At 40.8% G+C, this 119,873-nt stretch overlaps 4 protein-coding genes and 1 pseudogene across 19 annotated transcripts; 2 read left to right on the forward strand and 3 right to left on the reverse strand.

The window, feature by feature from the left end:
- Positions 1-408: 408 nt before the first annotated feature.
- Positions 409-6,741, reverse strand: Morn2 (MORN repeat containing 2). 4 transcript variants are annotated; one of them, XM_004839334.4, is made up of 5 exons: positions 6,716-6,741; positions 4,109-4,159; positions 3,601-3,707; positions 2,000-2,136; positions 409-641 (listed from the first exon to the last, which is right to left on the reverse strand). In XM_004839334.4, the coding sequence occupies exons 4-5, from the start codon at positions 2,134-2,136 to the stop codon at positions 539-541; spliced, it is 240 nt and encodes a 79-aa protein (XP_004839391.1). In that variant the 5' UTR covers positions 3,601-3,707; positions 4,109-4,159; positions 6,716-6,741; the 3' UTR covers positions 409-538. The 4 variants fall into 4 exon arrangements, with proteins under 4 accessions (XP_004839391.1, XP_087072257.1, XP_087072256.1 ...); XM_087216131.1 differs by lacking the exon at positions 6,716-6,741 and adding an exon at positions 6,578-6,597; XM_087216130.1 differs by lacking the exon at positions 6,716-6,741 and adding an exon at positions 6,578-6,595 and having other exon boundaries at positions 4,109-4,162.
- A 49-nt stretch (positions 6,742-6,790) lies between these two features.
- Dhx57 (DExH-box helicase 57) lies at positions 6,791-67,406 on the forward strand. 7 transcript variants are annotated; one of them, XM_087216111.1, is made up of 25 exons: positions 6,903-7,040; positions 13,432-13,560; positions 14,076-14,305; positions 17,716-17,874; positions 18,894-19,082; positions 19,381-20,216; positions 21,772-21,947; positions 24,753-24,874; positions 26,233-26,428; positions 26,903-27,027; positions 29,965-30,098; positions 31,560-31,614; positions 35,618-35,823; positions 39,332-39,448; positions 44,361-44,457; positions 45,246-45,419; positions 46,051-46,251; positions 50,368-50,644; positions 53,965-54,060; positions 54,155-54,238; positions 58,074-58,208; positions 59,513-59,587; positions 63,016-63,150; positions 65,894-66,094; positions 66,746-67,406. In XM_087216111.1, exons 3-25 carry the CDS (start codon positions 14,082-14,084, stop codon positions 66,887-66,889), a joined length of 4,158 nt encoding a protein of 1,385 aa, XP_087072237.1. In that variant the 5' UTR covers positions 6,903-7,040; positions 13,432-13,560; positions 14,076-14,081; the 3' UTR covers positions 66,890-67,406. The 7 variants fall into 7 exon arrangements, with proteins under 7 accessions (XP_087072233.1, XP_087072234.1, XP_087072235.1 ...); XM_087216112.1 differs by having other exon boundaries at positions 14,080-14,305; XM_087216107.1 differs by lacking the exon at positions 13,432-13,560 and having other exon boundaries at positions 6,791-7,040; positions 14,080-14,305.
- Positions 67,407-82,705: 15,299 nt separating this feature from the next.
- Gemin6 (gem nuclear organelle associated protein 6) lies at positions 82,706-88,097 on the reverse strand. Of its 3 annotated transcripts, none has more exons than XM_004839327.3 (3): positions 87,962-88,097; positions 86,965-87,111; positions 82,706-83,964 (listed from the first exon to the last, which is right to left on the reverse strand). In XM_004839327.3, the coding sequence occupies exons 2-3, from the start codon at positions 87,090-87,092 to the stop codon at positions 83,559-83,561; spliced, it is 534 nt and encodes a 177-aa protein (XP_004839384.1). In that variant the 5' UTR covers positions 87,093-87,111; positions 87,962-88,097; the 3' UTR covers positions 82,706-83,558. The 3 variants fall into 3 exon arrangements, with proteins under 3 accessions (XP_004839384.1, XP_004839385.1, XP_021109400.1); XM_004839328.3 differs by having other exon boundaries at positions 87,991-88,090; XM_021253741.2 differs by having other exon boundaries at positions 86,965-88,063.
- A 9,525-nt stretch (positions 88,098-97,622) lies between these two features.
- On the reverse strand, positions 97,623-106,782 carry LOC101703668 (tetratricopeptide repeat protein 39B pseudogene; annotated as a pseudogene). Its single transcript, XR_015453003.1, has 3 exons — positions 106,230-106,782; positions 104,535-104,576; positions 97,623-100,149 (listed from the first exon to the last, which is right to left on the reverse strand). The product of XR_015453003.1 is annotated as a tetratricopeptide repeat protein 39B pseudogene (transcript).
- Positions 106,783-106,861: 79 nt separating this feature from the next.
- Srsf7 (serine and arginine rich splicing factor 7) lies at positions 106,862-113,290 on the forward strand. 4 transcript variants are annotated; one of them, XM_004839321.4, is made up of 8 exons: positions 106,862-106,993; positions 108,236-108,416; positions 108,572-108,748; positions 109,628-109,702; positions 109,785-109,895; positions 111,917-111,970; positions 112,457-112,492; positions 112,992-113,290. In XM_004839321.4, the coding sequence occupies exons 1-8, from the start codon at positions 106,966-106,968 to the stop codon at positions 113,044-113,046; spliced, it is 717 nt and encodes a 238-aa protein (XP_004839378.1). In that variant the 5' UTR covers positions 106,862-106,965; the 3' UTR covers positions 113,047-113,290. The 4 variants fall into 4 exon arrangements, with proteins under 4 accessions (XP_004839378.1, XP_004839379.1, XP_004839380.1 ...); XM_004839322.4 differs by having other exon boundaries at positions 109,785-109,886; XM_004839323.4 differs by lacking the exon at positions 112,457-112,492.
- The last annotated feature ends 6,583 nt before the right edge of the window (positions 113,291-119,873 follow it).

Here is a 119,873-nt window from a genome sequence, read left to right on the forward strand (position 1 = left end):
CTCACAATCCTCCTGCCTCACCCCCTAGAGTCCTAGGACTACAAGCATCCACCACTATGCCTGGCTTGCTGTACTGTGTTTATTAAAATGAATAAACTCTGGGCTGGGGATTTAGCTCAGTGGTTTCACCGCTTGCTGCGCAAGCGCAAGGACCCAAGTTCGATCCCCGGTACAAAAAATAAATAAATAAATAAATAAATAAATAAATAAATAAATAAAAAATGGGGCCGGGGGATTTAGCTCAGTGGTTCCGCCATCTGCCTCACAAGCAGAAGGACCCAAGTTCGATCCCCAGTACCAAAAAACCCCCCAAAAACAAAAAAAAAACCCCAAAATGAATAAACTCTGAATTGAATCACATAGTTTTACAGCATCTATATAATAATAAAAATAAAATTCAAGAAGGCATAGATGAGTGATGGTTTTATTGGAAAACTTACAGAGGTAAGTGTATGCAGTCATTTCAGATGGCAGAGTTAGTTGCTCTGCTTCAAACTAAAAACTTCAATTACCCCATTTAAACTTGAATTTAGAACATCTACATGTAGAGCTTTAGTCTCAGGCCTGGAGCAGCTGTGAAATGAAAGTTTCCACTCCACTGTAGTCCTTGGGCATCAGTATACTCCCCTTCACCTTCCACCCTGCAATATGGAAAATAGTTTGTTCATTAATCAAGTGTAAGAATTTATAGTCCACATAGGAGAGTCTCCAGTATAGTGTACACATGTCGGAAGGATTATATCTTTCCATTTTCAAATTCTACTACTATAGCCTATGAAAAAACATGGTATTACAAACAAATATTGTCATTATATAAGTTTTGGTGTCCAAGATTTTAAGATCATATAAGCAACTTTACGCTTAAACCACAACGGCTAAAAATGAAATTTATATTGGTTCATTGATTTATCCAACAGAAGTGTCTTGATCATTGACTACGCCTGAAGTCCTAGGCCCTGTGCTGGTGCTTTCTTAGGCTCTCTGGATACGAAAATGTACTCACATAAACAAACAGGCTTTGTCCCATAAGTCAGATTCCTCCCTGTATTAATATCAGTGGGAAAAGTTCGTGTGTTATTATTACAAACTTGGAGGGAAGACAGGTGAACACTTTTCTGCCCCCTCAGAATGTATTCCTATAGGCCGGGGATTTAGCTCAGTGGTTTCACCGCCTGCTGCACAAGCGCAAGGACCCAAGTTTGATCCCCGGTACCAAAAAAAAGAATGTATTCCCGTTAACTACTTCTCAACAATTAGGTTGCACTGTCAATTCTATAAATATGAAAGGTGTGCCTGTAAATGAAGTTGAACCTCTGGACGGCATGGCCTAGAATTCAATGTGAAAATTAAGCTTCTAAAGCTGTATTCATGTTTCATTTCACTTTTGTTTTTGCTACATGCATACGCTCAAAAAGGACAATAGTGGGTATATGTCCATCATTTGAAATTTAACTAATTTTGCATCAAAATGAAAAAAATAATGACGAAATTATCCCCAAGGCTGTTTCTTACAAGTATATCAAGATACTTCAAGTGAGAATTATTTTTGACCTAAGTTTTCACAAAAATTGCAATAAATTTTCTATTTTTAAGCTGATTGCAAAAAGTTCTATAGTCACAGAAAGGTAGAAAGGGAATATGAAAAGTCTAATGTATGATCACCAAGAACAATATTCCCTTTGGGAGGGTGTGACGGTCTTACCCTCTTTTATAATACTACCTTATCACCTAAAATAACTCAACAATGCTTAGAAAATAATTATATTACAAAAATATTTAGAATTAACTAAACATAATATTTAAGAAAGTGCAGCCGAAAATAATTTCATTTTTTGTTTTTCTGAGGTAGGGTCTCCCTTTGTAGTCCAGGCTAGCCCTGAACTTACTACGTAGCCAAGGCAGGCCTTGAACTCGTGGCGATCCTCCTACCTCAGCCTCCCGAGTGCTGGGATTATAATATTTTAGAACTACAGTGATTTTTAAAAAAATTTAAGCTTACCTATTTTCATTGAAATTTCCAGTGTATTTTGCCCCAGTTGGGAAAGTGTAAGTCCCCAATCCATGAAACATATTGTCCTTAAATTGTCCTTCATATACTGCTCCTGAAAAATGCTCAAGTTTTCCAAAACCATTCATCTGTTGGCAACAAAAGAAATGACCTCAAAAATTAAACTTCACAACTTTCCCAATACTTTTAAAAATACAAACATATGGGTCCCGGGATGTAGCTCAGTGGCACTGTGCCTGCCTGTCAAGCGGAAGGTCCTAAGTTTGATCCCCAGTACCGCAAAAAAAAAAAAAAAAAAAAAATTTAGTTAACTTTGCTGTTTTATTTGGTTTTTGATTTTTTTTTTTAAGACAGTCTTGCTGTGTAGTCCTTGCTGGCCTTGAACTCACTATGTGACCCAGGGTGGCCTCTAACTCTGTTCAATCCTCTTGCCTCAGCCTCCTCCGTGCTATGATTACAGAAGTGGCCACCATGCTCATCTTATTTGTCAACTTTGTATCAGTATTTTGACAAAAATAGACAATGTTTTATTGTTGTCCTTCCCGTGTATCTCTCTGTGAAGCCCATTAAAGTAAATGTTCTCCATCTGGGGCATTTGAACGATGGGGTTCCATGATGATCATAACAGGGATCTTCACATCACCTTCACTAGATCAGCAATCTTTTTGTTTGTTTTGTTTTGTTTTTGGTACCAGGGATTGAACTCAAGACCTTGCGATTTTGAGGCAGGCATCGACAGCACTGAGCTAAATCCCCGGCCCTAAATCAGCAATCCTAAAGGGCAACCAGTTTAGTTAGCTCAGGAAACCATACAGAATGTTAATTAGGAATATAAATTTAAACCAGCCATGGTGGCACACACCTGTAATCCCAGCACCAAAGGAGGCTGAGGCAGGAGGATCACAAGTTCGAGTCTACTCCAGGCAATTAGTAACTTTGTATGAACTTGTCTCAAAAATAAAAAAAGGGTGGGGATATGGTTCAGCGCAAAGGACCTAGATTCACTCCCCAGTATTGCAAAAAACAGAAACCCTGCACGCATGCACACGCACACACACGCCCACACACACACACACACACACACACACACACGTGTGCGTGCGCGCACACATGCACTAACCAAAAACAAAAAATAGAACGTAAATCTGGATTCAAATAAGCTTGGTTATACTTTTTTGTTTTATCGCTTATTAGACAGGCAAGAAATTTGAGCCTGATTTTTTCTCTCATTTATAAGATAGGGATATGAACAGCACCTATCTCATAAGGTGATTATGAAGATTAAATGGGGAAAAAAATGAATGAAGTTAGCTCTCCTTAATGAATGGGAGATGAGACATAATAATGATGATCATTAGCTCTCTTTATGACTTTAATATTATGCATACATTAATATATGCTAAATATAATTATTTGTTACAGTATTTCTTATTCATGTTGAATACTTAAATCATTTAGCCCATGTGATTATTTATCTGCTCTCAGTATTAAGAACAACAGTAAAGGAAGGGGGTGTGGCTCAGTGGTAGAGCACTGGCTCTGGTGCCATCCCCAGTATGACAGCAAAAAGAAACAAAACCAAAATATAATACCTTGTCATCTTTCCAGTTTCCTGTGTAGACAATGCCATTAGGAGTGCTATGAATGCCTATTCCATTTCTCTCATAGCTGCCGGAAGATGTTCTTGTACAGTCACCATCTAAACAAGGGAGAAATGCTAAATATTTTAAGTAAGAACCATGTTTGACTAAATAATATAGTGTTTATGTCGGGGCCTGTTCATAACTGCACTCTATGCTTGTTTGTTTGGGTTCCCTAGCACTGAAACCAATGAGACCAGAGGTAAAGAGATCCATGGACCTAGAACACTAAGACCCAAGGGCCAGAAAGACTGACAATCTCACAGGTTATCAAGGCAAACTGTCCAGACTTGATATTGGAGTTTGGATATAAAATGTGTTCATTGATTAGGATTTCTGTGTTATTTTATTCAAGTGAATTTATATCCAAATAGTAGTTTGACAAAATGTGACAGTCTTTTTTCTGACGTTAAGCTATTTAATTTTCTATGTAGGAAAAATAATTGAAATAGGTGCTTACCATACTTGTCTCCATTTGGAAATGTAAAGCTTATCTTATATACTTCTGAAGCTGCTTTAAAAAATTTAAGAAAAATCATGTAAGTTAAATATTTTCATGTCATTAGGCTATTACAAATGTGCTTTAAAGGGGCCAGGGATTTAACTCAGTGGTTCTGCCGCCTGCCTCGAAAGCACAAGGTCCTAAGTTCAATCCCTGGCACCAAAAAAAAAAAAATGTGCTTTAAGCACTAGCCAAATAGATTCACTTCATACAAAGCATGTCATGGTTACTTGGCACTTCCACTGTCTAGTGTAGAGTCCTGTGAAATAAACAATTTCCTCTAGATAATGTTTTTGTTTATCATAACAACTTTGTAAGTATATAATTCACATACCAGAAAATTTACCCTTTAAGGGTATAACAATTCAATGTTCTTAGTATATGCAGAGTGGTAAAACCATCATCATAATCTAGCTTTAGAATGTTTTTATCATCGCTGAAAGAAGCCCTGTACCCATCAGCAGTTATTCACCACCTCCCCATCCCCCGGTAACCACTATCGATTGTCTGTCAATAGATTTTCCTATTCTGAACAATTCTTATAGATGGAATCACAATAATCCTTTCACTTCACATGTTTTTGAGGTTCATCAGCGTTGTATCATGTGTCAGTACTTCATATATTACCATATATATCTTTTTTTAATTACCATATATATCTTGTACAGAACAGCACATTTTGTTTATCCATTCATCAGCTGATAGACATTAGGTTATTTCCAGTTTGGGATGATTAGGAATAATGCTGCTATTGACACTGGTGTACACATTTTTCTGTAGGACACATTTTTCTCTTGGGTAGCTTATAGGACCTATTCAGGGTCCCATAGAGGTAAAGGTAGCCTGAGGAATTTCTTGATTTGGCAGTAAGAGGAAACAGAAAATACTGTAAGTGGGGAAGGAAAGGAACCCCAAGCAGAGAGGTTGGAATGGAGACCAGGTGAAAAAGGAAGAAAGACCATACAACTGGGGGGAATCTGCATCTTAGAGTCTTGAACACTTAGTGGACTAAAATACTAGAAAGTCATTTTTCCCCCAACACTGAAGAAAACGGAGAAGTAGACTCTGAGTTCTAGCATGGTAGAATATACTAGAACGTCATTCAAAGTGTGGCCTATCCATCAGAATCACTTGGGATATTCTGAAATTCCTAGGCTGTACCTCAGGTCAGAATCTCCATGGGCAAGCTTGGCCTGGTGGTGAACACCTGTAATCCCAGCACTTAGACGGCTGAGGCAAGAGGATCACTGCCGCTTTGAGGCCAGCCTGGGCTACATAGTGAGACCCTGTCTCAAAAAACAAAACAAAAGTCCATGGGTAGAGCAAAGGAACTGATACTAGGGATTGAACCAAGGAGTACTCTTACTGCTGAGCTACATACATCCCAGCCCTTTTTATTTTCTGAGACAGGGTCTCGATAAATTGCCCAGGCTGGCTTTGAACTTGCAATCCTCCTGCCTCATCCTTCAGAGTAGCTGGGATAAAATTTAGGTATGTTTGTTGAATTTTTCCTATAATTTCTAAGATTTGGTTGTGGATAAAGTGTGAAGTGTGGAGGTATACAGAAACATGTTTTCAAATTTTGAGGTTCTGAAGAGACAAGGACACAGAACTGCTAAGTGTCTATTGAGACTAACCAGGACACCAAATCTGCTTGTAGTGTCCTACAGGGGCCATGCTGTACTCTCTCCCTGAATGCACATCTCTTTGGCTATTTACCACTCATCCTGGAGGAGTTGTAAAAATAGAATGTAGCAGGGCTCTGGCATTATGCTACCTAGGTTTGAATCAGGATTCCATAATTTTTTTGGCCTCCGACAAGTTATTTATGCCGTAATTCCCTCACCATTAGATTAAGTGAGCTAATCCACATAAAGCACTTAGGCTAGTGTCTAACTCTGTACCTACAGTTTTCTTATAGCTGCAGCTCAAATATGGCCTCTCTCTCGAAGCCATTTTTCTCACTTCTTGTCACCCTCAGACTCCTCTGACAGTATTTATGGCTCTATGAATACAATGCTTTTGTGTTAGAATCCCCTACCACACATTTTTCCTCCAGGACGGGGATTGTGCCTTAGTCAAATCCCTTTTGCTACCCGACTGTCCAGTTCCAATTGGTACTAAGTACCAATAAGTACTGAGTATCTTGGTTACGAATGGCACTTGGGAAGCAATTAAGTGCCTATTAAGCAGAAAACTAAATATAACCATACCAAAACAGGAACTGTTTTCAATTACCCATAAAAGGTTCTTCATTGGGAATACTGGAGCTAGAGGAACCAGAGATCGATACCATTTCGCACAATAAAGGAAACGGAAGCCCAGAGAGGGTGGCACCTGCCTAACGTGTCACAGCAGCGCTCTATAGCCGAATCAGAGCCAGAATCCACATCTGATCCCCAGACCCGAGGTATTCGGCGACCCTACCCGCTTCGCCACCGCAGGGTAGACGCTAGGGAAATAGGTGACACCAGGAACGACGTTATAGGGGCCGACCTTCGGCGCCACGCGAGTTCTATTTAAAGACGCCTTTCCCTGCCAGGCCTTGGGAGGAAGGGCACTCACGTGATAAAGAGGGGTAATGGACACTTTCACTACTGTGCGACTCCCCCTGGCCCGCCAGCTCTGCCTCCTGGAGCGATGGCGCTAGGCCGGCTCCGAGGGCGACCCGGTTGCTCGGGAGACCCGGTTGCTCGGGAGACAGGCACCCTCTCACCCGGAAGCAAATACGCGAGGGACCAATCAGAAGGCACTGGCGCTGTGCGGCCGCAGCTGGGCCGTCGTGCAGCCGCGATAGGTGAGGTCCCGGAGGGTATCAGCGCAGTCTGGACTCCGCAGTGCTGGGCGCCGCCTCCGGACAGCAGTCCCTGGAAGCGAGTTTGCGAGCCAGGTACGGCCTCCCTTTCCTCGGACAAGTGGTGCGTGTCCCTGGTCTGCTCGTCGCCTTGGTTGTCACTGTGTGGCCCATCTGCCGCTTCCCTGCTCCGGGAGTGGTCAGCATCAGCCGGGCAGCTCGCCACCTTGTGTCCCCGCCTGTCTGCCTGGGACCAGCGAATCTGCACCAGCAGGACCTCAGAGCCTGGGACCGGGCATGGCGATCTGCAGCCGAGGCTGTCCTCACTCGGGCTGAAGGCGATGGCACGGCATTCGGGCTCCGAACGGGCTTGAGTTGGAGGGGCTTGGCCCCGTTTTCTGTCTCCATATCACACCTAGTGTCTGAGTGGAGAGAGGGTTGTAGACGATGCGTGTTGGAAGAAAGGTTCCGTGTCCGTGTGTCTGAATGGAGCTGGGTGACATACTGTGCTCAGTCAGAAAACTGTCTGGGAGGAGAGCGGACTGTGTTCGGTTTTCAGTGCCCAGTTGGGTATGCTGTACCGGAAGACAAACTTGGGTGAGAAACAAAGGATGCTCTGAGAGTCAAACTTAGGTCTCTGCGTCCAAAACAAAGAGAGATGGAATCTCCCCAGGCTCCATGAGATAGAATAGTAATTTCTGGCCCTGTGGATTATACAACCGAAGTTCTAGTCCCTAAAAAATGGAGAGTGATATTGGGTGGATACCATTTCTATCTGCAAGTCTTCATTCAAAATTTTGTGTGCAAATCTCAAGTTGTAAAGGTAACATTTACCTTTTCAAAATATAGACAACTTTGAATAAATTTATTAATATATTGAAAAAAGTTCCTTTTTAATATATTGAAAAGGTATCTTCCACTGTACACTAAAGACCATTCCTGATTTTAGGAAAAGTTAAACATACCGTTAAAGAAGACATTTTCCAAGTACTGGTCCTTTTGTCTAATTTTGCCTTATCTCCATCCTTCCTACACATATACACTGTCTCTTTACACTGCTTTATTTTATTCAGCGCCTTTAACACCACTAACAGTTTATGTATTAGTGTTGCTCATATCTGGTTTCCTCCTAATGGAATATAAGCTTCACGAGGCAGAGTCTTTATCTGCTCACTGCTTTATCCTTAAGTTCCAGGGCTAGAGCATGCTTACCTTATGGAGCTATTTTTCCATCTAGCACAATCTTTCATGTGCTTGGGCACCTTTTGAACAGGGACTTTTAACATTTTCTTGGTTGATGTGAGACAAGTTGTTTGAATCAATACAGAATCTTGGTTTTTTCCTACTATTAGTACAAGTTTACCTGAGCTGGGTGGATTTTGAGATGAACTTCTAATCTGTCTATCCTTTCCTTTCCTTTTTTTTTTTTCTAACTTTAGAAAGAATCTGCAATTATTACAGAATCCAGTTTGTCCCATTGTTTTTGGCCACCTGTTAAGCTTGTAATTACCCTACCTTTTTTTGTGTGTGTGGAAAAAAATATGGGTGTTTTGCAGAAAGAACTTGTAGCCTGATTTCTCCCCCCCCCCCTTTTTTTTTTGATACTGGGGATCGAACTTGGGACCTTGCGCTTTTGAGGCAGGCAGCGGAACCACTGAGCTAAATCCCAGGCCTCTTCTTATGATATTCTTATTTGGAGTCAGAAAATGTGTAATTACTGGATTTTAAATTTTAGATTGGAAGGGTGTATTAGTCATTTTAAAATTTTCTATAGTATTTATGTTTTGACATCTTGAGGTCCCACCAGGCCAGAAAGAAACTGCCCCTCCTAGGGCTAGCTAATAAATAGCTCACTTGTGAGTTTCATTTCATGTGCAAATCAACTAATCCGGAGTCCCTGTTCACAAGCACATCCCCCTCCCTTTTTCTTTCTTCAGTTCTGAGGATTGAACCCAGGCAGGATCTTTACACTGGACTATATTCCTAGCCCTTTTATTTTTTTATTTTGAGACAGGATCTTGCTATAAACCACTAAATTGCCCAGGCTGGCTTCAACTTGCCAACCTCTCTCCTGCCTCAGCCTCCTTAGAGCGCTGACATTACTCCTGTGTGCCACCACACCTAACTAGCCACTTCCTTTATCTAACTCTCCTACACCTGACCAGTATTGCCTTCCCCTGAATCAACTGGGGGCCAGTCCTGTTGCCCACATAGCCTACTGGAACTTTATCCAAATTAGCCAGCGCTAAGCAGTTTGCCCTGCCCTGCCTTGCCTTTCCTGTAGAAATCCCAAGAAAAACTGAGGCCTGGTAAAAGAAAATTGTCGGAGATAAAGGAAGTTAGTCAATTACCAAAGAGGCTGTGCTGAAAGCTTGATTTAAATCCCACACAACACACCTCCAAGGCCAGTGTACTCTGTTCCTGTATAAACTTCTGGACTGTTAGTTAACCCCACCCAGCCCAGAAGCAACGCTAACTTTGTATTGACTTCCCTTCTATTCCAAAGATTCCCCTCACCCCACCCCCATCCTGTTTCTCTTATCTGTAGACAATTTTGGTTCAATATAAACAATTTATGCCATCCTGTGCCAAATTCTGGTTATTAAAAAATGCTCTTAGTGAGCATGTAATCCCAGCACTAGGGAGGTTGAGACTGGAGGATCGCTGTGAGTTTGAGGGCAGACTGGGCTACACAGTGAGTTCAAGGCCACCCCCCTGGATTACGCAGGGAGACCCTGTCTCAAAAAAAAAAAAAAAGAAAAGAAAAGAAAAAAAAAAGTCTCAATGTACATCCATTTAGCTATAAATGTCTCTAGCTTCTCGTTCTTTTTTTTTTTTTTTTTGGTACCTGATATTAAACTCGGGTCCTTGCAGTAGTACTTCGTTTTATTTAAAAAACCCACATCTTCTTTTTTTTTTGGTACCGGGGATCGAACTCGGATCCTTCCGCTTGCGCAGCAGGAGGCGAAACCACTGAGCTAAATCCCCTGCCCAACCCACATCTTCTTTATCCAGTCTCCCGCTGATGGGCAATTGGGCTGTTTCCAAGTTTTGGCTGTTAAAAACTGCCACTATAAACATTAGGTGTGCATATATCGCTGTGGTATGATTCTTTTAATTCTTTTTTTTTTTTTTTTTTGGTACCTGGGATTGAACTCGGGTCCTTGCACTTGCGCAGCAGGTGGCGAAACCACTGAGCTAAATCCCTGGACCTTATTCTTTTAATTCTTTTGGGAAGTTACTCTTAAGTGAAATAAATAGGACACACGTGTACATGTTTCTCTCTGGTGAGAGAAACTGAAAGTGTAAATAAGGATCAAAATGTATATAGATAATGTGAAATAGGAAGAGAAAGGTCCAAAGGTCAAAGAGGAAGTGGGAGAGGTAGGGGAAAGGAAAAAAGGGAAAAAAATAAATATGAGCAAAGGAAAAAATGGAAACAAAGTCTTTGTAAATAGAAAGGTGTAGGTGGGTTGAGGGAGGGCAGGGGAATTGGGAAAAACAGAACCAAGATATATCATGTAAGGTACAAATTCCCAATGATGAATGTCATCATATTGTATACCTAAAATGTACCAATAAACTTGGTGAAAAAATAAATAAAATAAAATAAAAGTTGCCTCAAAAGCAAAATACTCAGCTCTGGTCAGGTGACAGACATTTTTCTAACCACTACAGTCTTTCTGCTGATTTGCAAAAATTTGTCCTAGGACGTGGTCCTTTTTCTGGCTAGCGTCTGTAAAGACTCATTAAACCCATTTATTTCAGAGATCCCTGGGTCTCAAGAGTCTTGGTTTCAACAGGCCTATGCATAACCCTCACTCCTTTCTGCCATCTGACCAACTTGTTGCTTCTGCCTGTGGTCCTGCATGGTGCTGTGTGTCTCTCATTTCTAGGGGATTTGTGAGTCACATTAAACTTTTTTTTTTTTCTTGAGGCAGGGTTTCCCTGTGTAGTCCAAGCTGGCTTTGAACTCACTGAGTACTCTAGGCTAACCTTGAAGTTATGGTGATCCTCCTGCCTCAGCCTCCCAAGTGCTGGGATTATACTCTCAGCCACCACTCCCAGCTTCCTAACTTTTCTTTTGATGCCATTCACCTCCATGTTGCCACTCAGTTATCTTTATAAGTTAACGACTGGTCACAAATCAACAGGGGGCCAAATTTCTTTAAACTTTGAATTGAGATATAAGGTATAAGTGTATGCAAGGAGACAATACCTTGGAAAGAATCTCAGTTTTGGAGTTAAACGTATTTATTCAAACCTCGATTTATTTAAACCTTGACCCCAGGCTTTGCTTTTATAGTTGGTGCTATTAGTCAAGTTGGATAATTTGTCTTGTTCTATTTTCCTTCTCTGTAAAATATAGTGTATCTACCTAACAATGTTTGTAAAGGATTTTAAAAATTAATCCTTCCTGTGTTAATCAACTTTCTTGTTGCTGGACACAATACTCAACACCCACATTTTAAAGGAGGAGAGTTTAGCTGGGGATTTAGTTCAGTGGTTCTGGTGCCTGCCGCACCAAAAACAAACAACAATAAAGGAGGAAAGGTTTAATTTGGCTCACAGTTTAGAGGGTTTAGTTCATGGTCAGCTGGCTCCAAGGCACAGTCATCATGGTGAAAGAGCATGGTGGAAGAAAAATGCTCACATCATGGCAGCCAGGAAGCAGATTGAAAAGGGAGCAGCCAAGGACAAAAATACAAGCTTCCAGGTCACATCCCAGTGACCTACCTCTGTGGCCAGGCCCCACTTCCTAACACATTCAGCTATGATCTTTTCAGTGGATCAATCCACTGATGACTATAGCACCCTCATAATCTGATCATCTTCCCAAAACCCCACTTCTGAACACGTGAGACTTTTGGGGGACATTCAGGATCCAGATAACATTACCTTTCCCTTCAGTGCAGACGTTATGATATCCAGCTACTTTCTACACACCTTCATTTGCATAACCAGCATCTGAAATGTTAGCATATCTAATCTGATCTTTTGACACTACCTCATATCTATTCTTCTTCGAAACTCTTCTGTAAGTACTGTACTATACAGTTTGCTCAGGCCCAAACATCTCATAGTAATTCTCGATTTTTTCTTTTGTACTTCTCCCGTAATTTACCCATCTTTAAATTTGTTTAGGATCTGTGCCCACTTATCAGCTCTGCTGCTGCCACCTGAGTAGTCAGTCGGACTGCCCAAGTGAGGCTTTTACTGGGACCTGTGCTGTGGCACAGGCTAGCGCACCAAAGGGAGCCCTCTTGCACCAACCCAAGGAGCATGAGAAACACCCCTTACGTAGAGAAAGAACAGGCCCCAAACACATTATCCCCTGTGTCTCTGGACCTTTTGGGTACTTTTTGAGTGGTGGCAGAGGGGCCACTAGTGAGTCATCCAAGTTACGTGTGTTTCAAGTCTTCTGCCGCCAAGGTGGATATCACCCAGAGCAGCGGTGGAGTGTCAAGGACAGCCTCCACTGTCATCATGGCAGCTCCTGCGTTTCCTGGACACGGTGGGGCTGAAGTCCAGCTTGCTGAGGCTTTCAGGGATTCTCCTGGGGGGGTAGCAGTGTTGATCCTTGACCACTGGGGTTTGGGGATTTATGAGATGATGCCAGCAGCCCATCCCTACCCGGTCTTTGCCCTGTCAGGGGTGGTCCTCCCCTGCTCTTCAGAGAAGTGACAGCAGTGGCCTGGAGCAGGGGAGGGGCATTGCAAATGTCAGGCAAGCTCCTGTCAGGGCTGCAGGAGCCAGAGGCAGTGGTGGCCTGGAGGGCAGCTGCCTAGGGAGCCTTAGAGAGCTGGAGCTGGCTGGTTCTGGAGGCAGGAACGGGGAGGGAATCAGGCTCCTACTGGCTGTCATAGGGAAAGGGAAGAGTCGGGCCTCAGTTTTCCCAGAGTTAAACCCTGACATTGCTCCTTGGGCAGGCACAGCTTTGGGAATGCCTGAAGTGCCCTGTCGTGACATAGTTCAGGCAGAGCTCTCTCTCTCCTGTCCTCTGACCACAACACACAGTTGTTAAACTCGCTAACTGTTGATCACTCAATTGGTTTTCAACAATATCTGTGAAAGCCTGGCGCAGAGGCTCACACCTATAATCCCAACACTGGGTGGCTGAGGCAGGAGGATCGAAAGTTTGAGCCTAGCCTGGGAAATTTAGTGATTTAGCAAGACCCTGTCTCTAAAAAACAAAAATGGGCTTGGGGATGTAGCCATATGTGGATGCCCGGGTTCAGTCCCAAGACTGCGTAACAAACAAACGCTTGTCTGGTGGAACAAATTCCTCTATAAATTAATCCAATCAAATTGGGGCTTAGTTTGAAACAGTGGTTTCTGAGGTTCCTTTTGATATTTGGTTTGATCCCAGAAGGCTCCTCCCAGTGGTCTCATTTCTAGGTTTCCTCTGGCAAGCTGGTTAGCTGATAGTGTAAACTGTATTTCCATTATATTTGTTAATCCCCCTCTTGCCTTTGTGTACCTTTAGATTTGAACTTCATACTTCACTGCAAATGGAGTCACTTCTTTGGGAGGAGATTCGGAGCTGTCTTTTATTCCCTGCTTCTCTCCACAGGCAAAATCTCTGAGTCAGGGTTGTGTTCCTAATAGGGCATATGTAAGTTTGAATTTTTTTAATCAAATCATACGATCAAGACCTAGATCTGGTCTCACCTAGAGTTTTAAAAATTCTGTGTTAGAACTAACCAAATCATAATCTGGGACTAGGGCTTCGACATGGCGAAACTTCTCTATGGGTTTATGATAACATATCCTTAGTTAAGAAATCTGCATCAGAGAAACCAAATGCTAGTTGTAAGAGACACATACTTATAAATTTTTTGTGAACAGTTAACCCACACTGCCCCTAAACCTGCCCTTTTTAAATGTGCATTTCCCTGCCAGGCATGGTGGTGCAGGCTTCTAATCCCAGCACTCAGGAGGCTGAGGCAAGAAGATTGCCAGGAGTTTGAGGCTAGCCAGGGCTACATAGTGAGTTCAAGGCCAGCCCGAAAAAGCATTTCCCTTTATTTCCTTAAAGTAGGCTATGTCCATAACTGTCCAAAACAGGATTATTATTATTATTATTGTCTGATTTTATGGTGCTGGTCATAATTTTTTTCTCTTTCTCAGGTAGAAATGAGTTCTTCAGTAAGAAGAAAAGGCAAGCCGGGCAAAGGAAGTGGAAAAGGATCTTCTAGAGGAGGAAGGGGAAGCAGGAGTCATGTGAATCAATCTCATGGGGCTGGCGGCGGCGGTGGTGGCGGCGGTGGTGGCGGTGGTGGCAGTAGAAAGGCTTCCAGTAGAATTTGGGATGACGGAGATGACTTTTGTATCTTCAGTGAATCAAGGCGATCATCCAGGTCATTATACTCAGTTCCTAGTCTGTGGGATAACAGATGGCTGAGCGGGGCAAAGGTCCAGTAATTCTGAGTAACTGTTCTTACTTTATAACCTGACTGTCCTCTTCTGAAGGCGTGATGGTATTTTCTAAAAGCATGGTGGTAAATCAGAGCCTTTTTATTCTTTCTGTAGTTTGAAATCTGAAGTTGACTTTAAAATTCCATGTGACACTGTGAATTGAGTGTAATGCTACTGTTGATCCCAATTTTTTTTTTTAAAGCTGTATATACACAAACTCAATATGCTGTTAGAGTCGGGGTTATAGCTCAGTGGTACTGCCCTCCTGCCTCGCAAACACAGGGTCCTGAGTTCAATCCCCAGTACCAAGAAAAAAAAAGAAAAAAAAAATATATGCTCTTTATGTATGGTCCCCAAAATAACTAAATACTTCATCTAGTATTCAGCTGCAGAATTTACATATTTTTTCATTCTCAAATAAAAATGGTCATTTTGGATATATTGAGAGATAATATGTGTCTCACACTTGACAGCATTCTAAGGAATCTTTCAGAGAGACTTAAAACTGTTTTCACCTTAACTGGTGGCTTAAGATTTAACTTCTGAGTTAACTGCAGCTCTGTTGTTTTTCAGAACATAGACATTATAGGTTATTAGAGTCTTAAATCTTAATTCAGTTAGCAGACATTTACTGAATACCTCATGTATATAGCTCTCTTTAAGTAACTGGAATTACAGCAATGAGTAAAATATTGTAGTTATCTTCCTAAAAGGATATTTGAGGTAAAAGGATCATAAATAAAAAGGAGGATAAAATGTATATAAAATATCAGGACAGAGTTGCTATTTTATATAAAAGGCTTCTCTAAAAGGGTGTCCTTCGCTCAAGGACAAGGCGAAAGTACAGGAGAAAGCCACGAAGCCACCTGAGGGAAAGGGGCAGAGGGAGCAGCAAGTATCATCATCATCATCATCATCATCATCGTCATCGTCGTTGTCCCATTCCCCCACCTCCACCCCGGTGATTGAACTTGGGACCTTGGGTTTGCGAGGCAGACAACGGCATCGCTTGAAGTGGCACCACTGAGCTAAATGCCCGGCCCTCAAGTGTAGAGTCTTTAAGGCAAGAATGTGCTCAGAAGGCTTGGGAAAGACAGGGAAGCCACACGGGTACAGCGCGTGGACAAGAAGGACAGTAGTGGTTCAGTTAGATCAGAGAGGCTCTGTAGGTCATTGAACTTCTGCTTTGAACGAGATAGAAGCCATGTAGGCTTTGAGGCAGAGGTGTGTGACATTACCAGGCAGTCTGGGCACAGCTGTTGCTATGCAGTGTGTGCCTTCATAATGCCCCCTCTTCGGGCACTTATAGTCCCACAGCAACACACATGGCTTGACCAGCGGAGTGTGGAGTGGATTTTAGCTCTTACTGACCTTTTCCTGTCCCTTTTCTCCCACCGCAGTCAGGAGGCTTTGTGCAGTGTAGAGTCTGTGCAACCACACTGGGTAACCTTGACTTGGTTGGCAATAGTTGGACTGTATGGAGGGAGGGAGGGTGAATGATGTAGAAAGGGGAATAAGCGCTCTGGGGATTCAGCTCAGAGGCAGAGAGCTTGACTAGCAAGTGCAAGGCCCTTGGTTTGATCCCCAGCACTGCAAATAAAAGGAAGGAAGAGCGAGAGGGAGGAAGGTTGGAATGATTTCCATGAGGAGATTAAAGAGATTAGGATGTAGTGTCCAAATTGAGGGATGGACTTTATAGTCAAAGATGGTTTATCCTTAGTAACAGGAAGGAAGGCAAAGTTCAGAGATATACAAATAAATAGGGTGTGAGACAGGAGCATATGAAACACACCACCCCCCTTTTAACTAATCATAAGGAAATTAGCTGAATTTCTATAAGACAGCTAGCCTGAACTCTTCAAAAATGTCAGTGTCAGGAAATAGGCAGGGGAACTATTCAGAATTAAAGAAATTTGAAAAAAAAGATAATCAAATCTTTCAAAATTAGATACTCCCAGGGATGGTGGCACAAGCCTGTAATCCCAGCTTTCAGGAGACTAAAGCAGGAGGATTGCTGCAAGTTCAAGGACAGCCTGGGCTACATAGCAAGACCCTGTCTTAAAAAACAAAAATGAACAAAAAAATTGGATACTCAATTTTTTAAAAAAACCTATAATAATATCATTGAAAAATTGGAGCCGGGCGTGGTGGTGCACACCTGTAATCCCAGCACTTGGGAGGCTGAGGCAAGAGGATTGCTGTGAGTTCAAGGCCAGCCTGGACTACACAGCAAGACCCTGTCTCAAAAAAAATGAATATGATCTGTAATTAAGTAATTTTATTCTATCAGTATAAAGTATCTTGAGAGTGATAATGGTATTGTGTTATGTGTTTACATAAAAGTATATCGATTCATAGGGAGTACATGCTGAGGTATTTAAGGGTGAATATGTTTGTGGCTTACATTCTGATGGCTCAGAGATGTATGCACATGTATGGGAGGGCATATATCAGCATATAATTGTACACAGAGTCGAAGAAGAGAAGTGCATATGTGTAGGTGTGCGGGCATGCACGTGACAAATGGTAATTGATAAATTACGTAAAAGGTGATTGTTTCTGGACATTTCAAATAATTCAAAACAAAAAGTTGGGAGAGGGCTAGGGATTTAGCTTAGTGGTTTTGCTGCCTACTGCACAAGCACAAGGACCTGAGTTCGATCCCCAGTACCAAAAAAAAAATAAAGTTGGGAGAAATGATGGATTTTGGGTTATTTTCAGAAGTTGTAACTAATTTATAATTCCAAATGAAAAAAAGTTTAATGAATACTGTTAAACTTTAGAATTCATTTTAAATATTAAAAAGAATTACTAAAAAAATCTAAATTCTGACAAAGATTAGTGAAATAAATTAAAAATCTGTATCCGCGTACAGCCATTGAAGATCATGTTAGGGGCAGGGGTTGAAGGCCAGTGGTAGAGCAGCCTTGCAGGCACAGGCCTGGGTCTGAGTCCCAGCGGCACAAAACATAATCAAATAGAATTATGTAATAGGACAATATTTAAATCTAGGGAAATACTGATGCTGTTTTGATAAGAAAGTAAAGCAAAAAATTTTTAAGTTTGCCTTGTAATTTTAAAAATTATATATGAAAAGGAATGATATATTTTGGGGTGACTTTGTTCTTTGTTCTTTACTTTTCTACAGTGAACATGTATTTTTATTTTTATAATGAAGAAACAGTGATGATTTGAGTATTTTTAAAAATACATCCTAAGGGGGCTGGGGATTTAGCTCAGTGGTTCCGCTGCCTGCCTTGCAAGCACAAGGTCTGGAGTTTGATCCCTGGTACCAAAAAAAGACAAACAAACAAACAGAAGACTATATAATTTTATTCTGTGTCCTTTGCAGACCCAGCAACAACAGCATGAACAAAGAAGAGGGCTCCACTAAATGGAAACCCAAGGCCAAAGTGGCCCTTCAGACTCTGCACATGACCTCGGAGAACCAAGAGAAAGTGAAGGCCCTTCTGCGAGACCTACAGGAGCAAGATGCCGATGCTGGCTCTGAGTAAATGATTTCATTTGAGTAAAGTATTCCATTAAGGAAGACATCCTGGCAATATGAAGGCCCTGTGCATCTTTGGAGTCCTGGGTCAATACTGATCTCACTGTGGTCATGTGATTAATTGAAAGTGAGCCAGAGAAACTCGAGAGCAATTGCTCAGCCAGTTTTAGAGTGGGTTTGTTTTGTACCATCCATGAGCAGTAGTATAGTTTGCCTTTTTATCTTTTTTTTTTTTCAGGAAGTGCTAATATGGATTCAGTTATTTCTTTATTGATAACCTTGAAAATAAAACCTTGTAGTGAAAACACAAAGTATTGTTCTGGGAGCAATATTGAGTTGATTAGATGAAGGTTTTTTTCTTTTTAATTTTTAAAAATTTAGGGTTGGGGATTTAGCTCAGTGGTTCCGTCACCTGCCTTGCAAGCACAAGGTCCTGAGTTCAGTCCCCCATACCAAAAAAAGAAATTTCCTCTATAGGGCTGGGAATTTGGCTCAGTGGTGCCGCCACCTGCCTTGCAAGCACAAGGTCCTGAGTTCGATCCCCGGTACCAAAAAATAAATAAATAAATAAATAAAAATAAAAAATAAAAAACAGGATCCTAGTAGTATCTGGCAGGGTTATTGGGAAGAATAAAGAATACGTAGAAGAACATATAAAGCACTTAACAGCATCTGGCATATAATGATGATGTATATAATGATGTAATGTATAATGTATATAATGATGTAATGTATGCCTGATCAGTGCTCATCACCAAGATACAAATTAATGTTTGTAAAGGTTGAATCAGGGCTGGGGATTTAGCTCAGTGGTTCTGCCACCTGCCCCGCAAGCACAAGGACCTGAGTTCGATCCCTGGTACCAAAAAATAAATAAATAAATAAATATAAAAGGTTGAATCAGCAACTGAAGAGTAGTCAGGATTTTATACCCTTGGCTCCTCCTCTTAGACCTTTGCTAACTTTTTCTTCGAAGTAAGTGCAAATTAATATCTAATCCATGAAAATGTTACCTTTGCTAGGCGAGGCGTTTCTGTTGAAGAGGAAGATGACGAGCCTGATTGCTGTGATGACAAACAGTACTGGTTAGCTGGGCGAGAACTCGCCCTTGTTCCTGACTCGGATGCCTTGGCATGTACTGGCTCAGGCCCAGTGCAGCCTTATATTCCAGAATTTCTGGTCTCGCCATTTGCAGCACAAAGACTTTCCAGGTGATTGCTTTTGATTATTTATGGGAGTTGGGGGAGACTTCATATTAGAATCCCAACTACCTTTCCCTGTGTACTTTCCTATTATGTGGGCTTCCTGTTAGGTGGGCTCCAGTTTCTGCTATGCCTAATAGTCTGTCTTTTAGGATAGGAGGTTAGTACTAGCAGGGACAGTTTTTCAAAATACAAGGCCTACTCCTATATAGTCATAACTTCATATAAGCATATTTAAATGAATTTCACTTCAGTGATATTTATTACTTTTTTACATGTTGTTTTGGTTATGTTTTGCCCTTGACAGGTATGGTTTCAACATTGAACACTGTCAGGCAGCCCTGAGGATTTGTGATGGAGATTTAGGGGCAGCACTAGAGCATCTGCTCACCCAGTGTTTTTCGGAGACATTTGGAGAGAAAGTGAAGATCTCTAAGGCAGCTGGCCGTATAAGCTTGTATGAGTGTGTGGAACAGCGACAGGAAGAGGCGCTTGCTCTCAAATCCATCTGTGGAGAAAAATTCATGGAAAGAATTCAGAACAGAGTCTGGACCATTGGATTGGAACTGGAGTATTTGACAAGTAAATTCTGCAAGTCCAAGCAAAAGGAAAGCAAAAATGTACAAGACACTTCATTTGAAACCTGTAAATTTTACCTCAAAGGAAACTGTAAATTTGGATCGAGATGCAAATTCAAACATGAAGTGCCCCCAAATCAAATTGTTGGAAGAGCAGAAAAAATTGTAGATGACTCTCATCTTAATGCTAATGAAGGTGTATCTTTTTTATATGAGCTTGAAATTCGATTTCCAAAAGACCATAAATACCCCTACCAAGCTCCCCTTGTGGCATTTTATTCCACCAATGAGAATCTACCTCTGGCTTGTCGTTTACATATTTCTGAGTTCCTTTATGGCAAAGCCTTGACATTTGCAGAAACTTCAGAACCTGTCGTATATTCTTTGATAACTCTTTTAGAGGAAGAATCAGAAATCGTCAAGTTATTAACAAATACCCATCATAAGTACAGCGTCCCTCCTGTGAACTTTCTGCCAGTGCCCTCTGGGACCAGAATGAATAATCCTGCCTGTCGTAAACCAGTGATTCCAAGTAATTCTTTTGTTTCAAGTCAAATTCCAGAAGGTAAGTACCGTGTCGATGATAGGGAGAAAGGCATTCAGAGTGACAGATTTAGAAGTCAAAACTTCTGAGGCTGGTTTAAGAATCTTCCTGTGATCTTGGCCAAGTCATTCAGTGCTATGGGCAAAAGGGACGAGAATACCCTGAACTATAATTGTGCCTGACTTTAATTGTGAGGCCTATTGGGTTGCTGTATTGTGCTCCCTGGACTAAAGGTTTGACGTGATGAATAAGTTTAACTGTAAAAGAATCCAAGGGATGGAAAGACTGTAAGCACTTTCTCAGGAAATGTTTCTTAGTTCATTTGGTTTCATGTCTTTGCTTATGCTGTTTATACCATCCATACCCTTTTGCTCTTAGAATACTAGACTGCCAGAATTCATTCGAACAGGGCTGTCTTTATGAATCCTAAATCTTTACATAAAGAAATACTTACAGAGCGTTCTGGATTTGTCCAGATCAGGGTGTGCCATGCAGATGCTTACACCACAAATAAACCTCCTTTTCAGTTTTCGTCAAAGAATCCACTCTTACTTGTTACCATCTTTTTTTCAGTCTTGGGTGGGCATGGATAAGTAAAGGATAATGAAACTGCACTGAGATAGAGGTGCTGGACTGTTAGGTGGGTCACTAACTGACCACCTGACTCACTCCCAGATGGCAGCTTCTAGTACTTGGAATTCAAGTGTGTTCCTTGGGAAATGATAAATTATATGTCATGGACTTTAAAAAACAATAATAATAGCTTTATTGAGATACAATTTACATATCCTAAAATTCACCCTTTTAAAATGTACAGTTTGTTGGTTTTTATTATATTTTATAGAGTTGTGCTACCATGACCCCTAATATTAGAATATTGTCATCTACCCCTAAAAGAAATCCTGTGCCTATCAGCAGTACCTTCCCATTGCCCCCACCCCAGTCCTGATAGTCATTAATCTACAGTCTATGGATTTGCCTATTTTAGATATTTCATAGAAATAGAATCACACTATACATGTCTTTGACTGAATACTTTCCCCTACTATAATATCTTCAAGGTTCACCCATATCAGAGCAGGTATTGATATTTCATTCCTTTTTCTTATTGGCTAATATTCCATTGTATAGACATACCACACTTTATTGATCAATTCATCATTTGATCGACATTTAGGTTGGTTTGTGTCACTGAATTTTGGGGATACTTGAAAATAGTTGGAATATTCAGTGCTAATTCATTGAATCTTAATTCTTTGTTTTTGTTTTTGTTTGGTACTGGGGATCAAACTCGGGTCCTTGCACTTGCACAGCAGGCGGTGAAACCACTGAGCTAAATCCCCGGCCCTTAATTCTTTGTTTTTAATTTAATGTAACAATGCTACTTATACTTAAATTTATTTGAAGATGCATCTTGAGTTTCTCAGCAATAGAAGAAATAGTATTGAAATGAATAAACCTGCCTTACATTTCAACTTTCTCTCTAGTTTATGATTTTGTTACTTTGTTAGGCAGGAACTTTCTCCCTCTGCCAAAAGAAGGACAAACTGAAATGTTTCTTTCTCTTCCCTTCAAGTTGAAAAAGAATCAGAACCTGAAGAGGAAGCAGATGAGGATGAAGGTCCTGCACCTGTTATAGTGGAGAATGAAAGCTATGTCAACCTTAAGAAGACTTCCAAAAGATGTGACTGGCAGGCAAAGTCAGTTCATGCTGAAAATAGTAAAATCTGCAGACAATTCCAAATGAAACAGGTACAATATGCTGAGAGAAGGGCTCGCATTGTCTCCCTAATGTCTGGATGAAGGATTGGGAATTAGGAGTCTTTGACTTAGGAGTCCTAGTCTTTTTGGCTCTTTCACCTTGAATGGTTAAAGTTCCTACATGCCACAGTAGCATCTGCTTGATGGTTCTGGAAAACTTCACAATGGTAAATATCAAACATACATGTATACCAAATATTGTCAGAATCATATGCCTTTGGTACTACTTAGACAACCTGATATGTGAAAGGAATATTAACACTGTGATTTACATTAGAAAACTGTTGTGTAAAAGTAGAAGGATAAGGAGGAACTCATACCCCATTTCAAAGGCTAACAGGATAGATACTGTGCCAAAGGACACATGGACAGTTTGTGGCAATATAGGGATTCAAGCCACTTCTCTGTTTGCAAAGTCTATATTGTTTTTACTCCATTCACATGAAGATTATTTTAAAGAAAACCATAAGTGAACTGTGAGGTCACAGTTGATGTAGGGCAGTGATGGTGAACCTATGGCACACATGTTATTTGTTTTTCTTTCAAGACAAAAGATATTAATGTAGGAGTTGTTTTTCTAAACTAAAACCTCAGTTTTCAGGTTTAATTGTGGTGTTGGCACTTTGAGATAAATAAGTAGGTTTTAGGTTGCAGTTTGGGCACTTGTCTCTAAAAGGCTTGCCATCACTGATAGCAAAGCGAGTTGTTTAATCCATTTGGGGATTAGATTAAATGCTTTTTATGGGCCCTTCTAGTTCTAAAGTTCTGTGATTCTGACTTTTGACATAGTATAACACCCTCAAATATATAGTGTGATACCCATAGAACATCAAAATGTGTATAAAATCACACCATAAATAATAAGATGGTAGATAAAAAATTATATAGTCAATTTGATCAGTATGATAGTTACATGATACAGTTATATGTAGGAAATGACATGTTAATATAAATTCTTACATTGTTCAAAAATAGAGCCATTTTTAAAAATACACAATGTTCAACTTTATTGATCTCAGGATGAAGCAGGGGAAAAATTGTGGAGCTGGGCTGAGCCACCTCCCTGAGCAGCCTCTTGGTCTATGGGAGGGCTCCCAGGCCAGCTCATTCATGGGGTATGGGTCAGGTGAGTTTTCTCATGACTGGGGCAGCTGGTACCAAGCCCCAGCCCTCAGCTTCGCCATGACCTGATGCCTCATCTCTTATCTTAGACCAAGGGTCACCTGTATAAGGTCTTTGAGCTCATTTTTACTTTATGAATAAGTTGTCAAAACCAAACCAAGAATATACAAAGGATGGTATGTGACCATCACATCTAAAATATTTACTATTGAGCCCTTTATAAAAAACATTTGCTGACTCCTCTCTTACAAAACTAGACATATGCTAGGTAGCAGGCTGTGGTAGAGTAGAAGTCCCTTGTCCTTATTTGGGAAGGAAGTGACATGAAAACACAACTGTGTGTGTGTGTGTGTGTGCATGTGTGTAGGGGAGGATATGAGGCATACGTGTGTGTTAGCATCTCTGAGCATCAAGAGGAATCAGAGCCGTACCTGCTCGTCAGAGCCAGTCTAGCTACGGGCTAGTTCCTGCTACAGTGCTGTAAGAGCTGATCCACCTCCTCGGTGAGGAAAGTCACTGCCAGTACTTACCCAGAGTCCTTACACTTGTGGCCCAGGATGCTCTCTAGACTAGCGGCACAGCCTGCCGTCCACTGAGCTGGCAGCACATCTGGCTGGAGCACCTAGTGGCACACGCTAAGCATGACTCGGATGTGGTAGGAGGGTAACATTCTTAATGGACATATAATTGTATATATTTATGAGGTGTAATGTGACATTTCAATACATGTATGTGGTATGTAATGAGATCATAGTAACTGGCCTGTATATCACCACAACATTTATAGTTTCTTTGTGTTCAGAACATTCGAAATCTTTTCTACTAGCTATTTTGAAATACAGAGTTGTTGTAAACCATAGTGAATCTACCATGCTGTAGAACATTAGAAGTTATTCCATTCATTCAACTATACCTCTATACCCATTAATCGTCCTTCGCCATCCCCATTTCCCCATATTTTAATATACGTATAATATAGTATCTATAGCATTAGCCATTAGATGTGAAACTGATTGTAGGATTGGCAAAATAGCTCTTTGACAAGTGCTCTTTTTTTTTTTTTTTTTTTTGTACCGGGGATCGAACTCGGGACCTTGTGCTTGCGAGGCAGGTGCCAGAACCACTGAGCTAAATCCCCGGCCCTAGTGCTCTTATTTTGATTTAGGAAAAATCTGATCCTTTGTGCTGTCCACTTTGGTAGCTCCTAGATATCTTGGGCTATTTAAATTTAAATTAATTCATTAAAATAAATTCACTATCCACATTCAAGGACTCTATAGCCACATATCACCAGAAGTTGCTAAATTAGACAGTGCAGGTGTGGAATATATCTGTGAACACAGAAAGTTGTATTGGACAGCGCTGGTATACAGACTTCTGTTAGGAAGAGCTGGATAGATGCTAAGCAAGAGTTTATTTCACTTATAAGATGTTTCAGTTTATTCCAGTGTAGAAACACTATAGACTCCGCATCTTACTCTGGGTGATTCTCGAAATGGCCAGCCATCTGACTAAAGTGATCTGCATCCCATTCTGGCAAATCCTGCAGCCTCTGTCTCAGAAAAAATTGTTAAAGAGAAGATCAGCTAGATCTAACTCTTGAACTCTGGAATCAGATCTTTGTGAAAGGTGACTGAAACTAACAAACTGATGCCGTATCCTTGATTTTGTTAGGCTTCCAGACAGTTCCAGTCAGTTCTGCAAGAAAGACAATCACTCCCTGCTTGGGAAGAGAGAGAAACCATCCTTAAATTGTTAAGCAAGCACCAAGTGGTTGTCATAAGTGGGATGACTGGGTAAGAAAGTAATTTATTTGTGATGCAGTTTTTATCCATAAATACGACATGTACCCTGGTTACTATAATTGGCTCTACTCTTTTAAAAATCTGTAGCTGGTGTTATTGGCAGTTTTTCCCATCAGATATTAAATACTGTTTCACAGAAGCTGATATTGCAACTCCTGTACTGCACAGAGACCAATTACAAAGAGCAAAACAAACTCAGAAATTTATCTAGTAATTTATAGACATTGTGTCTTGCCTTGAGACAATTTCAAGGTCAAGGGTCCAGCTAAAGACTTTTAACAAAGGCCATTTTTAATTATAAAGGAGAGTTCCAGGACATTTACCTTGTAAGCTTTTCATCTTCTGAATTTTTCCTGACTTCCGTAAAGCTTTTATGTACTTTTTTTTTTTTTTTTTTTTTGGTACCAGGGATCGAACTTGGGTCCTTGCGCTTGTGCAGCAGGCAGCGAAACCACTGATCTAAATCCCAGGCCTCTTATGTTCATTTTTTTAAAAATGGCCTAAGGTACATTGTTTTTCCTGTTTCACACTCTCCATGTCACCCAGACTTATTTAGCAGGGGCAAGTTGCAGGCTAAATTTCATTCTTTATTCAAGAATACACATTTAATAATTACATTTATGGGCCGAGGATTTAGCTCAGTGGTTCCGCCGCCTGCCTTGCAAACGCAAGGACCTGAGTTTGGTCCCTGGGTATCAAAAAACAAAACAAAACAAATAATTACATTTGTGCTCAGACATACTGACATAGTAGTAATCTTGTATCAGTTTCCCATCTTTTTAGCCACAGTCCACTTATAGCCAGATCCAAACACATCAGTGGAAAAAATACAGAATATTTTAATAATCATAAACTAATACTCCTTTTCTTTAAGGTTTGTGTGTAGAGTTCACATTCTTAGAGACACTTATAAACCTTAATCTGATGTCTGTTCTATAGCCCCTATTTATTTATTTATTTTGGTTTTTTGAGAGGGGGCCGGTCTCACTATGTAGTCCAGGCTGGCCTTTAACTCACTGGCCTTTAACTCACTGTGTAACCTTGAACTCATGGTGTTCTTCCTGCCTCAGCCTCTCAAGTGCTGGGATTATAGCATGTACCACCACACCGGCTCAGTAGTCCCAATGTTATGAGTGATATTTACTATTATTTGACTGCTCTATTAAAGTTAGTACGAATTCCCAGAATTTTTTAGTACCAGGTAATATGTCAGTGGGTAGTTTTAGAAGTTAGGTGAAGCTGTGTACCATTTATTTTAATTAGCTTATCATTTTCCTCAGTGCCTGTGATTACTTTGTTAACTAGCCCTTGAAAACTTCATTTTAGGACTCATTTGTTTTGACATACAGATGTGGGAAAACCACACAGATTCCACAGTTTATTCTGGACGATTCTCTGAGCGGGCCACCTGAGAAGGTGGCTAACATCATCTGTACCCAGCCCCGACGGATCTCTGCAGTCTCTGTTGCCGAACGAGTTGCCAAAGAAAGAGCAGAAAGGGTGGGTCTGACCGTGGGGTACCAGATTCGGTTAGAAAGCGTCAAGGTTTGTATACTCTGCTTATTTCCTGGTAACAGAAGTTTATAGCTTTCAGGTTATTTTAAATTAATAACCGCCTGCAGCAAGGCTGAAATCCCTATAGAAATACTTTGATATAAAATCTTATTTGATTGTACCAAATTTCCTTTATAAAGGTGTGTTGTTCTTTATTAGAAGTGATTGAGTAAATGCTCCTTGGCTCTTGAACCTGGGACAAATTCAGAATGAATTTCGTTACTCAGTATTTTTTTAAATGTTTTTAAGTTTTGGATGCCTTTACAGAGAATCTTAAATTTTTTATTTGAATCAGGAAACCTTTTATTCTTGTCTCAGCAAGAAACTGTACTTACTGTTCTTTCACATTAAATGGAACTGCTGTTGCTTTCAATATTCATGATTGCTGTGCATGCAGAATAACTTGCTACTTCATGTTTCTTCAACATTTTCATTAATCCTTGCCCTTGCCCTTTGGTATGGAAGTCTTCAGCCACCAGACTGTTGTACTGCACTACCGGAGTGCTGCTGAGAAGGCTAGAAGGCGACACAGCTCTACAAGGAGTCACCCACGTTATTGTTGATGAAGTTCACGAGAGGACAGAAGAAAGGTAAGACGAAGATTTTCCCAGGGAACACCCACACCCATCAAGTGAAGACATGGCCAGGAAAATGTTGTTCTTGTTCCAGCTGAGTTTCCTAGAGCTGGCAATGGTAATTTGCCATAGGGAGGCCAAGTTAGAGCAGAGGAACTGCTTTCCAGGGTCTTTAACAATAACAATATTTGTCGCTGATTTATTCTGTTTGACTAGAAGGGAGACTTTGCACTCTGGCCACTGTACTTAGCAGAAATATGATGTGATGCATCTGTAGCTGATGGATTGGTCAGTGTGTGCTTCCTTCTTTGTTCTTTGGCCTTTTAGTAACATTCATTGATATATTTATTGACCCTGCATTAAGTGCCAAGTGACATATTAGTTACTGGGGATACAAAGGAGCAAGCCTGTGTGTGGTTTCGCCCTCATCCCTTACAGTCTGGTAGAAAAAAGAAATAATGAACAAGTAACAATTAAATAAGTAACTACAAATCAGTAAGTACTATGAAGGAATAAACAGGATGCAGTGTTTGAGGGAAAGACCCATACGATGGCCAAAGACCCTGTCTTTGAAGAAATGACATTTAAATTGAAACTGAACTATAAAAAGGAAGTCTCATGTGATAAGTGGGGGCCAAGGATGGCAAGTATGAAGATTCTGCAGTGGGCCCGGACTTGTTTGGTCCTGAAACTGAGGGAAGGCCAGTATGGCTGGTGCGTGGGAGTGAGAGGGTAGGCGGGGGAGGAAGAAGCTAGATCCCAGTGCCTCGGCACCGTGAATAAGAAACATTTAGAGTTTATTTTAAGGACTTAAAAGTCATTAAGGAGGGCCAGGGATTTAGCTCAGTGGTACCGTGCCTGCCTTGCAAGCTCAAGGTCCTGAGTTCAATCCCTGGTAGCGCCAGAAAAAAAAAAAGTCATTAAGGACCTGAGCCTTTAATTAAAAATTCTCCCCATTTTAAATACCGAGGAAGGGCCATGTAGATAGATGGCATTAATCATGGTTTGACATGTGGATCATGCACTGGAGGGGTAGAAAAACAGTGGGCAAGTTAGAGAAGGCCCCATGAAAGTTGTGAAGTTTCCTCAAAAGTGCTATTCTTATGAATATCTTGAGAAGGAGTCTAGGTAAACTGATGGACAGATTGATAGAAAAGCAGAAAATCGCTCATTGTGAAACAAACAAAACACTTGAGAGAACCCAGCTGATAAAATGATTTTAAGAACTGAACAGCCAAAATATATAAGACCAGGAGAGTATTAGAAGAAATAAATACACTGGTATACTAGTAAATAAGAAATACGAAGTTGCAAACATACACTAATAAAAAATTTTAAATATGAAGTAACTAGAAACTAAGGAAAAACAGACTTTCAGACCAAAATAAAATAATAGACAAAAAAAAAAATTCCTAGAATAAGACAATAATAAATATTAAATATCTTTTTGCATCAACACAACATGTTTTTTAGCTCTTTAGCTAAAAATATGTTTAGCTCTTTTTAGAAAGAGCTGTATTTTCAAATATGCAATTTCTACACAAGTGATATACTCACTTTATAAGTTAAGGAGTACTCATTGAGCATTTAGTATATCCTGGTCGTTGTTCTAGAGGATTTCAAGTTAAAGCTAAGCCTGGGCAAGGTAGTGACTTAGCAAGATCCTGTTTCAAAAAGTAAAAAAAAAACAAAAACAAAAATACCTGGGGATGTAGCTCTGTATTCAGAACTGGGTTCAGCTTCCAGTGCTGGGGGAACAAAAGAAGGAGAAAAAACAGGGAAAACACAATATGAAGTGCAAAGGAGGGAGCATTTGAAATTGCTGTCATGTTTTTTTTGTTGCTGTTTTTTGGTTTGGCGGGGTTTTTTGGTACCAGGGATCGAACTCAGGACCTTGCGCTTGCGAAGCAGGCAGATGAACCAGAGCTAAATCCCCTGCCCTCAAGCATTTGAAATTTTAAATCTGGCAGCCAAGGAAAGCCTTGCTGGGAAGGTATCTTTTGAATAAAGACCTGAAGGAAGCCAGGGAACTAACCTCAGGGAAGGGCTGGAGAAGCTGAGCCGGGAGATTGGTGGCTCGTTCAGCAGTGCGGTGAGCCATGGGTGCCTGCAGGATCAGTGTGCTGGAGCAGTGAGGGAGGAAGCAGGAGGATGTAAACGGTGAGGTGCAGACCCTGTCACTTACGGCTTTGTTCGCGAGGACTCCAAGGAGAAATCACTGAAGGATTTTGCAAAGAATGGCACACTCAGATTGACATTACTGATGTCAGTTATTGATCGACTGTATTGAGAATAGATTATGAGGCAGCAGTGGCTGAAGCAGGGAGACTAGTCAGGATATTGCTTTTCTACATTATGTATTATTCCACAACTTGGGGGTTTTTTTCTTTCTGACAGTATGTCTTAAGGGTATTTTCACACCATTATCTATAGTTCTATTTTACTCTTTTAATCTGCCTTGTGCTATTCCGTTGACTGGATGATACTCCTAGTTAATTATTTCTTAGTCGATGGACATTTGGGTAGTTTCTATTGTTTTACTGTTACAAACAATGCCATCATGAAGATCTTTGTATATGTCTTTTTATGTACTTGTAGGTGTCAAGAAGTAGAATTATCGGGCCGGGGATTTAGCTCAGTGGTTCCGCTGCCTGCCTTGCAAGCACAAGGACCCGAGTTCAATCCCTGGTACCAAAAAAAAAAAAAAAAATAGAAGTAGAATTATCAAGTTACTGATTAATCCTACTGGTATTATGATTGCTACTGTACTAAATTTAATTTGGGAATCAGTAGCTTTTATAATATTAAGTCTTCACATTCAGGAACATGACACATCTTTCAAAGGAGTGTTACATTTTTCTCACATAGGTCTTATTTATTTTCTGTTAAAAGTTACTGATTTGTGTGCACCAAATTTGTCTGACCCTCAGATGTTTCTTTTGTTTCCTTTAGTGACTTCTTGCTGCTAGTGTTGAAGGATATTGTGGCGCAGAACCCAAGTCTTCAGGTTATTCTAATGAGCGCGACTTTAAATGCTGAGCTCTTTTCAGAATATTTCAATTCCTGCCCAGTTATTACTATACCAGGTGATTAAATGCATCATTAAATATGTATCATTCTAATAAGCAATTATAATTATTTTAAAATTCACTTGCAAAATAAAATAATAATTACTTGTACCTCATTCTAGAGGAGAACATGCATAACAAATAAAATCATAACCATATAATGAAATTGGTAAGCAGGTAATATACCCACTTGCTGGGAAATTTCAGTTTTATATATGACTTTTTGGGGGGGAGTTTTTTTTGGTACCGGAGATCGAACTCGGGACCTTGCGCTTTCAAGGCAGGCGCCAGAACCACTGAGCTAAATCCCCGGCCCTTATGTATGACTTTTTTAAAAAGTTTTGGTTAAAGCCAAGTGTGGTGGTACACACCTATGATCTCAGCACTCTGGAGGCTGAGGCAGGAGGATCGCCACGAGTTCGAGGCCAGCCTGTGCTACATAGTGAGTTCAAGGCCAGCCTGAGCTACATGGCAAGACCCTGTCTAAAAAGAAAAAATCAAACAAGCAAATAAAAAATAAAAAAGAAGCTTTGGTAATTTAGGATTTCCATCCACATGTATGTTTCTGTATGACAGGGGTAATCTGTCACTGAGGCAAAGTGTGTATGGGTGTGGCATGTTTATTCATTTCTGGATTGTGGTAAATTACTTAATGTTGGTCCACTGTGGAAAATAAAGTTGGACGGTCTGTGTTTTCTTTCAGTGCTTACAGTCTCATTGTGGAACTAACTTGTCACACTGGGCTTTGGTTTATCCTTCTGTAACGATTACCAAAGGGCCAACTAGAAACGCTGACTGAGCAGTGATAAGTTCTATTTGAAGATGTGTTTTGTTTTGGTTTTTTTGTATTGTTTTGTTTTGTTTCGTTTTTTGGGTGCCGGGGATTGGACTTGGGACCTTTCGCTTGCAGTGCCCTGAGCTAAATCCCTGGCCCGTGAGGATATTAACAATAGACTTAAACAAGAAATTATCTGCTTAATTAATCTAGAATATAAGTGTCAGATATTAAAAGGTCTTCTAGGGGCAAAGGGGGAAGGGTAGGAAAGGTATAACAGATTTGATTTTTTTTTTTTTTTGGTACTGGGGATCGAACTTGGGACTTTGCACTTGTGAGGAAGGTGGCGGAACCACTGAGCTAAATCCCCGGCTCTTGTAACAGATTTTTATAAAACACTTTCATTGTCATTTCTCTACCTACATACTTATCTCCTGCTTACTAACTACAATCTACCCCTTCTAGCTTCTGTCACCAAAAGCTTTTTGGTGGTGCTGGAGACGTAGTGGTAAAGAACTACATACACGAGGCCCCCTGGGTTCAGTCCCCAGCACCATGAAAAAAACTTTTTAAAAAATATTTAAGACTACAAATAGTAATTTATTGTGCCTGTGTTTTAAGAGAATTTTACATATGTTAAACTATTTCAAGGTAATTTAATGAGTATTCTGAGACTTTTTTATTTTATTTTCTTGCTTTTGTAGGTTGTACCTTTCCTGTGGATCAGTTTTTTCTGGAAGATGCAATTGCGGTGACAAGGTAAACAGAATGTTAATTAAGATTCATCAAAATCTTACTATACCTTCAGGATGCCAAAATACTAGTACATGTGTTAGTCTTTCTTCTGATTTTTCTATTTCAGTATTTTGTTTTCCTCTTTCCTTCAACAAACAGACTGCCAGTATTTAAATCCCTCTAATTACTAACAGTAACTCTGGCAAGTAGATTAATCTCTGTGTCTAAGTTTTATCATATGTAAACGAGGATATTAATATTAGCTGCTTTGCAGGGTTATTATGATTTATTGAAGAACTAATCATTGTAAAGTGCTTAAAACTGCCTGCCACATAGGACATGCCTTCTGTCATTGTTGTTGGCGTTTTTGTTTTGTTTTTGTTTTTTGAAACAGAGTCTTGCTATGTATTTCAGGCTGGCCTTGAACTCACTTTGTAGCCCAGGCTGGCCTCGAACTTGCGGCAATCCTCCTGCCTCTGCCTCCTGAGTGTTGGGATTGCAGGTGTGAGCCACCACACCTGGCATGGATGTGCTTTTTAAATGTTAGCTGCTATTATCATCATCATTCTACCCTCAAGAAGATTGTAGTGCAGTCTGGGTAGCAAGGTGTCTCTGTGAGTGATTATAGTACTGAGTAGAAAATGAATATCCATTGTAGACAACCAGAATTCTCTCCTACTCCTTGACCTTAAGAATCCCCAAGAGGTTTTTTTATAAAATGGAGTAGTACTCAGCCATAAAAAAATGAGAAATTAGAGACATTTATAGCTAAATGGATGCACACTGAGGCAATACTCTTAAGTGAAATAAATAGGACACGTGTCAATACCAAATAGTTTCTCTAGTGTGAGAAACTGAAAGTGTAAATAAGGACTAAAAGGTATAATAGATAATGTGAAATAGGAAGAAAAAGGGCAAAGGGAAAGGGGAAGTAGCAGGGGTAGGGTAAAGGAAAGAAAGGAAATGGAATTACTATAAGAAAATGGAAACAAAGTCTTTGTAAATAGGGAGGGATGGAGGAGTTGAAGGGAGGGCAGGGGAAGGGGGAAAAATAACCAAGAGAGATTACGTAAAGGTGCAAATTTCCAATGATGAATGTCATTATATTGTATACCTACAATGTACCAATGATTAAAATGAATAATTGGTAATGCAAAATAAGAAGCAAAGGTCCAAAGGAGTAGGGGTAGTGGGAGGGGAAGGGGAAAGGAAAGAAGGGAAAGGAAAAATTATGAGAAATGGAAAAAAAGGAGACAAAGTCTTCATAAATAGGGAAGGGTGGAGGGGGTGAAGGGAGGGCTGGGAATGGGGAAAAAATAAGAACAAAGAGACATCACGTAAAGGTACAAGATCCCAATGAGAAATGTAAATGTATTGTATACCTAAAATGTACCAATAAAAGAATTTAAGGGGAAAAAAAAATCCCCAAGATCTTATCCCTCCCTGTTTCTTCTCACTATGAAACTTCCTATTCACTGTCTTACATTCATGAGATTTTAGCTCCCATCCCTGCGATAAGATCAGTGTCTTCATTCCCAACTTCCACATTCTAGGATGGAAACACCTCTGAGGCCTAGTACCTTAAACACAGCTCAGACATTTTCTCCTTCTATCCCAGTGTCTTAGCCATCTTTCTCATTGCTGGGACAAATACCCGACACCCCCACACATTTTAGAAGTTTCAGTCTTTGCATGGTTGGTGGCATGGTGGAAGGGTCTGGGTACCGGAAAGCTGCTCACCTCATGACGGACAGGAAACAGAGTGAAGGGAGGAACCCAGGAGGGAGAACGCCCTTCCAAGTCACACCCGCAGTGACCCACCTCTTCTGACCAGACCCTACCTTCTGACAGCAAGTCAGCTGTGCCACACCCATAATTCCATCACCTTCCTAAAACCCCACCTCTGAGCAAATGAGGCTTTTTGTTTTTGATCTACATATAGACCATAACACCTAATAAGGTCTATTCCATGTTGTTTCCCTGTGTAGTTTGGGCTGGCCTCAAACTCACAGTGATTCTCCCGCCTCAGCCTCCCAAGTGCTGGGATTACAGCCCTGTGCCCCCCCCCCCCGCTCCACAGGTATTTAATAGTAGAGCATTCTCAAGTTGAAAGCCCAAAACCTCTGACTCTCAGATTGTATTGTGTTATGAGGATACTTGAGAACTTTATTGAAATTGTTATTTTCTAGGTCCTGTCCTACTTCTATTAAATATTAGTTTCTGAGGAAATCATCTTTCAAAAGGTTACCTGCCTTTATTTTTCTCACTTTTTCTAACTCACTGCCTCCAGGATTATCTTTAAGCATAGGTCATGGTCCCTGTCTCCTTAAAGACTGTCATGGCTCCCTATAACCCACGCTCTGTGGACAGTGGACCCACATGAGCTGGCCTTACCAGCCTTCCTTCCTCCTGCATTCTCGCATCCACACAAACCACGATGCTATCTGACAACTGTCTCTCAAATATGCCACACTGTTACTTTCTTTATATCCTTATTCCTTTTCTCTTCTTCCTTACCTAGTCATTCCTTAACATCCAACTTGAGTGAAATGTCCCTCTACTATAAATCAGTTACTTCTTTATTGGAAGATGTAGGATTCTTTTCTTTGATTCTTTTTTTTCTTTCTTTCGCTACTGGCAATCAATCCCAGGGGAACTCTACCATTGCCAAGTTTCTTGAAAGACTTCCCTGGTGCCATGACCAGTCCCTTGCACAAGTCCCTTGGCGTTTGGTAAATGTTAAATGAACAAATGAATGTTGAATGTGAAAAGAAGCTATGGCATTTGGAGGAACTCAGATAATAGACCCACCTTTTTTTTTTTTCTTTTTGAAACTGTCTCACAATGGAGTCCATTCTGTAGATCCCTTTTTCATTTTTATTTCATTTATTTTTATTTATTTGTTTGCATATTTATTTTTGCAGCTCTGGGAATTGAAACTAGAACCTCATGCATGCTAGGCAAGCACTCTACCACTGGACTACATCCTCAGCCCCTAGATCCCTTTTTTTTTTTGGTACCGGGGATCGAACTTGGGTCCTTGTGCTTGCACAGCAGGTGGTGAGACCACTGAGCTAAATCCCCGGGCCCCCCTAGATCCCTTTTTAAAACTAAAGCACACTTTCTCCAAATGAAATTTTGCAGGATATCATAAAAAAAGAAAAAAATAAGAATGGTCCAAGAAAGGTAGAAGGATAGAGCCCTTACCTCGTTACTATGCTTCCATCTCTTAACTTTCCACCAAGGATCTAAGCAACGTTTAAGGCTCAGAGAAAAATAGTTTCAAACCAGTTCTCCCAAATGATGAGAAAGTAATTAAAGCCATTTGGCCCGGGGATTTAGCTCAGTAGTTCTGGCGCCTGCCTTGCAAGCACAAGGTCCTGAGTTTGATCCCCAGTACCAAAAACAAATACTAAAGCTAAAGCCATTTGAAATTGATTTACTAGAAGTTTCATGATGTGTCAGTTTAGTGGCAGACATAGAACTCAACTCCAGAACTTTTGGTTTCAAATTTAGTCATTTTTCACTTTGCCATAGTGTCTAATAGTATTACTAACAAAGACTGAACTATCTAATAAGAAAGAGTTTTGAAGTATTTTGAGGGTGGTCTTATAGAGATGTTCGGCCAAGAACTAGAATTTTGGGTCGCGATTTGGTTGCCACGGAGAGGAGTTCGTGGCCTGGGAATTATAGCTGAGACTCTTGGGAGTGGATGAGACTGGCGAGGAAGAAAAGACAGTAATGGGAAGGGTCACTGAGGACACAGCCCAAAGGTGCTTTCTGATCGTCCATGCTACTTTTCCCAGATAGGGCTTTTCTGCAAATTCTTACCTGGTTTCCTAGGCAGAACCAAAAGCTTTCCAGTGTTTCCAACCAAAAATAGGGCACAGCCAGCAGAATCCCAAACAAGTGGGGGGATAGCATGTGAGGGGCCAAAAACAGAGCACGTAAAATGGGTGAATACTTTTGTTCCTCACCAACAACCCCCACACACATACGCACACATTCCTTTGTCCTTCTTCCTCAGGTACGTGTTACATGAGGGGAGCCCATATGTGCGCTCCATGAAGCAAATTGCAAAGGAAAAGCTGAAAGCGAGGCGCAACAGAACTGCATTTGAAGAAGTGGAAGAAGACCTGAGGCTGTCTCTTCACCTCCAGGATCAGGATTCTGCCAAAGATGCAGTGCCCGATCAGCAGTTAGATTTTAAGCAGCTCCTGGTCCGCTATAAAGGTAAAGTTCTTCCCAGGGAAATAGTACGATTATGCCACATATTTCTAGTATTTTTCCCCACCTTGATCCAGAAGAAAATTATTTAATGTATAGTTGTTATCTTTAATTCATCAGGTGAACAACCTTAAACTTAGAAAAATAGCAAGTCCAATGCATATTTACTTTATGTTGTTAGTATATTTGCCAGTGAGGTTTTTTTTCTGCTTATTAAAAAAAAAATGTACTCATTAGAACAAAATTGGGAGGTAGTAAATATAAATTATAATCTTGGGTGGCCAGGCGTGGGTGGTACATATTTGTCATCCCAGCACTTGAAGGCTGAGGCAGGAGGTTCACTGTGAGTTCTAGGCCAGCCTGAATTACATAATGAGACTCTCTCTCAATAATAAATAAATAAGCGCAAGGACCCAAGTTCAATCCCAGGTACCAGAAAAAGAAAAAATAATAATAATAACTAAATAAAATAAAAATTATATTCTTGAGCCAGGGATTTAGCTCAATGGTTCCACTGCCTGCCTTGCAAGTGCAAGGTCGCGAGTTTGATCCCCGGTACAAAAAAAAAATTATATTCCTGAGCATTTTATAACTTTTCATTATTTGATTTTAAATGTACAGAAAAATTTGCAAGACTGCAATAAACCCTTAGACTGCCCCAATTCACTGATTAATATTTTCCATTAATTGCTCTATCATTGGCTCTATGTGTATGTATTTTTTTTTTCCTGAATCTTTGGAAAGTACATTTCAGATGTGATGTCCCTTTACCCCCTCAGACTTTAATATGTGCTTCCTAAGAACATGGATATGCTGTTACATAAAAATACATTACAGTGGTCAAAATGAAGGCTTTTAACATTGATGCTCTTATTTAATCCATAGCCCATATCCAAATTTTGCCAGTTATCTCAGTAGTGTCCATTATTACTTTTTTTGGTCCAGGATCCTGTCCAGAGTCGTATATTGCATTTAGTCATCGTGTGTCTTTACTCTCCTTAGATCTGGAATAGCTCCTCATCCTTTATGTCTTTTGTGACCTTGACATTTTAAAAGATTATTCTGTAGAATGTCCTTTCATTTGGGTTTGTCTGATATTTTCCCATAATTAAATTTAGGTTGTGAATTTGGGGCTGAAATACCATAAAAATGTTTTTAATTGTTTATCAGGGGCACAAATGATGATTTACCCCATTCTCAGTGAAGTTAAATGGGTCTCTTAGTTAAGGTTCTGCCCTGTATATAGTTCCCTTTGTAGTTATGTCATTTTTATAGAGGTATTTGAGACTATTTAAAAATCCTATAATCTGTAAATTTTACGCAGTAGTTTTAGCATTGTTCATGGGATTTAAAAATAACAATTTAAAAACAAAACAAAAAAATAAAGTGGAGGGCCGGGGATTTAGTTCAGTGGTTCTGATGCCTGCCTTGCAAGCGCGAGGGCCTGAGTTCGATCCCTGGTACCAAAAAAATAAAATAAAATAAAGTGGAAGCAAAAAAATCCCATAATTTACCTAGGCATGGTAGCTCATGATTGTGGTCCCAACTACTTGAGAAGTTGAGGCAGGAGAATCGTTTGAGCCCAGGAGTTTGAGGCCAGACTGGGGCAACATAGTGAGACCCTGTTTCCAACAATCAGTTAATATAATAACATCCCTTCTGAGCATTTTATGTTGTTAGGTGCTTCCTCCTCCCATACCAATTTTCACTCAAATACTCTCTAAGCCTGTGTGGTTTTCTATTTGCATTAAGCTGGGCAGAACACATAGAATCCCCAAGGTTCTACTTTGCCTTCTCCTTAAATCTTAGACTAGTGACAGGTCTCAGCTGCCCTTAATATTCTCTTTTCCCTGGGCTTCTATCCCTGTTCTCTTTAACTTACCAATACTCTGGTTTCTCTTCAGATCACATAAATCTTTTGCCTTTTTTTTTTTTTTTTTTTGGTACCGGGGATCGACCTTGGGACCTTGCGCTTGCGAGGCAGGTGGCAGAACCACTGAGCTAAATCCCCGGCCCTGGCCTTTTTAACTTATCAAAAAATAAGATGTTGGGGCCAGGGATTTAGCTCAGTGGTTCCAACGCCTGCCTCACAAGTGCAAGGTCCTGAGTTTGATCCCCGGTACCCCCCCCCCCCGCAAAAAAAAAGATGTTTACTTTGCATAAATAAGAACCTCCAACCCCTGTTATTGTTACTGCTTCTGTAAGATAAGAGGCAAGTGAGTTTTCCTTTTTCACTTTTATCAAAGACTATTTTCAATCCTAGATGAGGGATGGTAATCAAGGAATAAGGAAATTAGCCATATTCTAATTAAGATGCACATTGGGCTGGGGATTTAGCTCAGTGGTTCTGGCGCCTGCCTTGAAAGCACAAGGTCCCAAGTTTGATCCCTAGTGCTAAAAAAAAAAAAAAGGTGCACATAGTCCCCAAACATTATGTTATTTACTCTCAATATCTTGAGGTGCAAGGGCAGGAGAATGGATTTGTCTAGACTTAGGTTCAACTCCCAGAGTTCACCGAAAGCAATTTGGCCAGGGATTTAGCTCAGTGGTTCTACCACCTGCCTCGTAAGCACAAGGTCCGAGTTTGACCCCCAGTACCAAAAAAAAACACCTCATATAATCTTGAGCAAGCTCCTTATCCTTTTACGCCTCAGCTTCTTTAAAAAATGTTCACTCTTCTTCCATAGAAGAGTAAGCAAGATAACACAAATCTATATATGATCTCCATGGAGCGTTGCTTGTTTTTTTCTGAACTTCTTCCTTATTTAAAAAAAGGAAAAAATAGCCAGGTGCAGCGGCATGAGCTTGTAATCCCAGCTACTTGGGAAGCTAGGAGAATAAGACTGCAAGTTTGAGACCAGCCTAAGTGTCTTAGCAAGACCCTGTCTCAAAATTTAAAAAAATAAGAAGAGCTGGGGATACAGCTTGACACTCCCAGAGTTCATTACTGAGTACCACAAGCAAGCAGATGGATGGATGGATGGATGGGCCAGCCCAGAAACTGGTAAAAGCTGTGATCTTCATCCATTTCTTTCCATGGGTTACTGAACTTCCAAGTGATCTGACTTGTGATTTGATTGAATCTGAAAGGGTTTCTGAAATGTATTTGACTTTGAATTTTGTTTTTAGAACTTAAAGTTTCAGTAAATATGTGATGGTGAAATAGGAGGAAGGAAAGAAGAGAGTTAAAAGCGGCCCATCTGTGCTGGGGATTTAGCTCAGTGGTTCTGCCGCCTGCCTCGCAAACGTTAAGGTCCCAAGTTTGATCCCTGCTACCAAAAAAAACCAAAAAAACCAGCCCATCTGAGCCTTCACAGCATAGCCAGGAACCTGCGCTTTGGGCTGTTGTTCCCAAAAAAGTACTTCTGGTAAAGCTGTATTTTCTGATAGACTACTTTACTTAAGTACTTTAAATATGAACACCTGCATTATTAAGTCAACCCAACACAGACCTAGCTCATAGGCATATTGCTTTCAATAAGGTATAATTATCCTTCTGATTTTTACCTTTCAGGAATTAGCAAATCAGTCATCAAAACAATGTCCATCATGGATTTTGAAAAGGTTAATCTTGAGTTAATAGAAGCCTTATTGGAGTGGATCGTGGACGGCAAGCACTCCTACCCTCCAGGTAACTGCTTCTTGGTTCGGGCCTACTGATCCACATATTAAACACTCAGACCTTTGTCTGAGGAGCAGCAGCTGAAAACTTTTTCCCACATTGTGGGTTGTCTCTTCACACTGTTGGTGATTTCTCTTGCTATGCAGAAGCTTTCTTTTTTTTTTTTTTGGTATCAGGGATCGAACTCAGGTCCTTGTGCGAGGCAGGTGAGGTGCCACTGAGCTAAATCCCCAGCTCCAGAAGCTTTTTAGTAAGTAGAGATCCCACTTGTTGATTGTTTGTGCTAGTTCATGGGCAACTGAAGTTTTGTTTGTGAAATCTTTCCCTAGGCCAATGTCTTCAAGAGTTCTACCTAACCTCTCTTCCAGCCAGTTTAGTGTTTGTTTTAATATTTGGATCTTTAGTTCATTTTGATTTTAGTTTAGTGCATGGTAAGAGATATCAGTCTAGTTTGAATCTTTGGTAAGTTGAAACCCAATTTTTCCAGCACCACTTATTAAAGAGGCTATCTTTCCTTCAGTGAGGGTGTTTGACTCCTTTGTTGAAGATAAGGTGGCTGAATGTGTCTGGAGTTGTTTCTGCATCTTTTCATCTTTTCCACTGGTCCTCAGGTCTACTATCTAGAATATATAAAGAACTTTAAAAAATCAGACCTCCCAAATTTAAAGATCCAATCCAGAAATGGGCATCTGAAATGAACAGACATTTCTCAGACTTCTAAAGAAGTAGAAATAGCAAATAAACATATGAAAAAAGATTCAACATCACTGGTCATTTGAGAGATGCAAATGAAAACAACCCTGAGATTCCACCTCACCCCAGAAAGAAAGGCTGCTATCATGAAATCAACCAATAACAAATGCTGGCAGGGCTATTTGGAAAAAGGAAACCTTCTCCACTGCTGGTGGGAGTGTAGACTGGTGCAACCACTGTGGAAATCAGTATGGAGATACCTCAAAGAACTAAGATTAGAGGTCCCATTTGACCCAGCTATTCCCCTGCTGGGCATCTTCCCAAAAGAATTAAAAGAAATTCGGGAAACAATTCCTTTTACAATAACATCCAAAAAAATGAAATATCTAGGAATCAACCTAACAAAGGAAGCAAAAGATCTCTACACTGAAAACTACAGCACTCTGAAAAGGGAGATCAAGGAGGAAATAAGAAAATGGAAAGACATCCCTTGTTCCTGGGTAGGAAGAACCAATATAGTGAAAATGGCCATACTTCCAAAACTACTATATAGATTTAATGCAATGCCAATTGAAATTCCAACAATATACTTCACAGAACTAGAGAAAACAATCCAAAAATTCATTTAGAACTAGAAGAGACCTAGAATAGCAAAAGCAATTCTAGGCCACAGAGACATGACTAGGGGTATCGCAACCCCTAACTTGAAACTATACTACAAAGCTACTGTGATAAAAATAGCATGGTACTGGCAAAGAAACAGACCTGAGGATCAGTGGAATAGATTAGAAGATGCAGAAATAACTGCAGACATCCTCAGCCACCTCATCTTTGACAAAGGAGCCAAACACCCTCACTGGAGGGAAGATTTAATTATAACCTTTTTATTTAACACCTATTTAATAAATGGTGTTGGAAAAACTGGATTTCAACCTGCCAAAGATTAAAACTAGACCCATGCCTATCACCATGCACTAAAATAAGATAAAAGTGGATTAAAGATCTAAGTATTAAGACAGAAACGCTAAACTTGCTGGAAGATAAGTTAGGTAGAACTCTTGAAGACATTGGCATAGGAAAAGACTTTATGAACAAAACCTCAGTAGCACGGGAACTAGCACAAAGAATCAACAACTGGGATCTCATCTTATTAAAAAGCTTCTGCACTGCAAGAGAAACCACCAACAGAGCTAAGAGACCACCTACAATGTGGGAAAAAATTTTTAGCAGCTGTACCTTAGACAAAGAACTACTATCTAGAATATAGAAAAAACTTTAAAAAATCAGACCCCCCAAATTCAAAGACCCAATTCAAAAATGGGCATCTGAAATGAACAGACATTTCTCAGACAAAGAAGTAAAAGCAGCAAGTAAATATATGAAAAAAATGTTCAGCATCACTGGTCATTTGAGAGATGCAGATGAAAACTACACTTGAGATTCCACCTCACCCCAGAAAGAATGGCTGCTATCAAGAAATCAACCAATAACAAATGCTGGCGGGGATGTGGGGAGAAAGGAACCCTTCACCATTGTTGGTGGGAGTGCAGACTGGTGCAACCACTGTGGAAATCAGTATAGAGATACCTCAAAGAACTAGGACTAGAGGTCCCATTTGACCCAGCTATTCCCCTGCTGGGTATCTTCCCCAGAGAATTAAAAGAATCATACCACAGGGATATATGTGCACCCATGTTTATAGTGGCACAGATTGTAATAGCTAAAGCTTGGAAACAGCCCAAGTGCCCATCAACTGGAAACTGGATAAAGATGTGCTTTTTTTTATAAAGTGGAGTACTACTCAGCCATAAAGAAGGAGAAACTTAGAGACATTTATAGCTAAATGGATGCATATTGAGGCCATCCTCTTAAGTGAAATAAATAGGACACGTGTAAATACCGAATAGTTTCTCTAGTGTGAGAAATTGAAAGTGTAAATATGGATTAAAATGATTAAAATGAATAATTGATAATTTGAAATAGGAAAAGGTCCAAAGGTGTGGGGTGGTGGGAGGGGATGGGGAAAGGAAAAATTATGAGAAAAGTAAAAAAAATGGAAATGAAATCTATGTAAATAGGGAAGGGTGGAGGGGTGAAAGGTGCACTGGTAATGGGGAAAAAAATAAGAACCAAGATACATCATGTACAGGTACAAGCACCCAATGATAAATGTAAACGAATTGTATACCTAAAATGTACCAATAAAAGAATTAAAAGAATCATACCACAGTGATATGTGTGCACCCATGTTCATGGCAGCAGTTTGTAATAGCTAATACTTAGAAGCAGCCCAATTGCCCATCAACTGGAGACTGGATAAAGAAAATGTTTTTTTTTAAAAAAAGAAAATGTGTTTTTTTAATTAAATGGAGTACTACTCAGCCACAAAGAATGAGAAATTAGAGTCACTTGTAGCTAAATGGATGCACATTGAGGCGATACTCTTAAGTGAAATGAATAGGACACACTTGTGTAAATACCGAATAGCTTCTCTAGTGTGAGAAACTGAAAGTGTAAATAAGGACTAAAAGGTATAATAGATAATGTGAAAGAGGAAGAAAAGGGGCAAAGGGGAGTGGGAAGTGGGAGGGATAGGGGAAAGGAAAGAAGGAAATGGAATTTATTTGAGAAAATGAAAAAATGGAAACAAAGTCTTTCTAAATAGGGAGGGATGGAGGGGGTGAAGCGAGGGCAGGGGAATGGGGAAGAAAATAAGAACCAAGATATATTATGTAAAGGTACAAATCTCCAGTGATGAATGTCATTGTATACCTAAAATGTACCAATAAAATTAATTAAATAAAAAAAAACCACTCAGTCCCTGGCTAAATAGGAGTCCAGTCCTGAGAGTTTGAATCACATGTAAACTCTGTACACAGAGCCTCCAGGCAGTGGGATTAAGAACTGAGACTTTGAAATCTGATAAATTTCCTAGGTTTGTGCCTGTGACCTGGCCAAGTTACTGAGTCCCTTGTAGGGGTGCTGATACCCTTCTCACTGGCTATGAGATCAAATGAGAGAAAGCATTGAACATTGTCTATAGTGAAGTATTAAAAACAATCCTGCAGTATCTCTTTTCAGCCCTTTTACTGCAGAGTTCCATTTTATAATAACTTACGTTCCTTATTTAGTGGAGAGAATAACTATGATTAAATAATAGATCATGTGTTCTTTATGTGTCCTTGTATTATATCCTGTTGTACTAGGACAGAGCTGACGTAGGCGCCCTGTAAATATCTGTGGGACTAGAAAGGAACTAGTGAAGAGAGGCTATCAATTTCTTTGTGAGTAAAGCACAAAAGAAGGTAACTTATTGCTGAGTGAGTGACTGATCTTGGCACAGAAATACATTATTACCCATTATTATTGCTTATTTCCTTTAATGTAAAATTTCAAAGCCCACAAACTGTTAATATGACATGGTCAATTCATGAATTGCCTCTTTCAAATATATCTGAGAGGGCTGGGGATTTAGCTCAGTGGTTCTGCTGCCTGCCTCCAAAGTGCAAGGTCCCAAGTTCAATCCCCGATACCAAAAAATGTATATATATATATATATATATATATATATATATATATATATATATATATCTGAATTGAGATTAGTGGATTGGCCAGACATTTTCTTTTTCTCATTTCCAGTAAAAATGTTTATGTATTTAATTATTGAGAGAAGAATCTTCTAAGTTTGAAGCATAGTTTTCTGTAGAAACAGAATGTCAGAAGCCAATGAACTGAAGCAATGTTTAAGGAGCTTGGCTAATTAGTTTTGTTTTAATTTGAAGCATTATGCTTTTCCACACCTCAGTTTTTCCTGGTTTTTTTTATTTTTTCATTTTTTTTGGTACTAGGGAATCGAACTCGGGACCTTGCACTTTAAAGGAAGGCGGTGGAACCACTGAGCTAAATCCCCGGCTGTTTTTTCTGTTTTAGGAGGGTAATAATACTCCATTTTCTCCTTATTAAGTCAATGATGTTTGACAACTTATTGTTCATTTAAATCATTGACTTTACAAAGAAAATGGATAGTGAAAAATTCTGTTTATAACATTTATTGGTGGGCTAGGGATTTAGCTCAGTGGTTCCACCGCCTGCCTCACAAGCAGAAGGACCCGAGTTCAATCCCCGGTACCAAAAAAAACCCAAAAACATTTATTGGTTTAAAGTAGCTTTATAATCTATATTAACTTTTACTTTTTCATTTATCTTATTCTTTTTCTATAACCAGGTGCTATACTTGTATTTTTACCAGGACTAGCAGAAATCAAAATGCTGTATGAACAGCTACAGTCTAATTCTCTTTTCAACAACAGACGTAGCAATCGGTAAGCTGCTTCCATATCCTTAACCGTCCATTGCAGTTATCTACAAAACTGCATAACAGAAGGGCCTCATTACAGTCTTTAGCCTCTGTAGTGTTTCCTCAAGCGTATGTTTATGCCAGATGGAAATGCATGGACCTGCTTGCTTGGAGAAATCAGTTATTCCATTCCATCAAAGATACTTTTCTTCACTTAGCATAAAGACTCAGCAAATTTGCATGTAATTCTAGTTGCCAGATTCCTGGGAGGAGGCAAACCCAGCATTAGGAACAACAAAGAAGTGCTACCATTTTGAGAGAAAATAATTTTCAAATGCTATTTTAGTAACATGGCACACTGAGTATATACTCACATCTAGAGGGAAAAATTAGCTAACAAATGAACATCCTCTAGAAATAAGAAGGAAATACCTTACATCATTGTCTTTGCCTCTCTCTGAATTATAAGGTAGAGGAAAGATCATTCTTTGCTAATCAGTGTGCTCTAGGTTTGTTACTTGTAGAATATTAATTCTTTATTCCCTTTGACTCTTTACTTTTTTTTTTTTTTTTTTTGACTATTTACTATTTTTCCCAAGTTGGTTCCAGATTTTTAGTTCCCAGCTAAGGAGCAGAAAGAACTTTCCCATGTAGAAGAGTTGGACTTGAGGACTGATGCACAGAAGCTGAATTCATGTTGGGAATTTTAATAGAAATTCACCCACTAGAATCTAATATCAAAAAAAAAATGCAGTAGAATCTAATTTCAGTGCTTTGTGTCAGAATCCTTAATGTGTTTTCATTTCCTTTCAGATGTATTATTCACCCACTTCACTCATCTTTATCCAGTGAAGAGCAGCAGGCTGTGTTTATAAAACCTCCAGTAGGTGTAACTAAGATTATAATTTCCACCAACATTGCTGAGACGTCCATAACCATTGATGATGTTGTATATGTCATCGACTCTGGGAAAATGAAAGAAAAAAGGTATTCTCTTTTGCTGATATAACAGATGGGGTAAAGATGCTTCATTTAGGGTGACACAGCTTTTACTGGCTGATGCTAATGTACATGCATTACTTTTTTTTTGTAGCGGGAATAGAACTTGGGACCTTTCACTTGCGAGGCAGGTGGCAGAACCACTGAGCTAAATCCCTGGCCCACTTGCATTACTATTTTTAAAAATACTTCATGAAAACAGATTGTGGATATATGAGTGATTCTGTAACCAAGACCATGAATCTTAAAGTCAAACAAGAATGTAAAGTTAAAAGTTTTAACCTTGGGCCGGGGATTTAGCTCGGTGGTTCTGCTGCCTGGCCAGCAAGCGCAAGGACCAGAGTTCGATCCCCAGTACCAAAAAAACAGAAAAGTTTTAACCTCGGAAGTAATGAATTTTTCTTATTTTTTTATTTGATTTTATATATGCTTGGATGAAAAGAGTTGTCCAAAGAAACTATGTTGTGGGCCCTGATGCCATTTAAATTGACACTGAGTCCTCCCACCAGGAACCCATCTGTCCTAGGACACACAGGGCACTGCATCCTTCTAGAGAAGAAATGTGGCCATCTCAGCCACATTTTTTAAAACTAGCTCAATATTTCCTTTCCCTTTACAGATACGATGCCAGCAAAGGGATGGAAAGTCTAGAGGATACTTTTGTATCTCAGGCCAATGCTCTGCAGAGGAAAGGTCGAGCGGGCCGTGTTGCCTCTGGGGTCTGCTTCCATTTATTCACCAGCCATCACTACACTCACCAGCTGTTGAAGCAGCAGCTGCCAGAGATACAGAGAGTGCCGTTGGAACAGCTGTGTCTAAGGTCACATCTTGAGTTTTGTATTCTGCTTCCAAGATGTCTCTCACCCTATTTCGTTTTGTTTTCTTTTTTCCTATAGAAAACTTTTTTTGGTGGGGGAGGAGGGTACGGGGGATTGAACTCAGATCCTTGAGCTTGCAAAGCAGGTGGCGAAACCACTGAGCTAAATCTCTGGCCCCTATAGAAAACATTTTGCTAAGAATGGACATTGAGGAATTCATTCATTTGCAAAGAAAGAGCTCTTCAGAGTGGCCTTTATCATTCCTTTTAACTTTCCATACCTAGAAATCTCTTACATTGCAGAGCATGGCCCTAAAATAGAGCTCAATAACATATTTGTAAGTTAGGAAAACAAAACAATCAAACTTGTAGGTCATGGTGGTGCACACCTATAATCCCAGAATTTGAGAGGCTGAGGCAGGAGGATCACTGAGTTCGAGGGCTGCCTTGTCTCAAAAAACAAGGGCCAGGAATTTAGCTCAGTGGCACTGCACCTGCCTTGAAAGTACAAGGTCCTGAGTTCAGTCCCCCAAAACAAAAAACGAAAACAATCAAACTTACCAAGAATTTCTGCTCTGGGCAATGCCAATATCAGATTATCCTAGGGAAAAATAGGATTTAATAAGTGAATCAATTGATTGATTTGATCAAATGATCATTTTTTTGTGTGTATGTGTGGTGCTGGGGACGGAGCCCAGGGCCTTGTGCATGCTAGGAAAGTCCTCTGCCACATCCTTGAGCTACATCCCTAGCCCTTACCAAATACAATATTATCAAGGCTGGGGAATCTTTAATTCAGCCTTTCTTGAAATTGTACTTGGCAATATATAAGAACTGTAAAACTGTCCTTGCTGTCTGACCCAGTCATTACCTTGAGAAAGTATGCACACACAAAAATAACCCAAAAAGGGGAAAAGTACATATACAAAGATGTGTAACTCTGCTTTTATGCAGTAGGTATAACTGTAAGAACCTTCTATTTGCCAGGCATTGGGCTAAGCACTGTAGGGTTCAAGAACAATGTGTCCATGTCAAGTCTTAAGAAATTGGGAGCCAGGTGTGATACCCCGAGCCTATGATTTCAGCACTCAGGAGGTTGAGACAGGAGGATTCCCATGAGTTCAAGATCAGCTTGGACTACATAGTGAGTTTAAAGCCAGCCTGAACTACATCGCAAGACCCTGTCTCAAACCAAAAAAAAAAAGTAAATTTATATGTATATAAGTTGACAACTTAAGGAATTGTAAGTGAAGTAAATAAAATATTGTGTGTATTTTTTTTTCTTTGCGGTACCAGGGATCAAACTCAGGAACTTGCACTTGCAAGGCAGGTGCAGTGCCACTGAGCTAAATGCCTGGCCCTGTATGTGTTGTATTTTTCTCTGCTGAAAAGTCACTGAAGTTCATAATACAAAATGCTAGTCTTTTTACTTTTTTTTTTTTACTTTTTTTTTTTTTTGGTACCAGGGATTGAACTCGGGTCCTTGCACTTGCAAGGCAAGCGACAGAACCACTGAGCTAAATCCCCAGCCCAAAATGCTAGTCTTTTAAAATCCATCACAAGACATAATGTATATTAATTTTAGAAACAATGTGAAATTGTAAGTATGAGAAAGAGTAAGTGGATGATTTGAAATTTTTCATAAATACCTTTCATTATATATCAGTCATAACCAAGCTAATCATTTCCAGTTTTTATTGTGATAATACTTTACCATGAGTTCTTCCTCCTTAGTAAATATTTGCTTTTGTTTTGTTTTGTATTGTTTTGTTTTTGCAGTACCCGGGATCAAACTCAGGACCTTGCACTTATGAGGCAGGCGTGGTGCCACTGAGCCCTTGGCCCCCTTAATAAATATTTAAGTGTATGTCTTAGTCACTTTTCTGTCACTGGACACAGTACCTGACACCCACAACTTAACAACTATCTCCCTTGGCAATGAAAAAGCTGCTAAAAGGCTACATACCTGATTTCCAATTTTAATTGATATTTCCAGTGATGTCATATTCTTTGGATTTTCTGTAAAACATTAGTACACACTTCCTCCAAACCATATCTACTTTCTCTAACTGTGATAACTATGATGTCTTCAGGCAAAAACTTGTTTAATTGGATCTTACAAGAGCCATGAATTCAGTACTTTGGGCTGACTTTGGCTCACATGACTAGTAAAATCAAGAAGGAAAGATTTTCTTTGACTCACAGTTTCAGTGAATTCAGTCCATGGTCATTTGGCTCCAAGGCGGAAACTGCATGGTGGAACGTGTGATGGAGGAAAGCAAAGGAGAGCTATTCACTGCATGGCAGCCAGGTAGCAGAGAGAAAGGAGGAGCCAGGGAAGGAGCGACCTCTTCCAAGTAACAGCCCCAGTGGCCCACCTCTTCCAGATAGGCCCCATCTCCTAATAGCAAATTCAGCTATGAACACATCGATGGACTAATCCACTCATGAGGATAGCCCTACTATGATCCAGTCACCTTCCAAAAGCCCCACCTCTAACACATCAGGCTTTTGGAGGACATTGTATACAAATAGTATTTTAACTGTAGGCACAATCCTGTACAGTAGATCTCTTGAATGCAGGCGCATTACTGAAACTTAATGCCTGCAGAACAACTCCCCGACCCCCTCACTCCCAGCAGCTAGCAACCACCATTCTACTCCGCTTCTATGTGTTTACTGTAGATACTGCATATAAAGTATCATGCACTCTTTGTCCTGTGAGTTAGCATCATATACTCAAGGTCCACCCATGTTGTATATTGCACAGTTTCTTTCTTCTTTAAGGCTATTCTGTTACACTTATATACCATATTCCATGTACCATATCCCATTGTATTTAATATATCACATTTTCATCCACTCATCTGTCATTATATATTTATGTTATTTCCACATCTTAGTTATTAAAAATACTGCTGCAGCCAGGCGTGGTGGTGCACGCCTGTAACCTCAGCACTCAGAAGGCTAAGGCAGGAGGATCGCCGTGAGTTTGAGGCCAGCCTGGGCAAACACAGCAAGATCTATCTCAGAAAACAGACAAAAAATAATGCTGCAGTGAACAAGAGTGTGCAAATACCTCTTTGGACATTGATTGTACTTTTTTAGATGAAGTATACACAGAAGTAGGATTGCTGGGTAATATGATAGTTCTAATTTAATTTTCTGAGGCCTGTCTATTCTATTTTCTATTAGTTGATTCTGTTTTGTTTTGCTTTTTTGTACCAGGGATTGAACTTGGGTCCTTATGCTTGCGGGCAGGCAGCGGAACCACTGAGCTAAATCCTCGCCCCTTGTCTGTTCTATTTTCCATGGCAGCTGTACCATTTTACATTCCCACCAACAGCGGGTTCCAATTTCTCCACATCCTCACTAACACACCTTTTATCATTTAATCCTTTCGATAATTTAATTATATATATTTTTTGTGGTACCAGGGATCGAACTCAGGACCTTGCACTTGCCAGGCAGGTGCGGTGCCACTGAGCTACATCTCTGGCCCTTCTATTTGATAATTTAAACCCAACTGTTACAGAAAGAAGCATTTTGAAAGTTTATAAAAGGGATTTTATTATGAATATAAATACATTTCAGAATCTAAAAGTGTTTCTGTAGTCTATTGCTAGGAAAACTAGAAGAGATTTAAAAACAAATTTTTGGGCCAAGGATTTAGCTCAGTGGTTCCGTCACCGGCCTCGCAAGCACAAGGTCCCAAGTTCGATCCCCAGTGCCAAAACAAACAATAAACAAATTAATAAAAACAAATTTTACCCAAAAAACTATAAATAAATAAATAAGCAAAAACAAAATTTTTTTTGGTACTGGGGATCGAACTCAGGACCTTGCACTTGCGAGGCAGGGGCCAGAATGACTGAGCTAAATCCCCGGCCCAAGAATTTATTTCTTGAGTGAGAATAATTTTACAATTTCCCAGTTTTTGCCTTTATAAACCTTATAATGCTAGTTTAAATAAAAACTTTTAGGGGCTGGGGATTTAGCTCAGTGGTTCTGCTGCCTGCTTCACAAGCGCAAGTTCCCGAGTTCGATCCCTGGTACCAAAAAAAAGTATTCCATTCCACCAAATATAAAGTTGACGATTTATTGATTTGTTATTTTCAGAATCAAAATTTTAGACATGTTTAGCTCTCACAGTCTCCAGTCTGTGTTCTCCCGGCTCATTGAACCGCCACATGCAGATTCTCTCCGCCTCTCAAAAATACGACTACGAGACTTGGGAGCATTAACTCAGGATGAAAAACTGACCCCTCTGGGGTATCACTTGGCCTCTCTGCCCGTGGATGTGAGAATCGGCAAACTGATGCTATTTGGGTCTATCTTCCGCTGCCTGGATCCTGCGCTCACCATTGCTGCCAGCTTGGCCTTTAAGTCTCCTTTTGTAAGTAAGCAACATTCATCTAAACTGGAGTTTGTGTCAGAGAGCTCTAAGGGGTCCATGTGGGCTTCAGGGAGATGTAAAGTCCCTACAAATTTGCTTGTATGTTTGTTAGATATGAATTTTTAGGGTACGAAATCATCTGATCTTAAAAGAGATCTGTGCTCCAAATGAAGACTAAGAACTGGAGAGTGAGATGTAGTGGCACACATCTGTAATCCCAGCCCTCAGGAGACTGAAGCAGGAAGTGTGCTGTGAGGTCAAGGCCAGCCTGGGCTCCATAGTGAGACCCTGTCTCAAAAAAAAAAAAAAATTATTTAAAATAATGTGCTTTTTATTTATTTTATTTTATTTTGGTACCCAGGATTGAACTCAGGACCTTGTGCTTGTGAGGCAGGCGGTGGCACCACTAAGCTAAATCCCTGGACCGTTGTGCTTTTCATTATATCTACTATACTTGCTCATTATAGCAAAATCAAAAAATACAGACCAACAAAAAATACCCCTGCATGATTTTAAAAGTCACAAATACAAGGTTGGGAATTTAGCTCACTGGCACCTCACCTGCCTCACAAGCACAAGGTCCTGAGTTCAATCCCCAGTTCCAGGGGGAAAAAAAAAGACATAAATACATTTAACACTTTATATGTAGGTTTAGTTTGTGCTTCTTTTTCTAGTCTCTTAAAGCAGAAGATTAGGTTATGGTTTTGAGTTTTGGGGGGTGTTTTTTGGTACCAGGGATCAAACTCCAGACCCTGTGCCTGCAAGGCAGGCGGCAGCACCACTGACCCAAACCCCCGGCCCTAGGTCATGGTTTTGAGATCATTCATCTGTGTGTGTGTGTGTGTCCTGGGAAAGCTATATATCTTGAGCAATTTACTTAACATATGAATCTTAGTTTTCTTTTGTTTCTGTTTATTAGTACATATTTGCTCTACATGATTACAGTCATCATGGAGATTTGGTACATGTACATAACACATCTTTATTCTTTTTCTTCCTTTTCCTGTTCACTCCCTCCCCCTTGCCTCCATCTCTAGTTCCCTTTCTCATTTACAGAGGATCTATCTCCCTATGTCATATTATCCTTTATTTTACTTTTTAAATTTTTTTTTTGGTACCAGGGATCAAACTCGGGTCCTTGCGCTTGTGCAGCAGGCAGCAAAACCACTGAGCTAAATCCCCAGCCTCTTTTTAAATTATTTATACTTCAAGTTTCTCATACAAGAGGAACCATATGCTATTTATGCTCATGTCTGATTTATTTCGCTTAAAATTGTAATTGCAAGGTGCATCCATTTTTCCACAACTGACTCGACTTTATCCTTCCTTCCGGCTTAGTACCCCATTGTGTATGTATACACCACATTGTCCTTAGCCACAGTCTGGTGATGGCCATATGGGTCACCTCCAAGGCTTAGCTTTTGTGAATTGTGCTGCTATTAGCATGGATATGCATGACTCACTGTCACATGATGTCTTTAAGTCTTTCAGAAAGTTCCCTGAATGGGACCAGCTGGGTCAAACAATTTCCATTTTTAGTTTTGAGGAATCTTCATTCTGATTTCCACAGTGTTTGTACTAGTTTACATTCCCCCCAGTAATGTAGATGAGTGTCTTTTTCCCCACAGCCTCACCAGCATTTGTTATTAGTTGATTTCCTGGACTTTCTACCAATGAGCGACACCCTAATCACTCATTTTCCTCTTTATTTCTTTTGTGACTCATTGGTCACAACACAGTAGGCATGTGTTGTTTAACTTTCACGTATTTGTGAGTTCCTTGATTTTTTTTCTTGTTATTTCTAATTTCAGTCCATTGTGATCATAGGACATAGTTTATATTATTTCAGCCTATTAAAATTTATTGAAGCCTGCCATAGTGGCTCATGCCTGTTATCTCAGTACTTGGGAGGCTGAGGCAGCAAGATCACTGGAAGTTCAAGGCCAGCCTGGGCTACATAGTGAATTCAAGGCCAGCCTAAATTGCATAGCAAGACACTGTCTCAAAAAAACTAAATAAATAAAAACTTATTGAGCTTTGTTTTATGGTCAAGCATGTAGTTAGTTCTTCTAGAGTGTTCCACATGCACTTCCTGGGTATTCTGCTGTTGTTGGGTAGAGCGTCAATCAACCTTTATTTTTACCATGGTTTATCTCATATAGGAAAGAAATAGACAGACATATTTTCTCCAGTTTTTAGTGTTATACTTCACAGAATTGTAAACACACGGATGTGCAAAAGGATCTTAGTCCAGCTCTTTCATTTAGCAGCAGATGATAAAACAGCTCCTGCGGGGGTGACTGCCCTTGCTCAGAGACCATTAGCATCAGCGGTGTAAGCAGAAGCTCCACTGCCTGTTTCTCAGATCATCTCAAGAAACGTCTCTATTTTCTTTTACTGGCGTATGGAGAGAGTCACTGGAAATGTCGATGTTCTCATTAGCCACATCCAAGCCCCTGACCCTGCTAGGCTCTGTAAACATAGTGTTAAGCTCCCACGTGTAATCACTGGCTTTCCTAAAAAGGAAAGAATTTTACTTTCCAGTAGAAAATAAAAGTTTGTTGCTGCTTTGTTACCTGTAAAGTTATTCGACCATACAAAAGTTTGAGGGAAGTTGGTTTCAGATGGTTTCCAGTGGTATTGCAGCAGCAAGGGCCCTGGTGTATGTAGCTCACTCCTACTGGCATCTTCAGAGCCTGAGAAAAAATAGAAACATTGCTGGATTAACACTACAGAAATACAGGGAAACATTGCTTCTGGGTAGAAGCTGACGATATTCAAATATAAAAGATGAACAAGATCTAAAATAGCACTTGCAAGGCCCTGGCCAGCATCAGTGCCCAGCACTGAAAAGAAAAAGAAAAATAACTTGTAAAATAAAGATACCACAAAGGTAACAGAATTTTTTTTTTTTGAGACAAAGTCTCGCTATGTAGTTCAGACTTGAACTCCCTATGTAGCCCCAGCTGGCCTCCAATTTGTGGGGATCCTCCTGCCTCAGCCTCTCAAGTGCTGGGATTACAGGCAAGTGCCACCATGCCCGGCTGTCGAGAATTCTTTATTGTAGATACAGTTTTTAGACTGAGTAGCTCTTGGATGACTCTTACCACATGGCACTGGAAGGCCCAGAAGAGCTCATTCTGGGTGGGCAGACAGACGTGGGACAGAAAAGACCTTAGCTTGCTGGTACCACCTTGCCTGCCATCACCCGGTCGAGCCGCTGAAGATGCATTGTTCCACAGCTTTCCCAAGACAGCTGGCTTCAGCAATAGGAAACCTCATATAAAATGTGTCCTTCAAATCCAGTTTTTCCCCCTTAGGTATCTCCCTGGGATGTAAAAGAGGAAGCTAACCAGAAAAAGCTGGAATTTGCATTCGCAAACAGTGATTATCTGGCCCTTCTCCGAGCATATAAGGTCAGTGGGTAACCTAATACACATCTTAAACGTTTATTACCAGAGTTGGCCCTAAATTCAGAGTCAGTTCAGTTTGATTTTCTCCAAAATTTAGGGGTGGCAGCTGAGTACAAGAGAAGGCATGCATGCAAGTTATAATTACTGCAGACAGAACTTCTTGTCGGGAAGAATTCTGCAGGTGAGTTTGTTTCCGTGGCAGTTTGTTTTCATTCATTTTCCACTGTAGTTAGTTCACAAGAGGGCATGCTGATCTACCTCCCAGCCCTTTTTATTTTTTTGAGACAGGGCCTCACAAAGTTGGGCAGGCTGGCCTCAAACCTATGATCTTCCCGCCTCATTCTCTTGAGTAGCTTGGGATTACAGGCGTGTGGCATCACACCTGGCTATAGTTGCCCTATCTTGATATCAAAAATATTATTTCTGGAATATGCTTGGTTTTTGCAGCTGTGTAAATAGACTTCTGAACTGTGCCGTTAGGCCCTTGTCCTGAAACTTTCAGCTGACTTGTTTTTGCTTTCTGGTGAGGAATGTGTTTTCTTCACATGGACAAGAGTAGAATATCAGGGTGGTGAAGATTACGTCTCACTGGAAGTCAGTTTTCTCAGTGTTGATACCAGGGATTTTTAACCTCCATGCATAAACACCTGAAAAGTGTGGGTATTATTCTGTAGAGAGAGGTGCCAGCTCTCATGAGATTCTCAGAGGTTTACTCTCTCCTCAGAGCCAAAGAACTAATACTGAGCGAGATTTGATTCATTTGTCTTGTGTCCATTAGAAACTACTATGTACCAGTAGTGAATGTCTGAGAGAGAAAGGTTTATTGTCTTCTGTGTAGTAACAGACAGGGCTTCTTTTCGCTGCTGTGGCAGTGTTTTAGCCCTCCTTCCAAAGTGGTCTGAGAGCTAAAATAATGATGGTGCACATCTCTCTCAGAGCTGCTGGGGCTGTGAAGGGGATGGACTTTAATGTTGTATTACACATTTATGTGTCATATTATACACGGACTGGACCATAAAACCAGTAATAGGCTTAGTACTTACTGCTACCTGACATCATTTCTCCCTCTCTGTCCCATGAGTCCATCACAGCAGAGTCTTTTTCTGTATCCCCAGTGCCTAGAACAGTGCTTAGCACATAGTGGGCACTCAGTCATGAGTCACTGAATAAATACATACATGAGTGAATTTGGTCATTTAAGAAGAAACCTCAAGACCACCGCAGTATTTGCCTTCATTGTCCTCTGCCTTTACATTTACTACAATGAGATATTTTGAAAAGACAAGAGCTCTAGCTTTATTCTAAGTACATTAAAAGCCGTAATTCTCAAGCCTCACTGACAATGAGATTCTTCTGAAGAGATTGAAAAAATAAGTATAGGGCCGGAGATGTGGCTCAGTGGCACCGTGCCTGCCTGGCAAGTGCAAGGTCCTGACTTCAATTCCTGGTACTAGAAAAAAAAATGAGAAAGTAAGTAGGCTGGCATGGTTTTGGCATGGTGGCACTCACAGTCCCAGAATTCTGGGAGGCTGAGGCAGGGGGATTGCAAGATCAAACCCAGCCCAGGCAACTTAGCAACTTAGTGAGACTTTCTCTGAAACTTTAAAGGGGTTGGTGGGTGGAGATGTATTTCCGTGTTAGCTCAGTCTCCAGTACCACAAAAAAATTTAAAATAGTAAACAAACATAAATAAACCCAGGTCCTACCCAGGCCAATTAAATCTGGTGTCTGTTAATTGTCATTGTTTGATTTCCGAATTGAACTGAATAGGTACAGCAATATTTTCTCAAGTCTTTAACATGTTTAAGTATAAAAAATTGGGCTCTTTTATTTTATTCCTTTTTTTTTTTTTTTAGACAATCTCACAATGTAGTCAGGCTGATCTTGAACTCAAGATCCTCTTGCCTCAGCCTCCTGAATCCTCCAGTTACACTATCACTGCCAGCTAGTGTATATTTTTAAATACATTTTTTACTAAATTTATTCTTTTTCTTCAGGATATGTATAGATTTTGCTGTGCTCAACTAGTTCAAAAGTACCCTATTTTCATTAAACTCCAGTTTAGGTTTTGGGGTGGTTTTTTTTGTTTTTCTGAGTCAGGGTCTCACTGTGTAGTTCAGGCTGGCCTTGAACTAACTATGCAGCCCAGGCTGACCTTGAACTTGCAGTGATCCTCTGGCCTCTAAACTTAGAATGTAGGATTATTGGGCCGGGGATTTAGCTCAGTAGCACCAGGCCTGCCTCGCAAGCACAAAGTCCTGAGTTCAATCCCTGGTACAGAAAAAAAAAAAGGAACATAGGATTATTTTTACTAGGATCTAAAGCCAAGCATGGTGGTGTGTACCTGTAATCTCACGCAGCACTCAGCTGAGGCAGAATGATTGTGAGTTCAAGTCCAGCCTAAGCTACATAGCAAGACCCTGTCTCAAAAATAAAACAAAACTCAAAACCTCACTGTGAAATAGAAACTCTGATATGTTTAACCCTTGTTATGTTTTGCCATGTTATCCATGTGTACTTGAGACAGTCCAAGAAAATACTTAAATTGTCATCAAGAGACAGGGTAGGTGGCAGTGGTGGCACACACTTGCAGTCTCAGCTGCTCAGGAGGCTGCAGCAGGAGGATCTCAAGTTTGAGACCAGCATGAACAACTTAGTGAGATCCTGTCTCAAAATAAAAAATAAAAAGTGTTACATTGTAGCTCAGTCGTAGAGTGCTCCTGGATGGGTTCATCACTCAGTACCTTAAGAAAGAGAGAGAGGGAGACAGGATAGTGTTGCTTAATTTTCAGCTTCTTGGATTATCTCCCTGTCTGGTGTTTAATACATATCCTCTTTCGGCTTTGGCTTTTTGTGTTGCTGGGGGTTGAACCCAGGGACTCAGGTGTTCTAGCCATGTGTTGGGCTCCTGGCCCTTTTCTTTAAGAGCTGAGGCCTTGCTGTGTTGTCCAGGCTGGCCCTGGCTCCTGGGGCCATCAGTGTGGTGACAGCTGTGTTTGAGCAGAAGCCTCAAGAAAGAGATTACACTTTCCTTTCTCACACTGGTGCTCAGCTACAAAAAGCAGTGTATAAATCGAAACCAGTAACGTCACCATTCCTGGGGACGCCTGGGAGCCCCGGAGACCACAAGAGGGAAAGTAGCAGAGATCCAGGGAGAGAGAACTGAAGCCCTCTAGGCCCAGCTAAGGAACAGAGAGGACGAGAACAGAACTGCAAGCTGGAAAACTGGGTAGCAGACAGTAGCAGAGCCACAAAGAGTAAGCTACATTTTTTGTTGCCCTACGAATTTCAAGGAAACTTAGACCTACCCCAGCTTCAGTGAAAATGTTTAAAAACATGGGCCAGGGATTTAGCTCAGTGGTTCCACCGCCTGCCTCACAAGCACAAGGTCCCGAGTTCGATCCCTGGTACCAAAAAATAAAATGTTTAAAAATGTAATGGGGGCCCAGGGATTTAGCTCAGCGGTGCCGTCACCTGCCTCGCAAGCACAATGTCCTGAGTTCAATCCCCGGTACCAAAAAAAATACAAAAAGGGCCGGGAATTTAGCTCAGTGGTTTCGCCACCTGCTGTGCAAGCGCAAGGTCCCGAGTTCGATTTCCGGTACAAAAAAAATGTAATGAACAGTTAAATAAGTCATCCCTGAGGTTTTTTTTCCCTTTTTTTTTTTTTTTTCTTTAAAACAAGTCTCATATAACTCAGGCTGGCCTCGAACTCACAGTGATCCTCCTGCCTCAGCCTCCCAAGTGCTGGGATTATAGGTGTGAACCACCACACCCGGCATCCCTGCATTTTCTGACATTTTAAAATTTCTGTCTTTGTCTGCCAGTTTGTCTAAGTGGCAATTGCCTTTTTGGAAATTATCAGACCAGGGCATCTTCAAACCCATTTGACAAGTCTATACGTAGCTCGCTGCTCTCCACCAAAGTTGTATGGCTGTACAGCCACACACTGTTGTAAGAGCGGACACTCATCCTTGTATGTGGATGCCATTTCTTAAAGATTTTCCTTCTTCCAGGAAATTGCCAGCCTCAAACGACAGTTCACTGAACTGTTATCGGATATAGGGTTTGCAAAGGAGGGGCTCAGAGCAAGGGAAATTGAGAAAAGGGCCCAAGGAGGAGATGGTGTCCTAGACGCCACAGGAGAAGAGGTAAGGAATGTGTGGCTACTTCCTGTTTCTGTGTAATTAGAACGTGAATGATACATGAAATCAGAGACACTTGCAGATATTCTTCTTCACTTAAACCCACGAGCAGGAGGTTAGTGTGTGTTTGTTGGTTTGTTTATTTACAGATTGTTTGTTTGCAGTACTGGGGATGGAGCCCAGGGACTTCACACTGAACTACATCTCCAGCCCTTTTCTACTTTTTATTTGAGACAGGATCTCATTAAGTCACTAAATTGCTGGATTCAAAGTGGATCTTCCTGCCTCAGCTTCCCAGAGTGCTGGGATTACAGTTGTGTGCCACCACACCCAGTTTATGCAGTATTCTTGATTTTCTTCTTTCCAAAAATTTTTCAGCTAATGCTTGTGAAAATAGGAGAGTTTTTCTGTTCATTTTTGCTGTTTTTAATTTCACAGCGGTTCTTCATTAAAAAATAATAATAATAAGAGGCAGAGGATTTAGCTCAGTGGTTCTGGGGCCTGGCTCGAAAGCGCAAGGTCCCAAGTTCAATCCCCGCTACCAAAAAAAAATTAACAATAATAATAATAATACACTTTCTAGTACTGTTTCGCCAAACAGCCTAGCCATTTTCTAAACAAAAAAGTCTTTTGCATAATTAGGAAGAAAACTTCAAGATGAACTTGGTGCTCCCCTTTTCTAAGAGCAGTTAGGCTGGGTCGTGGTGGTGCAGGCCTGTAATCCTAGCACCTAGGAGGCTGAAGCAGGAGGATTGCCATGAGGAGGTTGGTTTGGGATACACAAGAGCCAGTCTCAAAAAAAAAAAATAATAATAATACTAATAATAGCAGTTAGTATTCTGTAGAGATTCTGAAGGTCTCATGAGCCAGCATCTTTGTCTCCAGCAATACTAAGAGCACTGGCATCCCCAGGGCTCTGCTGAGGGCCCTGAGCTGCCTCAGTCAGCATGGAGCTGCCTTGCAGAGACCTAGAAAAAGTCCTGTGGGCTTCTCCAACTGGGTCTCCTGTGACTGTGGTCTATTAGATTTATTCTTCACAGGGCTGGGGATTTAGCTCAGTGGTTCCGCCGCCTGCCTCGCAAGCACAAGGACCTGAGTTCGATCCCCGGTACCAAAAAAAAAAATTCTAGTAGATTTATTCTTTACATAGAAATAATTTCTAGCAAACAGATAAAAATTAGATGTTCTTTTTTATTTTGTTTAAGTCAGAGATGAAATGAATTATAATAGTAAGTTTCAGAGTACACACTGAAATAGCTGCAATGCTTGGTAAAAGCTCTCCCAAAATTAATCCCCTATTTCTCTCATAGGCCAACTCGAATGGAGAGAACCCCAAGCTGATATCAGCCATGCTGTGTGCTGCTCTGTATCCAAATGTAGTGCAGGTAATAGAGCGTTTTTCCTGGGGACTCCCATTTCTTGTTGATTTGTAACCAAGGGATTTTACAGAGATACGGCCAGCTGATGGATTCACCAAATATATTCGGTACACATTTTCAGTCCTTTAATTCTCCTAGTCTGTATAAATATATCATTTAAGGACACACTGATTGTATAAAATTAGGTACCTTTTTAATCTTTCTGACATATTAAAACATTCCAGGAATTAGAGTGGACATAAATGTCAGTCCTGTGTATGATAATCTGTGTTAGGTAGAAACTTGACTCTTTTGTTTTGTTTTTGTTCTTTTGATATAGAGTCTTGCAGTGTAGTTCAGGCTGGCCTTGAACTCCTAGAAATCTCTCACCTTGGGCTCCTGAGTGCTAGGATGGCAGAGCAGACGTGGCCACCACCCCTAGCTGGAATCTTGATTCTATTACTATTTCCCTTGTGCCTTCTACTTTGAGCTAAAATTAGTGAGCAAATCAGTGCTTTGCTGGGGATCGCCCATGACCAGCCTTGTGGGGATCTTGCCTATCGATGTGTGCTTGGGACTTGTACCTCAGTTTTGATTATCCAGCTCTACTGACAGACAGTTCCAAACTTAGAAAGAATTTTAATTTTGCAGAGTACTAAATCATTTTTCAAGGCCTTAACTTTTTGTTAAATGGTCAGTTGAAATCTGATTATTTTAGGACTCAGTTGTCTGCTTAGTTCTTGCATGCTTTTCATACTGTTTGAAATTTGCTTTTAAAAATGATTTGACCCAGGCATGGTGTGCACGCCTGTAATCTCAGAACTCAGGAGGCTGAGTCAGGAGGATCACTGAGAGTTTGAGGCCAGCCTGGGTACATAGTGAGTTCAAGGCCAGTTTGAACTACATAGCAAGACCCTGTCTCAAAACAAACAACAACTACAACAACAAATGATTTCCATATAAATCTGCTGGTTTTGATATTTTATGGTTATGTCAGGTGTTACCATTGGCGGAAACTGGGTGGCCACAAGGAACACTATACTGTATTGCAACTTTCTTCAAGTCTATAATTATTTCATAATAAAAAGACTTAATAAAGGATATGGGGCAGCCAGGCATGGTAGTGCATTCCTGTCCCAGGACTCAGCAGGCTGAAAGCAGGAGGATTGCTGGGAGTTCAAAGCCAGCCTGGGCTACAAAGTGAGTTCAAAGCCAGCTTGAACTACATAGTGAGATACTGTCTCAAAAAAAAAAAAAAGATGTGGGAAAAATTCATATGGAAATTTAAAGTACAGAGACAAAAACCCTAAATGTGGTATAGAAATTTTAAATGACCAAAGAAAAAAAAGAAATTTTAGATGACAAGTAATATTATTTTGAGGCTAAGCAAAAAATAAAAAGTTAAAGGGCTGGGCATTTAGCTCGGTGGTTCCGCCGCCTGCCTCGAAAGTGCAAGGTCCCAAGTTTGATCCCCAGTACCAAAAGAAATAAATAATAAAAATTTTAAAATAAAAAGTTTAAAGTTCTGACTCTGTGTTTTTAGAACTCACCAGTAAAAGACTGAAAAACACCCCAAGATCTAATAGAAAAGTAGACATAAGAGCCGGGGATTTACCTCAGTGGTGCCGCCACCTGCCTCGCAAGTGCAAGGTCCTGAGTTCGATCCCTGGTACCAATAAAAAAAAGAGAGAGACATAAGACATGAATGAACATATAATGTAAAAAAAGAAAAAGGAAAAAGTGAAAAAAGAAAACCAAGCTGGGTGTGGTAGTGTAAGCCTGTAATTCCAGCACTCTGGTAGCCCGAGGCAAGAGGATTAAAGTTCAAGCCCAGGCTCTGCAATTTAAGGACTTAGCGAGACCCTGTCTCAAAATAAAAAGTGTTGGGGATGTATCTGTTTGAAGGCTATGGATTCAATCCCCAGTACTGCAAAACAAAAACTTCTTAGGGCCAGGGATTTAGCTCAGTGGTTCCGTCGCCTGCCTCAAAAGTGCAAGGTCCCAACTTCAATCCCAGATACCCCCCAAAAAAATACACTTTTCAGAACAAAAACTCCTTTTTCCCTTCAAATTGGCAGAATGGGCCGGGGATTTAGCTCAGTGGTTACGCCGCCTGCCTCGCAAGTGCGAGGACCTGAGTTCGATCTCTGGTACCAAAAAAGAAATTGGCCGAATTTTTAAACAATTACTACACACCCAACATAATCACTGTCACTCTGGTGGAAAATAGTAATGCGTACCCTCCAATATAGAAGTTTCATTTGTAGGATTTACTTCTAAGAAATAATTGCAAACATGGACACAGATACAGCCAGGAGAATTCAGCAGACAAATCTATATTTTTGGTAATGGAAAATGTATTGGTAAAATTAAAATGTACGTATAGTACTTACAGTGAATATAGCCCTTAAGAATTATGTTTTTGGAAAATATTGAACAGCACGGAAAAATGTTCTCAATGTGTTTAGTAAAAAATGGGTTACTTCAGTACATATGTATCTTTTTATATTCTTGTTTGCCTATAGTTTTCTCTTTCTGTATATAAACATAAATCTAGCAGAGGGCCAGGGATGTAGCTCAGCAGTACAGCACCTGCCTGGCAAGCTTGAGGCCCTGAGTTTGATTCCCGGTACCAAAATAAATAAATAAACAAACAAATAAATAAATAAATCTAGCAGAGAAAACTAAAATGATGTTTATCAATTAATGGTAGTTATTTCCTAATCACGTGATCACAGATTTTAGTTTGAGAGAGGTAGAGTTTGAGACAGGCTCTCACTATGTCTTAGACATGGTGAGACAGCTTAGACTGGCCTCGAACTCATTATGTAACCTAGAAGTTGGAATCCTACCTCAGCTTCCCAAGCACTGGGATTACAAGCAAGGACTACCATGCCTGGCTCTAAAATAAGATTTTTTAATATATTTTTTCAAATGAAATAATCTCTATATACATTTTTCATTGTGTGTATTTTTTTTTTTGGATTGTGTTTTAAAAGAAATAAATTTGGAAATGTTACATTGGGACTGAGATTGATGCTGAGACCCCTGGTCCAGTGTTTTGTTTTAGGTTTTCTTGGTACCAGGAATCAAACTCAGGGCCTTGTGCTTGTGAGGCAGGCAGCGGCACTGAGCTAAATCCCTGGCCCTCCCTGGTCCAGTCTTAACAGCTGGATCTATGCACTGGAAAGTCAGTATAGATCTAAGACACCAACATAGTTGCTCTGCCCTGTGGTTGCTGTCTGCTCTAGTCACCCAGTACTATTGCACCTACCACATCTTGGTACTTTTAAAAAAAATAAGAAAAGAAAAAGGGTTCTTGTATTGTTTTCAAAAGAAAACAAAGTGAGTGAGAGAAGGAGGAAGTAGCAAGACTGGTTTATGCCATGGAACGAGTCCTGTAATGAGATATGCGTATATTACCATCTACTTTTTTACAAATATTTGTTGTTCAGGTGAAGACCCCAGAAGGGAAGTTTCAGAAGACCAGTACTGGAGCTGTCAGAATGCAACCAAAATCAACTGAGTTGAAGTTTGTCACCAAGAATGATGGCTATGTACACATTCACCCTTCGTCGGTGAACTATCAGGTCAGGACGGTGGTGTGTGCTTATATTCACATAAAACAGGTCCTAGGGAGAGAAATATACCCTAATTCAGCCAAACTCTGCTTTAGCATTTACACTGCAGCAGTACCAATGACTTAGAGAAGGTTGCATAAGTATAAACAGCCTGGCAATTGGACTATTTCTGGAAAGACCATTGCCATTTCAAGGAAATTCTGCTGGATACAAAAAAGTTCTCAAGCCTGATTTCAGAAGTAAAAGTGTTTCTTTGCATTGGTGATGTAAGCAGTCATGAGCTAATTACATCACTGACCTATTCTTACCAATGCTTCTTTGGCTCTGTGCTTCCTTCAGCGTGCTACTGTGAGGTGCCTGACCCCCACCCCAGCACACCCAGCCTCATGAGTGGCCTACTCATTGTCACATCCAGAGGACATCACTTGGTCTTCATCACCTTTGCCTCTCACGTGGCATTTGACATTTCTGCCCTCCCTTCCTACACTGTACCTATACCCCCTGGCCCCTAAAGACACAACATCTTGATTCCACCTGCAATCTGCTTGCTGACGCAGACTCCAAAGCTGGGGTTTTCCCCGACCACTCCTGCTGCAGTCACCTCATACTCTACTTATTGTCTCCTGATTTATCTTTCTCTCTCTGTTCCCTATCTTGGAGTGTAGACTCTCCATATCAAAACAAGTCACAAGTCACATAGACTCCTTTTCTCCTTATTGTAATCCACTTGGTCACTAAGTCCAGGCAATACCACTCTTTTGACATCTCTAAGATTCGCCTGGTCCTCTCATCCCCACTGCCACTTCCTCAGATCAAACCCCAAACATCTGTCCCTTGTCCTGAATACTACAATAATCTTACTTCTGGTGCTGTCCCCTACTGTCTGCGTTACTGCAGCCAGCATTATTTTTACAAAACATGCACTTGACCATGTCAGTCTCTTGCATAAATGTTCATATATAGAATGTACCTGACCCTTCATGTCAGGCCCCTTCCTATACCACGTCCTGCACAATCCCTCCCTCTAGCATTCTGTGTGGTCCAGCAATACCAGACTACCATGGTGTTCCCTAGCCAGGACATTGGACATTCTGTTTCCTGTGCCTGGAGTGACATTATCATTCCCCAGCAAGCTCCTACCTACCCTTCAAATTTCCATTAAGAATCATTTCCCCCAAAAAAGAATCATTTCCAGGCCAGGTGTGGTGGCACACACCTTTAATCTCAGCTGGGGCAAGAGGATCACAGGCCAGCCTGAACTGGAAAGACTCTGTCAAAAAAAACAAAGAAAAAGACAAAACAAAAGAATCACCACCACCACCACCAAAAAAAGCCAAGCGTGGAGACACACACTTGTAATTCCAGCACTCAGGAGGCTAAGACAGAATTGCCACAAATTCAAGAGCCTTGGCTACATAGTAAGTTCAAGACCAGTCTGAACTGCATAGTGAGACCCTGTCTTACTGAGGGCTGGTCAGACCCTCAGCTACCTTTTGCAGAGAATGATGAGGAATAAAAGGAGACAGAGATTAGTTTCAAGATATAAAGGGGGTGGGCCAGGGATTTAGCTCAGTGGTCTACCACCTGCCCCACAAATGCAAGAACCCAAGTTCGATCCCCGGTACCAAAAAAACAAAAAGATATAAAGAGAGGATCGGGAGGAGACCTGCCTGCAACAGACAGACTCAAATAAATCCCGAAGTTGGCTCACTTTTATTAGCCAGTGAGAAGCGCAGGGGGAGGGATAGCACACATTTCATGGAGCAGCAACTATAGAGAATGTGTGGATAAGGATTAAGTTAATGAGGAACCAGATTTTCTCTACACCCAAAGGCCTGTATTATCAGCAGATGCTGTCTTGCCTCAGGAGTGCCAGGTTATTGGCATTCTACCCATAGCCAGGTGACATGCCGCGTTCCACATACTTCCCTGTTCCCAAGGCAGGGTGACACCAACCTCAAGGCTGTGAGATCTGAGTTATGATCTGAGTTACATAGCCTAGTCCCCAACACTGTCTCAAAAAAAAACAAAACCATATATATATATATATATATAATTTTTAAAATTCCTTTTAAACATGAAAAGGTTTTTTTGTTTTGGTTTTTGTTTTATTGTTTTGTGTATGTGTGTGTGTTTTGGTAATGCTTGAGTTCAAACCCAGGGTCTTGCACATGATAGGTAACTGATCTCCTACTGAGCTAAGTCTCCAGCCATGAACATGAAAGTTTAAGTTGCTCATTAGATATACAAATGGGAATGGTAAGTAAGCAGTCATACAAGGGAACTCAGGGGGAAAGGTACTGGCTGGAGTGTATGAGTCAGCTTCTCTGTTGCTGAGACACAATACCTGAAACCCACAACTAAAGGAAGAGAGGTGTGGCTCACAGTTTCAGGAGGTTCAGTCCATGGCTGGCTCCAAGGCAGAAACATGACAGAAGGGCATGGTGGAACAGAGATGCCTGGTTCATGGTGCCAGGAAACAGAGCAGGGGAACAATGCCAAAGAGGAAGGGGCCAGGAACCAGATAAGAGTCCACAAGGTCACACTTCCATGACCCATGCAGACACACCCAGGCCTATGCTCCAGCAATTCCCTGACTGGCTCCCAAGCCAATCAAGGTGAGGCAAGCTTGACTCACACTGGAGATAAATTGGGGGTTGACTAGTAGATGGTATTTAAGCCATGGGAATAGTGAGGTTCCTATGGTGTTACCAGCGACATTACTGTTGTCATCTGAGGTTTTATGTTGCAGGTCAGACATTTTGACAGCCCTTACCTGTTGTACCATGAGAAGATCAAAACTAGTCGGGTGTTCATCCGGGACTGCAGCATGGTGTCTGTGTACCCACTGGTCTTGTTTGGAGGAGGCCAAGTGAATGTGCAGCTTCAGAGGGGAGAGTTTGTCATCTCCTTGGATGATGGCTGGATCCGTTTTGTTGCTGCTTCCCATCAGGTAAAGGGATAAGTGCTCTGTTCTTGAGGCTCAGGGCACGAGGGGCTTTGCTAATGTGAAGTGGAGGGCATTCCTTCAGGCTCAGGGAGTACAGAGCTGAATCAGAGGCAATGATGAGCCTGCAGTGGGACTCTGAGGAAGACTGAGGCTGAAGTGAGGCAGGTGGGGCCCTGCTAATCGGTGCAGGAAGCACATGGGGAGGGAAAGCCAGGCTGAGTTGGCGCTGGTGCAAAAGGATTAGGACAGAAGCTGGGAGGAGGGCCGGCCTTCCTTATGTTATACAGATAATGTGTGCTTATTATATTAAATCAGGGGCTGGGGATCTAGCTCAGGGATTCCGCCACCTGCCACGCAAGCGCATGGACCCGAGTTCGATCCCTGGTACCAAAAAAAAAAAAGCACTGGGGATGTAACTCAGTGTGAAGGCGCAGGGTTCAATCCCCAGTACAGGAAGATGAAAAAGAAAAAAAAAGTGAAAGCTTGGGCGTAGCACAGTGGTAGAGCACTTGCCTAGCATGTGCAAGACCCCAGGCCCGATCCCCAGCGCGTACCAGAAACGTAAACATCAGTAATCATAAGTGTGACATTTCCCTCTGATAAACATTCTCCCCTGTTGTTCCAAGCACTGTGATACTGCACCTTTCATTGTAGGTGGCTGAATTGGTAAAGGAACTTCGTTGTGAACTTGACCAGCTCCTCCAGGATAAAATTAAAAACCCGAGCATAGACCTGTGTACTTGTCCCCGGGGCTCCCGGATCATCAGCATGATTGTGAAACTTGTCACCACACAGTAGAGACTCACCCAAGAGGAGTGCTTGCTACTCACCTGGGAAGTCACAGCAGCACTTCTACCTCAGACTGAACACCTGAGCTGGGGCTGGCCCCGGGGGCCTTGGCGGGCTCCGCGCCCCGCCCCAACGAAAGGTGGCGCTCGCTCCCAGCACAATTTGGAGTGCCGGGGTGAGGCGGTCTCAACCCCACCCCACCCCCCACCCCCCACCCCCACCTGTCTTGTCTTCAGCTATTCTGGAGTGAATGAAGTTCACCTGATAACACAAAAGTGATGTTTGATATCATTGTTTTAACCTGTGTCTTCCTTGTCTCTTGCCTTTTATGATGTTTGTATATACATAATCTGTATCTTTCCTCCTGTTTTTTTATTGGGCATGAGAAGAAATAGTAAATTTTTTTTTCCTGTCATAATAAAAATTCAATTGAGAGAAGTTACAACAGAGAAAGAAAAACAAAAATTAAAAAATCATGTAGGTAAGAAAAATAAATTTCATTTTAGGCTATCGGCTATTGAGTAAACTTGATTTGTGAAGGGTTTTTATTTTTACTCATTAAAAGTCAGCTTAAGAGCTTGTTCCCCAGTACCAAAAGAAAAAAAAGTAAAGAAAAAAAAAGCCAGCTTAAGAAACAAACTTAATGAGTTCTGTTTGGGCACTAACATGCAAGCCGGTCTTCTCCCTAACACTCCTGTTAGAAGCAGACCAATCTTTGTGTCTTCATTCTCTAACTTCCCCATTTAAGAATCTTTTCTCTCTTTTATGAACTCTCCCAGATCTGGTGGCCATATTTCACTTCCTGAAGAAATCTTTTTTTTCTCCTTTTTTTCAGTGTTAGGGATTGAACCTAGGGAGTGCAAGCAACATCCCCAGCCCTTTTTATTTTTTTATTTTTTGGTACTAGGAGTTGAACTCAGGACCTTGTGTTTACCAGGCAGGTGCAGCACTACTGAGCTAAATCCCCAGCCCTCTTTTTGTTTTGGGGGGTTTTTTTTGGTACCGGGGATTGAACTCGGAACCTTGCACTTGTGAGGCAGGCGTCGGAACCACTGAGCTAAATCCCTGTCCCTTCAGCCCTCTTTTTATTTTTTATTTCAAAAACGGTCTTTCTAAATTGCCTGGGCTGGCCTCAAACTTTTGATCCTCTTGCCTCAGCCTCCCAAGTATCTGAGATCACAGGCATGCGTACCACACTAGGTGAGTTGCGTATTTTCAGGCATCATGTATGTTAATGAGTCACTAGCACTTTGAAAAACAAATACATTTGCAATTTCCCTAGGCATTTGTCAGTGTAGCCAAAGAGCTGAGTAGAAACTGTATTGTCAGACCCCAGCACAAGCACTGCAGAGTTCATATGCTAAGTAGAATTCAAGCTAATCAAAAACCACCTCATTGAAAGATGTTTACTTTTCAAGGTATTAGTTCAGTAATCTCAGGAATCTCCTAAAGTGATCATCATCAAGAGTGTTTAAGCCTCGGTGCATTTGAAGAACATGGACTCTAAGCGGTACTTTTTAAGAATTAATTCTTGTCATCACTGCGTATAGAAGCATCCATGTGCACGGCAGCCACAGAGACAAGTTCCCACCTGCTATTGAAATTCACCTCACACCGCAAAACAGCATGGCTGGGGCTTTTAGAAGAAATGAAGACAACTACATAAGCTCCTGAAAAATATTTTTTAGAACAAGTTTTGGCTCTGTGCTACTGTCTTGGAGCTCACGCTGTCCTAGCTAGAGCTGCCTGCCCAAGTGGACCAGCAGATGTTCACACAAGTCCAGTTTGCAGCAGCGCACACAGCTGGAGGGAGTTACAGTAACACTTTCCCCCCAAGGAAGCCAATTGTTGGGCTGCTTACTTGTAGCCACATAAACAGAGGCAAATCCTACCATTTCATCAGTGTGCCAGATGTGAAAAAGTTAGGGAAGGCTTATAGTACTAAGTAAGAAAACTACCACTTGGAAAACAAGTCTAACAGTAAAATTATGAGATAAAAATGAAAATTAGATCTTGACCACGAATCTGTCAGTATTTGAGAACTCACAATACAGAGCACCCCAGAGTCCCCACAACACAAAAACAGCGAATACATGGGCCAGGGATTTATCTCAGTGGTTCGGCCGCCTGCCTCACAAGCGCAAGGTCCCGAGTTGGAAAAAAAAAAAAAGCTAATAACAGTTTTGTTTTTGGTACTGGGGATCGAACTCAGGACCTTGTGCTTTCAAGGCAGGGGCCGGAACCACTGAGCTAAATCCCCAGCCCACTAATACAGTTGTGTCACAGCAAGTTCAGAGTGTTCTGGGGTGATAAGCTTCCTCCCTGTATTTTGGTCTTATAAATGGAAAATTAGACAAAAACTGGATGAACGGCTAATGATGATGAGTCATCAACATGGAGACTTTTTCCTATTTTCCAAATTATTCCTAATATGCCCGAGACTGGTCCTAGATAGGATTTGTAGCCAATCACTAATCTTTAAAGCACTTTAAACTCTTCGCTGTCTTAGCAATAATTTATATTACCAAAGAGCAGAAAAAAAGGTGTTTTGGGGGAATTTTTTCCTTGTCTTTTTTTTGTGGTATTGGGGATTGAACCAGGGCCTCATGCTGAACTATATCCCAACCTTTTATTTATTATCTTTATTTGATTTTTTTTTTTTTTGGTACTGGGGATCGAACTCCAGACCTTGCCCTTGTGAGGCAGGCGGCAGCACCACTGAGCTAAATCCAGGGCCCTTATTTATCATTTTTAAATTTTTGTATCTGTGAGCCCCTGGAAAGTAACTTTTAAATAATGGAATTCAGCCCAGTCCCACAACTACCAACAGGAGACTCATTGTTTAAAGTGATGATCTTGACATACTCCAAACACAAAGTTCATAAGTATGGTATTATAGTGGATAATTGCCTTTTTTTTTTTTTTTTTTGAGACAGGGTCTTACTGTGTAGTTCAGGCTGGTTTGAACTTACTACGTAGCCCCAAACTCACGGCGATCCTCCTGCCTTAGCCTCCTGAGTGCTGGGGTTAATTGACATTTTCAACAAAAACACCTTGAGCAGATTATTATTTCTTTATGCAGAAATTCCAGTTATGGCTATCTCTATCCTAGGTTTTACTGAAAATTGCCTGAAGGAGTTCATTTTCCTTTCATGTTGAATGAACTCATACCACAGTGTATAGAGATTGTCCATGGCGAGTTTTCTTCTGCAATGATTATAGACAGAATCACAGCCCAAAAGAATCACTTGTGCCCTGAGATCCCACTTGGAGGAAGTCTGCCCTCATTCCATCCTTGGGTTTCAAATGTACAGTGACAACAATGTCTGTTAGCCTTGCAAATAAGAGAGATTAACTAAAACAAACACTGCACTCTGCTATGTATAAAGACTACAAAGAAGTTCCTCACCAGAGCAAATGTAGTTGCCCGGTTTTATTTTGTTTTTGTTGTACTAGGAATGGAAACCAGGGTTCCTGCTCTATCACTGAGCTACACCCCACCCCAGCCAAATGTAGTGGTTTTTTGCTTTAAACTAGTTGTTCTCAGTTGGGGGTAATTTTGCCCCTCCTCAAAAAAACACTAGCCAATGCCCCCCACTGTTGTTGGTTGTCACAATGGAAAGGGAGTGCTGTTAACATTAGCAGAGGCCCGGGATGCTGCTAAATATCCTACAAGGCACAGGGTGCCCCAACAGAAAGTCATCTGATCCAAATGTCAGTAGAGCCATGGTAAGTAAAACTCTCATTTTAATAAAAATGAGCTGGGTATGGTTGTGCACACCCGTCATCACAGCACTGGGGAGGCTGAGGCAGGAGGATCACTGGGAGTTCAAGGCCAGCCTGGGTTACATAGTGAGTTGAAGGCCAGCCTGAACTGCATAGCAAGACCCTGTCTCAAAAATAATTAAAAATAGGGCCAGAGATTTAGCTCAGTGGTTCTGCCGCCTGCCTCACACAAGGTCCTGAGTTCAATCCCCAGTACCAAAAAAAAAAAAAAATTAAATTATTCACAGAGATCTCTGAAAATGGAAATATATTTTGGACTACTAAAGTGGAAATCTCTGCAAAATCAACTCTAATAAACATGTATTGTGTGAATAAGAGCTTGTGTGTGATTATCAAGAATACAGAGAACTTAAGACATTGAAAAAATTACACGTACAAATGGGAAAGGCCATGCACAGGTGGACAGCGATAGTTTTACTTTAAAAGGATGCTCTCCCTTTACGTTTTTTGTTGTTTGTTCGAGACATGGTTTCTCTATGCAGTCCAGGCTGGCCTTGAACTCCCAGTGATCCTCCCGCCTCACTGAGTGCTGGGCTGACAGGTGTGTGCCACCATGCCCAGCCCTGTTTTGTTTTTTAAAATCGCCCATTCTTAAAATGTGAGGACCTGCTTTGTTTGTAATTGCTAATACTTGGCACCAACCACAAAACTGAAGTTGTCACACAGGCCAATATTAAGATGTTTAAAATCTCACACACACACACACACACACACACACACACACCCTTTCCTTATCTTCGGGTTAACTCAACGAAGTCCAGCCTAGTAGACTGTGGCCAAGATGCTCAAATACAAATAGGGTAGAAAAAAACAGTATACAGCTCTACAGGGATGTTCATACAATGTCTCAATCTGTATGAAGCCTAACAAGGAATCTTAATTTCCAGGTGCCCTATTCCTACTCCCATCATATGAACTGGGAAAATCAGTTTGTTTGAGGATGTGGTTATAGGTAAGCTTATGGACAGAATGGCAAAGACAGGCCGGGGATTTAGCTCACCGGCACTGTGCCTGGCTCACAAGCACAAGGTCCTGAGTTTGATCCTGGTACTAAAAAAAGTGAAGCAGAATGGCAAAGATGTGTTTATGCTCTCTAGAAAACAGATGTTTCCAACTCAGGGCCACACCACACAGTGGGGGCTCGGGGACTCTCCCAGAGGGAGACTAACCACTGAGTACAGACCTGGCCCCAAACCATCGGGATGGACACATCTCTGTTGATGCTGTGCTTGTCTCTGACACGCACCTGGGCACTTCCGCCTTCAACTCCAGTGTCCTCACTATTTCCAGTCCTTAGGTCAGTTCCAGCCTACTTTTCTGCAGTAGCATGGCTGAAACATGCAAGCTGATTACTTAACAAGAAAGCCAACTGTCTGGTGTATAACTAATGTGTGCTCCGTTGCTGGTCCGAAATCCATAGTGAGGTTACATGTAGGCTGATAATTTCAGTTAAACCAACACATTTAAGCAAGTCCTATGTGCCAGTCACTATGATAGAAACACAGCATACAAAGAGAAACAGAACAGAGAAATGCAATTTTATGTATTTGAGGGTTTTTTTAATGTGGAAAAGATATGTAAGTGTAAAATAGAAAAGTAGGCCAGAGTACAGTTTTGAGGGTAATTGCTTCTTTATACAGTATAAGTAATCTAGAGGGGTTTTGGGTTAAACATTTTCATAAAGCAATAAAACATTAAAAAAGAAAGCAAGAAAAAAGGGCTTGATGTTTTATAAAACAGAATGAACAGTCTACCAGAATTTAATAAATTGTGGAATTTAACAATATTGTGATAAAAGCAAGTCACAGATGCTGAACTTTCACAGGAAGAAGGAAGAGGTCCATTACACATATCGACAGCATCACTGTAGTACAAAAGTCCTCGTTCTACACACAAAAGCAATTTCCTCATAAGAATAATTTCCCAGGGAGGGGGAGGCTAAGTCCGTGAAATATTGCAGAAACCCATATGCACTGAGTTTTCCAAACACATCATCTTAAAATCCGGTGCCTGCAAGTGTTTTCATGTGGAAATCATGATGGAAGGCACAGAGTACAGTTTCACGTCCCAACAATGAAATCTTCAAAAAAAGCATAGATTTCACGGACTTTGTAAATTCAAGTTCTCTTGTAAGCCTCTCCTTCCAAGAACATTTTTGTTCCAATAAAACCAGGTTAGTTTCAATGACCTTCAGAATAAAAGGAGTGTTTTTTTTCCACCAACTTTCATCATCTTTGTGAGAAAAATGTTAATCCAAGTGATGCATTTTGAAATTATAAAACATGCAGAATATGCACACACAAAAGGTTTAAAAAATATTTGCTTTAGGGGCCGGGGATTTAGCTCAGTGGTTTCGCCACCTGCTGCGCAAGCGCAAGGACCCGAGTTCGATCTCCGGTACCAAAAAATAAATAAAATAAAATAAAAATTAAAAATATTTGCTTTGGGCAGGGGGTTTAGCTCAGTGGCACCACACCTGCCTCACAAGCCTAAGGTCCTCAGTTTGATCCCTGGTACCAAAAACTCTCTCTCTCTCTCTCTCTCTCTCTATATATATATATATATCCTTCATATACATGTAAATCTACTTGGGTATAGCTGAAATTGAACAAATATAAAAGTTTTTCTTTCTAAAAATTTTCAGAGAACCTGAGACAACTTAAAGCTACACAAAGATTTCCTGGGAGAAATCTCTCCATATATAAGTTTACACCTACCAGAGTAACTTCAGCATCAGTCCACCATAATTATCACACAACAGTTGTTCCAACCAACAACTATCACTATTAAGATTGTTCTGTTTCTGAACCACAGAAAACAATCCAAACATTCATTTGGAACCAGAAAAGACCTAGAATAGCAAAGGCCGTTCTAGGCCACAGTTTGAGCCTCTTCTCCCCTTGGATTTGTAAAGCAGAGTTCGAGGATTCAGACAGCAAAACAAGCAGCAGGGAGACATCAGATGATGATGCCTGGAAGCAGGCACAGAAATGTTCACAGTTCATCTGAACCAGTAAGCTCAGCTTGTGTGTTTCGGGAATATACAAAAGAAATTGTTGTTTTCCTTTTCCATTTCTTATGTTGAATACTTCATGCACAAGGGAAATAATCATATCCCAAAGAGAGAGCAGTTGGCTTGTTGAGCTTTTGTTGTTGTCCCTTCCTGGTACTTGCTTAATAGAGATGTTTGTGTGGTGGGAAAGATTTTTAAAATACACATACAGAACATACAGGGCAATGCACAGGTGGGAGCTGGCAGTGCAGAGACAGAGAGGAGCGGATGCTGGCCTGCAGCAGCAGCTTCTACTACCAGCCCTTGGGCCACGCACCCCTGTGCTCAAGCAATCATTGTCAATGACAAAGTGACTATTGAAGTTGTAATTGTATTAAATTAATGCTAATAATTTGGATACTTTATTTTATTTTTGGCTGCTTGGGTAACTTAGCCCTTAACCAACCATATGGTTTGTTTTTGTGTTTCTTTTTTGGGTACAGCTGTAAAATATTTGGATATAGGAAATGTGTTTTTCATGCAGCCTTGATATTCAGAGTGGATTTTAAAATATAAATTTTTGTGAGATTTCAAAGATTAAGATTATTTTGATAACATTATTTACAGATTTTAAAAGATGTGGTCATCACAAGTCTGTTGAGGGGGAAAAACTACTGCATAAAATAACTAACTTGGAATAAGTATTTTGCATCAGTTTGGAAAAAAAAAAGGAAATAAATGTAACTCCAAACATGCTAGATGTCAAATATGCTGAGTTCGTGTTCCCCAAAGTTGAAGAATGAATTCTAAGGAACAACGGAGGTTAAAAGTAGGAAAATTTATTGGGGAACAGGAATGGGGAATAAAAAAAGCTCCTGAGAGACAGGAGGGGTCCCAAATGGATTGCCTCAAAATAAATTTTAAAACAGTGCATACATGCTACAATTAGTTTTTATTAATATATATCTCCATCTGAGCAAGTTGAGAAACACAATGAAATACACAAGACAGGGTGATGAGAATATAGAGGAAATACTTTTTCATCTAGTTTTTTTTTTTTTTTTTTTGGTACTGGGGATTGAACTCAGGACCTTGCGCTTTAGAGGCAAGTGGCGGAACCACTGAGCTAAATCCCCAGCCCTTCATCCAGTTTTTAAAATGAAAATATGAGTTGGCCATGGTGGTGCACGCCTGTGATCCCAGCACTTGGGAGGCTGAGGCAGGAGGATCACTGCAAGTTTGAGGCCAGCCTGAGTTACATAGTGAGTTCAAGTCCAGCCTGAGCTACATACTGAGGCCCTGTCTCAAAAAACAAACAAACAACAAAAATAATGAAAATATGAGACAAACAGATCCCATACTGGATAGACACAGACATAGGGAAACACTAATTAATAAAGAAATCAAATTAAAGCGACTTTAAAACACTATTTAATGTTAAGGAGCAAAAATTAAATAAATTATTAATACCTTAAGGATCTGGTGAAACGTGTATGCACATTTATTTATTCCTCTGGCCATTACAAATGATGGCACATTTAAAAAAGTAACAGGTCAGGTATGGTGGAACACACTATATCCCAGCACTGGGGAGGCTGAGACAGAGTGATCAGGACTTGCAGCTGGGCTCAAATTCCCCTGTGCTGGAATCACAGGTGTGTGCCACCACACCCAGCCCTGAGCCCTTTATTTTATTTATTTATTTATTTAATTAATTTTTTGTACCAGAGATTGAACTCTGTCCTTGCACTTGCGCAGCAGGCAACGAAACCACTGAGCTAAATCCCTGGCCCCCGAGCCCTTTATTTTAAATGGTCTCTCAAGATATGCTGAGCAGGCTGGCCCTGAACTTATGATCCTGCCTCAGGCTCCTGATACATAATTAAAATTTTTAAAAAAGGTATTTCAAGAAAAAATCTATTTCTGCCACAATAGAAGAAAGAAGAATCATTCCGGAAATCAGATGAACAAAACTGGATGTGGGGTCGGGGATTTAGCTCAGTGGCACCGCACCTGCCTTTGTCCTAAGTTCAATCCCCGGTACTGGGGAAAAAAAAAAAGTAACCTTTGGATTAGCCAGGAATGTAGGTCAGTGGCACAGCACCTGCCTTGAAAGAGCAAGGTCCCTAGTTTGATCCCTGGTACCAAAAAAGAAAAGAAAATTAGATGGGAAGAAATCAGTGAAATGGTTGGAATTTGAAGACAAATCAAAGAATACTCAACGAAAACCAAAACAGACTTTTTGTTATACAACATATGCTTGATACCGTGTTCAAAGACTGCCTGGCTGCTGCTCAGCACTGCCAGTAAGCAGAGCTGGCCTCGGGGAGGGATGTCCTCTGGGGACTCTGGGACAGCCCCAGGGTGGGCCTGAGCAGGTGAGCTGCACTCCGGGGATTCCCTCAGCTGAGGCACTGACTAGGAAAACTCCCTGAGCAGGCCGTTTCCTTGGCAGAGCTGCATCATTTCCCCTTTAAAGCACTCAGAATTTGTTTACAGACAATAAAAAGAGCTGGATGCCAAGAAATGGTCTATGTGTCCAGCTCATGAGTTTGACAGCAAATCCATCTACCAATGCTGATGCACCAGGACTCATCCCTTAGCCACGTCCAACTCATGCTGTGGATCATTTCCTATGTGTCTGCTCCCTCATCAAGGGCCTCCCTGGTCTTGACAGAATAACTTCCTCACTGAATTCGATTAGTTCTTCTTTCTTATCCTCGACTTCCTTTCTAAACGCCTGAGGATGTTCTGGGATTTGAAAGGGAAACAGTCATAGGGAAAGGATGTGATCTGAATTTTGCTTTAGGGTGAGGGAACTTAAAAGCTGTCAGGATAAGGAAGGGAAGAGGTGTTGAAGGGAGGGGGATGGGAAAAAAGAAGAAACAAGATACACCATGTACAGGTGCAAATTCCATATGATGAATGTGATCATTATGTATATCTAAAATGTACCAATAAAATTAATTTTCAAAATAAATAAAATTGAAAAAAGTTGTCATCGCCGGGGATTTAGCTCAGTGGTTTCGCCGCCTGCTTCGCAAGCACAAGGACCAGAGTTTGATCTCCTGTATCCCCCTGCAAAAAAAGTTGTCAGGAAAAGATGGACCTCTGGTTCCCCTAAAGTTTCTAAACTGTTTCTGCAAATGCAACTTAGAAGTGGCAACAACCCAATTATCTAGAAGTCTGTTTGAAATACAAATTCCTAGCTGGGCATGGTAGCACATGCCTGTAATCCCAGCTACTAGGGAGGCTGAGGCAGGAGATCACAAGTTCAAAACCAGATTGAGCAACTAAGTGAGATCTTACCTCAAAATAAAAAGTACTGGGATACAGCTCAGTGGCAAAGTCTTTGCCTAGCATGTGCAAGGTCCTGGACTCAATTCCTGGTACTGCAAAAAAAACACAACAAATTCCTGTACCTCAAAACAGACCTCCTGCCTGGCAAGCTCAAGGTCCTGAGTTCAATCCCCAGTACCAGAAACAAAAACAAAAACAGACCTACTGAATCAGAATTTACTGGGACACCTATTAGTCCAGTAGTCTGTTTTAACAAGCTCTCCAGCTGATTTTGGGGCTTGCTAAAGTGCAAAAGCACTGGGCTACCACATCTTGTTTGTTTTTATTTATTTATTTATTTATTTTTGGTACCAAGAATTGAACTCAGGACCTTGTGCTTGCAAGGCAGGCGCAGTACCACTGAGCTAAATCCCCAGCCCTCACATCTTGTTTTTAGACAGCACACATGCAGGGAAATAGCCAGACTCCCACACCTTAATATTTTAAACCATTTCTCCCAAAAAGAACCAGTTCTCCTTTTGTACAGATGACAAAGGAACCCAGGACAGGAGAGAGCTGAGAAAACAAGCTGTTTGCGGCCGCCTGCCTTGAAAGCACAAGGACCCAAGTTTGATCCCCAGTACCAAAAAAGAAAACAAGCTGTTTCCCCAGTTGGATCTCTTGTGGGCAACCAGGAAGTGGCCCTAACCTCAGACCAGACCAATTCAAGGATCTTCTAGGGCAAACATTTTCTATAAAGATCCAAATATGGGCTGGCTTCGGCAGCACATATACTAAAATTGGAAAGATCCAAATATTTCTGTGAGTATAAGGTAGACAGTTTGTCACAACTATTTCACTCTGTAAAAGTAGCCACAGGCAATCCATAAACCAATAGGGACTGCTGAGTTCCAGTAACATTTTACTTAACAGCTGGGGATTTAGCTCAGTGGTTCAGCCGCCTGCCTGCTCAAGGTCCCGAGTTTGATCCTGGTACCAAAGAAACCAAACATTTTACTTAACAAGTGAAAGTAGCCTGCTAATTGTTGCCAGGACCCAGTTTGCTGATCCTTATCCTAGCTAGGGTGGCAGGGACTTGCAGCTCTAATCCAATGTGTGAAGCTTAAAGCCTCTCCGGACATTCCCAAACTAACACACACTGTTCTATTCCATATGGGCCCCTGGCACCAGACTGGCTTCCAAGCAGCAGGTTCAAGGACACCTACAGCTGGGTGTGGTGGCGCACACCTGTAAGACAGCATTTGAGAGCTGAGGCAGGAGGATCACAAGCTCAAGGCCAGCCTGGGCTACATATTGAGTTCAAGGGCAAGCTGAACTATACAGCAAGATCTTGTCTCAAAAACAAAAACAAGATGTACATCTACATTCTCTTCCCTCATTGTAGCCTGACCCAGAGAACAAGGACCATCATTATGGTTTGTGTCTAGGTGTCCTCCCAAAGTCTGCTACTGTCATAGGTGAGGCATTTTGGTGACTGGGTGTGGAGTGTGCAATGCTGTGATCAAGGGTGTGTGATTATTAAATTAGTCCTCTGATTTGTTTAGCATAGTTCTGGGTAGGATTAAGGGTGCCTTACTCTAGCTCTGAGTGCTGTCTGCTCTAAGGGCAGGTAAGCTGGATAAGATATAAGGGAAAGAAAGAAGGTCACCTATTGCTTGCTGCTTTCTACTTCAGAGCTTTGCTACCTTCTGCCTGCCAGGAACTGTTTGTTCTCTGCAATGCCCCCTCTGCCATGCCACCCTGCCTCGGAGCCAGTCAAGTATGAACTGAAACCTCTACAAACTGTGAGCCAAATAAACCCTTTCCTCCTTTAACTTTGGGTGTCAGGTATTTGTCTCAGCAATGAGAAAAGTAATTAAGATAACCATAGCATAAATCCATAGACTGGGCTGAATTCAGCTAGGCAAAAGAACTGAGTTGAGTTCAGCAGCAGAATATCAAAGAGTTATCAGCCAATGTTCACTTTAAAGGCTTTGAAATTTATATATATTAGGGCTGGAAACTTAGTTCAGTGGTTCTGGAGCCTGCCTCGAAAGCACAAGGTCCTGAGTTTGATCCCCGGTACCAAAAAAAAAAAAAAGAAATTTATATATATTAGTGAGCTTTTCAGCATTATAACAAAATATCTATTAACAAACAGGCTACTGAGTGAAGCTCAGCCGGTCCCAGCACCCGGAAGGAAGCTCCCCTGCTACCATCCGAGGATCCTAGGGCCAAGAAGGTGAGCCGCGTGGGCACCAGAAGCAACCCCCCCCCCCGCCGTGGAAATGAGAAGACACATAAACAAGCCTCAAAAACAGACTTCCAGATAACCTACAGCAACCCCAAAGGGAAACGAGATGGAACAATCTGATACTCAACCACCTGGACTCTCTGAACTGGCAACAAAGGAGGATCTGGGAAAAATGAAATCAGAAATAATTACTCAGATAACAGCAAAGATTTTGCTCATGGTGCAAGACATGATTAATAAATCTAGAGAGGACACAGATAAAAAATAGAGGATCCGAGGAACATGATGGAATCCCAACATAGGAAACAAATGGAATCCATAAAACAGGTACAAACAGATTTCGAAGAGATTAAAAACTCCATCGGAAGTCTGCACAGCAGAATGAACCAATGTGAGGATAGAATTTCACATATAGAAGAAAAGATTGCAATTAGTAAGGAGGAAAAAAAATTGCTTTAAAATTATAAGGGAACACAAGAAATCAATCCAGCAGCTGCTAGACGATGCAAAGAAGAATAACATAAGACTGATTGGAGTCAATGAAGAAAGAGGAGAGAGTGCAGATGATATAAAAAAACTCTTCACAGAAGTGATGGCAGAAAACTTCCCAAGGAGGGGAAAAGAACTTGATATACAGATAAGTGAGGCATATAGGACTCCAGCTAACTTTAATCAAAAAAAATCTACACATAGGCATATAATAGTTAGGATTCCAGAAATCCAACAGAAGAATAAAATTCTACAAGCAGTGAGAGAAAAGAAACAAATCACATACAAAGGAAAGCCCATCAGAATCACAACAGAATTCTCAATGCAAACCCTCAAGGCAAGAAGAGCTTGGAGTGATGTATTTCAAGCCCTAAAGGAAAACAGCCTCCAACCCAGATTGATGTACCCTGCAAAACTATCTTTCAAAATTGATGGAGAAATAAGATGCTTTCGTGATAAAGAGCACCTCAGGAACTTCATGAATACCAAAACGGCACTCCAAAAAATTTTAGACAATACCCTAGGAAAAGACAATGAGGGTCACAACCCCAGGAAGCCCAGCAGAATGAATCCATTGGTCGTGACAAATTAAACCCAAAGGGGGAGAATCCAACAAAAAGAAAAAGTCATGACAAGGCTTTTAAAACTTTTGACTTCATCTCCCTAATGAGTGTGTAATTCAATCTTATTATTGTACTGATTAGTATTTTTCTGATTCTAGAATTGCACACCTTTCCTTGTGCTATACTGGCTATTTATCATCTTCTTATGTCTACATTTTAATTGGGTTGTCTATTAATGAGCTCTAAGAATTTTTATATATTCTGCTCATAGGTTATATGCATTGTAAATATGGTCTGATTAAGGACTACTTTTCATTTTAATGATGTCATTTAAAGTTCTAAATTTTGATGGAATCTCATCAGTTTTTCTCTTTTATACATCATGGTTTTTGTATCCTAGGTAGTTCTTGCCTACCCTGAATTCATAAATATTTTCCCTTATAATTTCTTCTTAAAATTTTATACTTTTAGGCTTTCTTATTTAGGTTCATAGATCCCTTCAAGTTATTTTCATGTATGGAAAAAAAGGGTTGAGGTTAATTTTTTATACATGGATACCAGGTGTTCTAGTGCCGTTTGCTGAAGACACTGTCTCTTCCTCGGTTCTTGAATCGAGTTTATATTCTATAAAATGCTAATGTTAAATAATCTTTCAAAACTCAGTGGACCATATATGTGTGGTTCTATTCCTAGATTCTCTGTTTTATTCAAATGATCTATATGTCTTTCCTTACACCAACACTGCCTTGATTACTGTAGCTTTAGAAGAAGTCTTAAAATTGGGTGCTAAACGTCTTCCAACACTGTTTTTGTTTTTGTTTTTGGCTCTTCTGGGTCCTTTGTACTCCTACATAACTTTTAAATTTCAATATCCAGTTCTTCATTTATAGCAAGTATACACAGACCTGAATTTTTATATATACCTTGTATTTTCTAATCCTGCTAAATTCAAGTACAAGTTCTAGGGGCTCCTAGAGATTTCTTAGTATTTTCTCTGTAGATGATCATTTCATCTACATATAAAGATTTTGCTTCTGCCGTGCCAATCCTATCCTAGTTGTGTCATTTTATTGCCAGACTATTTTGGTTTAGACCTATGTTTCAAAGTCTAATGGACAGATGAAGAGTAGGCATATATGCCCTTGTTCCCCACTTTAGGGAGAAAGCATTGCATCGTCCCCATTCATAGAGGAGTTTTTGTTGGAAGTATGGAGTACATGTCTTTGATCTGTTGAGAAGGTTCTGTTCTACTTCTAGTCTCCTGATAGCTTTTACCATGAACAGCTATGGGATTTAGTCCAATACTCTTTCTCCAACTAGTGACAGGATCATATGGCTTTCTCCTTTCCTCTGTTAAAATGATGACTTTTGGGGGTGGATCTTCCAATGCTGAACCAACACTGCCATCCCTATAACAAAGCCACTTTCTACATACTGCCAGATCTGACTTCTAAGAGTTTGTTTTGTTAAACAAATTTCTATCTATGTTCATACTTTTTTCTTCTATTATCTTTATCCAGTTTTAGGATTAGCACAATGTTGATTTCTTAAAATGAGGGGAGAAGTGTTCCTTTTTTCTGCTTTGATATAATTTATCAGTTAAAATGTTTATGAGCCTGCTGTTGTCATATAGGTAGGTTTTCAAGCTAGGAATATACTTTCTTTAATAGGTCCTATTCAAATTTTATATTTCCTCCACAGTTAGTTTCATTAATTTGTCTTCTAAGTTACTTCTTAGAAGTTGTCAAATTTATTTCAAAAAAGATTTTTGTAATATGCTTTCTATATCCTTTTAAATTCTGCAAAATCTGTGGTAATGTCTCCTAGATCTTAATATTGTAATTTAAAAAATGTATAACTGATATTGTGTAACAGGAAGAAAAGGTCTAAAAGAACAGGGGAATTGGGAGGAGTAAGGGAAGGGAAAAAAGGACAAGGAAAAAATATGAGAAGAGGAAAAAAATGGAAACAAGGTCTTTGCAAATAGGGAAGGCTGGAGGGGGTGAAGGGAGGGCAAAGGAAGGGGAAAAAAAAATAAGAACCAAGAGACTCATGTAATGGTACAAGATCCCAATGATGAATGTAACTGTATTGTATACCTAAAATGTACCAATAAAGTTAATGGGGGAAACAAAACAAAACAAAACAAAAAGGCTACTTATGAAGAAAGGTTTTTCAGCTCAGTTTTGAAGGTTTAGGGCATGGCAGTGTCATGAGCTCAGTGGTACACTCTTGCCTGAGTACTCCTTCTTGGTTGCCTCACAGCATAGCACAGATTTACAAAGCCAAACAGGAAGTCAGAGAGACTAGGGTCCCACGATCCCTTCTGAGGGCAGTCCCTCAGTGACCTAAGGACCTCCCACTAGACCCCATCACCTCTGAATACCTCCACTCTGGGAGGCAAGTGTGTAACACATGAGCCTTTAAGAAGACAGAAACCATAATTACGCCATAGCACAGTCTGATTTGAAACTGCTTTATCATTACTTCAGAATAAAAGACATTGTAAAGATACAGATTTACTTTTTCCATATATATATATATGCATGTACACACACACACACACGTATCTCCCGCCATACTAGGGATTGAACCCAGGGCCTTACCCATGATAAAGTGCCCTATCACTAGCTATATCCTCAGCCCTTCTTATTCCGAGACAGTCTCACTAAGCTACCTAGCTGGCCTGGAACTTGGCAATCCTCCTGGCTCAGCTTCTGAGCACCTGGGATTATAAGGTGTATCACTGAGCCCAGCTCTAAATACATTTCTTGCCTAATAAAAATGGAGTAAACTGAGCTAGGGATATAGCTTAGTGGTAGAGTGGTTGCCTGGCATGTGCAGGACTCTGGGTTCAGTCCATAGCACCATTACAAAAAAAAAAAGATGGGAACAGTATAGCCTCATCACAGAGAAAAAGACCCCTTTGGGGAGGCTGAGACAAGAGGATCCTTTGTTTATGGCCAGCCCAAGCTACAAAGTAAGACCCAGACTAAAAAAAATAAATAAATAAAAAACAAAACTTTAATATTTGACTTCCCTGAGCTAATTGCATTGCACATGATGCTTTGTATTAGCTCATTTATTTCCCAAGGAAATTACACTTATAATCTCCTTTGATTTTTTTTTTTTTTGGTACCAGGGATCGAACTCAGGACCTTGCACTTGCAAGGCAGGCAGCAGAACCACTGAGCTAAATCCCCAGCGCTCCTCCTTTGATTTTACCAAAACAAAAAATTTAAATATACACAGTCCTATAATATAATGGCTTACACTCATAACATTTTAAGAAGAAATAAAGGCATAAAGTCGATGTTAATCAGTATGCCTACAGTTCTTGGCTTCTCCCTGGGAAGCTGCAAGATGACCTTGAATAAGATCCTGAACACGGGACAGAATAATCTCATTAGAGCTGCTGCAATTTTCTGGACAGTATGGTGGGTCTATAGTCAAGACCCCAGCCACACAGAGTGTCCTCCGGGACTCTCCTTGTTCAGTGATGGGGATGTGGTTCTTCTCAAGCCATTTCTTTAGGCTGTCCTTTCTCCTTTCCAGGTCCTCAGGGCTGTATGCTGCACAGTCTCCAGACAGGAACAAGTGCATCAGCTTCTCTCTCACTCTGCGGTCCCCTTCATCCACAACTTCGACAGTGTGCACAGCATGTCCCATAATTCCAGTCACAGACAAGCTGCCATCTTCCAGGAAGTTCACAAGGACAATACTTTGAAAGAAATATAAGTTCAGAGCAGATCTGCAAAAGAAAAGGCTGAAGGCCCACAAAACTATGGAAGAAGTAACCTAATGAGAGGCATCGTAAACCCAAACAAGTCATAAGAATAAGAGGGAACAATTTTACCTGTCTGAAATTAATCCTCTCACCACCAAATGCTTATACAGTATTCACTGAAAAGCCTCAACATCTAAACATTTTGCCTATTTTAAAGTTAAATCATCATGGGACACAGGTAATATATTACCTGAAGAGTTAATGGGGTTGGGGGGTTGTTCAGTAGCACAGCTTATGCTTAGTACGCATAAGGCCCTGGGTTTGAGCCTCAGTATGTGGGGAAAAAAGTTATGAATCCCTTAAACATGTACAAGAGGGTGTATATTTAACTTCTGAATTTAAAAAAAAGTAACTGAATACACTAAAGTAGGCCAAAAAAGCCAAGCATGGTGGCACACACCTGTAATCAGCATGTGGGAGGCTGAGGCAGAAGGACTGCCATGAGTTCGAGGTCAGCCTGGGCTCCATAGTGAGTTCAAGGCCAGCATGGATTACATAGCAAGACCTTGTCTAAAAAACAAATAAATAAACGAACAAACCAGCTGTGGCAGCGCACACCTGTGATCCCAGACTCGAGAGGCTGAGGCAAGAGGATCAAGAGTTTGAAGCCAGCCTGAACTACATAGCGAGACCCTGTCTCCAAAGAAAAGAAACAGGTAGCAAAGTCTAGCAGAAAATAGTAAGAATAAATCTATGCCAATAATTTTGAAACTTAAAAAACTTTCTAGAAAATAAACTACTGGTGCAAAAATGAAAAAATGTGACTAGGTCTATAATCTTTTTTAAAAAAACAAATAATTTAAAATCTGTGCAGGGTGAAAAAAATATACTACTTTATTGATAAGGTCTATAAAATTTTCAAGGATCAGACATTTCTCACCTAATCAAATTCTTCTAGAAGCTATAAAAGGGGATCTATATCTCATTTAATGTGGTTAATGTGACCTTGATGCCAAAAAGGAAAAATAAATTTGGAATAGATTTGCAAAAGAAAACTATGAGAAAAATCGTACAAACCCAAATTGAGAGACAATCTACAAAATACCTCACCAGTACTTTTCAAAACTGTCAAGGTCGTGATAACAAGGCTGAAAAATATCACAGATCAGAGGAGACTAAGGAAACATGGCAGCTAAATGTAACCTGAAATCCTGGATTGGATCCTGAACAGAAAAATGCCATTAGCAGAAACAGTGGTAAAATCTAGATAACCTCTGTAGTTTATTTAATGTAAATTCTTAGTTTTGATATCTCAAATATGTAAGATATTAACATTAGGGGAAGATGAGTAAAGAATATATGAAATTCCTGTAATCTCTTTGTAACTTTTCTTTCTTTCTTTCTTTTTTTGGTACTGAGGATCAAACTCTGGACCTTGCACTTTCGAGGCAGGCAGCGGAACCACTGAGCTAAATCCTCAGCTGTAACTTTTCTGTAAGTCTAAAATTACTACAAAATAAAGTGTGTGCATATGCATGCCTCTACTTTTAAGGCAGTCTTGCCAGGAGTGGTGGCACATGCCTATAATCCCAGCAGTCTGGGAGGCTGAAGCAGGAAGATTGCAAATTTGAGCCCAGCCTGGGCAATTTGGTGACTTGTGATCCTGCCTCAAAATAAAAAAATTTCTTAAAGGGGCTGGGTATGTAGCTCAGTACAAAGGCCCTGGGCTCAATCCTCAGCACCATCAGTAAGTAAATAAAGGGGGCTGGGGATTTAGCTCAGTGGTTCTGGCGCCTGCCTCGAAAACGCAAGGTCCTGAGTTTGATTCCCAGTACCAAAAAAAACCCAAAACAAAACAAAAAAAATAAGTAAATAAAGGAAGGAAGCAAACAAGCAGTCTTGCAAAAAATAAATCTGATCTCTATCAAACCTCTAGATCTGAATACAAATTTATAGGAAACATGGGGGATAAAAGAACATGTTAAACTGCACCATGCTAATGCAACAAGAATGTTTGATGCTATAAGACAAATGACCTAGATTCTTTTTTTTTCTTTTCTGGTACTGGCAATCAAACTCAGGACCTTGCACTTGCCATGGTGCCACTGAGCTACATCCCTGGTCCTGACCTAGATTCTTAAAACAAAATGACATGGAAAACAAAAAGAGGAGAGTGCAGAGTCATACCTCTACTTAAGAGACAAATCAACCAACCTGAATTAATGTAAAAGGGTACTTTTTCAGGAGAGGGGTTTGAGACAGGGTCTTGCTATGTAGTAGAGGCTGACCTTGAACTCACTATGTAACCCAGGCTGGCCTCAACCTTACAGCGATCCTCCTGCCTCCTAAGTGTTGGGACTACAGAGGTGTGCCACCATACTTGGCCTAAAAGGGAACTTTTGAGGCAACAGAATCTAAACAGACTAGAAATTAGCTAATATTGTTTACTATTATTACTTTTGTCAGGTGTTATAAATCATGGTTACACATGTCAAAAATCCTTATCTTTCAAGAGGCATGTTGTTGTATTTGTGGACACAACTGTAAAATGTCTGGAACTGGGTTTAAAATACTTGGGTTTGGGGGTGGGGGTAGTTACTGACTGTTACAGGGCTCTCTTTACCTTTGTGTTTGAATTTTTCTATTAAAAATACAAGAGAAGCTGGGCATGATGGCACACGCCTGTAATCCCACTACTTGGAATGGTGAGTTCAAGGCAAACCTGGGTTACACAGTGATTTTAGGGCCAGCCTGGCTATATAGTAATACCTTGTCTCAAAAAAAAGACAGAGAAAGAATTTCTAAGTCCCAATCCTATGAATTTCACTGGTCTGATAGGGTAATCCATAGTCAGAAAGGCATGTAGCTTCAAAAGCAATTAAATTCTTATGTGAGAATCACTAGGCTTTCATTGATCTGCTTTCTTAATTTGATTATTCATACAGGCAGCACAAAAGGATGTTATGATTTCAGGGAAGCAGAAGGCATACTCACTTGGCAGAGACTGGGTCTGTAGTTAAAAGCCATCCTTTATACTCCTTCTTCTCAGAGGCTATTACTCTGACTTCTTTATAAACATAATCTTCCCATTCTAAGGGGCTTTTCTTAGTCCATTCACTCATGGTCGCCAGGTGGCTAAATCTAAAACCACCACCAGTTTGGGTTAATATATACGTTCCACACAAGCGAATAAATGTGTTACCTCTAATCTCCATACTAGAAGACGAGAACACTTGATTTGCCTCAAATTCTTAATGTTACTTAATACAATTAAATATTAATATATTGAGCTAGGCCTGTAGCTCAGCTGTGTACACCAGTAGTCCCAACTACTCAGGAGAATGTGAGAAAACCACTTGAGGGCACCAGTTCGAAAAGCAGGGTAGAATAAGTGAGGATTCTGTCTCAAAAATAAAACAAAACAAGCCCCGGGTGTGGTGGTGCATGCCTGTAATCCCAACACTCGGGTGGCCGCGGCAAGAGGATCTAAGAGGATCACTACGAATTCAAGGCCAGTCCGGGCTACATAGGGAGTTCAAGGGCAGTGGGGGGTGGGGGGACGACAAAAATGAGTATTGATATATGGACTGTACAAGGAATTGATACTGTAATTGCTTGAGAATGTTTAACTGTATCAGGACAAGGATAACTCCTGTATTTATAATTCAGTCTGAAAGCTACGGCGACAGAGTGGCTGCAAGGAGCAGCGTGAGGAAACTGGATGTTTCTATCCCACCATCCCATCCCACTCCAGGACGCTTTCGCTCCGCCTAATCCTGGTCCGCACAGGACGTTCAAACCCTTCCGTTTAACTTTCCTGCGATCAGGGGAGTTCACCCCCACGGCTCTGTAACCAAGCTGAAGCAGAGAACTGTGATATCCACCCATTGGCTATAGCTGGGGGTCTCCGCGGGACAGGGCTCCGATTTGTGACAATTTGCTCGTAAAATCTAGAGGTTGCCCAAACAATCTATGGCCTCACAATACTTACAACTATACTCAAACCAAGTGGTACTTAACGTTTAATCCTGACAAAGAAAGAACCGGTCGAATGAAACTCCGCGCAAGACTTAGGACTCTGCAACCACGCTGCGCCGAAGGAATATTATGCGCAGCTGCCGGGACCAGCATGCTTCGCTGCTTGCGTCACTTCCGTCCCCCACAATCCTCTGTTTTGTAGTCCTCATCTTGATCACTCCCTTCGTGTCTCAGAGTCGCTGTCCCTGGGATGTTTGGGAGGCAGGCGGCGGAACCACTGTGCTAAATACCTGGCCCTCACTAAGTTTTTTTTTGTTGTTTTTTTTTTTTTGTTTTGGTACTGGGGATCGAACTCGGGACTTTGCGCTTGCGCGGCAGGCGCCGGAACCACTGAGCTAAATCCCCGGCCCGGATGTTTGTATAATAGCCCTGTAAATTTGATAGGGCCTCCCTACTCCATTGCCACGATGGACATCTCAAATAGTTTGGTTTGTTTGCTTGTTTTTTAAGGAAGAGGTTCATGCCAGTTGCAGACGCACTACAGCTATGGAATCAAAGTACTTAACCCCCTAGGTCAATCCTAAATCTCTACAAGTGTGAAGTGAACGTGCTGTGGGGAAGAGTAACGGAGCTAAGGTATTTCTTGTTTGACCTATGTAGGCAGTTAACATGCCTGCTTCTCTGGGTGGGCCTCGTACGTCTTGCTGGAAGTGCAGAAGCTGGGAAGAAACACACTGGGTTGTGTTGGATTCCACCTCACAGATCACTCACTAGAAACTCCTCCAGTCCAAGAGTACAAAACACTTGCTTCTGCTACAGACTTCTGGTCATGTGTTTAGTTGGCTTCTGGTTTACTCTAGAATCATGTTTATCAAGACTAAAATCCTGAAAAAAAATTTCTCTTTGGTATTGGGGATCGAACTCGGGCCCTTATGTTTTTGAGGCAGGCGGCAGAACCACTGAGCTAAATCCCTGGCAGTAATCCTGAGAAGTAGTAAACCTTGAGTTCCTCCTACATATGTGAAATTTTTTTTTTTTTTTTTTTTTTTGGTTCCAGGGATCGAACTCGGGTCCTTACGCAGCAGGCAGCGAAACCACTGAGCTAAATCCCCAGCCCAAAGGGAAGTTTATAAGAACAGAATTAGAAGACTATGGAATCAAGGTGTAAAAAACATCAAAAATCAATCTGCTTTTCTATTACTACTTGGAACCGAAGGATACTGTTTTTTAGTTTGTTTTTGTTTTTTTGGTACCGGGGATCAAACTCGGGTCCTTGTGCTTGGTACTGGGGATGGAACTCGGGTCCTTGCACTTGCAAGGCAGGTGGCGGAACCACTGAGCTAAATCCCCAGCCCTGATACTGTTTCTTATTGACATCAATAATCCCTCCCAAAACCTTTCTTCATTTTGAATGAGTTGCCTGATTATATTAATGTGGGTTTAGGGGATTAAATTAGATTTTGCCAGTTAAAGCCTTCTGTAAATCTACAAAGAGCTATTGAAAATTCCAACTGTTATTATATTGTGGAAGAAAATGTTTGACCTCAAAAATTCAATCCAAAAGAACTACAATTTGTGACAAGTATTCATTTGCATTTTAAGCTTTTTTTTTTTTTTTTTTTTTTGAGACAGGGTCTTGCTTTGTAGTCCAGGCTGGCCTTGAACTCACTATGTAGCCCAGCCTGCTGAGTGGTAAGATTACAGGGGTGTGTCACTACACCAGCCTTAAGCGTCATTCTATACTGCAAAAATCAGCCTTTCTTTTCTGTGCATGTAATTCTACAAGTAGAAGCTAGCCTCAAATGGTGCTCTCTCCTCTCCTGGTTGGTTCCTACTCTTTGGGGTTTTTTGGGGGGTTTTTTTGTTTTTTTGGGGGGGTACTGGGGATCAAACTCAGAACCTTGCGCTTTCGAGGCAGGCAGTGGCACCACTGAGCTAAATCCCCAGCCCTGGTTCCTACTCTTTGTTGCCCTGTGCCTCCCTTTACTTCAGCTGGTGTCCCTCCTCTCAGATTCTCTGCTGCCCTCCTCTCTCTGTCCATTTTCTTCCAGGAATATAACTCCACTCAAACTTGCCTAAGCACCTTTAACCTTTCCTTTGCCCGGTTAAAAATTGCTCATTTTAGATTTTAGGTACATTCAGTTTCATTTGTGCAAGAAATATTTATTTTCAAAGAAATTTCTCTTCTTAAAAGCCCTAAAGCAAGCCAGGCATGGTGGCGCATACCTGTGACCCCAGCACTTGAAAGGCTGAGGCAGAAGGATTTCCAGGAGTTCTAGGCCAGCCTGGGCTACATAATGAATTCAAGGTTGGCCTGAACTGCATAGCAAGACCCTGTCTCAAAAACAAAACAAAAAAACCCTAAACAAAATTAGAGGTTAGAAACCCAGTCTTCTTAAACTATTTGCTGTTCTTTATTGTAGTTCAAAGAAAAAGCTGCCCTGCCCTGGCCAAAGTAGGACAAAATTCAGTTCAGAGTACTGAGTGTTGAAAGTAGGTAGAAAAGGGTGTGGAAGTAGTTGATAATTTACTAAACATACTTCAAGCAAGGCATGATCACAAAAAAATAACCCTGGTCATTTTGGCCCAACACTTTTAAAATATTCTAGCATTTCTATTTATTCAACCAGTAGAACCAACTAAAAGTGTTTATTCTTAATTTTTAGATTTATTCATCAAGTATATATTGATTTAATGTTTTTTTGTTTTTATTTTTGTTTTGTACCAGGGATCAAACTCAGGACCTTGCACTTGTGAGGCAGGTGGCAGCACCACTGAGCTAAATCCCTGGCCCATATATTGATTTAGTTTTGTATGCTATACTTTCTGTTAAGAACTAGGCTTTAAAAACTAGTAAAACTAGCTGGGGATGTAGCTCAGTGATAGCCACTTGCTGAGGGGTACCACTTCTGCCTATACTCAAAGCCCAGGCGTCTGAGGGCATCTGAGGACACTTAAGGTTACAACTCTGTTCTCAGAGACATGCACATAACAACCCACAGTTATTAAGAATGACAACATACGCAACCACGCATGTGCAGCATGGCCGACGTCATGCAGCAGGTGTTTAGTCTCACCAAGTCTCATAAGCAGAAAATACACTATAAATACCATAACTTTTTTTTTTAGTGACACATACTTACATTTTTTTAAATAGCAAAACATGTATTACTCCATTTTAGATGTACATAATGACAACACTCATCATAGGGAATTTGCATCTGAACACAATACCTCCAGCTGTAACATTTTAGTAGCTGTGCTTGCTGTGTTTGTTATGTAGCTGTTTTGCTGAAGGAATAAAGAGACACACAGCTCTTGAGCTCTGGAGATGCAGCTCCAACTGTCATGCTCTGGTGCTGTCCTGATGCTGATGATTGACTCTCTGCAGGTATTGTTCTTGTTGAGGAACTGATTAACTCACTCATGAGTCTCTAGATAAGACTAAACGGACTCCTCTCCAGGTGCCTCCTGGAGAGGCTTGGCCTAGCATGCACACAGGGTTCTGGGTTCAGTCCCTAGCCCTGAAAAAAAAAAGTGGACAAGAAGTTTAGTAATTTTGGTTTCAGTTTGGTTAAATTTGTTGTATACTAGAAAACTGCTTCTCTTGGGGAGTAGGGAGAGCCTTGATTTGTACTGTTTGCTCTTTCTGTGGTGTAAATATTTCCACTGTGGCTGATTTCAAGGTACCAGTGATTTAACAATTGGATCACAAAATCCTTGAATATTTAACAGCAGGTTTTTTGAGCCAGTGTAAGCTGGTTCTAGCACACCACTACCTGTGCTCCTGAAGTTATTCACCTTGGATTTCGGTTTCATCTGTAAATGAAAATGTGTGATTAGATGACCCAAAATCTTGTCAACTCTTAAAATTTCATAACTAGACATACACCGATAATTTAGGATGAGCTTTGTGTAGTGGTGCATGCCTGTAATCCCAGCATTCAGGAGGCTGAGGTAGAAGAATCATTACAATTTCAACCCCAACCTGGGATACATAGTGAGTTCAAGACCAGCCTAAATTACATAGCTAGATCTTGTCTCAAAAAAAAAAAAAAAGTTCTTTCAATACTACCTAGCACAAATTCTAAAAAAATTTCCAGGATTACAGGCATGCGCCAACATGCCCAGCTATGAGACAGATCTTAGTATGTTGCTCAGGCTGGTCATAAACTCCTGGGTTTAAGCAATCTTCCTCCAACAGCCTCATGAGAAGCTGACCCTACAGGCACATGACAGTGCAACCAGCTGAACTCATCTTAGGAGGAAATAGGCTGGAGGGAATAGGAAGATTTGAGTTGTGGAGTGACATGATTAGATCAGTGTATTAGAAAGAATGCAGAAGGGCTGGAGGGCGCTCAGTGGTAAGAGCCTGCTTAGCATTCAAGAGGCCTGGTTTCCGTCTTTAGCACTGGAAAAGGGGGGCCACTCAGAGAAATTGGATTTGGAGGAAGTAGGGAATTAGAGACCATATGCACTGTTCAACCTTATGTAACATAACTCTACCCAAATAAAGTAATGGTATTAGGAAAAAAGATTCCAATTTTTTTTTTTTGATACCAGGAATCAAACTCGGGACCTTGTGCTTGCAAGGCAGGAGGCAGAACCACTGAGCTAAATCTCAGGCCCAGGAAAAAAAGATTCCAAAACAACCACTCCTCTAAGGGAAAATGGCTTCACAGAGGCATGTCTCCAATTGCTTGCTTTTATCTGCCCTGCCCAAAGTGGAGGTTTTATCATCTCAGAGAGGGAGCGTTGGTTCCTGAGCAGACAGTGAAAAGAGACTTGTTTCCCTAGGGTGAAACTTTGAAAACTCAAAGTACTAAACACATGACAGCAGGTAAGTTTTTTAAAACTGTGTTGTTTAGCCAGGTATGGTGGCCCATGCCTATAATCTCAGCACTCAGGAGGTTGAAGCAGCAGGATTACTTCGAGTTCAAGGACAGCCTGGGCTACATAGTGAGACCCTGTCTCAAAAAACAAACAAAAACAAAAACATAAAAGAACCAAAAAAAAAAAAAAAGATAAAAACTGTGCTGTTGCTTCTCAAAGATGCCCAGACAATAACATCTTTATGGCTGGGGAAAGTAGCTTAGTGGTAGAGTACATGCCTAGCGTGTCCAAGGTCCTGGGTTGGATCCTCAACGCTGTAAAAAATCTTTATAGAGCAATTGAAACAGTAAAAATATGCATGTTTTGCCACAGATCCATTTTTTTCTCCAGTGAGTTATTGTTTCTAAAGACAGCTGGTCCGGGTAGGAAGTAAAGTGCTAGTCTAGGCTGACAGCCGCGGGAAAAGACATGTCAGAGGAGGAATCAACAGGTTTTATGGGTTGGTTGCATTAGGGCAAGGGCATGTTAAGAACTTGAATTTGAAGACTCCAGGGCTTTAACAGAAATTCTGTTTGTTCTTTTCTTCGTGCATAAAGTCCTCTTCTCTTCATTTTTTTTCAGGCTCTTACATCTTTTCAAATAGTTATATTCATTAAATTAAATAGGAAAAGCCCTGGGTGTGATGGTGCACTCCTGTAATCCCAGCACTCAGGAGGATGAGACAGGAAGACCACAAATTCAAGGCCAGCCTGGGCCACATAGTGAAATCCTGTCACAAAAAGCAAAACAAAAAATTAGGAAAACTTCATTATGGAATAAAGCCTTCTTCAAAAGCACCTTATCTGTAAAAAAAAAAAAAGCATTTTATCTGTGTGGACAGTACTGTACAGGAAAGCAATAGTGAGATACCTCCTCCAAGCTCCAGTAAAAAGTTAAACTAACTGGATGGATTAGATCTGTGATTCATTTGCACAAAGAGGCCATGTATAATCTGGATGACCAAAATACATGGGAACAACTGGAATTCTAAGGAAGCAGGACTGGAGTGGGATTGTATTTTAGTAAATGGAAACAAGTATATGGTAGCCTTTAAGACATTCAGCAACCCATGGTCGGAAGTTGAAAGTAGAGAAAAAGATGAGAAAGCTAGGCACATGCTTGTAATCCCAGCATTTGGGAGACTGAGGCAGGAAGATTGCCACAAGTTCGAGGGCAACCTGGTCTACATAGTGAGTTCAAGGCCAGGCTGAACTGCATAACAAGACTGTGTCAAAAAAACATTTTTAAAAAGAAAGAAAGAAAAAGAGCTAGGGATTGAAGCCAGGCACAGTTGCCATACACTTGTAATCTCTTACTTGGGAGGCTGAAGCAGGAGGATCTCAAGTTCCAGGCCAGCCTGAGCAATTTAGCAACACCCTATCTCAAAATAATTAATTGGCAAAAGAACAGACCTGAGGATCAGTGGAACAGACTAGAGGATGCAGAAACAACTCCAGACACACTCAACTACTTTACCTTCGACAAAGGAGCCAAACACCTTCACTGGAAGAAAGATAGCCTCTTTAATAAATAGTGCTGGAAAAACTGGCTTTCCACATGTTGAGGATTGAGACTACACCCATATCTTTCACCATGCACTGACATAAAATCGAAATGGATCAAAGATCTAAATATTAAAACAAACACTAAGTCTGCTGAAACACAGAATAGATAGAATGCTTGAGAACACAGGAGTAGGTAAAGACTTCATGAACAAAACCCAGACCACACAGGAAATATCACAAAGAATCAACAACTGAGACCTCATCTTATTTTTTTATTTTTTATTTTTTGGTACCAGGGATCAAACTTGGGACCTTGTGCTTGTGAGGCAGGCGCCAGAACCACTAAGCTAAATCGCTGGCCCGGGACCTCATCTTATTAAAACGCTTTTGCACAGCAAGAGAAACTGCCAACACAGTGAAGAGGCAACCTACAGCATGGTAAAAAATTTTCACCAGCTATTCAGGTAAAGGATTATTATTAGAAAGAATAAAGAACTCAAAAAATCAGACCCCCCAAATTTAAAGACTCAATGCGAAAATGGGCGTCTTCATTTTAGATGAATTAGAAATGGCAAATAAATATATAAAAAATGTTCAACATCACTGGTCATTCATGAGATGCAATTTAAAACAATGCTGAGATTCCATCTCACTCCAGAAAGAATGGCTGCTATCAAGAAATCAGTCACCCTTGTTGCCTTTGTTACTTTGTGTGCGCCAAGTTGTTTCTCCTCTATGAGGCCTGCTTACCATCCCTGTCTTGGAGCCAGCCAACTATGGACTGAAACCTCTATGAACTGTAAACCAAATAAACCCCTTCCCCTTAAAAAAAAAAAAAGAAAGAAAGAAATCAATAACAAATGCTGGTGGGGCTGCGGGGGAAAAGGAACTCTTCTCCACTGTTCGTGGGAGTGTAGACTGGTGCAACCACTGTGGAAATCAGTGTGATTTCTCAAAAAAGTAAAACTAGGGGCCAGGGATTTAGCTCAGTGGTTTCGCCGCCTGTTGGGCAAGCACAAGGACCCAAGATTGATCCCCGGTACCAAAAAAAAAAACCAAACAAAAGTAAAACTAGAGGTTCCATTTGATCCAGCTGTACTCTTCTTGGTATCTTCCTGAAAGAATTAAAAGCATCATACCACAGCGATATATGCACACCCATGTTTATAGCAGCACAGTTTGTAATAGCTAAATTTTGGAAACAGCCCAAATGCCCATCAACTGATGAGTGGATAAAGAAGATGTGATTTTTTTACGTAATGGAATACTACTCTGCCATGAAGGGTGAGCTTCAAACATTTATAGCTAAATGGATGGACCTTGAGATCATACTCTTAAGTGAAATAAATCGGACACACATGTTTGAAAAAAAATAAAAATAAAAAGATAAAATAAGTAGCTTAGTAATAGAGCACTTACCTCTCATGTACAAGACCCTAGGTTTGATCCCTAGTACTACAAAAAATAAAAATAGTAGAAAATAAGCTACAAGTTTAGAGAGATACTTCTCAGATACCAAAAATTTGAGGGAAAGACTTTCCAGCAATGTATGCATATTATGGGAGGATGAATGATTTATCAGATCTTTTGTTTGGGGGGAGTGGATTTTGATACAGGGTCTCACTCTCTAGTCCAAACTGATCTTGAACTCACTAAGCAGCCTCACCTGGCCTCGAACTCCCGTTGATCCTCCTGCCTCAGCCTCCCAAGTGCTGGGCTTACAGGCGTTCCCCCCACTTCCAGCACCAAAAGCATTTAGATAATGTGTTTGCTAATATATTTTAGCAAGCCAAACTTTCTCAGGAATTTCTGTTTCAAAGGGTGACTAAAAGAAGGAAGGATGCTAAACATACTCGAATACCAGCACTCAGAAAAGGCTAAAGCAGGGGGTAGGGATTTAGCTCAGTGGTTCCTGTGCCTGCCTTGCAAGTGCGAGATCCGGAGTTCGATCCCCGGTACCAAAAAAAAGAAAAGAAAAAAAGATTTGTGCAAGAAAAGGCTAAGGCAGAAGGATTAGGAGTCCAAGGCCAGCTTGGGTTACACAGAGAGTTAAAAACCAGCCTGGACTACATAGCAACATCCCTATTTCAAACAAACAAACAAACAAACAAAAAACACAAGGAAAAAGGAGGAGGGATATATTCAGCTAGACTTACTGGCCCAGGTACGGGGAACTGACTTTGATCCAGCAGGCAGGTAAAACAATAACAAGCACTATACTTATTACCCCTCAGGGAGGACAATGAAAGGGAGTTATTTGGTAATTAAACACTTCCTCCAACAGCCTGTTCTTCCCTTGCCCTACCCAGTGATCTATCCTCTCTTGGCCTCCTACGGTAATCTTCAAAGGATTCTTTGTTATTATTGTTGTGGGAATGGAACCCAGGGCCTCTGCACTGAACTACATCCTCAGCCCTTTTTATTTAATTTATTGATTTTATTTTGAGACATGGTCTTGCTGAGTCACTCAATCACTAGGCCTCCTGCTTCAGCCTCCCAGAGTGCTGGGATTACAGGTGTATTCCACTATGCCCAACTTTCAAAGGATGTATGTGCATGTGGGTGTGTGTGTGTATAGAAGGGGGGGTCTTTCTTGTCTATCTTGGGACAGATTATAAACCCATATTTGAGTTGCCTATTGAAAAAAGTTTGAAAAAGTACTCCTAATACACAACAGAAAAATCATCTCTGATGTAAGAAGCCAGTAAAAATGTATGTGGCTGGGCATGATTATGCACATCTATAATCCCAGCACTTGCGAGGCTGAGGCAGGAGGATTGCCTCAAGTTTGAGGGCAACCTAGGCTACATAGTGAATTCAAGGCCATCCTGAATTGCATAGTGAGATCCTGACTCAGAAAAAAAGGGGGGCGGTTGATTTTGGGAAAAATAATTCAGAATCTAAGCTATTCAGTATACCATGGTTTTTGGTTTTTGGTTTTTTTGTACCAGGGATGAAATTCAGGACCTTATGCTTTCAAGGCAGGTACTGTGCCACTGAGCTAAAATCTCCAGCCCAGTATACCATAGTTTTGAAATAACTAAGACCCTGAAGTCATTTTCCTAAAATAAAAAAATATTTATAGGGCAGTGTGATCCTTAGTGTAGCTATTTTTCCTATTTTATTTGTGAGTTGTATATACTATCTAGTGAGATGTTAAAAATTACATTTTGATAGGGCCAGGGATTTAGCTCAGTGGTTCCACTGCCTGCTTTGAAAGCACAGGGACCCGAGTTCGATCCCCAGTACCAAAAAAAAAAAAAAAAAGTTACCTTTTGAGGTTTGGTTTTGTTTTTTGTTTGTTTGCTTGTTTTTAAGACAGGGTCTAGCTTTGTAGTTCAGGCTGGCCTTGAACTCACTATGCAACCCAGGCTGGCCTTGAACTCACAGTGATCTCCCTGCCTCAGCCTCCTAAGTGCTGGGATTACAGGCTTGTGCCACCATGCATGGGTCCTTCTGAGGTTTTGAAAACATTAACATAATAAATTCACAGCTTGTAAGAGAGAATGTTTTGTAATGTACATGATTTACCTTTAAAACACACACACACACACACACACACACACACACATCACTCCATTTACCAGTGTAAGCCATGTATTTTACAGGCAAGGAAAAGGAAAGAGGGAAAAGAAATAGCCAGTTCCTTCCTTACTTGCTACTGATCAGATGCTTAGCAGCCGCCCCATGGATTTTTTTCCCACAAAGAAAAGATTTTTCTACCTGCTCATTATCTTGCTGACTGTGGATATTTCACTCATATTAAACTGAAAGCACCTTTGTGGTTTTTTTGTTTTTTGGGTTTTTTTAGCACCTTTGTGTTTAAATCACCTTTCTTTGGCTATTTGCTCCAGGGCTATATGAGCCTGGAACTGTAAGCGTGCTTCCATGGGGTAGTCTTTGTAGTTCTTTATGTTGTCTAGGCTTTTCGTTGCACTAACATAATCTCCTCTTAGTGTAGCATTCCCAGTTCATAGTGTGTGTATGGCACCAAGTCGTGGTCATATTTTAACGATCTCTCCTTCTGAATAACACAGTTAAAGTAGTGTTCAGCCTTCAGATATTTGCCTAAGTGCTTCAGGCACAGACCTTTCAACAAATTTAACAAACTTACATCATCTGTGCCGTACTCATCCTTTGGATTTTCTTGCAAAAGGTCTTTTCCTCTGTCAATTATGGACAGCCAGCTTGAAATAAGCTCTAGCCTTTTGCACATGATTCGGAATCCACTCCAGGCATAAATGAATTCCAGAAGGGGCTGTGCTGTAAACCAGCCCAAAGTCGTACCATAGCACTGCCTTTTCTCAGCAACAAACTGTTCTATTGGCACAGAAGTGCCTAAAATTTTGATTCTTAGGCTATCCACATTTAAGAAGAGAGAGTTAGTGTCCTCTTTTACTGATCTCACAAAATCAGAAGGAAGCAAAGCCAGTATCACAGCTTTCCCATACACGTAGGTGGCCTTGGACCACCTGCTATGTAGGTACAGCAGGTGGGCACAGTGGTAAGCCTGCCTCCAGTTCTGCAGAAAAACATGGCACCACATGAGTTCCCAGTAGCAGAGGTGGTGAACCTGCTTCCATTCACTCTGAATAGAAATGCAGTCCTGTAATTTTAGCTGTGCCTTTTCAAAATTTCCTCTCAACATACTAACATGTGCATGAAAAAATTTAAGTATAACAGAGTTTAGAAACTTCTGCAGGCAGGTTAGGAGGAGATTCTGTGTAGCAGAACTGGAAACATTTTCAACACCAAAAGCTACATAAATGTAATTGTAATAAAAGAGTAGCGTCAAAACGCTTAAAATATTATTTATATGGGGTTCAGATGCACTCTCATGAAGCAAAGCCAAGCCTACCTCTCTGTCACCAGAATATCCAATGACATTGAGAAGTTTAAGTGTCCTTGGTGGAACAAGTGATAACATCAAATTGCATGCTCCAAATCCAAATTTGATTCCTCCCACCAGGTGTCTGTGGGCTTTGCTTTGGTAGTTGGACATAAACGTTACTATCTGTTGACAATCTTTGTATATTTGGTAACTTGTCTCAATGTTTATCCCGCTTTTAACAAAACCAAGCAAGCTGTCACCCTGTATAAATGTTATGGCAGCTTTCAAGACCAAACGCTCAGCGTAGCAGACTTCGGCATGCAATTTCTCTCCTGTGACAGCATTTATTCCCTGTCTGCTCAGTAGGTGAGATAAAGACATTATCCTTGTTTTTTTTCGGAACCCATTACAGGTTTTCAAAGCTTCCTTTGCAGCAGTCATTCCAATCTGTATATCTTGTGGATCAAAAGTCAGGATGGCCTTGACCACCATAAGCATACTGTATATTAGGGCATGGTATATACTGTTTTTAGACCACGGGTGAATGAGATTTATTGCAGTTGAGAATCTGTTATTTAGAAATAAGTACAATCCGGTTGTACATTCTTCCAGGGAAGACACTAGATTCATTGTTGTTGTCACAGGGATAATTTCATGGGCATCTTCAAACTTGTCATCCTGAACACTTTCTCTTTTAGGAAGTGATCTTCTTAACTTGACCTCCTTGTCAGCTTCTCTTTCACTTTGAGTAAGTGACATATTTAATTTGTCTTCTTGATCCTTTCCTCTTTTCCTCAGAACAAGAGGCATATTTGCTTCCCCGCTTAGAGGTGGAAATACCTGCAGCGGCGCGATATGGTTGTAGTAAGGCTAGCTGTGCTCTTCTGACCAGACTCTCTTCTTTCACACCAAGCTCAGTCTGAAGTGCTGCTCTCAAAAGTGAGGTAAACAAATGACCAGCTGTGAGATGCAGCATTAGGATATTGGCATCTGCTGGACAAGGAGGAAAAAGAAAATTTTATTTACCCAGAAGATGCCTTTCTGCAAAGTTCAAATTATTTGGAATATACTAAAGAAAACATGCCCTTCTAAAACATTGCAAGATAAACCCTTTGTAAACAAGAGTTCACCTATAACCATTCCCCCAATATATCAATTTCATAAGATCATTCTTTTATGTATTTTGTTGTAGAACTGCACTGTGGCAGCTATAAAATCTGACAATAAGAAGGCCTCGGGGACAAGGATCTCATGGAACAGGATAAATGAATTTACATAGTTTTGTAGTTAAGGGAAAGGAAGGGATAAATTGTTCAAACAGAAAAATCCCTCCCGTGCCATTGTTAGGACCACCACTGCACTTCCTATGTATTATAATATAATATATTATATACTAGGTTTTACTGAAATTAAATATTATGGTCAGGGTCTTAGATATGGACAGAGCTGTAAACTAGGAAGATTTCCTAGTATTGTTTCAGTTAGAGAAAGGAAATTCAAATATACCAATTATTATCACAGCTTATTATAGTATCGTGGTAGGAAATCTTTTCTTTTATTGGGAGTCATTTAACACCTGAAAGATCAGGTGTCGGGGGAGATGGGCATAGGGAAGACCAATTACAAATGGCAAGCTATTTAATTTATTCAGAATAACATAACAGATTAATCTATTTTTAAAGGTATAAACAGAAAACATTTAAGAGCGATTATTAAAATGCTTTAAAATAATTACATGCCAGGCATGGTGGTACACGTCTGTTATCCCAGCACTTGAGAGGCTGAGGCAGGGGGATCAGCGTGAGTTTGAGGCCAGTCTGGGCTACATAGTAAGATCCTGTCTCAAAAAAGTAAATAAAGGGGCCGGGGGATTTAGCTCAGTGGTTCTGCCGCCTGCCTTGCAAGGGCAAAGTCCTGAGTTTGATCCCCGGTACCAAAAAAAAAAAAAAAAAAGAAACAGCAAAAAGAATCAACAAATGGAATTATATCAAATTAAAAAGCCTCTGAAAAAAAAAAGAAAAAGAAAAAGAAAAAAAAAAAGCCTCTGGACAGCAAAAGAAACAACCAATATAGTGATGAGACAAACTACTGAGTGGGAAAAAATTTTTACCAGCTTCTCCTTGGACTAATATCTAGAATATATAAACAACTCAAAAAATTAGACTCCCCCAGGGATTTAGCTCAGTGGCACTGCGCCTGCCTCACAAGCGCAAGGTCCTGAATTCAATCCCCGGTACGGGGGGGGGGGGGGGGGGAGACAAGAATTAGACTCCCCCAAAATAAAAAGACCCAATCAAAAAATGGGCAATTGAAATGAATAGACATGTCTCAGAAAAAGAACAAATGGCCGAAAAATATATGAAAAGATGTTCAACATCTTTGGGCATGTGAGAAATGCAAATTAAAATAGAAATTCCCTCTAGCTCCAGAAAGAAAGGTCTAACATCAAGAATTCAAAAAACAACAAATACTGTCAAGGCTGGGGCTGGGGAGTAACACTTCCTCATTATCGGTAGGACTGTAAATAGTATAACCATAAAAAATCAGTATGGAGGGCTGGAGATTTAGCTCAGTGGTTTCGCTGCCTGCTGCGCAAGCACAAGGACCCGAGTTCGATCCCCGGTACCAAAAAAAACCCAAAAAACCCTAAAATTAGAAATTCCATTCAACTAAGCTATTCCTCTTCTAGCTTATTTTTCTGAGTTAAAGATATCATATTACAGTAATACATACATGTTTATGGCAGTACAACTCATAATGGATAAATCTTGGAAGTGGCCTATATGTCCATCAACAGATAAATGAATAAAGAAAATGTGATGTATCGTATACAGTGGAATACTACCCAGCCATAAAAAAGGATATTTGAGTCATTTGTAGGAAATTTGGATGCAACTTGGGACCATATGACTAAATGAAATAAATCAGCCACAGAAGCTTAAATATCATGTTTTCTCCTATATGAGGAACCCAAAGTGTAAATAAAGAGCAAAATAAAAGATAAAGAAGAAACAGGGAGATAAACCTTTTGCAAAAGGGAGGAGGATCTCAAAATGGAGGGAGGGAGGGGAAAGGGAAGTAAATAGGACTAAGGTTTGTCCCAAATATGAACTAATAAAAAAATTTTTTTAAGGTCACATTTTGGTCTGCTTCCATCTGACTCTTGCATTATATCCCATGGACTCTGAATTTAGTGGAAGAAGCAGGTTGTTAGCTATCAACCTTTAAAACCATGTCCAATCCGGGGATTTAGCTCAGTGGTTCCGCTGCCTGCCTCACAAGCGAAAGGTCCTGAGTTCAATCCCTGGTATCAATCAATCAATCAATCAATAGATAAATAAATAAAATAAAACCATGTCCTGCTCCGTCTGCTCTTGCGCTCCTATCTGGATTGCTGGTACCATCACCTGTGCTAGAGTCCCTTTCTTCTCCTGCGCCACCACGCCCGGCTACACTGTATCATTAATGCTACATTCTCCCTCTACTGTATTAACGATCTCACTTAATTCCTTCATTACACGTCCACTTAAAATATTTATATTTCTTTTTCAAAAGGAGGGCCTGGCATAGTGGTGCACACCTGTAATCCCAGCACTTGGGAGGCTGAGGCAGGAGGGTTGCTGCAAGTTCAAGGCCAGCCTGGGTTACATAATGAGACCCTGTCTCAAACAAATAAAAAATGTATAGCCTTTTTCAAAATAAGACTACATTTATTTTTTCTTCTTATAAGCAATGCAGATCATAACAGAAAATCAGTATATAACCAAAATGCATGAAAACTACCCTCATAATACCCTTTATTATCTTGATTTTCTCCTGAGAAATCTGCAACCTAAAATGACTAGTAATATATTTCAGTTTACATTGCTACTAAATGGTGATTTCTCAGTTCGAATAAGAATTTCTCCATCTCTAAACTCGCCCTGCACCACTTAAAAAAGATATAGGAAGCTATAAAATACAAGAAAAGGAGAAACCTTAATTTACTTTTATTAATACAGTTTATTTTTAGGGAATTTATACTTGTACATGATGTATCTTGCTTTTCTTTCCATTCCCCTCCCCTCCCTTTAACCCCTCTTCCTCCTTATTTATAAACAAAAGCTTCATTTCCATTTTCCCCCTCCTATTCTCTCTCTGCCCTCTTTGTTGTTGTTGTTGTTTTTTGTACTGAGGATCGAACTGGGGTCCTTGCACTTGCGAGGCAGGCACTGGAACCACTGAGCTAAATCCCTGGCCCTCCCTGCCCCTCATATTTTGAGACAGGGTCTTGCTTTGTAATTTAGGCTGGATTGAACTCTATGCAGCCCAGGCTGGCCTCAAACTTGTAGTGATCCTCTTGTCTCAGCCTCCCAAATTCTGAGATTACAGGCATGTGCCACCACACTTGGCTAGTTTCACTCTCTGAAGATGGTCAAAGATTTGTAGTTCTTTATTGTTGCTCTCTCCACTTCTCATACTTTACTAGATTGTTATCCAGTTAGTACTTGGCTAATGAGAAGTTAATTTTTTTATAAAATATGAAAGTTTTATGAAAACGCCTCTATAACTTTTTCTTCCCAAAATTTCTTAAATGTATGCTGGAGGAATCAGATGATGATGTTAAAAAAGAAAGCAAGCTGTGGTTGAACATGGCTGACCTACAGTACATAGATACATAGCATGTTACATAAATGTATACATACAAAAATGCATATTACAAGACTGATACTATAATTTCTCTATATTAAAAATAGATACTTGTGCAAAAGAGTTAAGTCACTTATCTTCTTTTAAGGTATTCACGTCGAAGCTAAAATGGTGCCAATAATTTAAAAGTGAAACTAAAGTGGTGAGGGCAGAAAGATTAAAAAGTGGACTTCTTTAAGGCTTCTCTGGAAATACCGAAGCTCAGAAATGCAGAAAAATTTTGAAAACTGATGCAAAAAGAGTGTTGATTACCCTCCCTTTATAAACTAGTAACATTGCCAAGATTTAACAATACAACATGTTCAGAATTACTATTTCATATTAGGAAATATCAGAGTGTTTGCAGAACTGGAATTAAATAATTCATGAAAACTGAATTTGGGAATGTGACCTTAACACAAAATTTTAGAGGTAGAAGATTGCATTGATAAAGCTGATTTTATTTTTATTTTTATTTTTTGATACTGGGGATCGAACTTGGGTCCTTGCGCTTGTGCAGCAGATGAAACCACTGAGCTAAATCCCCGGCCCTAAAGCTGGTTTTAAAGAGAATCAGCAGGAATAAAAGTACTCTGCACAACATAATTTCCCTGATTTGGACTGACATTTAGTGAAAGGATTGGTTGTGTGTTCTTAGAGAAGGAGCACATAGAATAGTAACATATGGAAATAGTGTACAATACTATTACCTTTTCCTGAGGTTAGCAAAGCCAAGCCAAGGATTGGTCCTGCTTTACTAGGGATAAAGAATACATAATTAGCTTATCAAATGCCTGTCTCCAAGAGAGGCCTGTACACCAGTCAGTTAACTCCGCAATACTGCGCATCCACTCTAGAGCTCAGCTCCTCTAGTCAAGGGGTTTAATACTGGACTATCCTCCCTGCTCCCCGCTTTGAAAGCAGTTTCTCATCTGTTGGAAAACTGCTTCTGTTTACACCATTATTTGATTATAAATTCCCTTTAGGTCAATAGACTTTGTATTCAGAATCGAAAAATTTTTAGTGAGTCCTATTAGGAGATATGTAGTTAAAAAAATAGTGCTATCATTTTTTTTTTTTTGAGGTCTCTCTGTGTATACTCTACAGCACCTGGCCAAAAAAGTGGTATCTTTCAGTAAGTTACCTATGTTAGTCCAACCATAATTTTCTTAAATTCATAACAACTTAATAGAGGAGAGTAAAATTATCGAGACTTTACAAAATTGCTATTCTTTCAAAGAGTATATAAAAATCTTTATAATTATTGATTAATGTTAAAAAAACAAAACAAAACCCTGTTAAGCCGGGCGTGGTGTCAAAGGCCTGCAATCCCAGCACTCCTGAGGCTGAGGCTGAGTCTGAGGCAGGAGGATCACTGGGAGTTCGAGGCCGGCCTGGGCTACACAGTGAGTTCGAGGTCAGCCTGAACCACACAGAAACCCTGTCTCAAAAAAACCAATACGGGGCTGGGGATGTAGGTCAGTGGCATGGCGCCTGCCTGGCAATCTCAAGGCCCTGAGTTCAAAAAGTCCTGTTAAGAGTTAGAGAGAATAAATAAAGATTGTTGATAGAGATTCTATTTTCCTGGCTATTTTCTTGAGGCAAATATATATTTGCAGCATTAATTACCTGGGGAAAATCCATACTTTATTCACCAATTAGCCCTCCTTTCCCAGTACTCCACACCCCACACCTATGCACACCAAGGGAGGTTATAGTAGGTAAAAAGATAAAAATACAAATACCTAAGGATTTCCTCATTTATGTGTAACATTTTCATCTCTTGTAATAGTCCAAGTATTTATGATATAATGTCTATGTTTTGTTGTAAGCTGATAAAAAGTACTTAAACCTGTATTTGTAGAGTTCGGTGCCTGGCCAGTATTGCATACAATCAAAATCAAAACTGGATTGTAAGCAACGGGGGTGGGGAGTGGGGTGGTTTGAGACAGGGTCTCGCTATGTAGTTCAGGCCGGCCTCGAACTCACAACGATTCTCCTACCTCAGCCTTGGGAATGCTGGGATAACAGGCGTGTGCCACCACGCCCATCAATTGCAAGCAATTCTGATGTAAAGAAAAATTTTCATTTATTTGATATATATTGAGTGGCTGAGCAGCAAGGCTGCTATCTCCAGTAAGGGGAGACAATCAAAGATGACCAGAAGGTCTCAGTCCTCAGGATCTGACCATTAGTGGATGTGACGTGTTACTATAATACAAAGCTGAAAGGGCTAGAAAGGAAGAACAAAATACTTTGTGCTGCAGATGCAAATAATTTCATAGTTGCCACGGCCAAACTGCTTTAAAGATTTAGTTTTGTGACAAGTTCAACATAACCAGGAAAAAAAAACAAACCCACAACCCTCTTCCTTTGTCCTTCAGATTCCAAGAACTCACACCAACCTTGCTGGTAACAAATTGGTGACTGGTTCAGAAGGGGTAGGAAAGTCGAAGGGGACGGGAGTACTGAGTCCCGGGGCGCGTCACCCCTTCTGAGGCCTAGGGTGCAAAGATCGTTACTCAGAATGGCGGGCTCGTGGAGTCTGACTCCTGGTCACGCTCCCGATTACCTCTGAACAGCCCCACAGGTCAGAGTAGAAGATTAGACCAGGTCCCCCAACAGAAAAGCGGCGACAGCTGCAACATCAGCGGTTAAATTTTACAGCCTTTCATAGGCCGGTCTAATGCACCTGTACCGAGATTACGAGCCCTGAGGGTTCCAAGATTAGGCAAAGCTGAAAAGGGGTAGGGGAGAAAAGGTAGGGGGTTTGGAAGGAGGATCTGCAAAAAGGCTGAGGGAAAGGGGGGGGACAGGATGGCTCTGGGAAAGCCGTAGGTTTATAAACGAGGCCGTGGCGTTCCCATGGTAACGTATCCCTCCGCTCGGGACTGGAGTGTCGGACCGTGAAGTTCCTTCCGCGCCGCTTCTCGTTTGTTTCTGCCCAAGTCCTTTGTGTCGCGCAGAACGCGGAGATGACGCATGCGCAAAGACGCCCGCGCTGCATATATAAGTACTGAGCCGGGCTCTTCCTCGTAGTGCTGCTGGGACCGTTGGTAGGGAAGGGTGCGCGGTGGCTTCTAAACCACTCAAGCACCGAGCGCTGCAAACGGAAAGAGCAGGGCACGCGGGCTGGTCAACATGTCGCGTTATGGGCGGTACGGAGGAGGTCAGTGTCTAGAGCCCAGGGACGGACGGCGCGGTGTGGGTGGTGGTGACTGCGAGGCCGGAGGGCTGGCGAGGCGGTTGGAGACGGTTATTCCGCGTGCGTAATGGCGGCTTCGGCGCACGCCTCGCGAACTGGGGGCGGCCAGGGCGGCCGGGGACGGCGTGTGTGGCTGTGCGGGGCTCGGTGTTCTTGGGCATTTTCGTCGCCTGTTCGGGCCTGAAGCAGGGCCAGGGTCGCGGTTTTCCCGTTGTCCTCGGCTCTGCCCGCCCGTCCCATCCCCCCACGCGGCGGCGGCTGCCATTTTGCGCGCTTTGGCGAGCGTGGTGGCGCATTTCCTCAGCGCTTTCCCGCCACTGGAGCGGACACATCTGGTCGCGCACACAAAACCAGGGTCGGGTTTGAGATGGAACGAAACTGGCAGCTGCGAGCTGAGCATTCTCGTCCAACAGTTGGTTGAAATTGCAGAATGAGAATGGGGACCGGCGGCCGGTCTCTTCCCTCTGTTCTTTCGAGCGCGGCGTGCGCCCCGGGGCGGGGAGCTGGCGTCCTGGGCGACTCCGCGCCTGGGGCGGGCGCCGAGGAGGAGGGGACCGACGCAGCCCAGCTTCCCGGCCCGGCCTGCCAGCGCGGGCCCGCGCGTTCCTCGCGCCTAGGCTCCCGGTCGGGGGCGGGGCCGAGCCGGGGTCCGCCCGACGCCTGGGAGCCGCCTAGCTTCTCTGCCTTTGCCATGTTGTGGGGGGGTTCCGCCTACTACCGTGCCAAGAACTTGGTCTTAAAGAAGTCTGGCTTCGCAGGCTTAATTATTTCAGGCTAAATTCCATTGCGGGTAGAGAGCATTAAATAAGCTTTGCACAGGCCAGGGTGGTGGCACGTGGCTGGGGGCGTGAGGATCCTTGGAACCCAAGAGTTCCAGAGCAGTCTGGGCGACATAGCCAGACCTTGTCTTTTTTTGTTCTGTTTTTTGAGACAGGGTCTCACTGTGTAGCCCAGGCTGGCCTCGAACTCACATTGATCCTCCTGCCTCAGCCTCTCGAGTGCTGGGATTACAGGCAAGTGCCACCAGCCCTGCCAGACCTTGTCTCTAAAGAGAAGCGCAGTCTTTCTTGGGGGGCCCGGTACTGGGAACTGAACCAAGGGACTCGAGCTCAGCTACCTCCTCGAAGGATGGCCCATTTTAAGGCAGAATTCATTCAGACTTAAGCCAAATTTTGCATAACCTCCTTTATTCTATTCCATTAACAGAAACGAAGGTTTATGTTGGTAACCTGGGAACTGGTGCTGGCAAAGGAGAGTTAGAAAGGGCTTTCAGTTATTATGGTCCCTTAAGAACTGTATGGATTGCAAGAAATCCCCCGGGATTTGCCTTTGTGGAATTTGAAGATCCTAGAGATGCTGAAGATGCAGTACGAGGACTGGATGGAAAGTAAGTGGGATGTTTAAGACCCAAAGATTAAAGGATTGAAAGGGTGGAATTGGAAGGGCTGAGTAGAACCAGAACTACTGAGGGAAAGAATTAAAGAGTGCTTCTAAATGTATTAGTCACATAAGTTTAACTCCAGAATTTTGTTATTTTTACAGGGTGATTTGTGGTTCCCGAGTAAGGGTTGAGCTATCTACGGGCATGCCTCGGAGATCTCGCTTTGATAGACCACCTGCCCGACGTCCCTTTGATCCCAATGATAGATGCTATGAGTGTGGCGAAAAGGGACATTATGCTTATGATTGTCATCGTTATAGCCGGAGAAGAAGAAGCAGGTATTTAGTTAATAAAGGAATGGTTGGTATTATAGTTAATCAGAGTAATTCTTTTATTAGCAAGGCAGAAACTAGTGTTTTTCTATAAACTTGAATGTTAATTGTACAGGTGTATTTTACAGTTTTTGTGTAATTAAAAATGTTAATATATTAATAATCAACCTGGTCAAAACCTTTCAGGTTTCTTCGTTTGAGTCAGTCGCCTTGATTCAGAATGTCACGAGCCTTATGATATCATGCTGAGGCGCCTTGCAAATCCGACAATTAAGATCCTCCTAGACCTTGAGGTGATCAGCATAAGAGGCCAGATCCCCTCGAGTCATCTACACCTAGCTTCACCTTATTCTTTAAAGGGCAGAAAATTTGAGACGGTGATCGCCGTAACAGTAAATTTGGCTTACAATTGGGGCCCCCTCCGCTTTAGAAAGAGGAACACCAGATTGACCACATTCCCAACTAGAAAAATCTTCTTGCGTCAATCAAGCCTCACCTGGCTCTTTTGGCTGTCAGTTTGATCGTCGTTAGATTGAAGAAAACATCTAGATGCAGCGATCGGCTATAGATACTTCTAGATCGTCTAGATCTACTAGACCTACTAGACCATGGGCCAAAGAGGGTCGACTGCAAACTTGCAAGGTTTATTTTAAATACACATTACAGTGTTTTATATTATGTAATTCTAAGTTGTAATTCAGCTTTTAACAAATCTTTTTTTAGGTAGTAAAAAAAAAAAAAACTCAACAACTAATAGGCCCAGAATTTATTTCCAAATGAGACACTAAATTTAAATAGTTTTGAGATTTGATTTCAGCAGAGGCACATAAACTTTTAAAATGGGCTGTAGTCTAATATTCTGTATTTTTCTAACTTGAAAAATAGGTCACGGTCTAGATCACATTCTCGATCCAGAGGAAGGCGATACTCTCGCTCACGCAGCAGGAGCAGGGGACGGAGGTAAGAGATCTTGGGTGATTATTATTGTAAAATTTTAACAAGTGAGAAAAAACTTGGGCGATAAACCTAACTTAATTTTTAGGTCAAGATCGGCATCTCCTCGACGATCAAGATCTGTGTCTCTTCGTAGATCAAGATCAGCTTCACTCAGAAGATCTAGGTCTGGTTCTATAAAAGGATCGAGGTATTTCCAGTATGTAACACTCTCTTCCTCATTTTTAGTTAGATTGTCACTTCTTGAGAGCTGGTTTGGAGGTTCTAGCAGGGGAGCACAGCTATTCATATACCCTTGACCAAGGAAACAGTCCTCCTTTATCTGGGGTGGTTGTCCTCTTCGACCATGCACACAGCTTCAGGAGGGACGTGGTGAGGGAGAAAGGGGACACCCACCTAGCCAGCCAGATCAGCCGAGTCAACCCTGGTGATCAATGGGGTGACAGATGTCACAGCCAGGTTGCCCTCACATCCAGATTGTCACTTAATGACACAGCACTATGGACTGCCTAAGGGCATGATTCACATAAATTGCTTCAGAGAATATTTTAAAAGGTTAAATTTTACGTACCATTTGTAATAATGGATATTAGCTTAGTTTATACAACCCAGTATTTAAGTTTGTTAAGAGGCCACAATGTCGATCCCCGGTACAAAAAAAACCCAAAAAACAAAACACCCCACAGTGCTGGTCATGGTGGTGCATGCCTGTAAGTAATCCCAGCACTCCAGAGGCTGAGGCAGGAGGATTGTAAGTTGGAGGTCAGCCTGAACTATAGCAGGACCCTGTCTTGGGGTGGCGGGGAGGGCCATAGTGATAGAGATGGGTTGAAAGTAACATTATTTCAGAGACAAACTTGAACTTTTTCTGCCTCAGCTTCCTGAAGAGGTTAGGATTATAGGCATGCGCTACCACTTCAGCTAAATCAGCTAAAGATGATTGACTACACAGGGTTTTTTTTTTTTTTTTATGAATTAAAAAAATTGGGCAGGGAATTTAGCTCAGTGGTTTTGCTGCCTGCTGTTGTAAGTGCAAGGACCCAAGTTTGATCCCCATACCAAAAACAGTTGTGACATGTGTAGGTGCATGCTTGTAGTTCCAGCACTCAGGAGAGGCCACCCTGGGCTACACAGCAAGGCCTTATCTCAAACCAATCAATAAATAGTACTTGTGATCCTGGGAATTGAGCCTAGGGCCTGGTGCATGCTAGACAAATGCTCCATTCTCAGGCTGTACACATTTGATTTCAACACAAATTTAAGGTGAACCTCAAATTTACTTCCTTTGTAGAGGCCTTTAAAAAGGTGATAGGATAGGTACAGCTGTACAGAATAAAAAGAGTTTGTACAGAATAAGAGTTAAAACAATGAAGCAGTGGTACAGAGAGACACTGGGAGTTATTAGCACAGAGCCTTAAAATGAAGGTACTGAATTCTGAATCCTATCTGAGGAAGTCTGGACCAATCTGGATCCTAAGACCTTTAAGAGAAATGTATGTGTATGTCGCAAGAACTTAATTTTGTCTGTCTTATAAATGGCTTTGAACCATCATAGCTTGTTGGATTTAGCTCAGTGGTTTCTCTGCCTGCCGCGCAAGTGCAAGGACCCAAGTTTGATCCCTGGTACCAAAAAAAAAAAAAAAGAACAAAGCCTTATACAGTGACTTTATTTTTATGGGTAATTATTACATGAAAAGTTAAATTCTCAAGGGTCTAAGGTCTTAAAGCTAATTTGAGCCCCCCCCCCCCAGTGATGGCACTGGGAAGTGAACCCCCCTCCCCCTGCCCTTCAAACTGAGCTAATCCTTGCCCCCCCCCCCCTTTAAATTCTTAAGTTGCCCAGGCTGAGGTTTTAGGATCATCCTGCCTCAGCCTCTCAGAGTGCTGGGATTATAGGTGTGTGCCATTGATTCCTTTAAAAATGAAATACTCTAGTCTTCTCAAATGAAAACCATCTATTGCCCTTGATGTTAACAATGTTTTGAGAGTATTGTGGATACAAGAACTGTGACCATTGAGGTTGATAGAAACAAGTAGTTGAAATGATTCCTTACATTGAAATTAAGAGCTTGTTTGAAAATAATTTCTTACCTTTTGAGTATAAGGTAAGAGTATCTTTTTTTAGTTTAGCTTCTCTGTTTCTATCCTGCCTGATACAAGATGCTCAGTGTTAAAAGAATTCTATGAACTAATTGGTAAATTTTTACTTTTCCTTTTAAGATCCCGGTCCAGGTCAAGATCAAGATCCAGGTCTCTTTCACGACCAAGAAGCAGGTAGGATAAAAATTTGGTTAGATGCTCTTAAAGTTATATGGCACCAATATCCAAAGAGTTCAAAGTACTTTGAATTGTTGAAATTTGAAGTTGAAATACAGTACCTTGTTAGGCCAAACAAGAACTTCATTTATACATGGCCTGTTGCCTGCTTCCTGGAGGAGGGAATGTGAAATGATAGAACGCTATGACTTTGGAGGTTAAGAGGCCCTTGTTAAGAGTTGACCAGTTTATGGACAAGAAGCATCCTGAGCTAGATATGCTTAAGGCAGAAAAGATAAATTGTGACAATACAGCAGGTCACTGGTTTTATGGGACAGTTTTTGGAAGATCGACTTTTTAAAGTATTAAGTGTGGTAGGCTCTAAAGTTATACACCGCAGTTTGACATTGTAAACTTAAAACAATTAGTTTGTTCCAGGGTGTTATAACTTAGGAAGGTATTGGACAGTACTCTTTCTTACTAGAATTTTTCATGTTTTGACAGCCGGTCAAAGTCCAGATCTCCATCTCCAAAAAGAAGGTAAGCTAAATATTTTGTTGCCAAATCTTAACCTGCCAAGTGTGGCCTCTACAGAATAAATGTTTGCTTACTACTTAGCTGTCTTTGAGCTCTTTGGAGAATTGGTGCTGTATAGATCTAAACATTAAGTTTTCGAATTGGTTGCTTTTCCTTTGTTGGAAAAATACTTGATCAAAGTGTTAGAGAGAGGATTGTTAGGATGTCTGAAGTGTCCACATGAAGAAAAACAAATGTTGCAAATAGTTGTAATCTTGCACCCGATTTATTTTCTCCCTAGTTCACTTTAATGATCAAAAAAACCTTAAATTGTCCTATTTAGTTTTTCTTGGGAATTTTGTCAGAGTATTAAGCCTAATATTAAGGAATAAATAATATATAAATCTCATGTAATTTTAGGTCTTTGCTGTGGGAACTCAGTAGCTTTGTTTTCCTGACATGAACATGAGAAGAGTTAAGTTTCAGCAGACACTGATTCCAAACCTAATGTTTTTCTTTTTAGTCGTTCCCCATCAGGAAGTCCTCGAAGAAGTGCAAGTCCTGAAAGAATGGACTGAAGTTCTCAAGTTCACCCTTTAGGGAAAAGTTATTTTGTTTACATTATTATAAGGGATTTGCGACGTCTGTAAAGTGTAACCCAGAAAGAATATTTCAGCCATCTAATCAAAATGGATTTGGATTACTACTCTGTAAATTCATGGCAGTAAAATAATATAAATTTTCGTTGAATGTATTAACATCTTATGGTCTGAAAATGTGGGGTTTTATTTGGCACATTTAAATAAAAGTGTTTCTAATAGACTTTTGATTTGTGTTCAGTAGTAACACTTCTTGAATTGGTAAACATCAGGAGTCAGACTTAGTTGTTACTAGCCACATTCATACAGACTTACATTCAGAGTTTAATGGTGTTGGTTAAATCTTGAACATTGTCCTGTTCTATACATAACACATGCCTGAGATCTTAAGGGGCTTTGAAATTCCATTTTACCCTTGTAGCATTGGGTAAGATGATTTTGAGTCCCCTATAGCATGGTTATGACAAATACCTAAATTAACTAATGCATTTGAAGTTGGTGTTACTGGATACTGTCAAACTAATGATCTCTGTCAGTCTAAAGGGACCATTGATTTGTCTATAAATAAGCATGACAGGAACAAAGCAAAGCTTATTAAAATGATATTTAAAATGAAGTGAGAAACTGATTTCTGAAGGCTAAGTTTAGCACCTGATTGTTTTCAGGCTTTTGGGTGGGATGGTTTCTACTACTCTTTTGTTTTTTTGTTTTCAAACAGTCTTTTATACCAAAACAATGCATATGTGAGGAATTGTGTGAATTTGGAACAATATTGTAAACCAGCTTTGCAAAATTTTCTAACCCAGATGTTGTTTAACATGTATTGCCTTACTCTGTTCGAAGACCTGTTTGATCCAAGCTAAGTTTGTTTTTTGTTTTGTTTTGTTTTTTGAGACAGGCCCTGTCTGGTGCAGTCTGGCCTGGAGCTTACTAGCCCAGGCTCACCTTGAACTCTCAGGCAGTCTTGCCTCAGCCTCCTGAGTAGGATTATTAGGTGTGTTCCACCACACCTAGCTCCAAACTACGTTTTACAGCTCCAACAACTATAGTTCTCCAGTTTTGCCAAGCTGGTACAAAATAAAGTAATTAAAGATGTTAATCAGAAATGTTAATGAGACTAAAAGCAGTTTTGTAAATCTTACATATTTAGCAGTACTTCATTTAGCCAAGTGGTTTTTTTTGGTAGTGACTCTTAGACCTTAGAATGTTATAGCCAGTAGGATCTTACTCAGAATTTAAATACTAAGTATAATAGAGCAGTGAAACAGTTACTTCTGAGGATTTCTGGATATGCTTTTACCAGTATTACTCAGCTTGGTGCAAAAAAAAAAAAAAAAAAAAATGCTAGTGGCACAGGAATCTGCCCTTGTCTGTTTTATAGGCTTTTCAACAGTCTTTGGATAGTTTGGGAATTTGGGAATAAAACTCATCTGCCTCAAATTCTTTTGATGGTCTAAGTGGCCACTAGTATGTTGGAAATTATTTGGATTCTTTGATTGGAATTTTGACAACTGGCTAAATTAACATGGTTGGTATAAAGCTATATGTGTAATTGGCAGGCTTGTCTATTGCACTTGGTTAGCTTTGTTATGTATTCTATAAAGTTAAGTTTACTCAATAAATCTGTAGAGATTGAACAAGTAATCCTGATACTCAATTTTTGGAAGTGTGAGCTCTAAGCCAAAAATAAGAATCATTCATGCTGTAGCTTAGGGTGGGTGTAACTAGTGATGAACTAGAAATTAGTATAAAAGGAAGTGGGTATGGGAGCTGGTAGGGTCACAGATGAAAGCGGTTCTGCTCTTAGTGGGGACAGGCAGTACTGCAGTCTGGGCGGGCAGCTTTAGCATGGGCACCCTTCTGTTCAGTAGTATCCATGTCAGTTATGCAGTTCTGTGCTGTGCACTATTTTTTTACCCTGTTTTATTTAACATGTAACTACATTTATGATTGAATTCCAGTCCAATTCTAAAGTTTAGGCCTAGAAATCATTTTTTATTTACTTGGTATAGAATAGTAAGTATACATACATCCTTGACTTCGCAGTGGTAGTTTTCTATTGGGTTTTGGACCTGCTGTATCAAGAGATAATGGCTCATCTTGTTTTCCTGAGAACAATACTGAAGAAGTCTTGAAATTCCTCCGTTTGAATTTACATTAAATGAATATACACGGGTAGGATTTTGGTTCTTTTTTTTTTTTGTACCCGGGATCAAATGACCTTGTGCTTTCGAGGCAGGCAGTGGTACCACTGAGTAAATCCCTGGCCCTGGTTCTAAAGTTATCTTAGAGTGCAAAATAAGATTTTTCCAAGACGGAAGCAAGAATTGGAAGGTATGAATTGTAAATTACAGCTGAGACAGTTATACATACAAGCTTATAATCCCGGCACTGATGGAGGCTGCTACCCCTGGCTGATTTTGGAGTAGAGGGTGGTTAGAATTGGAGAAAAGCCAAAGATAGAGGAAGAAAAGCTAGGTTTATTTATTTTAGTATTAAAGATATTATATCAAGAATTTTTGAAATAGGCAGTTTGAAAGCATGGGAAAGTAATTGTAATGACCTTGTCTGCAGGGCAATTTAGGTATGTACTTGCATGAATGTGAATTTTTCACATTTATAAGTTATGTTTTTTGAGTAAAAAATTATCATTTATTCCCTATATCAAAATTGTGCTGTTTCCTTTTCTGAAGGAGAAGTAGGCTTACAGATTGATAGTTTGGTCAGGTTTATTTACCTGGTTGGAAGTAGGGGAAATTTGAATCCTACCTGTGGTTCCAAACATTTCCCCCCTTTCTTTAAAAGGACTCTTTAAAGCAACTTAGTTCAGCTGTGGCACACATCTGTATTCCCATCATTCTGGGGAACTGAAGCAGAAGGATCACAAGTTCTAGCCCAACCCGGGCAATTTAAATGTTCTAGTGAGATCTTAACCTTAAAAGCAAAAAGGGCTGGGGATATGTAAAGGGGCCTTGATTCAATTCCCAGTACTGTAGGAAAAGAACAAGAGACCAAAAAACCCCACCAAAATACATCCTGTAGTCCTATCCATTTTGATACTACTATTAATGGCAGCTACTTTCTTGCCACACTTTAAAGCTGGACATGGTGGTGCATGTCTGCAATCTCAGCACTCGGAGGGTGAGGCCAAAGGATTGGCTCAAGTTGGAGGCCAGCCTGAACTACATAGGGAGACCCTGTCGCAACCAAAAAAAGAAAAAGATGTTTTGGAGTATGTGTAATGCAATAGTTTTAGTAAATGTCAAGCTCTCCGGACCACTTCTCAAACTGCTTATTTTTCCACATGCTAATGGCCCAGCCTGTTATTCACCTTGCTTTTTTTCCGACTTAGGATTTATATGAAAGCTCTATTCCTGACTCAGCTGTCATGTTCCCTCCATAGAGGCAAGCACTTTTAGCAGTTGGTGTAGCCTGCTGGACAGCCAAGTCCCTGTGGAACCAAATGTACATAGTTATTTCCCTGTTTAACAAAATGTAGCACAGCACACATACTTGTTTTTCTCATTTAATATCTTGGAGAGCTTTTTAGGTAAGTAAAAATTGCACTTGCTCATTTTTTATGTTGTATACTGTTTAGTTGGCTGGTTGTTGCATAATCTATCCAGTAAACTTGTTTCCCTTGAGTGTACTGCTTTGGAATACAAAAGCAAAACTACCTAGTCTCGTGGAGCTTAAATTCTGGAAAGATGAGAGAATACTGGCTGGGTAATAAGTGATAAGGATGAGGAATGGAAGTTGATTGCTGTTTTATGAAGGGTTAGCCTAAGGACCTCGACAGTGTCTTTTTTTTTTTTTTGCGGTGCCGGGGATTGAACTCAGAACCTTGTGCTTGTGAGACATGCGCCGTGCTACTGAGCTATCCCTGAGAGTGTCGGAGCATCATTGACTTCCGGAAAAAATGTTCTGTTTGGAGGCATAGTAAGTGCAAAGGCCCTTAAAGTAGCTTGGGTAGTTGGAAAATAGGGTGCCAACATGAACCGAACAAGTTCACTGGAGATTTTTTTAGAAAATAAAACTGCTGATTTTTTTAAAAGACATATTTTGAGTAGCAGTTTTAGGTTAACAGCAAAAATGCGAGGATTGTGCATCTATTTCCCACGTTCCCTCAAGATTTCCCCCAGTATCAGCATCCATCATCAGAGTGCTACATTAATAATTAATGGGGCCGGGGATTTAGGTCAGTGGTTCCACCGCCTGCCTCACAAGTGCAAGGACCTGAGTTTGATCCCCGGTACCAAAAAGAAAAAAAAAAAAAAAAAAATTAATGGACCTACATTGACATCGTCACCTATTATCCATAGATTATGTTAGGGCTCATTCTTGGGGTTGTACCTTGTATGGGATTGGACAGAAGTATTTAATGACATGTATCTACTGTTATGCTATCGCACAGTAATCTTCTATAAATCCCAGGAAACCTCTTGTTTTTTTTACTATCTCCATTGTTTTTTTTTTGGCACCAGGGATCGAATTTGGGACCTTGTGCTTGTGAGGCAGGCGGCAGAACCACTGAGCTAAATCCCCAGCCCCCATCTCCATTGTTTTGCATTATGCAGTGTCATGCAGTAGTTGAAATCATACACTGTATAACAAGATTGGCCAGTTTTACTTTGTAATGTGCATTTTTAAGGTTCTCTCTTTTTTTGTTTTTTTTTCGTTTTTTTGAGACAGAGTCTTGCTATGTAGTTCAGGCCGGCCTTGAAGTCACTAGCCCAGGCTGGCCTTAAACTTGTGGCAATCCTCCTGCCTCAGCCACCTAAGTACCGGGATTACAGGTGTGTGCCACCATGCCTGGCTTGTTTGGTTTTTGAGACATAGTCTTGCTATATAGCTCAGGCTGGGTGCAGATTTACAGCAGTCCTCATGCCTCAGTCTTCCAAGTGCTGAGAATGCAGATGTGAGCCACTGAGCCAGCTAAGTTTCCTCCTTTTTATGGCTTCTTAATACTTGTCATGCTGAATAATTAGTGTCTGGATGTTCCACAGTTACTTTGTAGATCTACTGAAGGACATCTTGGCTGCTTCCAAATTTAGGTAATTATGAATAAAACTTGCATGTGAGGATTCTGTGTGAACATAAATTTAACTCTTTTGGATAAATACCAAGAAGTGTGATTGCTGGCTTATATGTTAAGAATAGGTTTAGTTTTATAAGGAACTGTTAAATTGTCTTCAACATAGGCTACGTGGTTTTGTGTTTCCACCAGCAGTGGGTGCGGGTTTCCATTGCTCCGCATCCTCATGAGCTTCTGGTGCTTGCAGTGTTCTGGATTTGGGCTGTTCTAATAGTTGCTTAGTGGCGTCCTATCATCTTGCATTTCCCTGAAGAGCATGTGATGTAGCACATCTTTCCCTGTCTTTGCTATCTTTGGCAAAGGATCTGTTAAAGGTCCTCTTTGGTCTTTTCTCCTCTGGTTTCTGAGAAGAGTAACAGCAATTTAACAGGTCTGTATTGCTGGCTATCGGGGTTTTCTAGTTACTGTCACCATGTCACAGTGGGGAATAGTGTGTAGTACCTCATTGCACAGATGAACATGTGTATCTAGAGTACCTCTAGAAATTGCATAGCTGGATCAAAGGGTTTGTACATTTACATTTTTGATATTAGTTTGCCCTGGTGGCAGTGTTAACAGGTTTTGGGCGCTGGAGTCTTTCTAGAGGTTTCTATGTTCTTTTGGTTCTGAACAAAAATTGGTGAAGCAAGTGCAAAAGGTAGCGAGGTTTTACATTTATTAAAGGTATAGAAACAAAATATGCTTTGCACAGCAAGTGCGGGCCAACTAAAGGTAAGAAGTACACCCTACAAGCCAGGCATGATGGCACATGCCTGTAATCCGAACACATGGGATGCTGAGGCAGGCAGGAGGACCGCCATGAGTTCTAGGCCAGCCTGGGCTACATAGCAAGACCCTGTCTTAAAAAAAAAGGGGGCTGGGGATTTAGCTCAGTGGTTCCAGCACCTGCCTCACAAGCGCAAGGTCCCAAGTTCAATCTCCGGTACCAAAAAAAAAGCAAAAAAAACAGTGTACCCTGCAAACTATGGGGTGGGCCACTGAAGGAGTTAATAGTGGTGCCTGGCCTGATGCTGGCCATCTTTTGTATCTCCCACTCCAGACTGTCAGGTCTAGGCCGTCCTATCCAAAGCCAGCTTGAGGCAGCTGGGGATTTAGCTCAGTGGGACAGCACCTGCCTGGCAAGTGCAAGGTCCTGAGTTCCATTCCTGGTACCAAAGGGAAAGAAAAGCCTGTTTGAGTTCTCGGAAGAACATAATGCTCTGATTGGTTGGTTCCAGGTGTAGGGCTTTGGGATCTGTTCTGTGCTCGTGTCCTGGAACTCTGTAAGTGACAGGTCATGCCCTCTTCCCCAGCCTATTTGCCATGCCCTAATCTGCCTCAGCAGGGTGTATATAGGAATGTCTTTCCCTGTGCTGTTGTCTGTGGTACACTGTCTGACCTGATGTTTATGAATCACTTGTTAAAATAGTGTCGGGGGGGGGGCATGGTGCTGCACACCTGTAATCCCAGCCCTTGGGAGGCTGAGGCAAGAGGATTGCTTTGAGTTGCAGGCCAGGCTAGAATACATAGAGAGACACTGTCTCAAAAAGTGTCTCAGCATAGTTTGTGTGTGTGTGTGTGTGTGTGTTTTTCTTAGTTATAAAATACATGCTTTCCCCTTCTAGAAAATTTTCACATATTCAAGTCTGGTTTAGTTTCCTTGCTTTCAGCATACTTCAGGTTTTACAGTGGGACTTTGTAACTTAATTCTTGCATGCATATTATGTAATTT

The sequence above is a fragment of the Heterocephalus glaber genome, unplaced genomic scaffold (genome assembly GCF_053883595.1).
Source record: "Heterocephalus glaber isolate CG9 unplaced genomic scaffold, H.glaber_assembly_v1.0 deba00001457, whole genome shotgun sequence".
NCBI lineage: Eukaryota > Metazoa > Chordata > Mammalia > Rodentia > Bathyergidae > Heterocephalus > Heterocephalus glaber.

Bases quoted from the DNA above. Each gene is read 5' to 3' on its own strand.
- Morn2 (XM_087216129.1), bottom strand. From the start codon at position 6,446: ATGGTATCGATCTCTGGTTCCTCTAGCTCCAGTATTCCCAATGAAGAA. The intron at 3,708-4,108 runs GTAAGCACCTAT...TCCCTTGTTTAG, and splicing joins TCCAAATGGAGACAAGTATG to ATGGTGACTGTACAAGAACA. The intron at 2,137-3,600 runs GTATTATATTTT...TGTTGCCAACAG, and splicing joins GAAACTGGAAAGATGACAAG to ATGAATGGTTTTGGAAAACT.
- Dhx57 (XM_087216107.1), top strand. From the start codon at position 6,791: ATGGCGCTAGGCCGGCTCCGAGGGCGACCCGGTTGCTCGGGAGACCCG. The intron at 26,429-26,902 runs GTTTGTATACTC...TTGGTATGGAAG, and splicing joins TTCGGTTAGAAAGCGTCAAG to TCTTCAGCCACCAGACTGTT. The intron at 31,615-35,617 runs GTAAACAGAATG...CTTCTTCCTCAG, and splicing joins GATGCAATTGCGGTGACAAG to GTACGTGTTACATGAGGGGA.
- Gemin6 (XM_021253741.2), bottom strand. From the start codon at position 87,185: ATGGAGATTAGAGGTAACACATTTATTCGCTTGTGTGGAACGTATATA. The intron at 83,965-86,964 runs GTGAGTATGCCT...TTTCTTTCAAAG, and splicing joins ACAGACCCAGTCTCTGCCAA to TATTGTCCTTGTGAACTTCC.
- Srsf7 (XM_004839321.4), top strand. From the start codon at position 106,966: ATGTCGCGTTATGGGCGGTACGGAGGAG. The intron at 106,994-108,235 runs GTCAGTGTCTAG...TTCCATTAACAG, and splicing joins TTATGGGCGGTACGGAGGAG to AAACGAAGGTTTATGTTGGT. The intron at 108,417-108,571 runs GTAAGTGGGATG...TTATTTTTACAG, and splicing joins GTACGAGGACTGGATGGAAA to GGTGATTTGTGGTTCCCGAG.